At 42.1% G+C, this 144,179-nt stretch overlaps 5 protein-coding genes across 5 annotated transcripts in view; 3 read left to right on the top strand and 2 right to left on the bottom strand.

Moving 5' to 3' along the window:
• The window catches only part of SLC19A2 (solute carrier family 19 member 2), a gene marked incomplete at both ends in the record, with an annotated part of 11,517 nt that extends 3,250 nt beyond the window's left edge, over positions 1 to 8,267 (top strand). The window contains 4 exons of the mRNA XM_079550574.1: positions 609 to 831; positions 6,722 to 6,914; positions 7,789 to 7,930; positions 8,142 to 8,267. Of these exons, the coding sequence (XP_079406700.1) occupies positions 609 to 831; positions 6,722 to 6,914; positions 7,789 to 7,930; positions 8,142 to 8,267 (684 nt within the window). The remainder of the gene's footprint in view (positions 1 to 608; positions 832 to 6,721; positions 6,915 to 7,788; positions 7,931 to 8,141) is intronic.
• Positions 8,268 to 16,138: 7,871 nt separating this feature from the next.
• On the top strand, positions 16,139 to 21,508 carry CCDC181 (coiled-coil domain containing 181; the record flags this gene model as incomplete). Its single annotated transcript, XM_079539359.1, has 5 exons — positions 16,139 to 16,240; positions 16,775 to 17,752; positions 20,217 to 20,363; positions 20,980 to 21,134; positions 21,346 to 21,508. The coding sequence occupies 5 exons, from the start codon at positions 16,139 to 16,141 to the stop codon at positions 21,506 to 21,508; spliced, it is 1,545 nt and encodes a 514-aa protein (XP_079395485.1).
• Positions 21,509 to 23,515: 2,007 nt separating this feature from the next.
• Positions 23,516 to 28,823, bottom strand: BLZF1 (basic leucine zipper nuclear factor 1; the record flags this gene model as incomplete). Its single annotated transcript, XM_079535586.1, has 6 exons — positions 23,516 to 23,701; positions 24,031 to 24,250; positions 24,839 to 24,967; positions 26,507 to 26,706; positions 27,367 to 27,806; positions 28,805 to 28,823. The coding sequence occupies 6 exons, from the start codon at positions 28,821 to 28,823 to the stop codon at positions 23,516 to 23,518; spliced, it is 1,194 nt and encodes a 397-aa protein (XP_079391712.1).
• Positions 28,824 to 46,182: 17,359 nt separating this feature from the next.
• NME7 (NME/NM23 family member 7) lies at positions 46,183 to 104,811 on the top strand (the record flags this gene model as incomplete). The annotated part of the gene is made up of 12 exons (XM_079549881.1): positions 46,183 to 46,188; positions 46,489 to 46,617; positions 49,684 to 49,850; positions 55,152 to 55,262; positions 59,355 to 59,405; positions 59,925 to 60,132; positions 63,258 to 63,363; positions 76,306 to 76,370; positions 77,219 to 77,287; positions 80,677 to 80,778; positions 103,296 to 103,403; positions 104,737 to 104,811. The coding sequence occupies 12 exons, from the start codon at positions 46,183 to 46,185 to the stop codon at positions 104,809 to 104,811; spliced, it is 1,197 nt and encodes a 398-aa protein (XP_079406007.1).
• A 16,077-nt stretch (positions 104,812 to 120,888) lies between these two features.
• ATP1B1 (ATPase Na+/K+ transporting subunit beta 1) lies at positions 120,889 to 133,464 on the bottom strand (the record flags this gene model as incomplete). The annotated part of the gene is made up of 6 exons (XM_079549925.1): positions 120,889 to 121,460; positions 122,098 to 122,178; positions 123,876 to 124,060; positions 124,837 to 124,992; positions 131,285 to 131,413; positions 133,365 to 133,464. 6 exons carry the CDS (start codon positions 133,462 to 133,464, stop codon positions 121,194 to 121,196), a joined length of 918 nt encoding a protein of 305 aa, XP_079406051.1. The 3' UTR covers positions 120,889 to 121,193.
• Between the last annotated feature and the right edge of the window lie 10,715 nt (positions 133,465 to 144,179).

Genomic DNA, 144,179 nt, shown 5'->3' with positions numbered 1-144,179 from the left:
GACTGACATTAACAGGGATAGAGAGTGGTGCAATGGTACTGCTTCGTTGAATTCTTAACCCCTGAATGCTAGACTAAGGAAAATTGACTTTTATTTGTGAGGAAAAATATTTTTAAAAATACTGTTACTTGAGTTCTTTCTATGCTGATCCAAATTCAACCAGACTTGCTAGGATTTAATAAATGAGCTGTCAGTGATGCTTTTGCCTTTGAGGAATGACTGACTTCTGATCTTGTTCCCTCAAAGTGGTTGTTGTCCCTAGTCTCTTCTCTCTGTTATCTGTCAGTTGCTCATGTAATGCTTCTGGTAACCAGCAGTTACTGCTCTGTAATGAAAGACAAATAGGGAGGGAGGGTGCTTGTGACTGAGACCTTCCATCCCATGTAAGGAATCAGCACTTACATTGGTTACCTGGTTAGGGCAGGGATCAGCTCCTGGGACCTCTGTGTGATGAGGGATCCTTGTCCATTGCTTGGTGCAACTTGGTGTCTTAAAGTGGTTCTGTTACTCCTCAGTGACCAGACCTCTTGGAAGCTATAATTTTGCAGAGCAGCCTGAAGTATTTATAGACTAACATTTATCTTTCCCTCCCTCTCCAACTTACGCAGGAGCAGAAAGTAGATGCCTTAGAAGTGCTCAAGGATCTCTGGCGGGACTTACTGCAGTGCTATTCCTCTCGGACCATGCTGTGCTGGTCAGTCTGGTGGGCGCTGTCTACCTGTGGCTACTTCCAGGTCATCAACTATGCTCAGGGCCTGTGGGAGATGGTGCTGCCTTCTCAAAGCACAGAGATTTACAATGGTGGTGTGGAGGCAGCCTCAACGCTGCTAGGTAAGCTGCTAATGTAGCTCCTGCTCTGCTGTGAAAAATGTCTTATGTCCCTGAGTGTCACCAAAGCGCACTTTGGACATGTCTTATATTCCCCTATATATGCGGGAGAGGGAATTTTTGCACTTGAGATGAGTCTTCCATGACATGCATGATGCAGTACTCAGCGCTGAGTTTGCTTTGTGAAGCTCTAATTCTTGTAATCCAGTGCATAGGTATTTAAAGGAGCATCCTGAGTCAGTTGTTCTGAAAGACTTGGCAGAAGGCTCCAGGCATCTGGCTGCCCCTTCTTGGCTGCCACTGTAGCTACAGGCTTAAAGCAGTTGGAATGGTTGTTGTTTTAGCCTCTGAAAGCCAGGGTAAAGGTTCTTTACATTTACTGCTTTTTCTCTGGCAGTGTAGGGAACATATGAAAGTTTCCTGTACACATGCAGGGTGCAGTGAATTGCCATATAGTCATTTCAGCACTGTTAAGAAGAAAGGCTACTTAAGATGAAGTGTCTCTTGACTTGAAAGGGCCAAGATGGTCGGTCAGCGCACAAACTTGTCTAATAAGTTGCTTAATACTGTTTCATTATCAGTACTAGCACAATACCTTTTTAATGTAGCTAACTTATCCTTCCAGAGGCTTTTTAGATGTTGCTGTAATATATTCCTTTTCTTTGATGGAACGTTGTTCTAACCATCTCCTATGCACAGTACTTTCTTGGGGGCAGAAGAAATCATGGTATCCCAACAAACAAGCTTGAAATCTGTCTTTGGCATGTTCAGCCCTATCTTGGAGTTTGGTGGGAGGCTCTGTCTGTTTCATAGCTTTAGAAGCTTATCTAATGTGTTAACTGGGTTTGAACCAGTCAGCAACTTAATTCTTGAGTTTTTGACCATTGAGTTTTTGGGCTCGGGTGAACCTGATGAGGTTCAACATGGCGAAGTGCAGAGTTTTGCACTTGGGCCGGAGGAATCCCAGGCGGTCCATACAGACTGGACGGAGTGGTCCTTGAGAGCAGCCCTATGGAGAAGGACCTGGGGGTCTTGATAGATGAAAAACTTAACATGAGTCAACAGTGTGCCCTTGTGGCTTAGAAGGCAAATGGTATCCTGGGCTCTATTGAAAAAGGGGTGGCCAGCAGGGACAGGGAGGTGATTGTCCCCTTCTACTCTGCTCTTGCGAGGCCCCATCTGGAATACTGCATCCAAGTGTGGAGCCCCCAGTACAAAAAAGACAGAGAGCTGTTGGAGAGGGTCCGGAGGAGAGCCACAAAGATTTCAGGGGACTGGAGCACCTCCCCTATGAGGACAGGCTGAGGGAGCTGGGCCTGGAGAAAAGAAGGCTGTGGGGTGACCTCATTGCAGCCTTTCAGTACCTAAAGGGAGCCTACAAACAGGAGGGGAATCAACTCTTTGAAAGGGTAGGTAACTGCAGGATGAGGGGAAATGGTTTTCAGTTGAGGGAGGGAAGATTTAGGTTGGATGTCAGGGGGAAGTTTTTTACAGAGAGAGTGGTGAGGTGCTGGAACAGGCTGCCCAGAGAGGTTGTGGATGCCCCGTCCCTGGAGATGTTTGAGGCCAGGTTGGATGGGGCCCTGGGCAGCCTGTTTTTTATTAAATGTGGAGGTTGGTGGCCCTGCCTGTGGGTGGGGGGGTTGGCGATTCATGATCCTTGAGCTCCCTTCCAATCCTGTGATTCTGACCATTAAAGAGTTTTCTTTGAATGGCACTTAAATAGCATGTGCTGATATGCCTTCACAGCATGATACCGTGGCTCTTATTTTAGTTATTTTTATTTGTCTTCCGCTGCTATCCTGCCTTGGCCTCAGGAGAGAAAATAATTGGTAACAAGCGAAAGAAGTTGCCAGTTCAGTCAGTGTCTGGGTGCAGAAATAACAGGTCACCATCATCTTCTTAATTCAGCTGGAGAATGCTCTGTAAAGTAAGGGCATCTTCAGAGGGAAGCTGTCAGGTTCTGAGATGTCTTTACTAAGCATCTAAGTTTATTGTGTTAAGGGGGTATAATGTAGGGAGATTAAAAAAATAAAAATAAATGGTATAAATGTGGAGGTAATTATTCTTCAAATCTTTGAGATTGAGATCCCATGTGGCCAAGAGGACCAATGGCATCCTGGCCTGCATTAGAAATACTGTAGCCAGGAGGAATGGGGAGGTGATCACCCCCCTGTACTCAGCTCTGGTGAGGCTGCACCTTGTCTACTGTGTTCAGTTTTGGGCCACTCACTACAAGAAAGACGTTGAGGCCCTGGAACATGCCCTGAGAAGGGCAACAAAACTGGTGAGGGATTTGGGAGCACAAATCTTATGAGGAGCAGCTGAGGGAGCGGGGATTGTTCAGTCTGGACAAGAGGAGGCTCAGGGGAGACCTCATTGCACTCTACAACTTTCTGAAGGGAGGTTGTGATGAGGAGAGGTTTGGCCTCTTCTCCCAGGCAAAAAAAAACAGGACCTGAGGCACAAGTTGTGCCAGAGGAAATTAGAAATAAAGATAAACTTTTTCTCTCAGAGTGGACAGGCATTGGAATAGCCTGCCCAGGGAGGTGGTGGAGTTGCTGGCAGTGCTCAAGAGGTGTCTGGATGAGGAGCTGCGAGATATGGGTCAGTGCTTGTGGTAGCAGTGGTAATGGGAGCAGGGTTGGACTAGATGATCTTATAGGTCCTTTCCAACCTTATGGTTCTATGATTCTATGCTTATCAAATTCTGTAAACAAATCCTGGCCTTAAAAAAGGTAGTTTCACTCAACTCAGGCAAAGCTACACTTTTTTTTTTTTTTTTTTTCTCCTCTCTGATATCTTTTCTGCAAAGGGCTGAGTCATTTTGGGAGATGCTTTCAGAAAATGAATTAGCTTCTCTCTTGGAACCACTCATAAAAGAGAACCAAAAAATTCTTCTGCTTAACACAAACTAAGTACTTGGAACAAGTGAAGATTAGTAATCTCAACTGAAAGCTTTCAGTAACCTAGACAGTGGGATTGAGTGCACCCTCAGAGAGAGTGCAGGTGACACCAAGCCGAGTGATATGACAGAATGGAAGGATGCCATCCAGAGAGACCTGGACAAGCTGGAAAGGCAGGAGGGTGTGAACCTAATGAGTTTCAATAAGGCCAGGTGCAAGAGGCGTTGCACTTGGGTCAGAGTGATCTCAAGTATGTATACGGACTGAGAGAAGAACTCAGAGTAGCATTGAGGAGAAAGATTTGAGGGTCTTGGTGGATGAAAAACTGGACAAATATGTGCTTGCAGCCTGAAAGGCCAACTGTATCCGTGGGCTACACCAGAAGAGGGGTAGCTAGCAGCATGAGGGAAGTGATTGTCCCCCACTGCCCTGCCCTCATGAGGCCCCATCTGGAATAGTGCATCCAGGGCCATGAAGTCCTGAAGGCTGGAGCAGCTTTCTTGCAAAGACAAGCTAAGAAAGCTGGGCTTGTTCACCCTGGGGAAGAGAAGACTCTGGAGACCTCTTTGTATCCTTCTAGCACTTGAGAAGCATTTATAATCAAGAGGAAGGCAAACTTTTTCCATGGTTTGATAGTGATGGAACAATAGGGAATGGTTTTCAACTAAAAGAGGGGAGATCTAGATTAGATGTTGGGAGAAGGTTTTTACTCAGAGGGTGGTAAGGCACTGGCGCAAGCTCAGAAGTTATAGATGCCCCATTCCTAGAGGTGTTTAAAGCCAGGCTGAACATGACCTTGGGCAACCTGATTTAGTGTCTGATTTGGTGGTTTGCAGCTGCCTACATCAGGAGAGTTCGAACTAGATGATCTACAAAATGATCTTTTGCAATCCAAGCCATTCTGTGATTTTTATGTATAATAGGACTAGAGGAATCTGAGATGATCATCTAATAACCTGACTTTCTAGGCAGTAATGCATATGCTCTCACTTCTGTTTTCCAGTTTGAATGTATTTATGAGCAGTGTATTTCTGACTTCACATAAAGGCTATGTTTTTGACGAAGGCTTCTCATTTTGGCCTATCTGTAGATGTTCTTTACCATGGGCCAGTGCTGCCAAGCTTTTGTACGTATTTTTTAGTACATTTGAGCTCATCTCACTGGCCCCTCTTTGCACCAACTTTGTGTCATATCTGATTTGAGTTGCTTTCTTCTTGAAGATGGATGGATAGATGGATGGACCAGAACAGCACTCAGCTTTATTCAAGGAGTCCTTGATCCTGTAGAAGAACATGAATGCACTTCTCTCTCTTTACCAGAAATCTCTGTCCTGGTGCATCCCAGATTTCATCTGCCGTTGTCATGGATCTTAGTCATCCTGTGATCAGTTATGAGCAGTGTCTGTTTACCTTCACGTAACATGCTGCTGCTATCCCTGTCTGTACATGTGCTGCTCTGCAGAAGGATTTGAATAGAGCATGGTGACTCGTGTCTCTCATTTCCTGTCCTGTGTGACATAAATATTATTCTTTCTAGTCAGGTCAACTGACCATTTAGCCAAATCTATGCGGTTTCTTAGGGTTGTGGCAGACCTTCATCAGGCTGGGATGTGAAAACACTGGATCAGCTATATGTGTCTAATTGCTGGACACAGGTTGTATATATTATAATCAGGTACTGGACTGGTATAACCTTGAGCATTATTGAAAATACAACTTTGAGTTGTTCCTAGATCCCCAGAATGAGACACTGAATGCCTCCTCCCAAATATCAAAATTAATGAGATGATGGAAAGAAGACTCTAGGACCTAGCTTCTTTTTGCATATTAGTGTTTCTCTGCTAGGGAGAGCCGGGCTTTCAGAGAGCAAAATGTCAGTCAGGTAGTATCACAGCAGGCACTGGGAAGAAGAGTTTTGGTTGGGGTGAATATGTTCTTTCTCCAAGGCAAAAAGAACTACCTTTTCTAGTCTGCAAGATTATTGTGAGATCTGACAGGATTGCAGACTTATGCCCTGACAAAAAGAGCCTCTGTGTTTTGAGATTTTTCTAAGAGAACAGTCCAGTTCAGCTACAAAGCCTAGATGTTGCAGTGTAGCACTTCTGTACGGTGATCAAATGCTGAATACAATCCTGTTTTTCAGAGCTTTCCAGTAAGCCTCCCTTTATCAGTATGCTGTTTGTCTAGTTCTAGCAGCAGTATTACAATATTGGTTGCTCTTTCACTTGTTTGCAAAACAAAGCCTATTTTGAATAGGAATTTTCTTGTAATAGATATCTTGGCTTCTTAGTAGTTACAGCTGTGACAGTGCATGAAATGCACCTTGCCTGCAGTTTGAGAAGTGCATATTTCATGCTACCCATCTTGGGATCTGTCTTGTTCCAGCTCCACTTTTCTAAAATCCAGCAGGATCTACAGACCTGTTCTAGTTATAAAAGGATTTTTTGTGCACAGTCAGTGGTAAGATTTTCTTTTTTATGGCCTCAATAGTTTGTAATGAAATTTTGTCATTTTAGATCTGAGTTTGATCCCATGCTCTCACTTAATGAGCCCAGTGGGAAGATGACAGTAAGTGTAAGTTTTCCTGCCTCCTAAATGAGAGTTCTAGCAGCTGCCTGTCAAAGTAGGTATACACCCAGTGAATGCAGACCCTGAAGCACCACAGCACTCTTAACAGGGTGCTTCTGTAAAGCAGTGTTTACATTTCTGTTGCCTACTTGACAACACTTCTATGATCAGAGCAACTATGTTCTGAGTCACGAGGTTGCTGTGCTTATGAAGCCAGGCAGGAGATTTCAGTAGGAGTCATCTCACTGACCTATTTTGTTTTTCCCCATTAGCATAAATAGGAGCTTAGATTTGCTAAGGTGTGTGCATAAGTATCTTCCACTTCACTTGTGTTTAGGTAGTAGAGGCCATACGACTAATACTGTGTCCAAATTGTTCCAAGTGCAGTAACTAATAGTTATGCTTTCCTTCCCTTCACAGGAGCTGTTGCAGTATTTGCTGTGGGTCATATAAAAACATCCTGGGCCATGTGGGGTGAAGTGGCACTTGCCCTGTTCTCCTTTCTTATTGCTGCTGCTGTATATATTATGAACACTGTTCACAACATCTGGGTGTGCTATGCATCTTATGTTGTCTTCAGAATTATTTACATGCTGCTAATCACAATAGCAACGTAAGTGTATATTTTTTTTTTAATGTAAATTACTCTCAAGACTATAACTGATGTGAAAGCTGACCGATTTTCTATGTAAGCAGTGTCTCACCTTGATTCAGGAAATCTGTTGCAAGGGTTTGTGTTCTGATTCAAGTTGGAAACTGTGACACAGCGGTGTGTATTTTGCTGGAAGTGTGCCCAAGCTCAAATGGCTTTATTTAAAAAAATATTTTTAAATATTTAAAAATATATTTTTCTGAATGTTTAAATATTAGATTGCCCTGGCAAGAAGCACTATTTCTGTAAACAGGGCGGGGGTGAAGTGTTAGCCACGAGGAGAGGACAATACTTTATCCATATTATGGGGTCAGTTTTCCCTGACATATACTGGAGAAGACTTCTTCAGTGTTACCTCCTTGCTTTTAGGAGGTAAACACAGCTGTTGTTGAGCTTATACCCAGTGCTGTGTGACAGCCCAGGTACTTTGGAGGGGAGATGGTGAAACTGGTAACTGCAAAGGGATCCTGAACTCCTGTTCAGGATTGTGCAGGAGGTCATGGCCCACACTGAGGTAGGTTGATGCTTAGAGGTTGCCAGCAGTTTTTGAGATTAGAGGGCATTGTACCTGTTCAGACTGCATCAGACAGAGCTGCTTCAATAAGACTGAAACCCACAAGCTTCCCAAAGTATCTGTAGCTTTTTATATGTCTCTGGAGTCTCCACTAGTCTGATCCTATTTAGACAAGTATACTACCAGTGCAAGCTAATTTAGCTGTAGAGAACATGTAGCTCCTCCGTTGCCTAGTCATCTTATACAGAGATGTTCCTCCTAGTCTTATGTTTCCCTTCTTCTTCCCCATCTTTATGTTTCTGTCCATCCCTGTCTCTCCAGGTTTCAGATTGCTACAAATCTCAGTGTGGAGCGGTATGCTCTGGTGTTTGGGGTCAACACATTCATTGCCTTAGCACTTCAGACTTTACTCACATTAATTGTCGTGGATGCCAGTGGGCTTGGATTGGACATCTTCACTCAGGTTTGACAGACTTTTTTCTTTACTGATGGGAGGGAGGAATGCAAAACTAGGCTATGAAGTCTCTCAGCTACTGGTTTCTGGGGCAAGGGTTTGCTGATAAAGAAATGCTTACTAATTCCTGATCTTTAAGAATAAGGAAGCTCATGAATTAACCTTTTTACATGTTTAGCAATTGTTTTGTTTAGTCACTTTTTCCTTCTCTTCTCTGCAGTTCATGATTTATGCATCGTATTTTGCGGCTATCTCGCTGGTGTTTTTGGGCAGTGGTTTATACAGTATTATGAGAGCCCACAGAAGACAAGAGCGGGTGCGAAGCAGGTCTCCTGAAAGCTGTTAGTGCACTACATGAAGACTGTGTGGCTACATATGAAGACAGAGGTCTGTTTTTAATCTCTGCCTTTTCTTCCCAAGGCAGTCATCTTGATGGTACTTGATCCATATTTATACTATATTAGTAGTACACTTTAAAAGGTAAATGTATTAGGTCTTACGTAAGTAAGAACAAATATCTTCTTTCTAAAATGCCTTTTGTTCTTCTGTTGCATGTTTGGGATGCACGATGAAGAACAAATTTCAAAAAAAATGAAAGCCTTGGGACGTTTTAGTCTAAGGCTGTGCATCTGGAGGCTGCTGTAGGAAAGGCAGCTTTAGGATTGCCTGGTCAGCCACTACTCTTGTTGTTAAGATGCTGCTGCATAAATGATGTGTTCAAAGACATCTTTCTGCAGAGACTTGGGCCCAGGAGAGGCGGTGGCCTTAGGCCTGTGCTCTGCAGCATGGTTCTCACAGTGCCTGCCCTGTGATGCTGGTTACTTTGTTTTGAGGTCTCTGACACTAAGATTTCTGCATACGCACATGCTTCCTTCAGCTGTTTGTACTGTTTCTGCTGCTTGTCTCCTATCTCTGCTGTCAGATTTTTACTATAGCTGATAGTTTTGCCTCTCCAAAAGCCTAACTGTGTCCTGGGGCAACTTGTGGCAGCCCTGAATTGCTCTCAGTGATGCTACTTCTGCTGTGAAGGCCTGTGCCCAAGGGAATGTAAAGCTGTAGGGGAGCCCAAGAGGGATCCATTTTCAAGTGGACTAGGTGCTAGTCTGCAGAACCACTTGATGTCCTTGCCTTTGTCCTCTAGGGTTGCAGATTCTTGCAATTGTATGAGTCACTGATTCATAACCCTGATGGCTGGGCTATCTCAGTGGGATGGTGGATATGAGTGCATCATCGGAGGAGGAAGGTGACTTGCAAGATTTTAGACTGTTCTGTGTAACCTCAGAATTGTGACTGCCATTACTGTATTTACTTCAGTTACTGTATTTAACAGAATGAACTCTTGAGGTCTTGAGAAATACTGATTACTGCTCTGTCACTCCTTCCCATTTTAAAGCACCTTTGTTTCTGGTGGGTCTGCATCACTAGTTCTGCCTCATTTTTCCACTTAAGCAAAAAGAAAAGAATATTTGTGGGAGAAATGTTTTATTTTCTTTGGTCTGGACAATTTGGGTCTTGCCTCATAGCTGATTTTTAAAATAATTTGTTTGTTCCAAATTGCTTCAGCACTGGTGAGGAGTTACACAGAGCTGTCCTAGACCTGGGCACCTGGGTACTCAGGCACCATAACCAGCACAGCACTGTGGGCATGTCCTGTAAATTGTCCCTGTTGCTGTGCAGGTTGTGGTTTTAAGCATATGGGAGAACTGGCAAGGGAGAACATGTTGTACAGTCTGCTTCTTTTCCATGCCTACTCCTTGTGCAGCTGGAGTTATTCCAGTCCAGCCTTGAAGAGTCAGCTTCATTTTATTGCCTGGTCTGTCTTGTGCTGTGGAGAACTCTTAGCTTTTTCTCTCCTGCCTGGAAGAGGTACAGCCATTCTCATCATTTGTGTGAGCCTTAGTCTTAACCACACAAAATGAATGACTAACACATTTGAGGTTATGCTCTCTGGGGTCTGTGGAGCTCTTCCAGGTTGTCTGTGCAAGGAGATGCACTCTCCAGAGCTTCATAGTACCAGTGGCCCACCTCCTGAAGTGTCTTCAGGGTTCAGCTGTAGTGACACTGAAATGCATAAATTTAACTGCCTTATCCTGAAATAGAAACTTGAAGCCACCTATGTATACGTTCCCTTCTTTAATGTATTAAAAAAAAATCTGAAGCTGTGAAGTCTAGCTGACAGGGTGTTTTGAGAGAGGAGTAGAAAGTGTATCTCCTGTCCTTTGGACTCCTTAGCCTGATGACAGCTGTGACATGAGATGAGGCATGGATACATGGCACTTGTATCAAGTGACTGAAAGAAGCAGCTTAATTTTACTGTTTTTATTACAGAGAATAAATGTTTGATGGGGAGCAACGCAGTTATTAAAAAAAAAAAAAGTCAAATAGTTATGAGTTACAGCAGTAACAATGATTTTTTTTTTTTTTTCTACAAAAGTAATGAAATTGTAATAGAGCAGCATGTTACACTGTGTACATCTTCAGGCCTGTCGAAGTATGAAGGCTGTGGATGTTCTTATGTTGTGCTGCTGGTGTGGTGATGAAATGCCAGTGGCTAACTGCAGCTGTACACAGAATTACTGATGCCTATGAAATTCTGTAAACATGTTGATACTGTTGGTAGGACCCATTCACCTTGTTTCTAATTTAATAGGTATTTTTGTTAAATAAAAACTTTTCAAGATACCATGTGTGGTCAATGTCTTTCTATTCTGATATCTTGCTAATCCATGGCGTTGCTGCCATTAATGTTTGCAGGTTGTCTTGAGCATCTCTGCTACAAGGGGGAAAAAAATCTGGACAAACCATGCAAAGAATCAACTATCATCTTCTTGGCTCTGTTTTGTATAGGTTTGCAGAACTCTGTGTGAGTGTCTTGGCCTTGGGGTTCCTTAATTGCTGAGCAGTTCAGAAATCCCATTCTGTAGTTCTAATACAGACTGCAGCTGAGGGAAAAACTTGGTGCAGGGTAACCCTGGGCAGGAAGCACAAGTCTCATTAAGGTTGACTGCAAGGGAAAGCAGGTGTGTTTACTGTGCAGGTGGATCTTTCTATTTACATCAATCAGATTACAAAATTGAGGTTCTAAGGCAGAACACTATAGATTTCCTGTCCAGGCACATCTACGCTTGATTATATTAGGAAGCTGTCCTTGTGCTGTACTTCTGGAAGAGATGACTGCTACCTGCTAGTGCAGGCTGGGCTTAAGGGGGGAAGTACTCTCTGGGCTACCAGACTGTGGCAAGGTGTGGGGAGTAGCCAACAAGCCTTCTGTGTTGCTTGTTAAGAGGAAAAAATAGGTGACTGGGAAGAGTGTGTGTGTATGCTAGGAAAAAATGCAGTTCTTGCAAGTATTTCCTTGAGAGCCTTATTGCTGAGGCAGAATGGATGCAACTGTCAGTACGTCAGACATGTAAATTTCATTCTCTGCCTTATCTGGGTGAATAGGAATGCCAGCATTAGCTTCTTGAACGTTCAGGGGATTAAAATCTATGCTTGCATAAAGCAGGGGACTAATTAATAGCTCAGATAGCATAGCATTACATTTCAAGGCAGATTCAAGTGTTTCACATCTCTGCTGCTGATGAAAGGTGCTGTGACAAGAATCCTGATGCTGCTTCTCTTCTGTGAGCAAAGCAGGTCCACGTGAACCGTGGCAATCCCTATTGCTCCTCCCATCGCACACTGCCACAGTGATAGCTGAGAAGGGACGTCAAGCTACTGCCACAAACTGGATTCCTGCCTTAGCAGCAGGTGTGGTTTGATAGGGACGAGAGAAATACCACGCGTGGCTGAGCTGCTTCCCTGGGACGTGGTGGCTGGTACCCTTTTCAGGTAAGTGTCAGAACTGAATCTGTGCATCCTATGCTCGGTTTGCTGAGGTCCTTACATAGCTCCTGGGCTTCTGGTCCTTGTTAGGGGAGAGGCTTGTGTTCAAAAGATAAGGAACAGTGGGAGCTGCTAGAGGACTCAGTACAGCAGGCAGCACCCACTGCTGTGTTTCTGGGCTGTCATTGGCCTTGAGAGCCTGCGAGGGCACTGCAGAGTTATGTTAAAATCTGCTGTGGCTGTGTGCATGTGTAAAGCAGGGGCTGTTTTGGCTGTGCTTTCAGGGAAGGGAAGGGCTCTGCACAGATATGATTACATTTTCTACTTTGTTGGCACAATTGTAGCTAATTACTGGGAAGGAAAGAGAGACTTTAGTTATGAAGGAGGGCAGGGGGCTAGCAGCTCCTGTTCCTATTCCTAGTGACATGTGACAGTGTCAGCTGTCTCCTACTAAAAATGTGGCAGTGCTTGTTCAGTGGTTCTCTGCAGGTGTCACACAGCCTTTCTCTGTTAAGCACACTTGTCCTGAATAAATTGGTGTTTCCTAAATGCAGTATCTGGTGCATTAGTGACACAAAAAAGAGCAACCAGCGTGTAGGAAACCTGTCCCTGGAGTGCTGCACTGCTCAGCTATTGTTTCCATTGCGTTTCTTCACAACCGTGTTGTGTTGTGGTTCCATCACAGAAAGGAACATCTGAAGACATAAACTTAATGACACACGGGTTCAAAAACATGTGCATGTTTTTAGATTCATCTTGAAATATAATTACATATTCATTATCAGGCATTAAAGCTTGATCTTTCAGCAGTTGAGTCTAATCCTTGTCTTACAATCAGGCTGACTTGTAATTAGAAGAATAAAGCATCTCTGGTAAATGAAAAGGGTGGCACTGCTTTGTAAGATGAAGGGTGTGCTAGAAGTAGAAGAGCACAGAGAGAACTGGGGCAATATCAAAGTTTTATTTTAGATGCTGTGAACTTGTCTATGCATGTAAATGTGGGGAACTGAAACTCTGGAGTGTCATCTTCACATACAGGCTATCTGACCCTGCCTGAGGCCAGTTTTTTGCTACTGCAGCAGGGACTTCCATCAGTAGGTAGCGCGTTATCTGAGGTAAATACCGTGGGGCCCTCCCTTCTCTCTGAGGCATTTGGCCTTCTGGTGTGGTTCTAGGCTGCCTCTTTCAGCTTTGTTAGGCCTTTTTAAATCAAAACAGGGCTCTACTGCCGTGTTGAGTATAACAAGCTGTATGCCAGGACATCTCCTTGTCCCATTCCTGTGCCCACTGTGCTGCTGTGGCCCCAGCCTCCGTGCCAGCAGGAGCCCAGAGAAGGGACATGCCCTGCAGTGAGGTGTGGGGAAGCACCATGCTCTGCACAGGGAAAACATTCCCATTCTTAGCGTGACCTGAGGGCGGCTGGGCCTGCAGCTTGGGGGGGAGAGGCTGTTGGGGATGAGCCATCTCAGCCCAGACGGTAATTTTATTTAGGATTGTTTCTTAGTTCACATTTCAAAGCTGTCGGAGCGATGCATGATTATCACAGAGGGGCACCTCCCCAGCGGTGTAGCACTAACGAACATTCCCGATTTGATACCGCGGCATGAACGACGCAGCGCAAAGCTTCTGGCACCGGAATGCCCGCGGATGGGCCCAGACGGCCGCCATGCCGTCCCCACGGCGACGGGGTGGCGCCGCCCGGCGGCAGGGCTCGCGCCTGCCTTTGCCATGGTGACGGCCACGGGGGAGGGAGTTTGGCCCTCGGGGGCCGCCATCGGTGGTGACCGTTGCTGCAGGGTGGGGGGGAGCTGTTGCTATGGCAACATTACCGCGCCGGGCCGAGCCGCGCTCTGAGCACCAGCGAGGCCCGGAGGGGTGGGCCTGAGGCCAGAGGGGCCTCCATTGGTGGGACCAGGGGTAACGGCTTTACACTAAATTTAGATGACGCGCTATGGAGAAATTTGTTACGCAGAGGGCGGTGAGGCCCCGGTACGGGCTGCCCACAGAAGCTTGTGGGTGCCCCATCTCTGGGGGCGTTGAAGGCCGGGTTGGTTGGGGCCCTGGGCAGCTTTAGCTGGTGGGGGGGGGCAGGGGGTTGGACATGGATGGGCTTTAAGGTCCTTTCCAGCCCAACTGTTCTATGGAACTGAAGATCTGAGATTCACTGAAAACTTCTGGTCCCTCCTGAAGCTGAGTGCTTTTAATTCTTACTTCATAATTCCCACAATGGAGCAGGAGCTGATTCAGGATCTTCTGGAACGGGATTGTTAAGCTAAACTGACAGTACCTCTTCAGCCACAACTGCTTCATGCTAAGACAGAAGAGGTTGAACTCACGCTAGCCCCTTTTGTTATCTGCATCATTTAAAAAAAAAAAAAAAAAAAAAAAAAAAAAAAAGTTCACTATTAAGCAGCAGAGATTGTCGTGAATGTGTTTTGTTAAAGGCACAGTTCAGCTCTGTGCCTTTTAAAACTGCTTCACATAATTATGAAGAAGTGTAGGAGGAGTAGTTCTTTGTGCTGAGTATGTCCTAGAGTAAGGTAACCTCTGTTAGGAACTAAGGTATGTGCCACTACCCAGAGCAAAGGAGTTTGGGAAGGAAGGGGCCTTTCCAAGCAAAAAGATTTGTGTCTGTCATGAGACGAGGTGCAGGTAAAACGTGAAGGGAAATAGATGTGGTGTAGAAAGTCAAGACAAGAATCAGAACAAGTCTGGAAAATTTTAACTCAAGAGTGACCTGGTGTGACCTGAAGTGATTATCCCAGCAAGTGGTAGCTAAACGGAAATGAGAGCTAGGAATAAAAAAGTGTCCAGATTTCCTTGAACTGAGAATGGCTTAAACAATAAGGAGCTTTCATAACGGTTGTTTGTATATAAGTTTGCAATAAAAGTACCAACCTTATAACTGTTCTTTCCTTGTAACTGAATCTTGACTAAATTTCGAGGCCTAAAAGAACAACGCACTCATCATGCATAGAACAAAGAGTTGTGAGAGATAGAACTGTGTGTGAGTACATAACTGAGAACTCAGTGATGCTCATCAGAATATAAAAGAAAAGGTTCAGCAGCAGGTTTTGGATGTTACAGAACATATGGCAAGATAATTAGGCAGAGAGGGAAGTCCAAGCACAGCCCTTCCTGTCTGGAACAGCAGGGCAGATCGAACAGCCGGAGTTGTCCTACTGTTCTGGGGCCCTCCTGGCTCAGAGCTAATTCCTGCATCCCATGTTGTGCTGCCACGTGCTTTCTCATATTGAGATCCTATAGTGTTTGTGAGGATGCAAAGTAATTGTAGGAGAGAGATGTGGAAGCGGCAACTTCCAGGTTACAGCAAAGGGTGCAAAGAGGAAGGGAACTTTTGAACAGCTTCCTTTTATGTTGCTTCAATAAACAAGTAGAAACAAATTAGGAAGTGAATGATGAGTGGCTAACGCTGTTAAAAGAACATCATCAGCTGTCTGGCCTGTGTCTCTGCACACCTTCAACCCTATTGTGACATTAGGTGGGAGTGATTCCAGGCAGGCACCCTGGCATCCAAACAGGAGCCATTGGCACCTATGTGCTGTGCAGTCCAAAGACTGTTTAAAAGACTCTATCTTTATGGTGGCTTATCTTCAGTTTTGTCATAGTTTGACTATATCCAGCTTGATTAACTGGCTGCTCTTCCCCATCATTACCCTTTTCATCCATTCAAACCAGAATGGAATCTTTTTTCCGTCAGTCTCACGTGGTCTGTCTGGCTTCCTGACACCAACTATTAGTGGAAATAACATGGTGTGAATGCTGGCTGCTTGTATATGTTTGGTAATGGTAGCAGATGGCTCCTGCCCAGTCAGTGAGTGTCTTTCATTTTAATAGAAGGTTTTTGTTGGCTCCTTCTCTTTTAAGCTGTGACATAGATCTTCTAGAATCCCACAGCTTTGTAATGTAACTTAAAAATATTTAAAGGAGAGGGGGGCAAGCAGGTAGAGAGCAAAGCTGAGGATGTAAAACCCACCTGGGAGCATTGAAAGCTCGTAATACCTCTAAAAATGAGAAAATAGTGATGTTTTTGTTAAATAAGGAGAATACCAGTTAGGAGATTGTGTGTCAAAAACTGTAAGAGAGATGCTGAGTATGTCATCTTGCTGTGTTTTGATTCAAATCTTCCTCCTTCTAATTAGAGCTGGAAAGGCCAAAGCCATTCATATTTTTAAATCATCCTTAGTTCTGCGATGCCGTGGCACTGCCTTACGTGGTTGTACTGATACTGCTCGCAAGTTTGATGTGGGTGCTGTGGGAGATAGCTGTGTTCTGTGCTGGAGTTTTAAAACATTTCTTCCTTCTTTCATAGCATCACTCTACCATAGCACCAAAATGAGTGAAAATGAAGACCAGGCTAGTCTGGCAAATATGGATAATTTAACAGAAGGAGAAGAATATGAGGATGACTTTGAAAAAGACCTTGAATGGCTAATTAATGAAGAGGAGAAGGAAAAACTTGGTGAAAGAGAGGTATTTGTTAAATTAAATGTTAGTCGTTTTATTTAGAAAGCCAAAAGAATATACGTTAAGCATACTAAGCACTAAATTCACTGTGGTTTGAGATGCGTGGGTATGCTCATTGAATTTTGACAAGGAAGGTTATTTGGAATGACAGCAGAAATTAATCCAGTGACCTGGTTAGTTTGCTTACAATTGTCTTAACACAAAAAATTCAGTGTTCATTGAAAATGTGTTTGGTACAAAAGTACTGCTTCCAGTGCAGGCTCCTTGGAGTACTTGTGCGGCACATTGCTCTGTTTTCACCTTATCACTGATTGCTTCAATGCTTGAGCCATGGTTAGTTAAGCTTTGTGTAGATATGTACATGGAGAAAATGTTTTATTAGTGCGGAAAAAGCTATTTGTTAATCTGTTCTCTGTGTGATAGCCCCTTTTAAAATACGTGTACGTAGTACTGCTTTCCTCTTTCACTCTTTCTTTTCTGTTTCTTGGATACTGTTCTTTGTTGAGAGAATAAATTGAGACAAAGAGCTTATTTTTTCAGACTCCTGAAAAGAAAGAAGACGACTTTGAGGGGAAAAATGTTAAAGTCATGGCGACCTTTGAGGAAGACCATGAAGGAATGGAAAACAATCCAGATGAGCTTTCAGAAGGAGGCATAGATGTGAAAGTGAAGCCCCGTGAGGAGGAAAGTTTGATGTCTGGATCTGACACGAAAGAGGGAGACCAGGTTTCTGATACTGATAGTGAATGCTCTATCCAGGAATCCAAGTTGGAAAACCAAGAGGAACTGGATGAGGAGGTAGATGAAGAAATAAAGCGTTATATCTTGGAAAAAATTGAGGAAGCCAACAAACTGCTGGAGAATCAGGCTCCTGTGGGTGAGAACAGAGCGCGGAAATTAAAATTTAAGGATACTTTGGTGGATCTTGAGGTTCCTCCTCTTGAAGATGTTGAAGTTTATAAAGCAGACCTTGCAGGAGGAGGTGATGTTTCAACTAAGCTGTCTCAGTTGCATATTTCTAATAAAACGGGACCAGAAAGCGGATCACTTTCATTCCCTGCTGGCAAGAATGAAGAACAGAAGAATGGTAAAGTCTTAGTGGAAAAAGATGGAAAGTTTGAGCTCTTAAGTTTACGTGATATTGAAAGCCAGGGCTTTTTGCCCCCAATAAGTGTTTCTTTCACTGATATTGAAACCCAACGTATGCCTCCAAAATCCTCTCACCTCAGTTCTTCTGGCATTGTCTGTAGAATGAAGGAAGTACGTCCAATAAGACAAGGCATACGTTCTTTTTCTCCTGCTGCAGAAGAGTGTGCCTTTTTGCCTAAGCCTCCATCTCACCCTAAACATCGTCCAAATTCTGCTATCAATGCTGCAAGAGGTCTGGGAAAACGGAAGACTCCACCAAGAGCACAGTCTGCAAACGTGCCCTTGAGAAGTTCCACTTACTGCCTTTCTCCTAGACAAAAAGAACTACGGAAGCAGTTGGAACAAAGGAAGGAAAAACTGAGGAAAGAGGTAAAGATACAGAGGCAACAAGCAGATCACAATGACCATCGCATTCCTCTGCCTCATAAAGGCCACGTGTTTACAGCATTTACTCTGTTCTTTTATGATAAAAGAGGCAGTAGTAATATTAATTCTCTGGAGTTAGCATAGAATCTCTTAAAATTCCTTTCATTTTCTTAAAACGAACCAAAACCCAACAGAATTACAGATAATGACATAGGATTATACCTTGCTCACAGGAGAAACAAAATATTTAATCATCTCCTCATAAATAGACTTTCTTTTGCTTTTCTATACTTACTGCTTTTGTTTATTGACTCCCTCTAAATTCCATTGCAAACCCATTATTTACTGAAACACTGTAAAAGGTATCACATCCACATTGCAGTGTAATCTGTGGGGAAACCACAGTCATGCAGGTGCACATTTGGGTGCTGATGAAGCAGGTAATTGACAACTCTCATATGGGAACAGCGTTTAGTCATAAAATAGGATTTTACACAGGACAGTGACTGTGAGAACTATGAACAAGAGTGCATGTGTTTCAAATGTGTGGAAGACTTCACAAGGAGCATGCCTTGTTGGCTGCATGAGATGCATGCGGGTAATATCACCTTGAAAGATAATGCAACAGGATACTTTTTTTTTTCCCTATAAATATTTTGCATGGCTGTTGTAGTAAATTTTCTTAATGAGTTTGTTGCAAAGTGGGACTCTTTCCCTTTCTCTGTGAATGGATATTATTTTTCCTTATTGGTTTTATCTGCTTGCTACACAGAGGACAAAAGGAAAAAAATATTCCCATGGCAGAGGTTGTTATTCTCGTGTCTATACAGGGCAGTCAAATAAAAGGAAAAGAAAAAAAAGAGTATATTTTAGAAAATCAAATCCCTGTCTATTCAGGGATTTATATACTCAATATTTTATTATTTCTTCAGCTTCTTTTTCAGAAAAATATTTAATAGCAGAATCAGCTGCTGACAGCTGCTAGCAGGAGCTTCATAAATCTTTAGTGGAGTCTTTAAAAACAGGGCTGCTTTGTTTCACTTTGGTGATACAATTGGCGAAAGGAAAAAGCTTGTGATATGTTGCAATTTGTTTGTCTATTTAAGAGTTAAATATTTAATTTTTTTTTTTGAAGAGCAACGTTTCAATTCACAAATTCTATGTGAGCATAATAATGGTCACATTTAAAAATGTTCCTTCCAGACCTGACAGGTAGCATGGATTCTACCCAAGCTGTTCACACTCCTCTAGGCTTCCAGTCAGATGCTTTAAATATAAGGTCACTGAATAAAAAGGTCATGGAAGCATCTACCAATTTGCTGTGCCATGATGTTCTAAAAGGGCTGGCTAAGTAGTTCTGAAGGCCTTTCAATCCATGAAAATACCTCTAGCATGCTTTATTTGGAAAGTTTGCTGAGGCATAGATCAGTAACAAGAGGTATGAAATGTGAAGAGTTACTAATGTGGTAATTTTGTATGTGTTAATTTGTACACAGAAGACTAGATCTCTTGACCACATACTTCACATATTTAAAGTAAATAGTACGATAGTCCACTGTTAGGCTAACAGTGTGCACTACATCTCTGTTGGCCAATTTATGAAGAACGTAAGAATGTACTTCTTCATTTCTTCATTCTTGAAGGGGAACAAATGCATGATTGACTTTACAGGCACGAAACATTCTTGACGTTATTGGTATCCATCTGCCTTATTTTGGTGGGTTTCTTTCAGTAAAGATGCTGTGTATAGGTGGGAGGAGAAGACTGCAATGAGTGGGGGTTATCAAAATGTGGTAAAATGTCCTCATCAGCTTTCTGAAGCATTGTTTGAAGTCTTTTCCCCTACTTGTACGTACTTGTTAGCTAAAATGTGATTAGTAGCTAGAAGAAAGTTCTCAATTTTCTAAGTATCAATTCATTTCATGAACTTGAATGGTGCTGAGCTATTAATACATCCCTAAGAAAGCGTATTACAACTCCATGCCCAGAAAAAGCTCCCTAAGGTAGTGCCAGCATTCCAATAAGTAGTTAAATATCCTTTTGGATTTAGTGGTCTCTCAAGTCAGAGTGTTTCTTTACTTTTTAAATGTATCAGTTATCCATGACTGCCTTCACAACAGCTCAACTGGACAGATGTCAGACGTCCATTTGAAAGATCTAACCTGTTGATTTTGAAATGTTCACTAGTCGAGATGTACCATGGAAATGATGGTAATCTCAAAAGGCAGTTAAACTGGGGGTATCTATATGTAACCTGAAGCTGCAGGGAAGTGCTTGGACTAGTTTCTTCCCAAAGATTGTAGCAACTAGCTATAGTCTGGTTATCCCTTTTTCGTCAATATTTTTGTCAGAATATAATTCAAATCACTCACTGTGACACTCAAATCACTCCATTGTGACAATAAGGCCTTTGCAGATTAAGGCAGTCGTTTCAGTAAAGTTTTATTTGCTCTTAATTTCATACAAGGAAGAAGAAAGGAAGAAAGTGCAAGAAGAACAGAAGAGAAGGGAGAATGAGATGGTGTTTAGAGCTTGGTTACAGAAGAAGAAAGAACAAGTGCAAGAAGAAAAGCGAATTCGTCGTGCAAAGGAACTAGAAAACTTGAACACCAAAGTAAGGTCACCCTAATGTAGGACTGGGAGTCATACTGATCTGATTCCATTCGTAAGCCTGGGTTCTTTCTCTATGAAAATGGGCAGTGATGGGAATTTTTTTTGTCATATTGCTTGCAGGGAGGAGCTACATTGACTTGCATGTTCTGGATGGTTCTGCCTGGCAAGTTGGCTCTTGTCATACAGGCTCCATTTGTGAACTTATTCACAATAAAATCACAGGAGAGACAGTGATGCCCTTTTTTTAATCAAGTGGATGACTTAATTGAGCCCAGCTGTGAGCAAGACAGAAAAGCCTTTAAGTTTATTCCTTACCATCAGAATTTGTTGGCAATCAGCTAATGTGTGTGGCTTAACCAGAGAACAATGATTGAGATGCTCTGAAGTTCTTCTATGTTGCAACAATGAGCTGAAAAAGTTAAATTCTGTATTTTTTATAACGTGCTGCTTTGAGTGCTTGCTCATGTATTTATTCCATGACATGTCAGCAAACATCCAATGCTACAAGTTTCTCTAATGTCAATGGGAGATGTCAGCAGAGCTCCAAAATTATAAGAGTACAGTTAATATAAAGGCTGCTTAAAGATGACCCCTGTGCATATGTCTTATTTGAATAGGAGAGAAACAGGAATCCAGAAGAAGCGTTCAAGTTATGGCTTAAAAAAAAGCACCAAGAACACATGAAAGAAAAACAAATAGAAATTTTGAGACGGCAGGAAGAGGGAATTACATTTTTTCCAAGGACAGAGGAATGCAACAGAGCTTTTAAGGAGTGAGTAGAATCCTATGAAATCCATTTTGAAAATGACACCAGGAGTATTGGGATGAAGTAGTGCCTCTCATGCTTGTGGCAGATAGGCTTTTAGATTGGTGTGGCCATAATACCTTTATCCTGGTGGCTTTATTTAAACGAGGCCAAGCCTACCTTGAAAGAATGAAATAAAATTTGCAGTTTTATCTGTGTTGTGTTTCTCTCTCTACAGATGGCTAAAAAGAAAGAGAGAAGAAAAGCGAGCTGAAGAACTGGCGGCTAAAGAGGCAGCAAGGCAGCTTCGATTAGAAGCTAGAAGAGCAAAACAGATGCAGAACATGCACAGCATTAATTCGGAGCCTAGATCTTTTCGCTTCAGAGACAATTACAGTTGAAAATTTGGAGGTAACCACTGAGTTCTTGGGGACAGCCCTCTTAATTTTTATGGCTTGAGCTACTGCTGTTTACAGCTACTGACTTTGTGGTGTTTTTAAAGCTTTCTAGCAAATTCAACAGTCCCCTTCACTGACAATGGTTTTGCTACTTATTTATAATTAATTTTGTTGAAAAGCCTGCTTTTATGCACAACTCAGGGATCTTCTTGGTTTGACCAAATCAAAATGAGAACAAGATCTGTTTGCGGGGGTGGCAAATACATTTCCTTTTAAAAGGCACTTTATATTGAACTCCACCATGAATTCCTGGATGCAGGCTATTATGATGTTGATTTTTTTTTTTTTTCTGGGTTAATATTGGTATTTGCTGCTTGTGATGAGTGTACAACTTGTGGTGTTGAAAAATGCTTTCTGGAATCTTTGCCACTTTCTATTGGCTTGTAGAGCAGCTGTTCCAGCCCAACTATTCTAACTAGGGGAAGTGGTGACTAAAGGCTAACGTGTATGTGAACTTGCAAGTTTCTGGAACTTCTTTTCTGTGAGTCAAACTGATGCATTCATATTTAGTAATTTTCTATTCCATGAAATGAAAGATAATGTAAATTATGACCTTTGCCAATATCAAGGAAGCTGAATTCCTTGCGTACATTTCCATGTTTGCCACATTTATTAAAATATGCCACCACCTTGATATTGGGAACTCGTGATAGAGAATGTGCTGAAATGACTGATGAAATCAAAGTTATCTGCGGGGAACACAGGGTCTGAAATGAGCTGTATTAAATCCAAAATTGTAACTTGTAAGCAAAGAAAATTTATTGTATTCTTCATGCAAACCAAAGCATGCCCAAGAAAGCAAGAACTTGTAACTTGCAAATTCTGTTTGTAGTATGAGACTTAAAAGAAAAAAAAAAAAAAAGGGTGAAAGCAGCTATTGTAGAAACCCTTTTCCTAAGAGAGACACTACCTATGATAAATCTGGGAGTTAAATTAAAAATGCTTATTTGCATCCTCCTGATTTTCCTCCGCGTTTGCTCCTGTGTTTCTTCTATGTCCTGTCTTTGGATTTAGCAGATAAGCTGCAGGAATATTCATTTGAACTTGCTTCACAGTAACAAAATCATAAAGTAAAAAAAATATTTTTTTACTAATACTTGTGCAAAAGTAGTGCTTATCTTCAGCCTCCCCTAACACCCAGGAAGACTGTGGGCAAGGAACGAACTCTAATGCTAGTTTAGCTTTCAACACTGTGTATTAAAGGAGGTGTATCTGTTTCTTTTCTGAGGATTGACCACTTAACAGCATGACTGTAGAAGACAAAAGAGAGGGAAAAGCCATTGTTTTACCTGCATGAAAATACAAGAATATCACTCCACAGTTTTCAAGAATCCATTTAAAACCAGTTACTATTTATACGTTGTAGCTAGAGTTCAATCAAGCTCTTTTCCTCTTCTCCACCCTCCTTCAGAGCTTACAGCTATAAAGACTCATTGCTTACACTCCTTATGACTAAATTTAAAAGATTGAACATACACCTGAGGACAGTTCATTGCCTTGGATAACACTAAAGAACCATTGAGCTGACTAAATCCTAATGACCTATGATTACTACTTATTAAAAATATAGCATTTCCTTTGCTTTGGTATAGTTTATGCTTTTACTTCCCTGTAAAGATGATGAATTCATTAAGATTTGCTAATAAGATTGTCTATCTTAAATAGTCAGGGGGATCTCTAGGCTCTACAAATTGGACCAGCATAAAGTCTTTGGTCCTGCCTTTGTAGAAGGAAGTAGTTTTTCAGACTGAAAAGGAATAAAGCAGCCCACAGAATAAAGAAATCCTGGCAGTCCCTGGCTTCAAGAGGCAGAGAAGCAGAAAATACAGGATTTCCAATTTTAAACCCACTTATATAGAAAGAAACAGGAAAAAGGGAAGCCTGCTGAACACCAACTCGTGGAATTCTTCAGAAAGAGTGCATGTACGGTCATAAACATCAGCCATGTTTTTAAAGGGCTATGAGCTCTCCTTGACAGTGGTCGCAACAATTGAAAGTTATGTCTTCGTATCTTGTATATGGGTGAAACCTTCCAATATTCTTCTTTGTAGAAAGGAAGGAAGAGGGAGAAGTCTGAGAAAAAGAAGCTTCTGTTGATGTTTCTGTACGTGCAGCTGGATCCAGTACACGTAGCACCTACGAGAAGAAAAGCTGAGAATGAAAATTTATCTACTAAGCTTAATAGGATTTATCCTTCTGTAACAGCGTGGAAGGTTTTCTGCTCAAAAGCAGAGTTTTCCAACTTGATTTCAAACAATACATGCATTATTTATGTTGTGCTTATTCTTCCGTGTTTTTGATTTTTAAACACCAGACAGCTCTATCCAGCATGTTTCCCCTGCATATCATTTTTAAATACAATATTAAGCAGTTGCCACAAAGCAAGGCTTTTCTTTCTGAAAACATGATCCTGATCCTGCCCCTCTGGTGTGTTGAAAGACTGGAGTTGTATGGAAGGTTCTTACCCTTTCAGCCATTTTCTCAGCAGGGGTATTGCAAAATTCCACAGCTGCTGAAGTCTTTTTTGGACTGCTAGTTCCAACATTTCCAAGAAGATGTGAGCTTACAGCTTTGGCTAGTTTACAGTTCACAGCTGCTAGCTCTGTTGTAGTGTAAGGCTGGGCACTGGGATAGTATGTCTGTTGTCTCCCCCACTGAAGAGAAACCATCAGTTCCTCCAGAAGCCTGCGGAGAGAGAAAAACAATCTAGTGGCTTCATATTCCATACTATCAGCACACATGCTTCAGTGCAATCTTCCCCAAATTTGCTGTACAAGTCAGATGTTAATCGAAAAAGGTTTCATTATTTAAAGCAAGGAGGCAAAGCAGGTTACTCTCACAGACAAGGCTTCGCCAATGCAGAATTTTAACAGTGGAAAAAATTAAAAGACATTTGTCAGACTAAGCACTGAAAAGTCATCGCAGGTAAAAGAATCTATTAGTTTTGGAAAGAGAAGATTCTTGAAGTTAAGACAGTAAGTGGTTAACTACATATAGTCTGCGGATATGAGAGATGTTAGTTCTACCTTCATACCCTGAAGCTATATGAACTTCAAGAACTCACACCTCTATGGAATACTGGGGAAAGAATTAGTGCTACTTTGGCTTTCAACACTGAGAATGAAAAGCAGCTATACTAATCATCTGCATATCTGTTTTTTTCTTAAATGTAACAGGAATAGGGGAAAGTTATTTCAATTCTTCTCCAGCCCAGAATAAACCAACAGAAATGAGAAGTTTGTAGAGAAATAGTCTGGATTAGGAAAATCATACTTTTGTGTATGAATCATTTCTTGGCGGAACTGATCACGTTCATTCAACAGATCCTGAATTGCACTTTGTGCATCTCTGGTTTGACGCTGAAGAATTGCTCTGGTGTTGGTTAGCTCATCAGCCATAACCCTGCAAAAGACATTTCCAATTAGTAATTTAAGTGAGCAGCTTGAAAGTCACCTTCACTCTATTGCAGACAGTATTTAATCAGCTCAGTCTAAGGATTAAGCTGCCATTCCCCTTCCTTCCCCATGCAGAACTTGTCAACCTAATTACAAAGGACATGCATTAAGAGCAATTTCTATTCAACTACAAGCATTTAAGTGCAAAACTACATCTGAGTTTAAATAATCTTATGCCACTCTATACAAATGGGTAAGTGAGCACAGTGCACAAACATCCTGACAGACAAAGCTGAATATATTTTGTTATTGACAGGTTTCTTGCAGGTACACTGTAATCACATCTTTTCACAGTCATTTCTAAAGATGACAGCTATGGCTGCAGACTGCATCCACTTCTCTGCTTCTCTCAGGGCACAATACCTAGATGTCAAATGCTCCAGATACAAGCATGTGAGAACTGCTTGTGATATTTTGCTATTCTATGCCAACAGACCCCTGGAGCTGGTACTTCAATGCCTGAGATACTGCAAACACCAAGAACAGAATGCATTTTAACAACTACCAGCAAGGAATCTGAGACTTGAATGAATGAGAGCCTTACAATAGAACAGGTGTTACTTTGATCACATCTCCACACTGTCAAAAGTGTTACTGGAAGAGGCTCCCTTGCAGTGATCTTAGGATTCATATTAATGCTGAAGAAACAAGTAAAACTAGGATAGTAATGCTTGCCTGGATGGTACTATCACAACTGCTTATCACTCACTCAGTACATCAAAACTGCTGAATACCAGCAATTTAAATGGACTAGATCATACAATCTCATTTCCTTCAAGCAGTAAGTTGTTTTCATAATATGCACTAAGCATCACTAGTTAAAATGCAGTGAGTTATAGATGAGTACAGTAGAAGATTAAAATCCTATCACTATTTGTAGATGATCTATCAGATCTGCACTTGGCAAGTTAAAAGTCTAATCCCTTGTCAAATGAGACTGACACTTAGACCAGCTTAAGATTTGCTCTTAACTCTTACAATGTATTAGTTTATGAGTACAGAAGTTACCGTAGGGTTCCTTCTATAAATAAACATTTAATGAAGAGGTCTCTCTATTCTTCCATTCTTAGTTGCTGGTTTTAGTAGATCCCTGAAAAATTAATGAATTTTTTTTTTTTTTTTTAAACAAATTGGTGATTGCATCATACTTTCAGCTGTCATGGAAGACATTTTCAAACCCTAAACTGGACACAGTTACACAGTTGATCAGAAATAAGAACTTCTCTTATGTTAACAAGAACTGGAGTTAGCATTTTAGGAGTATTAGGACCCACTCTATTACTTTTGAAAGGCAGAACTACTGAGATTTACAAGCAGCTCAGTTTCTTTTTATCTCTTCTCCGATTGAAACTAAATAGTAAGTGTCTTACAATAGCTGTTGTGGTTGCCCTCTGCATATATATATACACACATACACATTCCCAAGTGCTGCAGTGGGTGCATATAATAAAAGCCTACAGAAAAATGCTGCTTGAAGTGGGAATACCTGCTTGCTAGGAATTTGCTTCGCCACATATCACACTGTATAGACATGCGCTCCAGTTGTTCAGACAACTGAGACAGATTCCGGCCCAAGACTTCATTTTCTAGGATAAGCTGATTTTTCTCACGAGCCATCCGCTCAAAGTGATACTGCAGATCATCTCCAACAGAAGCAACAAGTAGTTTCTTCAGCTCCCGATTCACCTAGAATTAGACCAAACTATCTGATCATTACCAATATGGATTGAAACACTTTCTACTTTTGTACGCAGTGCAACTTAGGCAACTTATTTTTTAAAATGAGCAGTTTCTGTTTCCAGAATGGAATGCATCCAAAGGAGAGGATAATAAGCCTCACAATCCACTCCAGTGAGACAAAATTTTAAGAGTAACACACATTTAACACTTCCTTGTTTAAATTTTAACAGCATTCGAGGAGGAAGAATAAAAATGTGGTACATGAAACAAAGAAAGCTTCAGTCCTATTCAAGTCCTGACTCAGTAAAATAGCAAAGGATTACGTAAGACATTTGTAAGTTATGTTACACCTCCTTCTATGGTGTAACATTTTTTTTTTTTTTTACTAAGTGTTGGGTCATGAGAAAAGATCTTGCTCCTCAAAAGACATTTCCCTGCAGTCCTACAGTGTGTTTGTTTCTCCCAGATTCATGCTTTGATATTTTTATCTGCTGACAGAGAAGCACCAGAGTACTCTGATGCATTTCTACTCTCTATCTTGTAAGTTCAAAAACAATTTGTTTCAAAGCTTCAGTGTCGTAGCAGTTATCTTTGATTTTATTCACAAACTAAATAAACCAAAGCAACTCAACTGTGTGAGGAAAAAAAAACCCCTTCATTTCTTACCTCCGTCTGTATACGCAGCTGATTAGAGAGACCTTCTTTATCCTGTAACAACCGCTTTTCTGAATTCTTCAGCTTTTCAATTGCATTTTTGAGCTCAGTCTGTTCTTTCTTGGGATCTGCAGTTCCATCTGACTGATGGAAAGCATCTCCTTTGTGTCCCGCCGATTTAGCTACTTTAGCATTTTTAGTTGCAACTACATGGGTGATAGCTGCTTTGGGGACTAATATACGCACAGCTTCAACTTCTACTGATTTATCAGCATGTATCTGCCCTAGCTGGAGAACTCCAGGACTCAGCGATGAGACTGCTTTTTTTTGTGGGCTGTGGTGGATGTGATGGTTTGTAGCGCTGGCTCCAGTGCTTACTTCTACAGATTCACCCGTCTGCTCTGTTTCCATGCCATCTCCAGGTCCTCGGATGGGTGATGAGGCATAGTCAACTACAGTTCAGAAACAGCAGAGGAAGTTACCATCTTAATGTCATTGCAACTCTTCCCTTCATTTACGTACTTCAGAGGTGAAAGTTTTAATTTTACACTGTATGCAAAACAGTCCTTTGCAGCAGGAGCTATCAAACACAAATTAGAATCTAGAAAGCCTTTACTCAAGTATGCACTGCTAATTATGACACGTTCACTCATAAATTTTACTAGTTTCCATCACATAATATTGGGTAGATGTGCAGATATGATCAAGAACCATTAAGGAGAAAAACTCCTGACAATGTTACCTATGGAGTGACAGTGAACTTCAGCTTCTGGGAGCTGACAAAAATCACAGCAGATCTATTTAAAAATCCAAAGCTGCTATTAAGCTATACAGCTACTAACACCATAAGAAATTTAAGAGGATTTAAGTACTACAACATGTTTTGAGTTAATGATTTAAAAAAGCCAACATATCAGTTGCATTTCATTTTTAATTAACAGCCCCCAGTACGCCTAGTAAGGCTACATTCTGCTCTAGATTCCCAAATATGCCTGAAATTCATTTTGCTGAAGCTCATTACATTTTTGGCTGAGTTAAATGCTATCACAGTAAGGTTTCCCCACAGTGGACGTGGGGGGAAAGCTTCTCAGAACACTGCTACGCATACTGCCATTATTTCTCTTACTGCAGGGAGTAACACGTGCCTGCATCCTCTGTCCTATTCCCCATGCTGGACTTCAAAAACACAATAGTGTTGCCATTACAGTGCTCTACTTTCAGGATTCAGGCAGTGCCAGCAATTTCTAAAGGCCAGAGAGAGGGCTATCAGACAAAGGTGTAGACACGTAACCGCACGAATGACAAACCTGCTTTTCCAGGAAAAACCACGTTAGGAGATCTAGTTCAATTAACTGCTCATTTCATGCAGTTAAAGAAATAAGACCTTAGAATTCAGTCTAGAATAAGACCTTTTAATCCAGTCAGCTCAGATACCGCACCAACCACCTACTTTTTTCTAGAGATGTCATTTTCTTGCTAGCAGTCAGCTCTTCTTAACTACGTAATCCTGAGGAGGAAAGGAGGGAAAGCATCTTCAGCAAGGGAAGTTAATCAACCTGTTTTCGAATACAGCCTCTAAAATTCAGTTCAGTGGCACACTGATACACTGTTTACTGTGAACTATAAGCTCTAAAGGAGGTAAAAAGCCCACACCAAAACAAATGTAAAAGCAAAGACGCCCCCGAAACCCGAGAAAAGTCAAAAGAAGGATCCGAGCCGTCTGGCACTTGCTCTCACCGAGGGCCGGGCTTCAACTTCCATCTCTTGCTCGTCCAGTTCTAGTTCCCATTCTTCAAATCCCTCCTTGCAGTCTCCCTCCTTTTCGCAGAGCCCTCACCCTCTGTGACTCCATCATACTCCTTCCCGCCCGGCGCCGCTCTCGAACCCCAACCCCAACCCCAACCCCAACCGCCGCCCCCCACGCGCAGCCCCCACACGTTACCAGCTCCACAGCCCGCACCCGTCACCTCCGCCAACGCCGCTGCCCACCTTCCGCTTCCGTCCGGAACAGCCTCACGCCCAGCGCAGGGCGGGGCGTCCGTTGCCAGGGCCGCGGGAAGCGAGGCGGCCGCCGCCATGGTGAGCGCCGGGCCTGGGATCGGTTGGGTGGGCTCTTCGCTCGGGGTTAAAGCAACGGGGCGCCGCCCCCCACCCGCCTTTAGAGGCACCCAGAGGCAGGGGCACCGCGGTCTCTTGATAGGTCCACGACTTAATGATGATTTGTATAAGTCGCTGTTGTGTTTGGTTTTTTTCCTTACCGCAGGAGGTTACCGGTTCAGTGCTCGATGGATAGAAATCGAATCCATTTCTGTCGCTTACTCGCTAAAGAGCTCGAGGATGATCACTTCACAATCTTATTTCTCCCTCTTATCGCAGACGCTCGTGCCCTGATATTTTCCCACTCACTGTTCGTGCACGCTCAGATCTAGTTTTTGCTGTGTGTAATTTTCTCTCAGTGCAGTGTCCGACCTGCATAACGTGTGCCAGCTGAGGTCTCACTGCCACTAAACAGAGCAGAACTCTTGTTTCTTGTGTCCCAGTTACTCGTAGTGCCAAATGATCTCTCTTTTCTCCCGCTCCTGGCTGCATTCTCCAATCTAACTGTGATCCACTGTAACCTTCAGGGATTTTTCCCTGTGTTCTTGCTGTTAGTTTTTCCCCAGATATTTGAATTTATTTTCTTGGTTGTCACTGTAATAATTTGCAGCCATCTCTATGGGATTACAGAATTTCAGACCATTTCTCAGATCGTCAAAATCTCTTTGAGCTCTGTTTACCAAACTGCAGTCTCTCCCAGCTTAGCGTGAGCCTGGATTCTGAAAGTGCACTTCTCTGTTTCATTGCCAGCATGGCAATGAAATAAAACATGACGTAAAACCGGGTGGGTGACAGAACATTTTGGAACCTCACTTGAAATTGACTAAATTGACTTACAGCTTGCAAGAGAATTATTCCTAGTTACTTCTGCATGTGGCGATTGTAACTGTGCTTTAATGTAGGTCGCAGCTCCCTACTTGCCAGAACGTGGGGTGTCTTAGATTGGAGGTCCTATCAAAGCCAAGCGTGTCACATCAGTGGCTTCTCCCTTACTTACTTAGCCCAGTTACCATATCTGAAAGGGAAAATGGTCACGACAGGATTTTTTTCTTGTCACATTAACGTTATCAACTTTGTATAACGTTTTGTCTTCAGAGATGGTCACTGATTTTCTAATAACTCATTCTGTTATCTTCCAAACCCTGTAGTTGAGTGAGCTGTTCCAGCCTTGATCTCCTCCAGTCCCTGAGGCCGTTCTCTACAGGTGCTCAACAGTACGAGTGGGTTGAGGTTTCTGTGGCTGCTGTCCTTAGTGCATCAGAGACCATTTCATGTGCTGATGCGAGTATGTCTAACTTCTTTAAACTCTTCTTTCTTTCCTTGTTTCGTAGTTCTGTGCTCTGGCTTAAACCAGCTAAATTACCTCTCCAGTTGTAACTCGCTTATTTGCTTCTGTGAGTGCTGTAGTAAGAAGAAACTCTGTATTTCAGTTTCCTTCTTCGGTTTCATCCTAGAAGCGGGATACTGTAGTGAAAATGCTAAGTCACAGCTTGAAGCAGTGATTGAGCACCTGTTAGGAAGGCAGGGCCAACTCAGGGGAGCTCAGGTGCAAGCAATGCCCCTGATTGACCAGAGGGGGTGGAGCAGTATCCACTCTTTCCCAGACCTCATATAAGGGTTGGCAATGGAGGTAAGGATATCTTTCTGGAGGTCCTTGTATTTGTGAGGCCTTATAAAGGTAAGCATCTTCTTTCTTTTGTTTCTGTGTCTGCAGCAGTTGTGTTTGAGCTGATCCTTGCTTGTTGTAGCTTAGGGTCTTGCTATTCTGCTGTCATTGCTGTGCTTTCCATTTTGCTATGGATATGTTCTTTTTCTAGGGGTTTGATACTGTGACTTAAAGCATTTAATCTAACTCATATGTTTTTTAAAACATCTTTATCTCAGAAAGATGGAGTTAAAAAATAAATGACTTCTTCCTATGTATTCAGTTTTTTTCTGCAAGTCAGGATTAAACATCAGGAACCTAATAACATTCTGTAAGTAATGAACTTTCTGGTAGGAAGTTTAGTATGCTTATAGCATTGTGTTGCTTATAGGCAGTGTAAACTGTGACTGTGTTAGTTATAGTGTGCGTATCTATCTACTCAAGAAAAAAACAAACAAACAATAATACTGTTACGAGTCATGCTATGGCTACAGAAAGAAAAATGTAGTAACGTATCAGAGCATCATCTTGAAAACATTAGTTTTTATTTATTCATGAGTTTGTTGTACTCTGTCACTTAAAAGCATTCCAGATGTGGAAATCAACTATTTAGCTGGGAAAAATAGCTTTTGTGTCCAAGCAGCTTGCCAGGCAGGTACAGAGCCTTATTGCACTCAGGCTGTCTATAGGTGCAGTTCCATGTTTCTCTTTCTCTGTTCTTTAATGCAAATGTTCTTGTCCCTACAGCTGTGGTAACAGCAGAGTACATTAAAAAGCATCTTTTTCCATCTTGCATGTAAAGAACAGGTGGCTTAGTCTAATAGGATGTCATCTGGGTTTGATTTTATGGGTGTGGAAGTACGCAGTGGAATTTGAGCTTTCAGCTTCCTTAGTTCTTTCTACAAAATCAGAAAAACATCTATGAAGTAGACTTTCCTGGGCTAGGTTGCCCGAGCTTGCAATCATGCCATGTTGACCGGGATCTTGAGTATAACTGGAGATGAGCAGTTCAGCACACTCCAACAAAGATTTTTCTAACAACTGTGTTATATGTTTGTTGTTATCTTCAGTTCATTAGTAAATCCCCAAAGCCCGGCTCAGTGAATACTAATACAGAAGTGCTTAGTTAAGACAGGGAAGAAAAATAAGTAATTTTCTTGTAAAATGAGTAATTATTTAAAATCAGTACTTTTTGAAAAACAGCTTTGATTCATCAGTGGAAGAGATTTACTTTGTGTTTTGGGAATGGATGTTAGAAAATAACTAGTACATCAGCCATTCCTACAGCACAGCTGCAGAACCCTGGGTTGCTCATGGCCAGGGTATCTTGTTGTGATCAGATTTTCAGCTGCAGGCATTATAGAGGCAGTACAGCTCACAGGCAGCTGTAGACTGCAGTTTCATTTGGGAAGCAGTAATTTCAGCCATAGTGGATTAGCTGGCAAAATGGGCTGTTCTGTGTGAAGAAAACTCTCATTCAGGTATGATCATATAGAGAGGCAAAACTTTCCCACTTCATAGAGCTGAACAAGTGCACATTTGCAAATGACTAGAAGTTATTTCATAAATTCTGTACCTTTTGTTGCAAGACTCTTGTACTTAAAAAAAAAAAGTTTGTTTTTTTAAACTCTTCCTGAAAAAGATGCAAAACCTTCCCTTGAGAACAGCTTTCTTAATAGTTGTGAAGACTTGCTTTTGTGGCCAAGAAACCAAGGCTGAATTTCACTGCAGATGACCACCCTGATTTTTTCCTGTGTGGAGTAAGTGGCCCAAGCCTTTCCATTATAAGCTGGCATGGCACAAACATGTTTCCTGACATAATGGTTAACTCTCATTTGCAGCATTTATTCATTGGGAAAGATAAAAAGTGTTGCTTGTTGAATCTTCTTATAAGCATCAGAATTATGATATAGTTTCTTCTTGAACTAATGTTTCCTAGTAATGCTAGTTTTCTATTGGGCAGGTGGGCTGTGAATGCAGCAGAAGGTATATCTGATAAAATAACAGAATCTTTGGCCCTCTATGAGCCGAGTGAAAATTGCTAAAAGAATATAACTTTCCTGTGAGATGTATCTGATTCAGCAGTGGAAAACTGTGTTCCAGGAACTCATTTTGGGTTTGATACTGCCATCTTTATGATATGACTCGCTATATAAAATACCACTCTACATATATAAAGCTGACAGATTTGAAATCCATGGGATAAATTGCCTCCTACTCTAGCCAACTCTGAGCTGTGGCTTGCAGGAGCTGCCATCCCTAAAAGCAATTTTAGATGCAATGATAGCTCTTCTGACTGATGTGTCTGAAGTAGCTGATGGTATGAAAGGCAAAGTTATCTAGAATTACATAATGATAAATTCCATTTTAATCTCCCTTTATTACCCAGAATTGTCACTCAGGATTCTTCAGATTATACCTGCAGTTTTTAATAACTTGGCACATCTATTCTAATTGTATGGATTTGACTTTTTTTTTTCTTCTTTCAATATTGTTAGAAAGTGAAGAAATTTGGGAATTATTCAGTGAAGCATTGCCAGGAGCATAAGGAGAAGTTGCCAATTGAAAGTTTATGATTTAAAAAAAGAGATTTATTGACAGAGTCAGTGGTTATTTAAAGCGTTTTTTCCAAGCAGATTTCATATGGATAAAATTTATACTTAAGAATGTTGTATTTGAGCTCTCAATTATTTTTGAAAGCACCTCAGGTTACCATAAGAAGCCCACACATCTGTGTAGGATCTGGAGAAACTGAGAAGTTCTGATGGATGTGACCCTTAGGCAAGAAGCAGCCAAACTGACAATGAAAACATTGTTTAGGCTGGGAGGGACTTGCTGGGGTAACCCAGTCTGACCCACCTTTCAAAAATGGTTATAATCAGCTCATGTTGCTTTGGGAACACCTGGGTGCATCCTGAACATATCAAAAGATGGAGATTCTGCTCCCCTGGGCAACCTGTCCTGGTGTTCCCACCCTCTTGGTTAAAGAAAGGAATAATCAGATAAATCCTTACTGGAAATTCCTGTGTTTCAGCTTGTGTTCTTTGCTTTTTTGCTTTCAGACTGAAAAGGCTGGCCCCATCTTGCAGTCAGGGAGCTGAGGGCTGTAGTCTCTCTCACTTTTCTTCCTCTCTGGCTGGGCAGGTCCTGCTCTCTCAGCTCCATCTTGCATGTCTTGTTCTACAGTCTGTAGTGGTTTTGCTGGCCAGTGGCAAAATTCTGAGAAGCACAAGCTTTTGCCTTTTTCTATGCATTTAATTTGTGATAATAGTGAATCTTTGAAAAGGACTTTTGGCTGCTCGGTTAAATGTTTTAACTAAGTTCCTAAAAATAAATAAAAATTGCAGGGATCTATTGCATCCAGGTGGGATACTCTGTTAATGATTAGCTGACTGCTGAAAAATGGAGGTTGTAAGGATCACCTGTTGCTGTGAGCCTGGAACCCTGAGGCTTTTTCCATGAACACTGACTTCTATTTACTGACTTTTATCTACAGCTGTGGCCACTGTGAATAATCACTAGAAGTACTATTTCATGGGTGTAAGAACTGTGCTTGGCCTAATCACAGAATTCACAGAATGGCCAGGGTTGGAAGGGACCTCAAGGATCATGAATCTCCAACCCCCCTGCCACTTGCAGGACCACCAACCTCCCCATTTAATGCAAGACCAGGGTGCCCAGGGCCCCATCCAACCTGGCCATGAACACCTCCAGGGACGGGGCATCCACAACCTCTCTGGGCAGCCTGTTCCACCACCTCACCACTCCCTCTGTAAAGAACTTCCCCCAACATCCAACCTAAATCTCCCCTCCCTCAACTGAAAACCATTTCCCCTTGTCCTGCTGTTATCTACCCTTTCAAAGAGTTGATTCCCCTCCTGTTTGTAGGCTCCTTTTAGGTACTGAAAGGCTGCAATGAGGTCACCCCACAGCTGCCTCTTCTCTAGGCTGCACAAGCCCAGCTCCCTCAGCCTGTCCTCATAGGGGAGGTGCTCCAGTCCCCTGAAATCTTCGTGGCTCTCCTCTGGACCCTCTCCAACAGCTCTCTGTCTTTCTTGTACTGAGACTCCAGACCTGGGCACAGTATTCCAGCTGGGGCCTCACAAGAGCAGAGTAGAGAGGGGCAATCACTTCCCTCTCTCTGCCGGCCACCCCTCTTCTGATGGAGCACAGGATACCATTTGCTTTTTAACATTTTTGCTTTTTTTCCTTTGAACGCTAGATGGTGCTCCTACACTTGCAAGTAAGTGGCTCTTGGAAATGTATTCTTGAGAATATAACAGGCTCTCTATTTGCGTGGGATTCTTTAACTGCCTTATTCATTTAAAAAGTCATCTTTTTTTCTGCAGAATATTCTAGCATGCTTATAAAGAGAAGGTATGCAGAGGTACAGAAATGGGAAGTGGGAAATATGTGCATGCATACTTGAGGCTATGTGCAGATTCTTTTATACCAATGCCATGCGCATTTAGGTCTTTCACTAAATTTAGTAACCCTTCTGTTTTTATCCTTTCTGTATATTTATTCACTTACTGCAGTTGTGGTTGTGGAGCAGGACTAAGTAAAGCAGTGTGTTTTCTAGTTACCTAATTACAATGCTGGCCTTAATGTGTTTGTTCTCTATTATGGCACATTTCTTAATTGATTGGGCTGCGGCCGCTCAGCCTGAACATTCATAGCTCACTGGTGAGAAGATAGAATTGTAGAATCATAACAGTTGGAAAAGACCTCTAAAATCATGTAGTCCAACTGTCCACCTACCACCAGTATTTCCCCACTAAACCATGTCCCTTAGTGTTACATGTAAACATTTCTTAAATACCTCCAGGGACACTGACTCACCCACCTCCCTGGGGAGCTGTTGGACTAACAGTGGTTGCTGGTGGCATCTGTGGAGCTGGCAGGCTGGGCAGCATCAGCAACCCTGCTCTTCCTCCTTTCAGTGTCCAGTTTTTGCATTGCAGTGAGGAGTATGAAGAAGTGGGAAATAAAGATGGACTAACTGGGCTGCCTTTGCCATGGTTTTGGTGAAACATGGTAGCAGGTTACACAAGAAATCTGGATATTTTATCCATCAAATCTTTTCTGTGAAAGGAATGGTGATGACTTATCCTGTTTCACAAAAGGATGAAATGGGTTGTGTAGTGTCTTTTTTCTGAAAGTGCTGAGCATTAAATGCAGCTGTGAAGGTGGGGAAAAGTAATGTGATCAGAACCATACACAAGACTGAATGTATCCTTCAGTTGCTGCCTGCATCCATCAGAGACCTTCACATCTCTGGGTGCTAATGTAGTCTGCTCCAAACAGTGGTGACGAAAGTTCTGTGCTCTGGGAAGAGAAGTCAATTTTTAAATTGCCAAACATCTATAAAATTGACCTGTAGAATTTCATTAGTAACGGCAGAATTTAAGAACAGGGTTATAAGTACCCACTTTGCTTCCTTTACCCCACAGAGGTTCTTACTTTTTGACAACTTCACTAATGGGAAGCTGCTGAATGGTTTTCTCTTTTTATGACAAATTCTGTTCATGTTAACTGTCACTAGATCGACAGCAGAGTATAGAGTAAATGAGCATGACATCTGTGCTAGCTGAAACCTGGATTTAGTCCAGTTACATTAGAGTTAATACTTGACACAATTTAGGAGAAAAATAGTGTTTTAACTTCAACAGTTGGTTAAACAGTGGTGTAGGCAAAGTACTTGCTTTAAGTGCCCACTGTAGTAAATAAGAAACCTGTCAGCAGAGTTGTTTGCTTACTTCAGTGGATCATAAATCTTTACTACACTGTTATGTGCTCTGAACGTTCGAGGTAGATGCAGCATGTGTGGTCTTTGGAACGTTCACACAAACTCCTGGGTGTTAGTGCTTGATGGTATCAGTGGGCTGAAGGACACAAACTTCCTTAGCTGTGATTCCAAGGCAAACAGTCAGTTCTTGTTAAAAATGATTTTCAGAGGGTTATTATGAGCTGAGATAATCTAAGGATGCTGTAGGAGTTAGGTTAGGCTGAAGTGCTGTTGAAAACTTTCATTCAAGATTTGTAGGTGTTTTCCTTCAAACCTTTACTTCCAGTTGCTTGTAGCTTTCTGCAGGTTTTTATTCTGCTTCACATTTTCCAGATAGCTTCTACTGGGGTTTGCAAATTCAATGGGATAAGGATTTGTGGGAAACAAATTGAAAAATTTGTCAGTCCCAACAAATAAGTGAATAAGCAGGTCTTCCTCCAAGAGCTTTTAAGAGAGAAATGGCCATTGTAAATGAAGACTACCTTTGAGTATTGCTGTCAACGTTAATTTTTGGCCAAGCTTGTCTTTCAAAAGTATACATACAGTGCGGATGAGAGCATGTAATGCAATGCACACAAGCACCTCAAAGCATATATAGCCCTCTTGCCCTCTGGGGTCACATGCAGATACTGACCTCACTCCAATGTCAGAGACCCAGCATTCGGTAGCTGATCAGGGCAGTGTTGGTTCAGTGCCGGTTTCAGCCTGGAGAGAAGAAGGCTACAGGGTGATCTGATTGCAGCCTTTCAGTACCTAAAAGGAGCCTGTAAACAGGAGGGGAACCAACTCTTTGAAAGGGTAGATGACAGCAGGACAAGGGGAAATGGTTTTAAGTTGAGGGAGGGGAGATTTAGGTTGGATGTTGGGGGAAGTTCTTTACAGAGAGAGTGGTGAGGTGCTGGAACAGGCTGCCCAGAGAGGTTGTGGATGCCCTGTCCCTGGAGGTGTTCAAGGCCAGGTTGGATGGGGCCCTGGGCAGCCTGGTCTGGTATTAAATGGGGAGGTTGGTGGCCCTGCCTGTGTGTGGGGCGGGTTGGAGATTCATGATCCTTGAGGTCCTTTCCAGCCTGGGTCATTCTGTGGTTCTGCCTCTTGTGATAAATTCTTCTAAGCACCTAAGCTGTATGCTCAAATATTCCAAGTCTGTATGCAAATCTTCCAGGTCTGTGACATAGGTTATTATGTAATGGATGCTTTTCTGAGTCAGGGAAGTGCTCTGCTTTCACTACAGTCAGTGTCACACTCTTCCTGAGTTGGTGGAGGCAAACAGTGTGCTGCAGAGCACTAATGTCTCTAAGAGCAGTTGCGAGAGTCGCACCAGAAGTAATGCGTTCTACTTTATTATGTTGGCCCCTGACTTCAACTGGTTGTGGTAGAGCAGAAGCAGGTGAACATTCCCACTAGTATTCCCTTACGTTTTGTTGCTATGCCACAGCTGGCAGCAGAGAGGCAGTCTGACAGAATGCCTGACATGGAAGTGTGGGTGAAGCAGGGGTGTGGAACTGAATTCCCCCATGTGGGGGGAAAAAAAAAAGGTACCTGTTGCCCTTCATTGATGCTTGCTGAGTATTTGTGGAGATCAGACAGTGGATGTGAGCACAGTGAGGTGTTGGGTGATGCATTTCAACAGCAGCAACAGCAATGTGAAAGACAAGTGATGTTCTGGGCAGACATGCACAGCTGTTACACCACAAAATGAAGAGTGTCTTGATCAGTTAATCAATGCAAATTGGCAGATTACAAGAGGGAACTTGGTTTCAGTGCACTGGAAGTGATGGTGGCAATGTTAGAATATTGCAAAGCTGAGTCCAAATGAATGGATGAGTATAATGAATGCTTGCACAGAAACTTGCATACGCTGTTCTGTCTGTTCCTCAGGATCTAGTGAACCAATGGTAGGCTAGAGGGGACAGTTTCCTACATCTAATCATTACCAGTGGTGAGACGTAGTATCTCCAGTACATGTCACAGTCAAAATGGCAGTCCATGGAGTGGCAGCATGCAAATTCCTCATTACAGAAAAAGTTAAAGATGGAGCCCTCAGCAGATAAAGTGATATGCACTGCCTTTTGGGATAGGAATTTTGGGATAGGAAAGGGGCAATCCTGGGTTTCCTGGAACCCCTACCGTCAATTCTGACCACTTCATTGTAATGCTGACTAAGCTGAAGGCTCTGACTTGCGGAGTTAGGCCAGAGAAGACCACCTTTCTCCTGTAACACCATGTTTCTGGCCCCCATGCCAGTTGGAAGATGGTGGAACACACTGTGATCTTGTCTGGACTGTCCTATCACAACCATTGTATGTAGCAACTTTTTGCTCCTATTTGGGCCAGTGAAACATAGACCGGATGGGAAACGTTTCACTAGCAATGATGATGTCGAAGCAGGTGTGAAACAGTGGGTTGCAAATTTTGATGAGTCCAGTGCAGACTCTAGTTCATCACTGGTGAGAACGCACAGCTAATGGTGGTGACTGTGTTGAAAAGTGTTTTGTAGCTGAGAATTTGCTCTGTCAGTGTTATTGTGTTCTTTGTATGTGTTGTAGTTTCCATGGAAATAAATAGGAGGCATTGTTTTTAGAGTGACCTATGTACATATGACTGCATCATGGCTCGTGTTAAATGAGGAGCTATTCCACAACAGGCTGTGTTTGGCTGGACTTCTAAAGCTAGAATAGCAATACAGGATCCTGTGGCTGTTTTAGAGGAACTGCATTGCAACATCATTAGATAACATGAATCCTTTAAGTACTTAATTACATGTGATTACAGAGGGTTAGAATTAAAGTTGAGGATTTCAGTTCTTGACTCTCTTATGTGAGGAACAGGGAAAAAAATAGGGAGTATCTTCCACTAATCATGCCTACATGCTTCCTGCAAAGCCTGCAGGGTTCGCATAGTCTAATAAGAGGATTTCTTCCTTAGTAAATTGACAGAATGGCCAGGTAACTTTGCGAGGTAGCTGTGCACATTCCTGAATCTGAGAAGAGAATTTTGTCTTCAGCCTTCTAGAGCTGTGCTCATCAAGACCCCTGCACATACAGAATCATTTTGTTGAGCCAAAATCCCAGTCGAAGTTGATTCACTTGGTCAAAACAGAGGCAGAAATAACCATTACTTCGCAGCAGACAGCCCAAGCAGCAAGTCACATAAGCAGGCAGTTCTAAAGGCATCTGAGAAGCTGGACACCTGTGATATTGGGAGTTAGGAAACTGGAACTAAAGAAAGTAGCAGCTGTTTATGGTAGGGTGAATGTTCTACTTGCAGCTGTGTTTAATTCATGTATTAATATTAAGTATTTAATAACAAACCAACAGTTTCATAAAGTTATCTAGAAGAATTCATGTAAAATTTTGAATAGGTAGGATTTGCTTTATGCTGAGGGGGGGAAAGGAGATGCTTTCAAAATTCACCAGTGAACTTCTGAATTTGACATTGAGTGAGAACTGCTTGTAGTCAAGGCACTGTCATGGAATCTGCAGTTTCCAGGTGTTTCTCAATTTGAAAGTGATCTTTTTGGCCCTCTGAAGAAAAGCCTGTTGCAAATGTGGGGGGAGGTGCAAGAGCAGTGAGGCGGGATGTTCTAAAAAATTATACCAGTTCTAAAAATTATGCTGGTGCCAATATCAGAAACATGAACAAAGAGGAGGAGGAAGATGAGGTTTAAGAGACAGAGCTAATTGAGAGCTCTATCTACGCAGTGTTGTGATTTTAAGTTTTACCTGGAAGATATCCTGTATTGGAACTGTGGAAGACAGAGATGGGTTGAATAACAGAACTTAATAAGCGTGCGTTGCTGAGGATTTATTTTGGGATTTAAGGGTGATTACAGTGCTGAAAATGAGAACACTTTCTGCCACTCAGTATGCTATTTGCTAAATACCACCGGTATGTCTGAAACCTCTCATTTCTTGCAAAATGGTTGCTAGCATTTAATAGCTTAGTTACTTCTGCACTTTCTTTTTAATTTTTTGCACCTTCTTCTTTCACAAATTGATATATCTATTTTAATGAAGTATTGATGATGAAAAATTACTTGTACTGTGTAAATAGAATTTTTTCACATAGCTGCTTTCAACCTGTTTGCCTCACAAAACAAAGCTTATGGCAGTTTGCGTGTCTGACTCCCATCTTCTTCCCTTGCTTTTCCCCTGATAAGTTTGAGATTTACTGGCAGATGTCAGGTAGGTTTGATAGAGGTATAATGATGTTCCTCTGGGTGTCTTGGGAATGGGAGGGAACCTTCCAAGGCATTTTTAAAGGAAGACTTCACTGAGTGCAGCCCTAGTGACACTTCAGAGAATCCAGGTGAGTTTGAGCGTGTTCTAATACTTGAGCTGAAGAAAAGTTGCATTAAGAATGGTCAGGGTTGAGAAACACCAGTGCAGAAAACCAGACCTCATTCTTATGATTTCTTGCTATTTATTAATGTCAGGTGGCTTTAAAATAAGTGTATTTGCTTAATCTTTTCGCCTATTGAAGTGTACAGACCTTCTTACTTAATCAAGCTGAAGAACATAGAGAATGTGGAAGGTATGAAGGCAGGTTTACATAATGAAACAGCAAGTCTGTGATAAAGTGACTCTATCCATTTTGCTGACTTTTCCTTTGCTCTCTGAGGAGCATCTTGCTGTAGCAGTTCAGGTATAGACTGCATTATAGGAAGCTATACCCTGTGTTATGCAAACTAAAATGGCTTTACAGTTCTTCGGATACGAATATCCTCTATTTACCAGTGCCCAGGGAAGGGCATGCCCTTCTAGAGTAAGGATTTTTTTGGAGGAAAAGAGGCACACAAGGTTAAGTGGGCTTGCCTGAGGTAGCACAGGAAGTCCATGAAGAGCTGGAGCAGAGAAATCCCAGTTCTGTTTCCTGTCTTCCATCAACCTTCACTTAACAATCCAGAAGACATTTCATGACATTTTCCTATTCTCTTGGATAAAAACTTGTGCAAATGGAGTTGGGCAACTCATTAAGTATTTTTGCCATCTTCTAATCTAATTTAGCTTGCCACGTCTTGTTTGGTGTTTCAGGTTCAGCATTTTATGTAACACTTTTGTAGAGATTCAGATTGTTTAAAATGGTTTTTTTTGGGTTTTTTTTTTTTTTTTTTTTTTTTTTTTTGTCCTTCAGGTTCATGAATTTATCTGCAGGGGGCTGTCACATTTGAGATGTCCTTACGTAAAAGAAAAGCACTCCAAGCCCACTGGCAGAGACCACCTTTAAAGCTAATTAAAGTGACACATTTTGTCTGGATTCAGAAGCACACGGTGCTATTTGTAAAGCCAGGTGTCCTATTGGACATGCAGCTCCCTAGGTAGGCGCATAAGTAGACTTCTTTATGTTGGATTCAGCCTCATTGTCACCTGAAAAGTTTGAAATAATTTCTGTCTTTGACTTTTGATACCATATTTTTTATTAAAAATATTCCTGCTCACCCAAAATATGCCAGACAGTATCACCAGGTTGACATAGAAGGGAAAAATTATTGCATTTTTCTATAAGAACTATATAAGCTATAGTTAGGAAGATTCAGGGCAGGCTTTCTGGAAAGTTTTCTTTATGAATTATGAGAAGTACCCATTCGATGTGAGAATCGTTCTTGTGCTAGCCCAATGTGCTCCCATTAATTTTTGTACAAGCAGCTTTACCATTAAAATCCATGCTCGAGCACACCTTTCCCTGTGACAGCACAGAGTTTTACAAAATACAGAATGCTGAGACCAAGATGGATCTTTCTGGCTCCAATTCAGCTTCTACTGAGGTTTTTTGCAGTCTTTTTATTGCTTCTCTGGGAGTTGATTCATGTGCTTTTGTTCTCCTTCTGATCTGATTTCAGAATTACTGGGAAAATCGAAGGAGCAGCAGACGTAAATCTACTGACTTAGAACAGTGATATTATTTGTGACTCCCAAACTTCTAAATATGCAGGCAGCAGTCTGTGAGTCCATGTCACATATTTCATGCACGTTGAAGCTTCTGATAGCACATGTAAGCCCCAATAGATTACTGATAGCATGTAAAGGTGGACTTCCTAGATATCTTAGGTCTCCTTTAGTTCTGAGGACTATTTTGATAGTTCCATGTGAAATTTTCTTGAGTATTAAGCTGTAGAGGTTATGAAACGTTGCAGGCTGGTAACTATTGTATGTGTGGGTGGTTGCTTCTATTCAGTTAGAGATCAGAGAGATTACAGCTGGAGATCGTGAATTGGCAAGCAGGTAGAAAATATTAAAATATTAATAACTGATATTATTATCAGGCTTACTGATGAAACAGAATTATCTGTATAATAAAAGGTCATATGAAAGGCAATACCCTCGTGGGGGGGGGGGGGGGGGGGAAAGTTACTTGTATACCAACACAGGGGATCATTTCAACTGCCCTTCTCTTAGACTGTGATGAGCCAGAAAGTACATACGTTCAGTAGAAAACAGACTACTTAAGCACTTATTTCCTGTTTTCTCCATTATAAGAAAAGCTCCACAATGAAATTTCTAGTCAAAACCAGAGGAAGAGTATAAAAGTGTGCATCCCATAAGAATGAAGTGATGTGGCAGTCGGAAACATCAGAATATATTCTGCCTACTTTGAATTGGAGGGATGTTATTTCTCCACCTTTGCATGCAAGTTCCTTAGTGCCTGAACTCTGCTGTTCCATCACTGTGTTCCTTCACCTGAGAATCTCTGAAAGCTCCACTTTTGTTTTACTGTTGAACAGAAGCCCTGTGGAAATTTAAGAGTTTTACACAGCAAGACATCTTTTCCTGCCCAGCTTACTAAGCATTCTCCCTTCTGGTTATGGGCTTCATTGGCAGCTATGTTCCAGACAAACCATTTCCCTCTACAGCATGAGTTTTTATGAGTGCTTTGGCTTCCAGAATGTAGCCCCACACTAGCTGAGAGCTGCTTCTACTTACATCACTTTCAGTACTATGTACATACAATATTTGATTTTTTTTAAAAAAAAAAGTTCAGCTGTATTTCAGTAAATGTTTCTCATCAGCACGGAACCATAGAAACCATACTTCTACTGCATATTCATGCATAAAAATATAAAGTAAGAAAAACCAAGCTAGCTAAACCTGATGTGTATCAAAACGTTTTTCTCTGCAGCCCGTGAAAGAAGAAAGATTATTTTTTTCATCTTCACATTAGGTGAATTTCTGATGTCACTGATTTCTTATACGCTGGTTTTCACAATGAAAAGAGCCTGTAAAAATTGAACTTGAATTCAGCAACTTTAAAACCATTGGTACTGAAATATAAAGCAGGCAGTTACTTCTGGGTTTTCTGATGTTGGAATTTTTTCCGCTGATGTGAAAACTAAAGAAAATTAAGTTTTATTGCTTGTGTAGTAGCATAGCCATGAAGGAAGAGACTGCGTGTGATTGTGATGAGCAGAGAGATGAAATGAATGGAAACTGTTTCAAAGGGAGAAGTTCTTGTTATGATATGCATAGATTGCCTTGTTCTGTTATTAATCAAACTGTTCACACTGATGGGATTTTACTAGCAACTGAAACGCTTCAGCCATTTCCTGGAATCATGTACAGACTTCTTCGCTATGATTGTTTTAGAAAACTACTAGCTCTACATGTTTTTCAGGTATAAAATAGCAATCAATTCAAACTTTCCTACTGATTCCATTGCTGTACATTGAGAGTGTAGTCTCTGTGGCACTTTCCAAGACTAAGTAGTCTTTTTGCCTTGGGTTTGCTTACCATCCTAAAAGAAGATAACACAGAATGGTCATTCAGCTAATATAAAGTATATAAATACAAAGCAAGCAGTAGAGCTTGCTGAATAACAGAAATGAATAAGCTCAGGCATTGAGTAAGATCTCAGAAAATGAACTTTGATGCAGCCTTCTGCAGAAGTCCTCTTCTGTAGTTAATACTCCAGGAACAAGAACTGCTTTTCTTTTCAGACAAGCTCTTCAGACTATCGGTTCACTGTGGTTCTATATAAAATGCATCCTTTATAAGGTGGTGGTCAAATTCATCAGTCAATGTTTTGTCTTGTATTGCAGCAATGAGTGCATTTAAGAACAAGGTTGAAATTAGTCATTTATTATTATCTGTTAGCCCTCATTATTGTCAAGAACAGGCCTATATGGAAAACGAAGTGTGAGATTTGCCGTAGGAAGGTGTTTATTCTGGCTTACATTTATCTAGAATGATGGCAGTGGCAATGAAAACACAAGCACGACTAACTTAAGTAAGGATCAGAAACTAGGGTAAGTCTGCAGGGAACTTTTGTGCATCATTCTGTGCCTAAAAGATGTGCTTAAATAATGTCAAAGGCTGTAGTGTCTGCTGTAGAGATATTGCAAGTTACTTCTAAAGTAGCTTGTACAAATATTGAGTTCATTGCTGTATGAACTTCTGCATTTAGAAATAAGAGTTTTGCAGCCTTCACATGGCACTGGGTGAGTTTTCCTGATAGGATCCTGTATTTGTTTTGCAGCAGAGGGGCACCGTAGAGGCTGACAGTAAGGCATGATGCTTTTAACTGCCTACACCTGATTATCCATCACACTGTGAAATTCTGAAATGATTTGTTATCTCATTCTTTCTCATTGCTGCTTGTGCTCACTGTAACCTGGAAAAACTCTTAAGTCAGTTTTAAGCTGAAGATGTTGAAGCAAAAATGCACTTGACAACAAAAGCAAGATCACAGATTTGTGGACTTCTTTTTCTTTCTTTAGGCTTTCACTCACCACAAAAGTGATTATGATTTTTTTTTTTTTACCTACTTCTATAGTCATGGAAGCCCACGTGAAGTCTTTCTGTCCCATTTCTTAGTGGGAAGTCTTTGAAGCAATTAAAATGTTGTTGTTCTCTAAAATATGATGACAAAAAGGCCTAGTTGGCTGCAACTCCACCTAACAGCTATCAACTGCATACTGCAGAATAGCTAACATATGCCACTAAGAGGTGCTAGAGCTGCACATCCACATGGATTGCATTGCCTTTGTGCTTGCTTCCCTCAAGGGTGAGTGAGGGCGAACGAAGTGTGTAGCTACAGATCTAGAATTATTGCAGTCTGCCTTTAAAAGCATGCTTCTGAGGAGCAGGAAATAAGTTGTAAATGCATTCAGTTTGTGTTTATGCTTTATATACATTTCAGGAGGTTAACTCCTGAATCACTTTACTGTCCTTAGTTCTGTTTTTCTCAACATTAACAGAAGTTCAGATATCACAGCTCAGAAAGAAAGTGATTTTCCTGTAATCTGTGTGGGGAAATATGACAAAATTCAGTATTTTAATTGGGAACAAGCACACTTTTTCAACAAATGAAGGTAAGTCTAATCCCTGACTCAATGTAACAAAGTTAAGTCTCACAAGAACTACTACAAAAGTCCAGATTTCATGGCTGGTGGAATCAGAATAAGTTTTGATATTTCCTGGAAAACTGCCATATTGTTTTTATCATCACTTAAAGGGTGATGTGTAACAAGTGAAAAGATGTCACCAGCTGTATTTATCAAATGATGATATGCAGGGTGTGCAAGTGCATCCAATAACAATTTTTGCTTTTCTGATAACAAATGCAACAAAATTGTACATCTTATTTATTACACGTATGATTACTTCAGTAGCCCTCCCTTTTGTTTTTGCAGAGTCAAGATGACAGATATGCTTTCACTGCTGAATGGTATGACCCAAATGCTTCACTCTTTCGGCGTTATGAGCTTCTGTATTATCCAAAAGATGGATCAGTTGAAATGGTAAGAATAAAAAACAGGGATTTTAAATATAATAATTAAACTGCTTATAAAATGGAAAACCACTGCCAATTATTTTTCCCGGTAATTATGTTGTAGCTGAAGACATGCTTTTCTTCTAGTTTGAGAAATAGAGAAAAGCGTGGTAGTTCACAGTGGAGCATGTGCAAGAGCTTCCATATTAATGATTTTTGTCTTAAGCTTGGAGAGTTTCATTTTCACAGATCTGTTTTCATTTAATCTTTTATTGGATTTAAGTTTGGAACTCAGCAGCATCAACCTACTGCATGAGAAACACAAATTGAAGGTGATCCTTAACAAGAACAATTTTCAGTTAGAATTCTACAAGTCTCTGAAGCGTTAGCTGTAAACAACAACTATCAAAGTGGAGGAAACAGTGAACTATGTTGGTTTTAAAGCAGGGAAGGATGTTTCTGCGAGTGGAATCCAAATTTTTCCATTATTAGTTCTTGCATAGACTTTTCTGACTTGTGCCACATTTAACTAATCCTCATTTTTAATTGATAGTAGGTTAAAGCAAGAAATATAGTGCAGATAATCCTGTACTGATAATCCAGTAAAATAGCCAGTGCTTTGTGCTTCCGTTTAGGAATGAATTAGTGATTTTTTTGACTAGAGTTTGCTAGATTTTAATGAGGATGTAAAGGTCTGAGAATAGCCTAAATTTGAATATTCACAAGTATTAATTTCAATATATTTTAAAAATTTTTCTTGCCTTAAATATCAAACACAGAAATAACAGAACTATCCGAATCCACCTTTTTCTTATCCAAACTGTTATTTACTGAAACCATGGTACCCACCTGTGAGGAGATGCACTGTGCGCTTTTTACTGATAATCTCTTGAAATAAACTCTACTGTGATGTTGTCCCTTTTAACTTAGTTATTTGTATGATATGTGTGTGCACAGTTGTCAAAACGTGAGGGTTTTTTTACGTGAGACATCAGAGCTAATCAGTCAGGAGCCGTAATAATCTTCCTACACAACCATGTGGAGGCTGACAAAATTGTTGTTCATTTCTCCTAGATATCTTAAAACCATAGCTTTCAAGGTGTTCTTGGGCTTTATGCATCAAATGCCTATGACTTGGTACGTTCCTACATTTTGCCAGCGTGTTCTCAGGGTTGAGGCAGTATTGTGTGTATGCAGTCATGAGTTTGCATGGACTTTGTGAGATCAATATAACTGCTAAAAAAGCAAATATGCCTACAGTATCTCTGCTGAAGCGATTCTGCAAGTTCAGTTTGGGGGTGAGTTTGTGGACAGAAATTACATTTAAGATGATTTTCTGGATTTATTTATGGTTTCTAAAACTTATCTGGAGTCTGGTGATTCTTTTTTGGTTACTGCAAAATTCTTCTGGATCTTTTGTATCTTCCTAAGGAGATGGCAGCTACTCACTTTGCCTCTAATGCATTCTTGGAGAAGAGAGGTAATGGACACGAGTCAGCTTCTCTCTGCTTATGAGAGAGCTGACAATCACCCTTCCCATCTCTGCAATGGCAGCTTTCCTTTGTAATGCTCTAGCTGAGGGTGGAATAGAGCTGTTCAATGTTTGTTATATGAGGTTCTCAGGTTTCCATTTGTTTCTTGCTCCTTCATATTTCCTTCCTTCCCATGGAGGAAAAATACAGTGGAAATAACATGACAAGTTTCCAGCTTTCTTTGCAGACATTAGAAAGCAGCACAGGTTTTTGTCCAAGGACAGCAAGCAACTGTTTCTGATCAGACTGAGTACTTTAAAGAGACATCCCCAACTACCCAAGTTTTCCACAGTTAACTCTCATGCAGAATTTTTAAATCCAAACTTCTCTTTCTAGAGGAGATTTCCTAAAATAAAGAAGAAATTTTTGAAAAGGACACATTCCAAGAGAATTATTGTGGACAATTTACTGTTACATATACATAAGAGAAGGAAGAGAGAAAACAAACAAAAAATCAAAGCCATCTTACATTTCTTCTGCTGTGACTTTTCATTTGTATTATAAAAAGATATTTTAGGCAGATACAAAATTCCACTCTAAAGGATTTGTTAATACAGATAGATGCCTGTTTTTTCTTCCCTCTTCATCTTCTGCTTGAGAAGAGAGAAGCAGAAGGGGGTGTGCCATTCTAGGAACTGTTTGTGCTTCAATGAAGGTATGATCAAGCTTTTAGTTGAGATATTAAGAATTTTAATGCTTGATTCAATTAATAGGACTCTTCTTGAAACTGAAGAACACTGAGAGCGTATAGGTGAGGGCTAAGGATGGTTTTATTACGGAATCCTGCTTATAGAAGGAGGTATCAAAAAAAAAGTTTGGTCTAAAGAGGACAAAACTTTTCCTTTCCTGAGATTCTGTTTCTCTAAGAGACTGAAGGGATCTGTAATATTTATGTGTAGTAGAGAAGAAACTGTTCATGAGGTTGTATTTTGTGCTTTAGCAGTCCACTCAGAAAACTGCGCATTAATGTCCTCCTTCTTGCTCAGAATGTTGATATGTAGCTGAATCGTCTTGACAGGCATTTCAGCTTGCAGCTCTAGGCAGTGAGAACTTCTCAACGTAGTGCTGCAGCCATCCATCCATCCCTAATTCAGAGTTATATGCAGCCAAATAAAGCGTAATATCACTGGAACAGTCCCCTGAAGACAAGACCTGCCACAGCATTGTATTATGGTTGCTACTGCTTCAAGCCATTGCCCTGTGAAACAGCACAGACCAGCTAGGGGGAATTCTGATTGAGACTGAGCAGAGTTAGCCACTAGGAACGTGAACCATTTACCATAGTTGGAATTAGCACAAGTAAGTAATAAAATAAAAACTGCAAAGACAGCCATCCCCCTGAGACCACTTAAAATTACACATTTGTTCCGTTTATCTTCTAAGCATTCCTGGTGCATGTGCAAGTTCAAAGGGTTAAGAATAAAATCAATTTAATGATCAGATTCAATCCCACAGAGCTATGGAAATTTCTGAAGGAAAAGTAAGAATTATGTTGAGTTTGCCAACAGCTTAGATCTCTTGCTGTAGAAGGTTCTATGGTTCTATTCTTCTTTTGTCTGCAGTATGATGTGAAGAACCATCGTACCTTTTTAAAGCGCACCAAGTATGAGAGCTTACACCTTGAGGATCTGTTTGTGGGCAACAAAATTACTGTGTTTTCTCGTCATCTTTCCTTAGTGGACTATGGAGATCAATATACAGCACGCAAGCTAGGGAGCCGCAAAGAAAGGTAAGAAAACCTGTTCTTTTGAAATCCTCCTTTATGACTGGGGTAATTGTTCTTTGCTGAAAATAAGATTTCTGTACTGTGGGAAAAGGAGGAATTAGTCACAAGTCTGCATGAGGTTTGCAGTCATCTGGCATACTGATAGCTGGAGGGAAGAAGTTCCCTGCTTGTAGGCAAACCCACCATTATCCCTCCCACCTGATACATCTTCAAGGCCAGTTTATCCACGGTGTCTGATGCTGCATTCTCCAGATCTCTCTGAAGAGGAGAGGTGGAGGAGGAAAACATGAGCTCCAACTCAGCTTTGTTACTTCTTGCAGGGCTGGTAGGAGTAGCATTCTTGTGATTTGTGGATTCTCTCAGGGCAGTATTGATGTAGTAACCTTAATGGATATTGGGCCACAATCTTGCAAACTGCCTCTCTGCAATCAGTGCAGAAAACTAGTACCTTATCAAACACGTCTACCCTGTATTATCAGTAGTAACAGAGCAGTAGGGACTGGAGTGAGAGTGGCCATTCCTATCCTCTACTGCCTTTCTCACTGTGGAGGTTTTTCATTTGAGAATGCTTTCAGCATTTCATAAACTATGCATGCATGAGGATGAGAACTGTGGAGTGGGAATGTCAATAAAACCTATGTGGTTGTATGTTAGACAAACTTAATAGGTAAAAACCCATCCAAGAACAAAAGTAGTAGGAGAAACTTAGAATGACGATAAGGGTACTCTAAGAGAAATTTAAATCTGATTTGCCTGCACTGCATGTAATTTCTGAATTCAGGAATTAGTGAATTTGGATCATTTGCTCCAGGTTTTTGTTGTTTTTTTTAAAGTTCATAGAGTATTTTCATAGGCATGGTGCTGCAGTGAGCCCTGTTCAGTTCTATTGCTCTCTTTCACTGTCTGGTGTTAGTTTGAACTCTTTTTGAAGAAGCATAACTGGACACTTTGGAACAGCTGCAAGTTTTGGCATGCATCTTTGTCCTAACCTCACAAAAACATTGCCTTGGAAATGACTGCCATAATAAGTTTTCATAAGAAGCTTCCAGAAGGATGATTTCTGGTGCTTTTTCTTCAGTCTGGAGTTGCAAATGGTGGAAGAGTAGCAAAGAGGGTGGAGAATAGCAGAGAAGGACTTCTGTGTATGACACTGCTCTCTGTTTCTCATTGGAGTGTTGAGTAGATTACATCTGTCTTGTTTATGGGTTTTATCTTGGTGTAATTTTTTTATTGCTGCATGTTTCATGCTCTGCCTAAACTTGCATAAGCCCTGGTACTGATGGATTTATAATAAGAAAAGGTGGCTTGTGATAAAGTGGAACATTTTTCTCATAAGTGTAGCTGTATGTTTGTACAGCAGCACTGTATAGCCAGCAACACCACAGATTTGTCAGTGAGGTGGTCCTTGGAGAGGGGGTGCTCTACAAAAGGAAGGAGAGAATTTATGACGTAAGCTATTTGGAAAACATTTTAGGAATGTCAGCTGAAAGATAACATAAATATGCAAGTGATGTTACATATTCAGAATGGCCCTGGGGAACATAGTGAAAGGTGTCTTAAACAGGCAAGATATCCTCAAAATCCAGTTCCTTCACAGAAGGTGGCTTTCACTGGGTAAACAGGGTCATACTAAAGGAATCCTTGTGCAAAATGGCTGCATGTGGACTGTTTGTCTTTTTGGCCTGGTCCTCACAGCATTTAAAGCAGTTATTAGTTAAACATTATTATTAGTAAGATTTCTGCAGCACTTAATTCCTAAAAATAATTTCTAGTTGGAATGTTGCTAATAATTTTGTGGATGTTGTATGAGGGGAAAAATATTCCTGTCTTTCCTTGCCTTTATACTGTACAGGATAATCTGTTGTTTATCTCAGCTTTGGAGGTACATTCTCTGGCTGCTGAATATGCATGCAGACAAAGCTCAGAAAAGACCTGTGAGGGAAAGTAAGCAATGTACATAAGAAGAAAAAAGTGAATGTTTTGAATTAGGGGCCTTTGTTCTTGTCAGGAGAGCCAGCAAATGTCACTCTAATTACATGAGGTGTGAAACACATGGTAAGAGGCCAGTGTAAGGAAATAAGACAGGTAGGTAAGCATGTATTTACTTAGAGCACGCTGTGTAAAGAAACACTGCTTTAAGAAAGTGACTTCTGTTGTATAGTCCTCCATTTGTGATCCTGGGCAGTTGTAACCTGAAGTAAACACTTGCCTGAGCAGTGTGTACTTTCTGAGTTGTCTGTACTCAAAGTCAGTTAATATCCATGATTTTGAAAATGGTATGAGAAAACTTGTGTCTTGAGCAGAAATACTCAGTCTCTTTAAATTGGGTGTGTCATTGACATAATCAGTATCTCTTCCCCTACATGACATAGGACTTTTGCACGTACTGTAGCTTATTTTTAATAAGTAGGTCTCACAAGCATAGCTACAACATGAATTGTGCACCATTTCTTTGATCAGCTCCCATCTCCTGGTTGTTTTTTTTTTTCTTTAGCACTTGTTGGAGTACTGTCAAACAATCGTTCTGAAAATGTAAGCAATCAGGATGAGTTTTCATTCTTTGTTCCTAGACCTAAAATTGTTTCAAAAAGTACTTTGCAGGCTGCATCATGTAAGACTACAAAAATATATTGCTAATTAAAGCTAAAAATAAGACATTTTTTATCAAATCTCAGGAACAGGCTTCAGCATCTTGAATTACACTTTTTCTTGCCCTGCTTGCTTCTGAGAAGCTCATACTGAGATGTTACACACTTTATACACTGATGTTAGCTAAAAGGCTTTGTTAGATTTGCTCATTGCGGTTTTTATTAGTGTCTTCCAGGTGAATTACTACTTAAAGCAATGTTTCATTGCACTTTGCTGGGAATTAGAGTTTTACTGGAAAGCTTGAAATTAGAAGTGTAAGGGATTGTTTATTTCTAGTGTTAGCACTTTGTGCTGAACAGCCTGTGTAATAGCATAGATTAAAAAAAAAAAAAAATTCCAGAGGGAAATGTCAACTTCACTGGTGATTTTATTCAATGATTTGATCCTTGGTGATCACGGTAAATGAGAAAGTTGAGAGCTTCTTGAGCCAGGGTGTACATCATGCATTGTGTGAAGGTATGCTTGTCATTGGCCTAGCACACAACTGCTCACCTCCATGTGCCTTGATGCACATGGCACGTTCTGTCATATGATAAATAATACCACAAAATAAATTGGAGCTATTAAATCCTTGGGAAATGTTGTCAGGCTATGGCCACATGGATTATGCTAGCACGCTTCCCTGAGGTCAGCCTTCTCTGGCATGAAGACAGGGTTAAATCATTTTTGGTTTGGACTGCGATGTACTGAAGCATAGGCTCAGCTGACTACTCAAATGCAATTTCTTATAATTGCTTGCCTCTACCTTTAGTCAACAAGTCTTCCTGTGTTATGTTTCCCCGCTGATCTGTGTATGTAAGCCTTCTGATGCTTGTGGAAATCTGCATTGGTATCTGAGCTGTGAAGGTCATCTATGTCTCTCTCTTAATTTCACATGCGATGTTGCATGCATTCAAATTTCCCTCTTTGTTTTCTGCTCTGACACCTCTCTTCCTTAACGTTTGCTGTAAAATAGATAGCCTGTTCATTCCCAAAGCATCTGGTAATCTCTGGTTGCCTAAGGTAAGGTAATAAAGGTAGTAGAAATTCATCCATCTCCTGTATCCTCAGCATATTTGCTCTCATTGGAATATACTGCTGCAAACCTATGGGTTGCTTTTCATTTTTATGCTGCTAAATAAAAAGAGAAGTTTGCCATTATTTACCTGTCATTTATTGAGGTGCTGCTTTAAAAAAATCTATCTTGAGAAGCCTTTGTTATTAGAAACAGTGTAAAAAGATGGAAAGAGTGAAAGAGCTCTTCAGGATTGTCACAGAGACAGTTTCAGAGATACAGGGTTGAATAAATCATCTGTTGATTTGTAAGCTGAGCACATTTGAAGCTGACTCACCACAAGATGAATGCAAATAGAAAATGATATTTTACAGACCTTCCTTTTTGCTTGTTACTTTTGATTAATAATATATTTAGTGCTTGGTGTACTTGGTCTGATGCAAAGCACGCTAATAAAACTGTCCTGGCCTTGGGGATGTACAGTATAAAAAGATAATTGTTGAAAAGATAGGAATGTACTTGAAAACAAAAATGTGGGGGAGAGCATTGAGACTTTTTTTTTTTTGTCTCTCTTAGAATACAGAGGTCGATCAGTAAATAATACCTTATCTCCTGACATTTTATTGTGTCCATTATCAGCGTCAGCTACCGTGGCACACAACTCATATACTGTGGAGCGTTTGTACTGTATGAAGGAAAACTGGACCCTCTTGTCACTGGGGCCTCCTAAACTTTTAAAATAATAATACAATAATCATTTCCTTTTGATTTTTGTAGGAGACGCATGTTTTTAAGTAATATTTCTAAATACAGAAGTTGATCAGCTTGATTTTTTTTTTATGTATATAATGATTACTTAAGGAAAGAGCGTAGGGAGGGAGAAGGAAACAAATGAGTTATGTTCTAACTCAAAGCAGGGAGTGAGGAGCATAGAGAAACTACCTTTGCAGCATGAGAGAGATGTACTTCAAAAAATTTAATATGTATCTCATAATTCCTTGTGACTGAATATTCCTCATAGCTTTTGTGCTCTAGGAAAGTGTTCTTTTCTGTCTTGCTAAAGGCACAATTGTGTGACTGAGGTTATCGTTCTCAAATATTTAAAACTGAAATCACTGAATAAAATCTCGTGGACAAACTGCTTAAAAAGTGTAGGTTTTAAATTGGATGGATTCTGTGGGAAGAATATCAGTTTGAGAATATCAGGAAGCAGGCAAGTGTTGAGAATACAAGGAATTTCATGTGTGAAAGAGAAGAACCAAACTTCAGGAGCAGGCTGTGAAAAGTTGCTGTGAGGTTTGGGTTAGGAAAGGTAGCCGTTACTGTGGGTAGAGGTACGCACCACTTCAAGAAGTGATCAGATTATTTGCTCTCAGAGTGAGGGAAGAAGCTGGTAAATGGCAACTGATGGAACGCTATGGGCTGACTTGGCTTTAGAAAGCTGAGGAAACTGTAATAAGCAAAGCTTATTCTCATTGGAATAATGCCTTGCACAGACATTGAAGAATAGCATAGGAATTGGTGAGACAGTGGGACTAGAATGCTTGACTGTGGCAGAATGTCTTTCTGTGGTGCTTCTCCATCTGAGCGTAAACTCGACGTGCACACTAAATTCTTTAAGAAAAGTAATGTTGGCTGTATCTCTCTCCCTTTTCTTTCAGAACATTGGCTTTGATTAAACCTGATGCAACACCAAAGATTGGAGAACTAGTAGATATCATTATTAATGCAGGATTTACAATAACTAAGGCCAAAATGATGGTGCTTTCAAGGTAAGAAATTATAAGGTCAGCTCTATTGTATGTACTATTCGTGCAGTTCAGGCCATTCTCTGAAGTTTATCCCATGTTGTTCTACACATTAAATCCATTCCAGTGAGTAATAAAGGGAAGGCTCATCTGTTTTATAACAATGTGTAGGTTTTTAAATACATACAGAAAATAAAGTATTACAAAGCTTTGTGCAAATGAGTATGGGTGATTAAACAATTTGTGTGAATCCAAGGTGACTAGCATTACTTTTACAGCAATTCAGTAACATTCACCAATGACTTCTCTGCATGTGTTCACCTTGTAACTTCCTGATATAAGCCATATTACAGATTATAACACAGTTGTCTTAAAAGTACTTGGTTTCTTCACTCTCTGTAAATTCATTGTCTTAATTTGTGCTCCCGAAGCCTGAACGTGTTTGCTTTTTAATAACTAGGCAACCCAGGCAAAGCAGGTGATCTTTTGATCACGTTGCAGGGTTGAACAGGTGCATCTCCCTGAATGCTCCCCCTGCACCCTTTGCTGCTCTCCACCTGTCTCGTTCAACCACAAGATTATGGTTTCCTCTGCAAAATGCTTTCCCATAAAGATGATTAATTTACTCTACAAGAGTTTTCCAAGATTATTATGGTATTTCTCAGTTGCTGCATTGCCAAGCCTTTTGATATGCAACATCTCTTTGACAAGAAAAGCTATCTGTATTAAATAGTACAATTTTCATGGTTCCTTGGGATTTCTCTGTGAGGTCAAGAACAATTTTATCCTACCTTGAAGTTCTTTCTGAAATACTAATTAAAAAAAAAAAAAAGTGAGCACCTCTTCTTATGTCTGTGTTCACTTACTACAGTGTTTGATGAGACTGGTCCCAGATGCTCTCTCAAACAACTCCACTTTGTGAGTTCAGTCAGGTTTGCAATGCTGGCTTACAATTCAGTGTTTTTCAAGCCAGCGGGTTTTTTTTTTTTTTGGCTTGCTTTCCTGCAGTCTGAGATATTTGATTCTCAAGTGTTGAGTGGTTCTTTGTTTCAGTGTCAGTGAACTTGGAGAACTATTGAGCCAAGTTGTGTGATTTGAAGGAAATGGAAACTGGGAATTAAACTTTTATTGCCTACTGCCTATATAAAACTCCCTGCTTGTCTTGTAAAATTGAAAATGATTATTAAGTGTGAAATTGAGCCTCAGTACTAAATCTAGTTAAATGATGTATGAGTATTTGTAGTTTCTCTGCATAACATATACACTGTTTCTTGCTATTGCCATTTTAAAATGCTGGAACAGTGGCTTTGCCAAAATTTTCTACTAGATCTGGCATACTTACTCAAGCAAGCATCGTCATCTGTTGCTTTCAGTGAAGAAAATATTACTGACATTCATCTGGCAATCCCTGTTAGCTTGGTTTATGCCTCTGTTTTAAAAAAAAAAAAAAAAAAAAAATAGCTATAGCCAAGATACAAAAGTGAGGATAGATACCTGCTTTGATAGGTCAGCTATCTAGACACAGAAGTTAATCGCATGTGAGTTGAGTCTGTTATTTCCTGGTGAACACTGTTTTCCTTTCTTTAAAAGCAGAACAGTAACAAGAGATGAAATGGAAAAAGGAGCTAAGTTATACAGCACAACCATAGTTCTGTATTTCTTGCAATAGGAATTCTTAACTGAATAGTAGAGTTCAACTTTATACAGAAAAAATATTCCAGAAATATTTCTTTGTATTCAGAAATGACAGTATGGAATCTGTTTGTGTACTTTTTTCCCCCATTTGCTTTCCAAAATTATTTGGTGAATTAATTTCGGCAAGGGATGTTCTGATGAAATAGTGAATTGTAAGCAAAAACTTGGAGCTTGAGAGTGCAAGTATTCCTGTGACTAGCATTGTTTTTGAAGCAACCAACCAGGAACTGTTTGGTTCCAATGGGCAGACAGCTGTTCTGATTCCTCAAAGAAGAAATTTGTGATTGTTAAAATCTTTGTCAGGGAAATTAAATTATCTTTAGGTACTTCTTGAGGTTATTTCTTGCCTCTGGCAATATCAGGCCTAGGTCTGGACTGCAAATGAAGAAAGATGTGAGAAGTTGCATTGCAGATGACAGTTACTATGACTTGGTTCTGACTTGTAGCATGTTACTTGAAATATATTCAGGTGGTGTCTTTCAGTAAAGGGAGCTGCTTGAAGTGAGTGAAACTGTGGAGACCAGAAAATTTCAGGAGACATTTTTTTACCTTCAGAAAGAATTTTTCAGATGGGGATCTTTCAGTTTCTATGCATCTCTGCTTTGATTATGAGCTTTGTACGCAGACTGGGGGATCAGCATTACTGCTTGCTTTCAGCTGCTAGTCTGCTTCAAGAGTTTATCCATCTCAGCAAATTCCAGCTTCAGAACGTGGTACACGGTGGGATTTGAAAGCAAGCAAGTCCAAACCTGCACTTCTGAACTGGAGTTTTGAAGCTGCAGTTGCAAGATAACGGCTAAACTTGAAAACTCTCATGGATTCTTCTAGCTGTTGTCATGCAGAAAAAGCAGTGAAGGTAGCAAGAGTTTGCATGAGGAGCAATTCAAGAAAAAGGAGGGAGGAGGGTGGGCTGTCTAGCTCAGGAAGTGGCAAGGTGAAAAGCCAAAGAGTGATGTTTCACAGGTGGATGGAAGGAGGGTCTGCACTATGGACCCTGAAACTGAGCACAGGGCTACTGGAGGCATGTCTGTGGGAGTGCAGAGCTTGGGGAGGGCCGTCATGCTGTGTTAGTAATGAATATTCTGGCATTTAGCCTGCAGCATCTGATGTGCCATCTTTGTACTCAGGTACTAAGACTAAATAACAGCTGCAGTACAGGTACACTTTGTGTGCTTGCTGGCCTCTTTTTACCTGAAAAAGTACTGAGCTCTCCTCATGGAAATCCCTTGCTATGGGAGCAGACAGTGTGTAGTAACTGGATTTTTCCCTGAGGGAAGTGCATGACCAAACTCAGTTATAAAAGGGAAAAGCATATGAGAAAGCATGTTCTAATCTGGAGGGGTTGTGCTACCTATTGGAATTGTAACATTTGTGGATACTGAGTAGAAACCAGATTATGCAATATGCTGTTGTTCACTGTCATCAAACACTAGCCCCAATAAGGAAATAGGTTTCACTGAAGCGGATGAATTGTTTGTTTATGCTTTAAAACCAGATTTCATTACCTGACATATACACTCAAATTGAACTGAAAGATCAAAGCAATGTAACAGTGAATAGCTTGTCAGGAGGGTGTTTCTGCTGTGTTTGTTTCCCAAGCTAAGAATGTGGAGCTCATCAGTGACTTTGAAAATCTTAGTTTTAGTGATGACTTCCTTCCCAGATCAGGATTGTGAACAGGAGTCAGTTACACCTCTAACCATGCTAAATATGACAAAGTTAAATGTAAGAGTGCTGCTCCAAAAGTAATGCCTCCTGTTTTACTATGGTGGAGACTGAACCTTCACACCAGTATTCCTTACACGTTGCTGTGTGACAGGTGGCAGCGGAGGGGCAGTCTGATAAAGTGGCACCTGACGTGAGAATACAGATGAAGCAAAGGTGTGTCATTGAATTTTTCCACGCGGAAAGCATGATGCCCATTAACATTCACTGTTGCTTGCTGAACATTTCTGGAGATCTCGCAGTGCCCACATTTGCTGTTTGACAGTGGGTGGTGCATTTCAACACTGACAGCAATAGTAGGTCACCTCTGCTGGCACGAGTTTTGATAAGAGTACCGTGCAGGCTCTGGTTCATCATTGGTGAAAATGCACAGCTAATGAAAGTAATTGTTGAAAAATACTGTTTGTAGCTGAGATTTTTCTGTATCAAATAATGTTATTGTACTCTATGTATCTATTTTAGTTTCCATGGAAATAAATAGGAGGCATTACTTCTGGAGCAATCTGTGTAGTTTCTTTTACAGGGTATGAATGCCCCATAAATTTTCCAACTCGGGAAGGTGCTATCAATAGAAAAATGTTGATGAATGATAGTTTGTGATTCTCAGAGTTATATGTGTGAGTGTGTATATATATGTGTACTCATATATACACTTTGTATATATCTATATAAAGCTGCATCTTTTTACTTTTTCAGAAAAGAAGCAGTTGATTTCTACATAGACCATCAATCAAAACCCTTTTATAAGTAGGTACATCACTTTGAGCTTGACATGTTTATCGTTCTGCAACAGCAACTGATTTACTGTGGGTCCAAACTCAAGCCCTTCAGTGAGACTGAGTACAGGCTATATCTGACCATGATGGAGATCAGATGATCTAGAACTTTTTTTTTTTTTGGCTGAGTAATTGTTTGAGTATGTTGATAAAAAGCAAGAGTTTTGCCTGTGGTGTTATTTCACAGATGTCTATCTACACTAATGATAGTTATCTGAGGAACCTTAAGCTTTTGTCCTTATTTGCTTGGTCTTCCCTACTACAGTCTTATTCACTACATCTTCTATATAGGAATTTTCTCAAATTTAGAAACAAACAATTATAAATAATTTCAAAACAATTAGAAGAAAAATCTTCCTCAAAGCAGAGCTACAAAGTTAGGTTGCTCAGGTCTTTGCTGAGTTGAGTTCTGAACCTTTCTACTGGGTCACGTATTTTCGTTGGCTTTAATTTACAGCCCAGATCACCATATGTTGTTTCCATTTTGCAGTGAGCTTCTCCAGTTTATAACAAGTGGTCCTGTTGTTGCTATGGAAATCTTACGGGATGATGCAGTTTGTAAATGGAAAACATTACTGGGGCCTGCAAATTCTGCAGTGGCTCGTACTGATGAACCAGACAGCATTAGAGCAAACTTTGGACATGATGGCATAAGAAATGCAGCTCATGGCCCAGATTCAGTTGCCTCAGCTGCTCGAGTAAGTTTTTGACTTTGTTTCTTAACTAGTTTTCTTATTTAATTTGATAATGCAAGTGGTCAGGAATTTCTCATTTCTTTTTTTCCCATTTGAGTTCTGAATGAATAGGTATTCTCTCTTTTACCATGGAAGAATGAACTGTCTGGAAACAGGAATCTTGTTTATATTTGCCATAAATGGACATTTTGATCAGGACAACGTGCCTAGTCCTCTTAAAAACTCTGCTCCCATTGTGCATATCAAATATTTATTTAAAATAAAATATTTACAAATTTATATTTGTAAATATAAAATTTGTAAAAGACAGACCATTTTGTATTGCTCTGTGTTCTGGAAGGTAATATGGTGGGCCTGGCTTCTAAGAGTTCCCCTTCTCCTTGTAGTCTGTATTTTCTTAAAGTATTAAGAAAAAGCCCTAGGACTGGGTGATTAAATATTACCGGCATTTCCATAGAACAGAGGTGTTTGTGAACACTGATGTTGGGTAGATCTGCTGATAAGCAATGGCTAGAGTAAAGTTTACTGAACAGTTTTTCAGTACTGCGCTGTTATCTTAGCTCTAAACTAGCAGGGAAAAGATAATTGTTGCTTCTGGGATCCCGGTCTTTCTTCTTTTTTACCCTGAAACAGCTGCAGTAGCACAAACTTGAAAAAGATCTGCTCTTTTGAGGGATACCTCATGGTAGTTGGCAGTTTATGTACTAGAAAATGTGTAGCAATGATGTGCTAGTGGTGAGCGTAGCTGCAGCTGCTGTGGGTTTGCAGGGCATGGGAAACTTGCTGTGAGGCCTGGGCATTGCTTGAAGCACCATGCTCAGGTGTCTGCATGGTGCATGGCCTATGGGGCCTCTCTGCACACCTTTTGTTTTGACAAGTCATGTTTTGGACATGAAATACTTCTTGTGGTGGCAAGTCTGGTGGAAATGATACATATCCAGAAAGATGTTGGATGAAGTTGAATTCTTATGAAGGAGAATCTTAAACAAGTCTTCGTAATTCTGGTTAAGTAGACTGATGTCTTCATGAACAAAGGGAAAAGTTTTTCTTTGTTTCTATGTGCTGCAGTGACCTGCTGTGCCAACTTTTTACCTGAGAGTGTAGGAGACAGAGTATGTATTAGCATAAGATTCTGATTGGAAATTTAATTAAGTGCTTTGGCTTAAGTTTGTAGTTCTCTTTACATTTCAACAGTTTGAAGGCCCTGCTCATGTGTAGTATTTTTATGACTAAAATTATTGTATTGCTGAACTTTTGCAGATGTAGGCATCCTTGTGGTGTTGCTGATACCACTCTCTGATAAAACAACTGAACTTGTGAATTTAATAGGCCTCTAAGTATTTTAACATTATAGGTGCAGAACTATCTGCTTGTATAGCAGCTGCCATGGAAACCAGTTGGTTGCAGTTTGCAGAAGCTTTCCTGAAAAGAAATAGAAAATAGAGGAACCTAAATGAAATTTCTTTTGAAAGAAAACCAAAGTCCCAACTACATCTAATGGATGTACTATACACTGAGCAGTTGAGTAGAACAGTGCAATGACAAATCAAAGTAGGCCCCTGGTGTACTTTGAGATTATTTTTCTTTCTGTAGGACATTTTTTTTTTCCATATTAGGTATGAATAAAAAAAATTGCTTTTTTAAGGCATCACTTGGATTTTGTTTGTCACTTCATTATCCTACTCTTCAGCATTATTTAGATACCTTTCTCTTCTGGCATTTAATGGACCAAAGAAAGTGGTAAATTCTTGAAGTATTTTGTTGTCTCCTTCTCGCTGCCGCTTTTAGAGCGAACATTAGTTAACAGAATGGAACAAGGTCTTTGAGGGTTGCAGCATGTCACCAAAATAAGGATGTAGGAAACTAACCCTTATGGGCACTCAAAATGGGCATTGCTTGCTAGGAGGAAAAAAAACAAAAACAAAACAAAAAACAAACAAAAAAAAAACCAACAGAAAATAAAAACACTTCACCTTCCTTCCCGTTGAAAGATCCATCAGTGAAAACTGTGTAATTGTTCAAGTCAGGATTACAGGAATTGCCATAGTAACATGAGGAGAAGATTGAGAAATAGTTAAGTTTATTCTATCTGAATTGAGCTAGTAAATTAAATGAGACATTTCCAGGAAATGGCCTTCGGCGCTCTTAGTGTTACACACAAAAAAATTAGATGGATTTGGTAGTAGTATCTCCAGGATATTATTATTTCCCTTAAATAGAAATTCATCAATTCTCTTACTTAACTTGACCAGTAGGTCTTAAATGGAATCTGTGTTTCAAGCATTTGACTAATATTTATTGGCAGATTGTGTAAGCTATGTGAATAAATGGTATGGAAAAAGCATGAAGCTGGCAGTGAACAGTTAAAAAAAAAAAAATACTAAAAATCACTGAGGAAAGAAGCTTGGATGTCAAGCTTGCTGTAGTCTAAGACTGAATAATGATGGCAGGAGGAAAGGAAGTAATGGGAAACAAAGAGGTTCTTTTGATTCTTCTCAGAAATCAGAGTAATTGAGTTCATCTTCCATTCACTAAGACTGAGGGGGGGGGGAAGGGGAGAAGAGGGATAAGAGTCTGTAAGTCATGAGAGTGGAGCCAACAATTTTAGGTGAAGATTTTTTTTTAATACAAAAGGAAAAAAAAAATAGTTGTAAGCAGGTGGGATGGAGATTGGTTTTGTATAAGGAAAAACTGGGTGCTCATAGTGTTATTGCTTAAGTGGAGGAAAATGTGTCATGAAAAGAGGGAAGCTAAAATCTGTATATGGGAGTAGATCTGCAAAAAATTCTGAGGAAAGAGTTTAGAAATCTGGGAATGCTTCATCTGCCAAATGATTGTGGCAGCAGTAGCAGCACTTTGAATGTTCTGAGTGGAAATAGATTGTATTGTGGAAGCAGAAAGGGAAAAAAAAAAACTACAAGAAACATTCAAATGATGTTTTTATGATTGTAGCAATCATAATGTTGCCAGGGAGTGAAAGATATACTTCTTTAAAATAACCTACATTTGTAGCGCGAAAATCAATAATTTTCTGTGACTATGAGTACTTTGGATGTTGTTACTTATGATGAAAGCTCATGCATGCAGCTAGATAAAACTAAAGTGAATTCAATTGCAATTGTTTTCAGGAGCTGGAGTTGTTCTTTCCCTCCAGTGGAGGTCATGGACCAGCCAACAGTGCAAAATTCACAAACTCTACTTGTTGCATTATTAAGCCTCATGCGGTTAATGAAGGTAAGCAATATAAATAGTGGAGGTGAAAGCAAATTACACTTCGTTTTATCTCATGATCATTCCTGTGCCACTTTTTGTGAGTGTGAAACTGCAGGAACGCAGAGTATTTCATTGTACTTGAAAGTGTATGCAAAGCCTTTTTCATACGCCTTTAGTATTTCTTCAGTTTACTATCATGGGTTGTGTGCTGTGTGGATACTTGTAAATTTCAGAATAAACACTGAGAGATTGGAGGGAAAAAAAATGAGTCAATGAATCTCATTTAAGCTGTGATAACTTAACCACATCCTTATTCCTATCTGTCTACCACTCTAGTGGAGGTTAGCTTCCTCATGAAAGCAGGACACCTGCTTATATTACAGCGTCTTCCATTTGCACAGTAACATATTACATTAAAACTTCTCACAAAGGGAATTTTTTTCAGATGTGGATCTTGTACTGTGGGGATGGGAAGTAGCAAATATTTGGAGGACTCCATGGTTCTTTCTGTTCTGGAGCATATCTTGCAAATTTACTACATGAGCATCAGAAAAGTTTAATGCCCAATTGTTACCGTGCTGAAATAATCTCACTTTTGTGTCATGTACTTAGATACAGGAGCATGTGTAAGAGCAGTAAGTGCAGTAAAATATTTCAGTTCTGGCATTTCAACAATATTTGAGTGCAAAATGAATGTTGTCATGTGAGCGCGTTTAGATTTTTCTTGGTAAGAGGCAGCACAGTAGTTATTTCTCTATGGACAGCTAAAATAAAGACAGCAGAAATGGCCGTGGCAATTTCCAGACCTTTCATATCTCCAATAGAATATCTGGAGGACTTGGCAAAAAAAAAAACCAAAAAACCCAAAAAACTCTTACAATGAAGAGTCTTGCACTCAGCGTTGATAAAAATGCCTGATGTCTCTTGGAGGCCTTTGAAGTTATCTGCTCCTGATACGTCTGCCTTGCAGCACAGACAGAAAGATGTTCCTCTTAAGAAAATATAGGCAGCAGCTAAAATTGTGAACTTAACTATTTAAACATTTGCAAAAGGCAGACTTTATTGTGGTAGGATTGTTAATGTCCTTAATTTTTCAAAATTGCAAAGTGGGTGGCTTGAAGTGTGCTCTCTCATACTTAAGATGCAATTTGTGTCATATATGGGGGCTAAACTCTTAGTGAGCAAAAGTTGTCCCTAATTTTAATTGTCTTCACTTGTGTAGATTTCATAGTGCCTTATCCATTGTTTTCATTTTTCTTGAACTTCTGGATTTTTCTGAATTGCCAGAGGTCAAATTCTGGCCCTGGCTGTACTCCTGTGTGTGTGTGTGTGTGTGTGTGTGTTGGAGAAAGAATTAGAGATGCAGATAAGCAGAAAATATGAATTCACACCCTGCTTTGTAGAGTGAGAGCTGGAAAGACTGGTCAGAAGTGAAGCTTAGGTTCCACTACTATAGTCCTATCTCACCCCATAGGGAACAGGAAAGGTAGTCCACTGCTTTCAAACAATTAAAATTTGAAAAATAGTGTACCTTGTGTGCATGTTCTCCATCCACACTGCTTTGAATAGTTCTTTCAACAGAATGAAGGAAGCAACACTGCATTTTCTAAGCTAATAAAACTTCTTATCAATTTAAAATAATTATCAAGAGTGATGGAACTCAGAGGCTGGCTATGTTTTTATCTTATTAAATTTAGTTGTTTCTATCTGTTCTTTCTGCCATTACTTTGACTATTTCCATAGCCACACGTCCTGCACTTTTTAGAGATAATGATTCTGTGACTGTCTTGTTAATCTTTTCAAAAGCCTGACTTCTGACAGGGAGTGAATCTTAAGGAAGGGAAGAGTCACTGTGACTGGGCAGCAACTTCCCCCTTCGGTAGAGAGCACTGCTTTAGCTTTGTATTGCAGCTGGACTGGTTAGATATGAGAGGAATCCTTCTTCACAAAGGCTGTGGGAACTCTCCTCCCAATGGTCCAGGAGTGTCCCAGGGAGGAAGGTTTGGTTATCTTAGCCTGCCTTCTTCTGTATTCCTTACTCTTGTACTCCTTACTCTTGTACTCCTCTCTAGTCTGTTGCAGAGTGGCAGCTCTTCTGGTATGATTGGTCCTTCTTCCCCATAGAGATTATTTTGGAGTCAGGTAGAAGCATGCTGAAAGAGTCTGGGAGACCTGTTCAGGCTCAGTGGTCTGCAACAGAAGAGGGAGGCCCTGCTCATCTCTCTTCTAACAGCTATTAGTAACTGTGTTTGGTGATACATGAGATATCTCCTGTATCTCAATTAGAGTAGGTGCTATAGCAACTAATGAGCTTCCCCTCAGGCAAAATTGCTGGTAGGAGACTGCGTGGTATAAAAAAAATATAAGCAACTTTTCCCTCCTCCCCACCCCCTTCCAACAAAACAGCACTCCCTGCTGCAGTTGTCCACTCCTGATTTTTTTTCTGGCTGGTAAAATGTAAGGTAAAATAAGGCATCTGGAGAGAGAGAAAATCCCATGTAGCCATCAGTGCCAGGAGGTGGTCTGTCTGAGGCCCAGTGAGGAAAGTTATGTGGGTCAATGCAGGAGAGTCTCTTATGCGCTGCAGATTTGATTTGTGCTCCACGACTTTTCACTATCGAGTATCTAAAAATAAACCTTTCTGTAATTTCCTATGCACTGCTGAGCTTGAACTTATCTAATTACCATGAATGTAATGTGCTCATTACATGTGTACAATTACATGAAGTTTCTCTTACACATTTGAGCTTACTTAGAGCTTTAGTCTTTATTTCTATAGGAATGTTTAACTGGATTCTGATTTGCATTTTATTTCTTTTTCCAGTGTTTTTTCTTTTTTCTTTTTTCCTGCAGAGTCCATTGCGTGAGTAGTTCTTAGAAGGAAAAAATCTGCAACTTTTTAGATCCAGGAAAGGGTTTGCTTAGCCATAGATAAGCAAAAAAAGCTTTTTAGTTAGCTTCCCTTGCTATCAGAAGGCTGGATCTAATCTTTAGTTTACGTTGGTTAATTCAAGGACAGAATCATTCTTAGAAGCTGGCTTTGATTACCGTAGAGAGTTTACAGATTCCTGTCCATTGCCAAAGCAGTGGAAAGTCACCATTAGTTTAATCTCTGGCCTTGCTGACCTGATCCTGACCGGTGCACAGAAATGCCAGTTGCTAAGCAGCCCAGTACACAGCGCAGGGCTCTGCCTGTGAACTCTGAAGAGGGTTTGCAAAAGTATTCCAGTTCCTCTTTGTTGAAAAAACCAATCTGCTACATGGAGCTGTATACTTGATCTGACCAGAAGTATATCTGAGGGTCACAGCCTGATTTGACCCCTCTGGAGTCTGCCATACTTTTCAGTGTCTTCTGGTTACCTCCTTCACTTGTCTTGGTGCCAGTTTTCAGCCAAGAAGGATGACAACTAGTGAGCACACATCTTCAGTACGTTAACTAGGATTTTAGGGCTTGATCTGTTAACAACTGGAGAGTTTTAGTGTTGCTGTGTTTCCCACTTGCTTCTTGTGTTAGGAGCTTCTGATAACTCAGGTATACAAGGTCACAGCTGCAACCAGTTAGACATTCTTTTTGTAACTCCCTTCATGTTATTAGGTCCAGAGGTATTACCAGTAGTGCTCAGAAGGCAAAATTATAAATACACCAAAATGTATGAACTTCAATCTAATGCTCTGACAGTTACGACACAACTGTTTTGTCAGTAGAAACAGTGCTTTGTAAATCACTGGATGGAATTAACTTTAATTTATTATCTGTAATAGTTTAGTCATGTTTGCTGTAGGGATTAGAGCTTGGTATTTCATGACTTTGATTGTAAAGTTTCTTTAATATGGCTTTTATTTTATTTCCTTGTAAAATGAGCAGGGGAAAAAAAAAAAAATGAAAATAGCAATGATTTGGATGTAAAGGCTGGGTTCAGAAGTGTTACATTTCACATTTTCACATCCGTAGTTTACAGCATAGAGCTCGAGTTGAAATCCTGCCCTCTGTTTCTGCACTCCCAAGTTTGAGACACGAGTTCTGAAGTCAGAGTTTTCTTGAAAATAGATTTGAGGCTAAAACTGTGACATGAACTTGAAAAACAAAACTGTAACTGGGACTTCATTGGATCTGATGCAAACTGAAAAGCTTGCCTAAAAACACAGAAGCCTCTATGGCCTCAAGAACTGCTAGGTGCATGACTGCCTACACAGACAGGTTTGTTCTTCTGGGATGTGTTAAGCTAGATATTTTCTTCTAACATTACTACTAAAATCTTATGCTTTTTTTGTAATTAAAAAAAAAAATACAGTAATTACAGTGCTGTCTTCCACATAATTGTTCAACTAAGATTTAAATCTCATAGAAAACAAAAGGAGCAGGACAGTTTTTTGTTTTTTTTTTTTTTTCCAAATGTACAAGATACTCAGCACAAATATCATTTTAACTCTGTTTTGAATGGATAGTAAATCTTTGGGAGCTATCACCAGCTCTCTTAACTTAATACTTACTGGACTGCCTTAGCAAATCACAGAGTTTTATATTGATTAGCAAAATGCTACATGAAAGCTCAGTGTAAGAATCATGTTTCCTTATTTATACAGTCTAGGAAAAATCATAACTGAGAGTAGTTATTCACTCATAAGACAAGTTTTACTTTGTCAAAGAAAAGAGTAGCTAAGACAGCAGTTGAGAATAAGGCAGAAAAAGAGTGCACCCACATAAGACCTCAAATGAAGTTACTTTCTAAGGCAGACTGGAGAGAGAACTAAAATCCAGCATTGCAGTAGATTATATGTCTGACTGCAAACAGAACTGTTCCTGATCTACAACAGACTTATTGCCCTTTGAATGGGAATACATCACTGTGTAAATGTCCAATTCACTTCTGTAGTGTGATAAGTGTAATTACGTGTATGCAGTTAGGAATGTAAATAAACTGGGAAAGAAGAGAGGGTGTAATAGGAGAGGTGCAAATCTGTCATCGTTCTCAGATAACAGCATCTATCTCGCCTTTTAGGAAGATAATCTGTATACATTATGTCAGGTTTTGAAAAATTGTAAATAAGCTCTGGAAAATCATATATTCTCACCCTGAGGTTTTAAACAGACAAAGTCTGAGTAACTCATTTTTATTTCCAGGAGATTTCAGAAATAGAACAGGCTTTTCAGAAAGCTGTTTTCTTATAATTGAGAAAGAAATAGGAATGCCATTTTCTTTTAAGTAATCTAAAAGCATATTTTCTGTCTCTAAGTATGTATTATAGAAAGGTGAAAGGTAGATGCTGTGAACTTCTACAAGTTTGAGTGCAGAAAGGCATCAGTGATAAGCAGGATGAACACAAATCTTTGCAGGAACTTGAGATATGTACAATAGATCATTTGAGTGTGACCTCTGGATAGTCTCGCATGCAATCAGTCTTAATGCTGCAGTCAAATGAAAACTACCCAGTAATGCACCATGCTTTCAGATGCAGACATCTCTTTGCAGAAGGGTTTACGCTGAAAGAAGAAGCATTTATGTAAAATTAAAGGCATTAACATATTTCTTGGAGATGTTAGAGTGTTGAGGTGTTCTGAAGTGTTGGTCTAGTGGTAATTTTCTTTTCTTACAGAGAAATGAAGAATCGCTTAAAAACAACCTTCTTTTCCACTTCAAAATTGAGGAAAATTTTAACCTCCACTAAAATATCAGTCCATCCACTTCTGTCTTTTTTTCACTTCTTTACTGTAGTTGTAATGATAAACTTTCTTTACTGTAGTTGTAATGATAAACTTTCTTTACTGTAGTTGTAATGATAAACTTTCTTTACTGTAGTTGTAATGATAAATATTCTGGTTTTGAGATGTTAGTCTTTTGAAACTAAGCATACGTTCTTTTTCAGTTATTTCCTGCATGATGCTTTTGCAGCTTGGCACTGGCTTCCCAGCTTAGTCTGATTTTTGGATTTCCCTGGAGGTGATCAAGGCCAGGTTGGATGGGGCCCTGGGCAGCCTGGTCTAGTATTAAATGGGGAGGTTGATGGTCCTGCCTGTGGCAGGGAGGTTGGAGATTCATGATCCTTGAGGTCCCTTCCAACCCGGCCCATTCTGTGATTTCAGTGACTAGTGGGGAAATGTCCATTTATTTTTCCAATTATGAAAAATAAATTTATATTAATGAGGTAGAGGGGAAGATGGAAAGGATTTCCAAATTCAGTCTTCGAAACAGAAGGGAAGAGAAAGAGCTATACGTCATAGGGGGAAAAAAAGAAGATCAAAATGGCACTGCTAATCTTTGCTGAAGCTCACATCTCATACTACTGGGAAGACTTGAACATCCTTCTGTGTACAGAAGACAGACTTAATGTTTTGCAAGAAAGACATTAAGAAGGAGTGTTTATTACTACATTTGGGAATTTTCTTTCGTAATGTGTTAGTGAAAAGTTAATGCTGTAGTTAGATTTAATAGTTTCTAAGAGTGGTCCAGGGAATTTCAGTCTAATTACGCTGCTTTGATACAAGGAAAGCTGATGAGTCAAGAGTCTATAAATTAATTTAAACCACTTAGATAATGATGATACGATGGAAATTTACCAGCATGTCTTCTATAAAGGATAACATGCTTTACTGGTCTGTGAGTTCTTTAAGTACACTTTATATAAAGAAAGATAAATCAGATCCAGATAGTTTAATTCACTTGAATACTGGGGCTTTCATTAGGGCCCCTTGGTGTTAGGAAACCAAAATTTTCCTCTAATGAATCATAGAATCACCAAGGTTGGAAAAGACTTAAAAGATCATCCAGTCCAACCGTTCAAACTATTCCCAATAGCTCCCACTAAACCATGTCCCTCAACACAACATCCAGAAATAATATGCATGTTTAGAGCTGTGCAAAATAAGCATCTGATTAGCTTTAAATCATTTTTCCCTAACACTGAATTGGAGACATGAGCTTGTAAAATTAAAGGGGTTCTATAAGTGAGGTCTTGGCATCCATCCTTGGTTCTTGTCAATATTTTTACTAATGACTGGGATGGGGAAGAGCAGAGCACACTTGGTACCATGTACCTATGGTAGTTTTAGAGGATGTGATGAGAATTCAAAATGTTCCTGATAAACTGCAGAATGTGAAGATGAAAATGTAAGCAACTTCATAGCATTACAGTGGAAGAAGGAAAATTAAAGCTACAAGTGTAAAACAGAGGAAGCACAAGTGTAAAATAAGAACAGGCTGGGTGTTGGTGAAAAGCCTGCAGAGAAGTGGTCAGAACAGCGATATATCATATGCACAGTCAGCACTGTTAATGTTGGACACAGTGTAGTTCTACTCAGTGCTGGTAAGGCTGCAACCTGTGCACCGCCTCCTGTTTCTAGGCACCTTGTTTCACAAATAACATAACGAGCAGCAAAAACAATATGAGTCAAAAATACAGAATGCAGAGGTATGAGATGGTCTTTTGCCAAGGCAAAAATAAATGATAGAACTTACAGTACGTTTACTATTGATCTTGGGCAGAGTTGGCAAACTTTCTGCAGGGAGTAAAATAGAAAATTAGAAAATTAGTATATTCTGGAACAGATTCTAGAGAATCTCTTGAGGGCTTTAACCTCTAGAGTTGTGTTTATTGATAACTGCAACAATAGATTAAAATTGCCATTTATAATTATGGGCTAACGCAAACTGCAAGGAATAGTTTTAACCGCTTCCTCTTTGTAATTATAACCATTCATGAACAGTCTCGTGCACAGTGTTCAGTGAGAAATAACAAAAATATGTTAATAAGCATGTGAGTGGTTTGAATGATGATGCTAGATCCTGTCGTATAAATCAGTGGTGCAGTCTCGATTCAAATATTGTGTTTAGTTTTGTTTATGCTCAGGAAAGAAGTAAATGAAAGTCATGATAACTGTGGAAACGTTCTTCTAGGTGGTGTGCTTGAATGTGTTATTTTCAAGGGAAAGTGTGATGCCTTAGTTTCCTTCTGTTTGCCTGATGTGGGTCATTCATAAGATCATCTTTCCCCCTGTAGTCTGCTTTTTGCTGCTCCAGAATAAAGCAAATAAAAAACATCTGGAAATCCTTTTTCATACAGTACACAGTGAGGCTGGAAGATCAGAAGCTGCAGGCCATCACTGTGATTGTGGTTTGGGGTGTTTAGAAATTGTATCCACACTGCTTAATAAGAATGCTCAGAGTTGCGTTATTTTTCAGTAGAAAATAAGGGACCAATAAAATTTGTTCTCTGGAGCACTGTTGACCCATGGCTGAAATACATTTCAAGAAGGCCCAGCTCTGAGTCCCTCTTTCTCTTCTTTTGAAATGGAGGGGAAAAAAAAAGACTGTTTAGAGCCAAACCTGATGATCCTCTGGGATAGAAGCTTAAACCTTGGCAGCAAAGAATAAGATAACCTTTTTCTTTTCATTATAATGTGAAGCAGAAACGCATTTCCAAATGTCAAAAAAAGCCACCACACAAAATGCCACAGACACAAAATGAGTAGCTACTTGGTGCTAATTTAAGTGTGTTGTATTGGTTGCCTCTGGAAATACGTTATTGGATTAGGTAGATCATTGATATCATTGCTGATGGCAAGTTATGTATTCCTGTGAAAAATCTTCTATTGTTCCTGAGGAATTATTTTCAATTATTGGAAGGGTAATAAGTAAATGAAGCATCAAGACTGAGATGCCTGACATGCTTTGAAGGCAGACTGTCTTCCTTAATAAGCTTTTAACAGTGGAGTGGTTACATTGGGAAATGGGCCAAGAACAAAGGGAAGAGAATGTAATGTTCTTAGTCATAGGGCTGGTGGTTGGTAGTGCCTGGGACTGGCAGATCCCAGGAACACAGCTGCTACATCCCATTAATTAAAGTGCTGTTAGGTGACTTTTGTGAACTGTTTCATTTTTATTCCAATCCATAATTCTGCAAGAAGTTGTAGCTTTTTTTCAGTCTGATGTCTTCCCTGCTATTTTGTGTTCCTTAATGGAGTGCAATTTTCAAATGTTGTGTTGCAGAAAAGCGTCACTGATGAGACCTTATCATTTCATCTGATTAAACTCTGTTGGAAGATTATTTGTCCAGTGTAATTTGCATAGTAACAATGCTTTCTAGGAGACTTAGTGCTCTCTCTCTCTTTCTGTCATTTGTAAGGATTAGTATTAAATTCCCTAGTTGTATTTAGTAATACTTGTGATTCTTTGGTGTGTTGCAATTAAAAATTCATCATAATTAGTGCCTAATCTGCAGCTTTGATTTGGGTTCTTACTGTAATCGCATTTTAAACATGCACTGGCCCTTTTTGGAGGGTCCTTAAAAAGTTGAAAAAGTTGTTTTTCCATGACATATCTGGATTTTAAAGTTGAAAACATGTTGTGAAAAGCTGCTGAAATGACACTTTGTCTAATTAGTTCTTCTTTTCCTTGGCCTTATCTGCCCACAAAGGAGAGCATACGTCCCAATTCAGTCATGTAATTGGCTGAAAGCCAGAAACATCTCAGGCTGAACCTTGAGCTTGTGCGTTTCATCTGCTTCACGATGGCCTTTGTTTTTTTGTTCCTATTTGGGGGATAGAATTTAAAAAGAAGGCGTCGCTGGGAGAAGTGATGCATGTGTTGCCTAGATTGAGACAGTGGAGGCCAAGTGGAGGCTCACAGCTCATATATCCTCCTGTGCCTCGATTCCTGCCTTTGGGAAGTGGAGCTAACATCTTGTTTTGCAAGCATAAATGAAATCTCATGACTCTCTCAAAGAGATTATATGGTATATACATATTTATATAGAATCATAGAATGGCCTGGGCTGAAAAGGACTAAAATAGTCATCTAGTTTCAAACCACTGCTACATGCAGGGTCTCTAACCACTAGACCAGGCTGCCCAGAGCCACATCCAGCCTGGCCTTGGATGCCTCCAGGGATGGGGCATCTACAACCTCCTTGGGTAACCTGTTCCAGTGTGTCAACACCCTCTGTGTGGAAAAACTTTCTCTTAATATCTAGCCTAAACTTCCCCCGTCTCGATTTAAAACCATTCACCCCTGTAAATAGATAGATAAACAAAAAAATTATATAAAAATACATTAAAAGTATACATTATATAATTATGTATTATATATAATATATATCATTATGTATACTATTGTATTTATATTTTTATATATTGTAATATTTGTAGTACATAATATAGGTAATCTATTAACAGCCATTCCCCCTTTATATATCTCTAGAGAGAGAGAGAGAGAGACATCTGTCTGTGAGCAATGGTGACAGTGATTTTTGTGGTTAAGCCTTTTTAATGCTGCAATTCTAAGCAGTTCTGGTGCTCTGTGTCTTTGAGTGAGAGTGAAGTCAGAAATAAAGGTGCTGGACAATCTCACTAGGTTTGTCACAGTTAAATATTAATGTATTAAAGACCATTTTGCAAATAATGTTCTTACTTTATTTGACTTCTATCACTAAAGGAGCCTGTCCCATCTCTACAGAGAAGAAAAATCTTAACACTTCAGTGGAGGAGCAGCCCAGAAAACTGAATATTTAAATCTGAAAGAGGAATTTTGCTTACAGTGTATAAAATGGCTGAGGATAAAATTCTAAAAAAGCAGATCCCCCTGGTACCTCGGAACCTGATACTTGATGAGTATTTTAGTGTTCTTGCCAGCTGTGAAGGCCTGTGCAAGCGGGCTGTTCTTTACTGACAGAGTGTAAAATGGAGAAGGACAGCTGTTGGGCCAAGCAGCTTTCTCGTATCAACGTAACCTTGACTGCCCTTTGCCTGGCACTGTCCCTTCTTCCGTCTTTGATTTCTCATAAGCCAGTGGCTGTTAACTGGAATATTGTATCTGAAGACTGAGAATGAGGAAGTTTTCATGCTCTGCTGCAGATTACTTATTTATATCTTTATTTCCTGGAGGATTCCCAAGCTGGCCTTTCATCTCTGAAGTCACAGTTATAGGCTTGCTGCTTCCCTGAGACCTTTGTGTAGATGCACTGGGTTGGTCAACCTTTTCTGTAGTGTGGACAAAAAGAAACTAGAGGTCTTTTTCCTTTTTTATATAGTCTTGTACTTACTGTGTAAATTTCTTAGTGTCTTCATTTTGCTGCTGCATTTTTTAAAAACTTCCTTTGAAAAATAGGGAAAACATATTTTTCTAGCTTTAAGTGAGCGTTAAAAGGAAATTTTTATCAGTGCAAGTGAGCCATGATGTAACAGTATATTTTGACAACAGGAATTGCACTCACCTCCACTTGTTCTGTAAGCCCTGAGAGCTGCATGCACTGAATACATACCCAAATCTCAGGCACTCCGTTTAGCAGTTCAAATATTTTTTTTGAAAAAATTTGTGCCATTTTATAGGGGGAAGGTGGTTTTACATGAGCCTTGATTTAAAAAATGCTGTGATGAATACTTCAGGCACAAGTTTTTTCATTTTCATTTGTAAAAAAACACTTCTTTAAAAGCTAAGATGATCAGAGGCTGGAGCACCTCTCCTATGAGGAAAGGTTGATGGAACTGGGCTTGTTTAGCTTGGAGAAGGCTCTGGGGAGACCTCACTGTGGCTTCCAGTACTTGAAGGGAGCATATGAACAGGAGGGGGAACAAATGTTTGAGTTTGATGTTGAGTGGATAGTGGTAAGACAAGGGAGAATGGTTTTAAACTGAGACAAGGGAGGTTTAGGTTAGATATTAGGAGGAGGTTTTTTGCACAGAGGTGGTGACGCACTGAACAGGTTGCCCAGAGAGGCTGTGGATGCCCCATCCCTGGAGGCATTCAAGGCCAGGCTGGATGTGGCTCTGGGCAGCCTGGGCTGCTGGTTGGCGACCCTGCACATAGCAGGGGGGTTGAAACTTACATAATCATTGTGGTCCTTTTCAACCCAGGTCATTCTATGATTCTTTCCAGGCATCTATTTTATTTATTCAGAACTTCTTCTGACCTTTTAATGTGTAGGAAGCTTACAATTGTGTGCTGCAGGTATTAGCAGACAGTATACAATTCAGGTCTCAAGTGTGCTAGGACTTAGATATCAGCTTTATTTTCTTTTCATTTACTGAATTTATGCAATGTTATTTAAAAAAAACTTTCAGCTTAAAGACTAGTTAATAAAAGGATTCAATGATTAAGAGTCAAATTTTGCTGTTGTAATTCATTACAGAATACTCTGCTCTGAATCAATGTCCAGAAATTTGTAGTTGCTCGCAGTTTGTACTAGAGGGCAGACAGTTTTGTTATGTAAAAACAGGAATGCTCTACAATTCTCAAATAACAGAGTACTGTGCTTAGCTGCCATGATCTTTCAAATGGCATGATTAGTATAAGTGCAGGCAATCTGAAACGCGCATTCAGTGGAAAATCAGTGGTTCTTGTTCTCCTATATTATTACATTAATTTTGTTCCTTTTCAGTGTCATTGGGTCTTTGAGCATACATTCATAGCATAAAATAGTATGATAAGCAGTAACATATTTGTGAGTTAGAACCTCAGAAGCAGTGGGCTGTTTTTCACTGTGCTTTTCACATAGTGACATGAACTTCTGTGCTGATATTTGTTATCGTTCTGCATTGTTTCTAGTTCAAACTTGGATCCAGCTCTGGTGAACACTGTAAGACTGCAAAGTAGGTAGCCTATGCCCTGAATTGATTACTGCTTAAGCTACAAATATTGGTATTGGAACTTCAGTACGAATGTAAATCTTGATTTTGAAGTTACTGGGTATCTCAGAAAAAAAACAGCAAACTTTTTGGCTAGAGCCTAATTTAGCATTTTTCAGCAGTTGAATAGAATTTAGTTGTTCAAAATCATCACTGTATCATTTTAGATAGAGAATAAAAATATTATAATTTCATAAATATAAACTTAGAGTATTTAGATAGGGAGCTTTGCCCCCTGCTTCTTTTCACAGCTTTGCACAGATGCTTGCTTAAGTGTTATGGCAGCATAAATACTTTGGAATTCTAACTTCTTTTGTTTGAGTACTGTACTTTGTATGTTTTTTCAGGACTAGCTGGAAAGATTATAAAAGCCATCATCGATGAAGGATTTCAGATCTCGGCTTTGCAGATGGTAGGTTTTCTTTTGTCTTTATCTTTTTTATAAACAGAGGCTGGAACTGTGCTGTATGCACTTGACAGCAATTCAGAGATGTCTTCCTGAAATACAAAACCCTCGTACCAGCTGTGTAGTTATGTTTTAGGATCAGTACTGCCTTTGTTATATTTGTATTTTATTGTTTGGTTGATCAGCTGATCTGTTTCCCCTTGCTGTTCGACCATGACTGGAGAGACTTCATCTCTGTGTTTCAGTTTCACGTGGCTAGAAGGGGCACAGTGATGCTGATGTTTTCTGGAACGCTTAAGATATCTTTTGAAAACTGAACTAGTCAGGATTAGGGAAAAGATTGTTAACATCCTACAAGTCTTTAAACTTACAGTTAGTGTGAACTTATAGGAGAGTTTTTGAAGACACTTCAAAGATTGACATCCTCATCACCAGCAGAATTTAAAGGGAATTGGACAGAGATTGTTCCTGAGAGTAGCCCTATAAGAACTGCCTTTTGTGTTTTCTGAAAGTCTTCAGATATGAAATCTCCTTGTGATTCAAATACTCCAGAAATGAAGACTAGTTTCTTCTCTTTCCTATGCAACAAACAGATCCTCTTGTATATCTTAGTGGCATTAGCCAACACTACAAATGAAGTACATTGTCTACTGATGTTTAAGGTAGAAGAAGGTACTCTGTGCTCTTTTCCGTGAGGAACCATTGGCTAAAAGGACGATAAACATATTACAGTTGTAAAGCCATTTCTTTTACTGGGTGGAACTTAGAATAGCATTCTGAATTCTTGCTGGTTATGAAGGGCTATCTATTTTTTTCTATTTAATGTGAATGACTAACACTTTTTATTTTCGTAGTTCAACATGGAGCGTGCAAATGTGGAAGAATTTTATGAGATTTACAAAGGTGTTGTTGCTGAATATATGGTAAGCATAAATTTGAAAAGTCTCTATTTATAAATAAAACATGATTAAACAAGAAAGTGGTCACATCTGCCCATCTTGAGACTGTGATAATACTTCCTCTAGGAACTTGGTTTTGTCCAATTCTAACTTGTTCTGAAATAAAATGTATGTCATATCCAAAATTGTGCTACCTTTCTTGTAAGAAAGGAGTATCCTTTATGGGAATTATTGAGCTAAGTGATTCGTAAAATACAACAGAGAGAAAGAAGCCCTCAGGTAAATTATTTTATTGTGGTAGAACTATGTATCACACACACATTTTATTTATGTATATATGCATATTTATAAATAGCATATACATCTTTGGTCAGTTTGATATTGCTTGTAGCTTGTACCAGAATAAGTATGTATTGTTTTGTTTACAGTGAGGCTGCTATACTGGAATGTTTCCTAGTGATGTTCTGAGCTGTTCTTCAGTTTATTGATCTGGCTTCTGTGGACCTTCAGAAAATTTAAGAAATTTAAGATATAGTGTAATCCTAGGGGCATCTAAGATCACATGATATTACTTTGGTTTGTTGTATTGCAATATAAAGCCTCCTAATGGCAGATAGAACAGGAATCAGGAAGACAACTTGGTGTTTCCCTATAACCTTTATTCATTTTACAATTAGTAACGATTTTCTTTTCACTGCCATGATATGTACCATACAAATTATCCTTAATTTATAAATAGTTAAATTATTAAAAGATTTCTACTCAGTTACTTCTATTATTCCAGACAATTACTAACAGTACTCTGACAATGTGACTTTTTCTTTCCTTTATGATTGTTTAGTCAACTTCAACAGGGTTTATAGATTCCTCTTCATATAGTTTAGGGACACTGTTTGTTTGCTGTCAGATTGATGAATACTTTAAAAATTTCCTCTACTAACATCCTTTGTGCCAGGAACTCATATAAGACTGGACAGACGGACTTGAAGGTGAGTTACAGAACTCAAATGTGATAGTGCCTGACTGGTATTTCAAGACCCAGAGAATCCTCTGGTATTATAAAAATACAAATTGAACCAAATTTGATAGTCTCTATCATTTTCTGCTGTTTGGTATATGCTCTGACCCTCAGATAAGTGGTAAAGTTACATACTTTGTCTGAAAAGTTACTCAGAAGGGAACGTGACATTTAAGCTGGATAAGTAAATAAGGAAATCTGTTTCAGATGGGATTTCAAGTGAGAATCTGGGGCTCCGTCCTGAAAGCCATATGTGCTTGACACACTTAGTTGAAATTAAGGGGATGTCTTCACACACTCGGCTTATTTGTGAAACAGGATAATGTGGGAAAGCTGATCGTGATGGTAAAGACATCCAGAAAAGACACATATGGAAACAGCAGTAGATATTGTCAGTGCAGGCCAAATAGGAAGAACTACATTTTGAAATAAGGAACTGAAGAAAGAATATGACCTCTTATATCTGTAACTCAGAACCGTCTGTTTTGATCTGAATTTTATTTATCATTTTAAAATAAGTCGGTGCAGAAGAGGAAGATACTCATCACTCAGAAGTCTTCTTCAGAAAACGTATTCTCATTTCTTCTGGTTACACTTTTACAGTCAGATGAAGGCTTGATGTATTGTACGTAAAACATATATCTGTTAGAAAAAAATGCTGAACAGTTGCTAAATTGAAAAAAAAAAAAAATTAGGTTTGTTGGTATCTCCTCTAATCAATAGATCCTACATAGGATTTTGCTTACCGATAAAAAGGAGGAAGATTCTGTGCTAGCTCCAAATTCACCTTATTAATAAAAAATGCTTGAACTTCATCCAGTTTCAAGAATGGTCTTGGTTGACCACTAGCCACATTATCTGATGAATAAATCATTTGCTAAAGAAAAATTAATTTAGCTGTAATTACAAGTCCTACCAAAGAGGAAAAGGTGATGAGGCCTTTTTTGGAAGGGAAATACGTATTATTTTGTTGTAAAGCATGAAACTAGCCTGCACTCTACTCACGTGCTCTCAAGAATATTTCTACCTACATTTGCTAGGAGCAGGTTAACGATAGAGGCACTTGGCTAAAATTCTGTCTATTCATGTCACAGTGCTAAGATGAAGCATGTGCTCTTAACATGGTATTTATTATAAAGATAGCAACTCTTTGGAACAGTGTTGCTTGACTTGGATTCTTTTGAGTATTTCATTTCTGTCATACTTCATAAAATGCGGAAGTGGACTCCATTGTTTTCCTAGTGCTTTTTGCCTGCTCTTGATGCTCTTGTTCTCTGCTTCTCTTCTTGTTCTCTGCTCATCCTTGACCTGTGCAGAGCTGGTGAGCTTGGTTGCACCTTGTCCATTATTCCCTGTTCTCTCTGATTTCTTGTGAATGTTTTCTTCTTTTCTCTTTCCTCAGTGACTTTAGTTCTTTTAGTTGCCCTTATTTCTTCAAAACTTGCCTGCCCAAATTTCTGGTGGACAAGAACGAAATTATAAAGGCATGGTTTTTGTGTGTGTGGGTTTTTTTTTGGTTTTTTTTTTTTGTTTTTGTTTTTTTAAGTCAATTTAGACTAAGGTAGTGTATTTCTGCTTCTGAAATCTATGCCTCTAATTAATTGACAAACTCTAAATTGACACTAATGTCTGGAGATAGCCTAAGCTTGCAAAAACTAAAAACCTGTATTTATCATCTACTGAGGACTCGAGGATATCTCTTTATACTTCAGGAGGCTCCAGCAAAACGGTTTATTTCAGTGTAACCAAGATTCTGGTAAGAGCATACACAAGAAATACTGCCAGATCAAGGACCTTTTTCCTGAAATGACGTGCCATGCACTCCTTTCAATTTAAATCCCTGGTTCTATTGTCCTGTGTGTTTCAGCTTCCATAATACACAAAGAAATGACAGAACCAAAAGCCCAAGAGATGTTTTCTTGACTTTAAGCCAGCAAATATAGGCTGTGTCCTGTGCTTCCTATAGGAAATGTTGTTAAACATGATGTCTGTGGAACTTGCTCAACATGGTGTCATTTTTCAGACTTATGCCTTGCAAAGTGTAGTATTGATTCAGTTTAAACTGACAAGTTAGGAGGCAGTTCTGTGAAATACAAGTCAAGATTAGTAAGAATGCACCTGTGAAAGAATTTAAGGTATTGTGGATACTGTTGTGTGTTGTTCAGTATCCCAGAGATAGAATGTTCAATTTATCTCCATCTCCACCATGTAAACTAAGTTACAAAATGTGCTATATATATATATATATCTTTGCTTCACGTCTTTGCTTTCCTAAATCCACCAGTATTTCTTTTTTTCTTTCTTATCTGGTATGTTTGGATCAAGTTTTTTGGGGGAATGCAACCCTCCATAGTGCTGAAAGCTCAGATTTGGTTTGGTCTTTTTTCTTTTCCAGGAGATGGTTACAGAGTTGTGCTCAGGCCCTTGCATAGCAATGGAGATTATACAGCCTGAACTTCCAAAAGTGTTCAGAGACTTTTGTGGTCCTTCTGACCCTGTAAGTACTTGCTTGAGTGATAAGGAATGCTAAAAAAAAAAAAAAAAAAAAAATGCAGTGTCTATGAATTGAAATCTATGTGAACTGAAATATTACAGTGTGGTATGAGTGCCATATACCTGCTGCATTTCCTCAAAACATGTGAGCGTCACATTATTTTGGAAGTGAAATGCTAGACTTCGGATCAGTTTACAAATTCTCTAGTGATTTCTTCAGTCTTACCTAAACCAGGTGATAAAATACTATGATGATATTTATGTGAAAATAAAGTTATCCGTAAATCACCGTTAGAGATGTGTAAGTATTCTAGCACAAGTCTTGAAAGCTGGAACAAACAGTTGTTATTGTTGTATGCCAGTGTAAATCAGTTGTTAGTGCACTGCAGTCTGTGGCATTGTTCTAAGACAAAACTATAAAAGAAGAAACAGTTTCTGTGGCTTTGTAAGGAAACAAAAAAATGCAGATCTTACTGTAGCTGTTTGTTATGCTAATAGTTCCAGCTTTTATTTTTAATTTCTTGAGGTAAGTAATTGGATATGCATGATACTGTAAGCAGTCTGAAGACGAGCATAAAACAAGCATAAACGCTGTCTCAAAGGGTTTGCCATTTTTTGTTAAATAGCAAATGCTAACGTACCACACAGAAGCCACAAGGAGAAATATCAAGATGGAGGCAATGAAATTAGATATTACAATTATAAATAGATATTATAATTTCATGTTTTAGTTGCAGGCTGGGTGAGTTTAACAGTGTCCATGGGGGGGGGGATCATGAAGATTTTTACTGGTACTGTAATTTGTTTGGAATATATTTCTCTTCAGATCTGGAGAAGTATAAGCTAAAGGCATTGTCCAAATCTGTCTTCCCCTTCTGTTTGATCACACTGAATGTTACAAATGTTCCTCTGTTCAGTTAGCATCTTGTAAACAGAGTATAACCTGCAACTTTTGGACACCATCTTCACAGCAGTTGCACTAATGTATGTTTGGAAGATAGGCAGCTGTGTTTAGTATTTCTGTATGCTGTTTTCTATCAGAATTTCAAGCTAATTGACTCTTCAAGCATGTAAAGTGCATGTGCAGTGACTGTGCCTGTTTTCAAGAGTGATCTTTGCCTGAAATGTGTGTCTCTTCAGACTGTGTTACTGGCTTGTCCTTGAGGAAGAAGTGACTGACTATTTCAGTGGCCTTCTGTCATTCATAACCTGTGTAGTCAGTGAAACTCCCCAATGAACTTACAGTGAAAATATCTGTCTCAAATAAAGGTATCAGAAGCCACAATGGAATTGCATTATGTAGCAAGGTTATCATAGAATCATAAAATCACCGAGGTTGAAAAAGACCGTGATGGAGGGACCTTTAAGATACGGTGCACTTGATGTTCTAGTGGTTAAAGTAAATGTAAGTGTCATGCAAATAATGTATTGTGACTAGGAGATCTGGATCTATCTGTATTTTTTTTCATCTGTTTATATATGCTAAGTGCTGGTGTGTGTACACCCTATTTAGAAATACAAGTGAAGAAAAGTTTGTAGCTATAGTACAGAATGTATCTGAGTCATTCTGGCTCCTGTTAAGTATTTTCCATTTAGTAGTATTGAGATCACAGTGATTACTTTCAAAGCAAAGTCGTGTTTAAAGTTAGTAAAGGAACTGGAATTTGACTTACGTAATGAATTGCTCTCAGTCACGTGTGCTGTGAATTATATCTCAGCTACGTAGCAAATGTAATAACCCCTCTGTGGCAAGTCATGTGTTGCAATTGGATCTGATTGTCAGCAGCACTCTAAGTCTGTTCTTGGTTTTGCAGGGAGATGGCTGGGACACGCTTCTTTTATAAAAGGCATCCAAAGAGATGTGATCCATATTTTGCTAAATCAAAGCAAGATGTTGATTAGAAATAAAATCAGTTTTTGTCCAAGTCTCTCATTAAGGCTAAAAAAAGAATCAGAGTTGTTCCGTTTTGAGCACTAGACTTTAATAAGCTAGCAATTTATACCAAGTGTACAATGCTAAAAATGAAGTGGAACTTTGTGCTATTTTCTACAACTGGGTAATATTTTGTTAGCACCGCAGGTCAGTAAGGCTCTCTGCCAAAAATATCCTTCGTTATAATACAGCTTTTAAATTCTTTATTAAAACGTCTTGGGTGGTATTAGGGGAAGGCTGCTAACCAAAAACCTGTTCTGAGCTTCTTTGTAGGAGAATATGAATAACCTATGAAATCTGGAAAGTTGGGTAAAGATATTTGTCTGTAATGAGCTGTGCTAGCTGTTCTTACTCTCAAAATTACTGTCCCTGACTTGATTGAGCGGATCGGTGTCACAGTTCGTGGTCTTGGGGGGTGTGTGTGTGTGTGTGTCCGTCCCTGTTGGATAGTGAATGGACAATGAGAAGTGTTTTTCTGCAGATCCTGCTGCTTCCTGCATTCTCATTTTACAGTGGTACATTGCTGATGAATGGCTGTCTGGGCTGTTGCACTCTTGGTGAACTGTCAGAATCTTTCATCGTACATAGCTTAGCCTTCTGCAGCATAGCCAGATTTTTTCTGGTTATGGTGGCCTCAACTGAGGCCTCTCTGTACTCTCAGATCAGCTGTGGTGGTTGTCTTGGTCTTCTGGTTGCAGGCCTGTAGTTTATTTTTGCAGCCAGACCTCAGACGGATCACGTAGTTTACTCTCGACATCCCTCTGCACCTTGATCTCTCTTTCCTGGAAGGCTTCTTGGTAGTTGGTGTGGAGGGCACAGAAATGGAAGACTCTCCACATCTGCTATTATAAATAAGCATTCATGCTTTACATATTGTTGCAGCAACTCAATAGAAAGTTAACAGGCTGTTCTGATGCCTATCTTGAAAATACTGCTCTTTACAAAATTATCATGTGCTGTTCAAAAAAAAAAAAGTCTCAGTTTCACACCAGTCTTAAACTTCTCAGGGAAGCCCCAGTCTCTCCTAAGACCCAAAAGTGAGGAGGTGTGAGATATCAAGATCCTATGAGCAGTGGAACACTTCTATTTGGATATTTGAATTCTGAGTAGGAATGGGATTTCTGAAATGACTGAGTTCCACAGATTTTCTATGGTTTCTGAATTGACTAAGCCCTTTTTCAAAATCATGCCACCTTATCAAATCTTGTTAAGTAGATTATCAAACTGTATATTTCATGCTGGGTGCTGTTATCTCACTCTCTTCACTGGTGTGGTTCTGAAGTTGAGAGCAAAAAAAAAAATACACCTGTGGTAAAAAGGCAGCTGATCTAGAAAGCTGGTAGGAGGACTTGATAAGTCAATTAACTTGAACTTCAGTGCACACTCGCTTGGAAATAAAGAGTTGCTAACTGCAACCAAAGTTAAATAGAAAAGAAGTTGTGTTTCTTCTTGAGAAATGGGAGTGCACCATGGGGTAAATGTAGCACAGCGTGCCTTATCCAAAACCACCAAAGATTATTCCACGCTGAGTTGAGGACAGGGAAGAAAATGTGGGTGGGACTGCTGCAAATAGTGAAGAGCCTTTAGGTGTTTGTTGTCTCACATGTAACTGGAAGCAAAGGTTAGCACTGAAAACCTCAGCTTCATAGCAAGGATAAATAATCCAGGGGATTCTGTTACTGCTTGAGTTCAGTTGGATGGATGTTTCAACTGATGGGTGTTTGTGTGGTTTTTTGGCCTCTGAAGCACGTAAAAGCCTTTTGCTAATACTTAGATCTGAAGATACAGCTTTCATTTCACATCATCTTGTGTTGAATTAGCTGCTTGTAATGTTTTGTCATGGAATTGTCGAGGTGATTACTTTCTATTCATAAAACACTTGAAAAATACTGTAGAAATTGGATCTATTGCTTTTTTTGTTCTTTTGAACTTCCTTCATGCACAAATGAAAAGGTTGGTTGTAACATGATTGAAGGAATTTGTGTAAGCTACATGCTTCTGGCTGATTGTGTAATTTATAGTAATCTTAACTCCTTTTAGTTAGGAGTGGCAGTACACTGAAAGTTACTCAAGTACCTTATGCTGTGAAATATTTTTAACGTGAAGGGATGATGTGGTGCAGTATTTCTGCATCTGATGGGCTGGGTCTGCTGGGGGGTTTTCATATATTTGGTTTTGATCCTAACCTGCGTTCTTTTTACATAAGGGATTTGCAATTTTAATTGTAACAGCGTATTAATATTCTTTTGTAATTTTGCATCAGTGACAAAGAGCTGAAAGAGAGATTGGCTGGTTTAAAGCAAAGCAGTGAACTGGAAGAGTGGGAGTCTGCTTTAGCTCCATTCCTGACCTCACTGTGTGACCTTGGACAAAAGGTTCAATATGTTTCTGCCTCAGTTATCACATCAGTTAAATAGGGATAACAGTATGAGCCAAAGAGCATTATTGCTGTAAGATTTTTATCTGGATAGCCCTCCTGTGAACATCTAGCACTGGAAATGATCTACATGCAAGGCTAAAAAATGTTTATGTTCAGCCGTGTATTAGAAGCACAGTATTTTTTATTACAACACATAAGAATGAGTTCAGAGAAAAGTATAAAGAAATATAAAGGTTATTTTCAAGCTGCCAAGTATGTGTCTTCTGGTGATACCTTCAGACCTGTTTCAGCGTGGATCTCCCTGTATCCTGGTGAGCCTCAATCAGGGTGTTGACAATCAAATACACAATGTTTCTCAAGAGAAATACGATTTATTAATCTAATTCTCTAATGAAGACTTTCATATCTTAAACTGCCTGCTCAGAGAGTCTGAGTCATGTAATAATAATAAAATTTTTCATTCAGCGCCAGACCATTATCAGCTAGAGCAGCAAACAGATCGATTTGAGTTACGATATCCTGCTGTCTAAGCCTGCAATGGGAAAGACATGATTGAATTGCTTAGATGTTATCCAGGGTCAGTCATCTGACTCTGTCCTTTCAGTTTTTAATTTCCCCATCAAACTCTGCAGGTCTAATGAAAATGTAATACAGACAGTGCTGAGGCCTGCTAGTTGGTAATTTTTTTCTGAGAAAGAGGCCGCGGAGAGAGATTCTTCCCTGTGGTGTTTTGGCTGAGCTGATGCTGCTGGTTCACACAGCTCAAAGTAAGCTTAGGGCTTCTACCTTCAGGGGGAGCAGGGGACCTATTAAGACACTGTCTAGAAGAAAGGAAGTGTTAAGACTGCTGTACGTTAATGGACCATGGCTATAATGAGGCTGTAGTAATGAGCTGCCATCGCTGCTTTAGACTATGCCAGATACACTGGCATATGGTGTGACATTTTCCTCCAAAAGTGTTACAGCTTTCTGTCATTTAGGTCTTGTGGTTCTGTGGATGTCAAACCCCACATCTGTGGTAGCGGTTTGCTTTCCTTTGTTTAAAATAGACAGAGTCTGCACTGGTTGTACTGGAAAACAGACATTCATAAATGTCATGTTTGTTCTTCTGTTCAAAGCTGTGTCATAGCCATAGGAGCAGCTGAGAATTAAGAATCTGATTAAAAAATTTTACAGGTATGAGTGCAATGTTCAGAGTTTTCCCGATGTGTCCTCTTGCTTCTGCAAGGGTATCACAAGGTCTGCCAACCCCCTGACACCTGGCTTTTTCGTATGTATGTATGTTTTACGGCTGCAGGATGCACAATCTGGTTACAGTTTTGAGATGACTCAGCTCTTGTTTATTACATACTGACTTCTGAAAATCACCTTTAATGGTGATGGTCCTCTGACAGGGAAAGGGACTTCAGCCTCACTGAAATACATCTTTGCGGGGAAATCAGAAAACTAGAGTGGTGGCAGAGACTGTTGCTTTTAGATGCTGCTTTAAATGTTACTTATTATTGCCCAAAGATCACTGTCATATGATGACCATTTAGTGTGGACAAGGAGTTTGTAGGCGCACGTTGATTCTCAGTAAGTAAATGGATATATTTTAAAAATTGCTATTTTTAGTCATGATTGGCAATCATCATCAGGAGACTAAATGCTGGAAGTTCTCAAGACTGAGCTCTGCCTTTAATCCGGTGTGACTGAGCTGTGTTAGCAAGGTTGCAGTTTGAACAAAACTTTTATCTGACACTCCTCATTTGATGCTCCAGAACTACAAGTCTTGACAGTGTCAATAGTGTGTCAATTCTGCCTAAATAAATGCTAGATCAGAAATTGTTGGACTTAGTGTTAGTCGTCAAAAATTGCAGTCACTTGATAAAATAGATAATAGTAGATAATAAAAAGTATTGTCTGGTTTGATATCAAGTCCACCAGCACCACAGAGGCATGACTGGGGGGCAGTCTGCTGCTTGCATCCACTGGAGAGAAGGTTCTGGGAGACAATGTTTTTGTATCCCATGACAATGAAGGCCCCTTAACTGAAATTTCTGGACACTTGGAGGAAACTATCAACATTTTATCAAAGGTTCTGTATGACCTCTCAGAAATCAGCATCAGCTTTAGAAGCCTCAAGCCCATCTGCATCCCTGTATTTTCCTTATATCGGACTTTGCTCTGGGCTCCTTGTGCATGGTCCCAGGCTGGAATAAATGGCTTGCATTTAGCAAGAGGAAGCTGAACATAAGACCAGAGACTGAAGGAAAACAAGGATGTGCCACAAGGCATTAACAGCATTGATTATTGATCTTCATAGAATCATTAAATGGATTTGGTTGAAAGGGACCTCAAGGATTGTCAGGTTCCAACTCCTGTGCCACAGGCAGGGTTGCCAGCTACTAGATCAGGCTGCTCAGGGCCCCATCCAACCTGGCCTTAAACACCTCCAGGGATGGGGCATCCACAGCCTCTCTGGGCAACCTGTTTCAGCACCTCACCACTCAGTAAAAAAATAAAATAAAATTCCCCCTGAAGTCCAATCTAAATCTCCTTTTCATTTAAAACCATTTCCCCTTGTCCTGTCACTATCTTCCCATGTAAAAGGTTGATTTTCCTCATATTTATAAGCTCCCTTTAAAAACTGAAAGGCTGCAGTGAAGTGTGCCCACAGGCTTCTCTTTTTCAGACTGAACAAGCCCAGTTCCTTCAGCCTGTCTTCATAGGATAGGTGCTCCAGCCCTTGAATTATCTTTGTGGCCCTTCCCCATATCCAGTCCAGTAGCTCAGCATCCTTCTTATGTTGGGGTCCCCAGGCTTAAATGCAGTATTCCAGCCGGGGCCCCACGAGGGCAGAATAGAGGGGGACAGTTACCTCCTTTACCCTGCTGGCCATTCTTTTTCTGATGAAGCCCAAGATACCATTGACCTTCCAGGCTGCAGGCTCACACTTCTGGCTCACATTCAGTTTTTCATCAACCCTTAAGTCCTCAGCAGGGCTACTCAAGTTTATAAACATATCTGGGATTACCTTGACCCAAGTGCAAAATCTTACATTTGGCTTTGTTGAAGCTCATTAGGTTCACACAGGCCCATCTTTTGAGTTTATCAAGGTCCCTCTGGATGGCATACTTTCCTTCTGCTATATCAACAGCACCGCTCAGTGTGGTGTCATCAGCAAGCTTGCTGAGTTGCACTCAATCCTATCATCTATGTCATTAGATGTTAAAGAATTAAAGAATACCAGACTCAAAACAGAACCCTGGGGGACACTGCTTGTTACTGGCCTCCACTTAGATATAGAGCCATTGACCACAACCCCCTGGCTACGAAACTCCAACCAATTCCTTATGTACCGAACAATCCATCCTTGAAATCCATCTCTTTCCAATTTAGAGATAAGGATGTGGTGGGGAACCATGTCAAAGGCCTTGCAGAAATCCAGGTAGATGACATCACTTGCCTTCCCTTTGTCCGCTGATGCCATCACTCTGTCATAGAAGGCCACCAGATTGGTAAGGCACACCCTTCACTTGGTGAAACCATGCTGACTATCTCAGATCACCCGCTTGTCCTGCATGTGCCTTAACGCATCTTCCAGGATTTGTCCCTTGATCTTCCTGGGCACAGAGGTAAGAGTCATCAGCCTGTAGTTCTCTGCATCCTCCTTCCTCCTTTTCTTGTAAATGGGAGCGATATCTTCCATTTTTCCAGTCCTGGAGGACTTTACTATGACTTTTCAAACACGATGGAGAGCAGTTTGGCAGTCACATCAGCCAGCTCCCTTAAGACTCCAGGATGCATGTCATCTGGCCCTGTGGACTTGTATACACATTCAGTCTCATGAGTCTGTCTCGGACTTGCTCTGACCTTACAGTGAGGTGGATTTTGTTCTCCCAGTTCCCACACAGAGGTTCAGGTTCAGGGATGTGAAGTTCAGGGATGTGAGAATCCTGGCTGCTAGTGAAGACAGAGGTAAAGAACTCACTGAGGACTTCAGCCTTCTCTGTATCTGTTGTAGGAAAGAAGGACTGGCTACTTAGCAGAGGAGGTGTGCTCTCTTTGGCCCTTCTCTTCTGACCTACATACCTGTGGTATACCTTGCCAAGTTCAGTTCCATCTTCATAGACTTGCTGTGCTGCCACAGAGACTTCCTAGCTATGCCCCAGTATGTGTAACATTCTGAAAGAATGCTGAAGCTAGGTTTTCTAGACTTTTCCTTATAACACATCTTAGGCCTAACCCTTTTATAAAGAATTAAACTATACTTAGAATATTTACTTCTAAGAAAACTTTATTTCTTGCTTAAGAACTTTTGTGTCATTCAATAGATGTTTCAGAGATGAAGGTAAAGACATTCAGGTTGATCTGAAATCGCACAGACTAATTGTGTCTATCAGTGTGAAGGAAGTCTTAAAGCTTGTCTTAGGGATTGTAAAGGCTCCCTTTACACTCAGACTGTGTGCGTCTCAAAGCAATAGGTGGGTGTTATTAAAAATATGGTATTTTAGGCTTCTGTGATGAACACAAGATTCTTACAAATGTTGTGAGTCATATAAATTTGTCTACTCAGCCTTTAGGATCTGATTTTTTTTTCAATCATGGGGGATTTTGATTCTAACTCTCCATCTGTAGGTCTTTTTTAGAAAATTATTTTTTCCACGACCTTTTTGTACTTTATTTTTCTGTTTAGAGTCTCAGTAAGTTTTCACTGTACGCTATGTTTCAGAGAATAATATGGATTGAGTATATACCAAGGCTGCTCTGAAAGTAATGCCTCCTATTTTATGATGTTGGCCCACAATCTCAAAGGCGGATGTTGTTGGTATGGCAGTAGAGGCTGAACCATCCCACCAGTACCTCATTACATATTGCTGTCATGTCACAGATGGCAGTAGAGAGGCAGTCTGACAAAATGGCATCTGGCACGGAAGTGTATATGAAGCATAGATGTGGAATTGAATTTCTCTGTGAAGAAAAAATGGCTCCCCTTGATATTCATCAATGCTTGCTGAATATTTAGAGAGATCAAACAGTGGATGTAAGCACAATGAAGCAGTGGGTGGTGCATTTCAGCGTGGCAACAGCGACATGAAAGACAAATTGTGTTCTGGATGGCTGTGCACAGCTGTCACATCACAAAATGAAGAGTGTCTCAATCAGGTGCATATCAATGGATTATGACCTTGGAACTGTGTACAGAGCTGAATGTCATCTTCAGTATGTTGGAAATGATAGTGGCAATGTTGAATTATCACTAAGTTTGCACCAGGTGACTCCCTGAAATTCTCACACAGAAACAGACAGAAACTGTCAGGATCTATTGAACTAATATGAAACTACAGGTGACGTTTTCCTGGGTCACATCATTACTGGCAATGAGATCTGGTGTTACCACTACGATCTGCTGTCAATGGCAGTCCATGGACTAACGGCATGAATTTTCTATCAAAGAAAAAAGTTTAAGATATAGCCTTGAACAGGTGAAGTGATGTGTGCTGTCCTTTTGGATCTTGCTGCATTTCCTGGAGCTTGGACAGTCAACTTTGACCACAGCATCACAACGTTGACTAAGCTGAAGGCTTGATCTTCCAGAGTCAGGCCAGAGAAGAAGACAGCCTTTTTTCTGCAACATGATATCGCTGAGGCCCACACCAGTTGGAAGTCACTGCCAATCTTGGCTGACTGTCCCACCATACCCACTGTATAGTCTGAATTTGGTGCCTTCTGGCTTCCATCTGTTTGGACCAACAAAAGATGGACGGACTGCGTAGGCAAAGTTTTCATAGAAATGATGTTGTAATAGTGATGTGAATAGTAACCATGTGAAACAGTGGGTCACTGCCACTGTGGCAGATTTTGATGAGTCCAGCATGCAGATTCTTGTTCATCGCTGGTGAAAATGCAGAGCTAATGGTAGTGACTATGTTGAAATAAGTGTTTTGTAACTGAGAATTCGCTCTGTCAAATAGTGTTATTGTGTTCTTTGTATCTGTTGTAGTTTCCATGGGAATAAATAGGAGACATTATTTTTGGAGCAACCTATGTAATGTAGATGGACTGTATATTATTTCTGAAAGCAAGTAACTTTTTTAAAATGCTTCTCTTATCTAGTTTCATTTAGCATTTGTTTTGCTTTTTTTTTTTTTTTTTTTTTTTTTTTTTTTTAAGGAAAAAAGCTCTTTCAAAATGCAGAATCTTAGTTGTCTCTCATTCCTTGCGTATTGTAGATGTTGTAGATGGACTGGGGAGAAATGTTTTGTTTCTCACTACTGTAGAAAAAGAGGTAGGCTTTTGACATACCAGATGATTGTGTGACACCAGCCTGATGCCAACAAATACACAATGTACTTTTATCACAGGCAGGCTGATCAAAGGTGACCTATAGAATTCTCTCTCCAGGGCTTGTTTCTCCCTGCTAGACAGGGTTAAAATGTGATTACCATGCCAACAGGAGGGTTAAAATACTCTGTTCTAAAAATGAGAACATTCTTTCCCCTAGTCCATATACAATCTTTGACAATAAGACACATATTAGACATAAGGATGAACTATTTCTCTCGGAGAGTGGTCAGGCACTGGAATGGCTGCCCAGGGAGGTGGTAGAGTCACCATCCCTGGCAGTGTTCAAGAGGTGTCTGGACGACGTGCTGCGTGATGTGGTTTAGTGCTTGTGGTAGCAATGGTGATGAGGAGACGGTTGGACTAGCTGATCTTAGGTCATTTCCAACCTTGTGATTTGATTCTATGATTCTATCAAATCTAGCCATCAGAAGCCACAGGCTACAGTCTTCTCTTGCAGTCATGGGAGATCCAACTTCTTTGGTGATCGCCTTTTTTTTTTTTTTTTTTTCTTTTTTTTTTAAACTTCTCCCTTTGAAATACTCTGTGATGGTTTCTTCCCTAGTTCCTGATATTTCTGAGAATAGATTCATTGAAATATTCAGTCCATGAAAGCACAAGGTAAGAGCCTCCTTGAAAATGTGCTTGGTTCTGGGTTAGTTTCAGTCTAAGCTGTTGTTTCCTTTGTTTCCCTTGTGTTCTGTTTGGTTATAGTAGGCAGCAAATCATTCTTTTACGCTGAACAGCAATATTTTTGAATATACAAAGCTAATCTCTGAAAAGAGGGACTGAAATAAATAATAATAATAATAACAATAAAATTCCATATGACCTTGGTCCTTTCTTGGAAAAAAGGAGCAGTATTTTCAGAAGATGTGGGAAATGCTGACGTCACTCTGTCTGGGGAAGAATATGTTATTGTTATGCACTGAACAACAGTTTTTTCCTTCTCTGGTTTCATAGCGTAGAACAGATATACATCCTGGTCACAGTGACCTTGTGTTTTTGCAGACTCTTTGATTTGAATAGATTAAAAGCATTTGCCTTACATGCCTGATTCAGGCTTTTGTTGACTGTAGATAGGCTTGTCCTTCCCTTGAACTCTTCCTGAGTTCAAGGGAACTGAAGGTTGGAACACAGTAGTTTTTGTACTACTGTTATGTATACTCCAATTTATGAAGTAATATGAATTTTATCTTCAGTAAAAAACAATGCAAGAAAATAATACATCGAGCTGGAATTTTGCCACACTGCAAGGGTTTTTTTTTTCCAGAGTACTGTAGAAGGGTAGTGCATACAGGTGCTCATTGAAAATGTACAGCAGAGCAAATTACAAAAATGCAAGAAAAAGGCAGTAGTACCCTTGCTTTTCCATATAACCATGATAATGGTGTGAGCCTGTGTATCCTGGAGTTGACTGCAGCTGTCCCAAAAGATTTCATGTCTTTCAGCTGGCAACTTAGGAGCAGGCAATTCCTGGATGACCGTGACTTTTCTTTTTTCTTTTATTAAGAGCTCTTGGAATAGACAGCTGGAGAGGATGACCAGGTCTGTCAAAGCTCTTGTCCCAGAGGAATGCTTATTCAAGCTCTGCTTGGTTAATAAATAGGTGGTAGACGTAATCATAACCAAACAGAAAAAGAAATGCAAATCATAGTGTATTTTATATACTCTTGTAATAATTTCGTCTTAAATTTGGTGATAAAGTGATCTTAGAGTACACAAAATAAATTGATCTGTGGGAGATTGATCACTGCTGGAAGGAGATATATCAGTTTCTCAGGTGAATTTCCCCTAAAATTGATTGGTTGGCTTTGTAGGTGGCATAAGTCATTTCAGCAAGGTGTATATGGACTGAAATTCTGTAGGTGCTTTGTATGCCATTAAATTAATGTGAGATGTACATGCTGTGATCAGAACATACTTGAATTTACTTTCTGCTTGAGCTATATTATGATGGCTTTAAATTGGGCAAAAGTAAATCTGGGACCTCAGTTTTCCCTTCTGTAACAGAAATAAATAGGTAGTCTGGATTGACTTTTCTGATGATGATGGATATTTTATTGTTTTTATTACTTTTCTTTAAATTCTCCTCTCTGCAATTGCTGACAGCTTTGAAAACAGCTGCAGTCAGAGTTTTCAATCTTTAGCTGGTCTTATTGTCTCTGTGCGTTATTAACAAAGGTATTTAAGACAATTGGATATAAAATGAGTAATTCAAATGCAGAGAACCTGAAGAATTTAGGGTTCTGTTTGCTGGTCTGTTTGATTTAGGCTGACTCTGTTTTACTACACAGAGCCACCTGTGCAGAATTTTTAGCAGCTTCATTTAGTGTGATGGCATGCAACTGATGTCCACATATGAATTCTCTTGAATATCTATCTAGAAGATTTCCCTTTCTCTGCACCTATTGTACTTACTGGTCTGAAGGGTATAATGAGGTTGGGGTAGATGATGCATGAGCAAGAATTCTTCATATTTTTGGGATAACCATGAGGCTCTGGGTATGGTAGGCAAGTGATGTGAAAAGATAGAAAAAGAGGAATCTGTGTGTGTTCTCCCACTAAGGTCAGATGAACCAATACCCCACATAGCCAGTGTAATATCAAGACAGTGCTGCAAAGAAACAACAGCAAGTTATAGTCAGAGGTGACTCCCTCCTGAAATATCCCATCTGCAGATCAGACCCTCTTTTCAGAAAAGTTTTCTGCCTCCTTAGGACTTAGATCATTTAGGTACAGAATCCAGTCATCTTGATGAAGATCATGTTTCTTGGCTTGTAACTTGGCAGGACTAATTGAGAAAGCTTTCAACTAGGAGTGATGGAGAAAGTAGGATACTGTTAGGAACACTGAAGCTAAGCCTTGGGATGGAACGATAGCATCTGAAAGCGGCAAGGGTCGTAGGAGCACTTGCGCTGCTCTAGGGAGTCTTGAGGCCTCAGGAGCACATCTGAAATGCTTATTTACCAACTTGTGCAGTAGGAGGAACAGATAGGATAAACTGGAAGCTCTGATCCTTTCCCAGAGCTCTGACATGGAAATTAGTTAGACTCAATGCAATGAGTCTCATGACCGGAGTGCTGGAAAACTATCTAATGTCCAGGAGGGGTGAGCAGGGCATACAAAGTAAAGTTGTTTCACTGTATGTAAGGGATAGTTTAGACTGTGCTGGCATTGTTGTTAGGGATGTTTCAGTAGAGAACCTCTGGATGAAAATTAAGGGGATGGATGACAAAGCAGATGTTGTCATGGGTGTCTATAGATCACCAACACTGAAGAGTCACTCTGTAGGCAATTAGGAGAAATGTCTGATCATGTGCCCTCATCTTTCTGGGAGATGTTTGAAGTAGACCCCTTCCAGCAATTTACTGATGGTCTTGGAAGGCCATGGAGGATGCTAATTACAAGAAGGGCACAAAGGAAGACCCAGGAAAGATTACAGTTCTTCTAGTCTAACCTTAGTCCTCAAGTTAGATTACCTTAGGTGTTACTGAAAGACATTTGAAGAACAAAGCTGGTATCAGATCATCGTGGGCTCATGAAGGAGAAGTCTTGCTTTAGTAATCTGATCTCCTAAGATAAGGTCACTTGCTTGGTAGATGAAAGAAAAGGCACAGCATGTAATCTTTCCAGAACGTAGTATGGTTTTGGTACTGTCCCTCACAACATTTTTCTGGACAAATCAAGTTTTGAGATGCACAGCACACCCAGCCAATCAAAAGAGGTGATTCTTGCACTATATTTTGCATCAGTGCAGCTTCATCTTGAATACTGTGCATATTCTGGGCTTCACAATATGAAAAGGATGTTAAGGTACTTGAAAGCATTTGCTAAAGGGCCATAAGCTGGTATCAGGGCTGGGAGACATTAGGGCACTCAAGTTGCCCAGTCTAGAGAAGAAGAGGCTCTCATTCTCTGCATCTCCCTGAGGAGGGGAAGCAGAGGGCGCTGCTGGGCTCTGCTCCTGGTCACTGGTGACAGGATAAGAGCAGCACAGAACTGTGCTGGGGGAAAGGCCAGAAAAGATTTATTTACTCTTAAGGTGGTCAAACACTGGAAACCGTTCTAGACAGCTGGTGGATGCCTCGCCTGTCAGTGTTCAGGAGTCATTATGAATCATGTTCTCAGTGATGTGCTTTAACTTTTAGTTAGCCCTAAATTGATCTGGCAGTTGGATTAGATGATCTCTCAAGGTCCCTTCCAATTGAACAATGCTATATTCCTGTGTAACTCTCAGTTTTCCTTTGGTGACCTGAATGGTCTGGATTTTGCAGACCGTGACTTATCAACAGTGTGCTACACTGCAATTAAAGCAGCATTAAGTCAAGGAGAGAATAGTTGAGTAACTGGATTGGGAAAATCTGAGCTAAGAACTAGACATAGAGCTTATGATGCTTGTGAAGTGCGTATTTCTTTGTGCTTCTAGGAAATTGCTGTCTCTCTGCCTTCCTATTCCGTTTTCCTCATATTTTCTGTTCTTCTTTATGTCTGTTCATATGGCAGGGTTTTCAGACCGGGAACTTGGTCTTGATATGTATAGGAACGCTCACTAGTACAACTTGTCCTGAACACAGCAGGAGCTTTAGAGAATGTAGTTGTTACACAAAATAATGACTGCTTCTTCCATCTGAACAGGACTGTTCACAACTGTGTGGGAAGAAATGACAGCGCTACTGCATCCAAGGAAAAGCTGGCTATTGGCTAGGAGAGGCTTCAGGGCGCAGAGTGGAAGGGAAATCACTCTCTGTTGCTAAGCTCCAAGTGAGAAAGGTCTGCATGTTCTGTTGAAGTTGATGGTTCAAGTTGGGAAATCTTGGTAGAAGCTTAGAAGCAGTTTTCTCAGTCAGATATCTGGACTGCTTCTGCAAATGTGAAATTCTGTCTCTATAATTTCTGAAAAAAAGGTAATTTGCAATTATTCTTAGGGGGGAAAACTTAGCCAAGATATCTGCAGGCTAAAAATGTCTTGCAATTCCATAATGACTTTCACTGGAGACTCTCTGTATGTTTTGCTAACATGGATTAATATTCTAGAATATCTCCTGCAGCCTAGTATTTTTTTTTTATCCTTGTTTTACATGTGAGTTAATAAATGGATGAAATTCTGGATGCATTGAAGGTGATGGAAAAGGATCAGTAGGACCAACATTTCATCTTTAAAGCTTGAAGTGATGTAACTAATAACTCAGTTTACAGTTATACTATATTTTCTGATGTCTTGTGGAGTTACTTGCTTTTTCGTTACTAAATGCTTTTTCCAGCTTGTTGAGTAATGTGTGTAATATGTTATTCCACCCCGGCAGTAAAGCAAGATAACTAGGTATTTTATCTTTAATTTGTGGCCAACTAACACTTGGTACGTCAGTTATCCTCAAAACGTCATCAAATCTAGCTTGGACTTAGCTCCAAAGTGTGGCTTCTTACTCTTATCTAAATTAAGCCCGTAAGCTGTGTCAGATATGCACATAAATACAACAGTAAATAAATTAGAGCAGGGCGGTTATCATTCGAATTGCTCATACATCAATCGGTAGTGCTAAGACCAGCAAAAATGCTGTCTGAGGCTGGCAAATGTGCCACGTTTGCTGCCCACAGAGAAGTCTGTGGAGAGTTGGTGTGGCACCTTTGGGCCGCCAGTGAGGAGGCTCCGTAGGGAGGGTGTGTGGGAGTGAAGTGGAGAGAGTGATAGTGCCTCAAGGGGATGCAGGGTGAGAAGCAGACAGTATAACAACTTCTGCAGACTTGTGAGCTTCAGAAAAACCTGCCAACACTGGAGTACAGAACATAATTTTAGGGCTGTTAACAAAAACTCCAGAAGATACTGGGCTGCAGAGCGCTTAGTTCAGAGGTAGGCTGACTTTAAAGTAAACAGAAGAGCAGATGGATTTTTTTTACCCAAGCTAGTGTGGGCTTTTGTAACAAAATAAACTATGATTTGATTACTTGCTGTTATCATTGCAAAACTATTTGATTTCAGAAGACGAGTCTCTGACACACTTTCTATAGTCTTGCAACTGAAAACATTCCTGACTGGCTCTGATCATAGAGTTTGCTGAACAAACCTTTACAACCACACTACTTCAAAAATGTAACTGTATGCACACAGACTTTGCTCAATTAATGATGACATCCAGTAAGTGATTGGGAACGTAAATATTTTATCATACATCAGGAGAAGACAGCTTGGATGTCTAGGTCATATGTGTAGTGCTCAGATGAGAGAAGGTTATGCTAAATTTTATTAAGAATTTCAGTGTTGCCTTTCTAGACTCCCGAGGATCTGTACATCAGTTCATTTTTTGAAAAACATTAGGAGATGAAGGGTATGTATGTGTGTTCAGAGAGGATTGTTTTGGTTTAACTTTTTTTATGATACGCAGAATACACAAAAGAGTTTCTGATAACACTGACTCCCCTAGTTGTGTGTGTATGGCCTTAGATACTGAGTCCATATATGTACATGACATTGCTGCAGCTCCTGAGGAAAAAGAAAATGTATCAATGTGTCAAGGGACTTGCATTCTGGTTAGCTTTATAAAATGAAAGCTGAAGGATACCTGCTGCATTCTCTTTAACATTGACCTCGTTTTGTTTTTAGAAAGTCTCTGAAGTACTTGTCAACAGAAGGGCCAGAGCTTTCAGGGCAAAATGGTTTCTTACTCAGTTACAGTGGTGGAGGTACCATCTCCTTTAGGCTTTTCTCTCAGTAATGTAGGTAGAAGGCTCAGCAGTGCGTTTGCTGTGTTAAGCAGTCCTGAGATTGGTGAAAGCACTCGAAGATGTCATGTTCTTCTGCTGTGACTGATGTTGAATATAAGGTGGCTCATTGTATGAAGCTGGGGAGTGTCAGCCAGGTCAGAGTTGGTGATGGAGAAAACACCCCTGTCAAAATGGTTGAGTAGAGTTTGGAGGAAGTATGCGTTGCAAAGAATGCATACAAAGCTAGTTGAGGCAAGCTAGCCTTTGTGATATCATGCTCAAGGTCATCTGTGAACACAAATGTGATTTTGACAGCGTAGACGTTGCCTTTGGGTGAGAGCTTCTGGGAAGGATATCAGACCAATCAAGTGAACCTGCTCCCACTGTAACAGTATTTTTCTGGTGTTTCTTCACTTGAATAACCATTACTGCAACACTGGTCTAGCATTGCATTCTGCATAGAAGAGGTTGTTTAGCTTTTTTATTTTACTTGTGTCAGAATGACTGTTCTCTGCAGCTCCCTGCTGCAACCTGTGCTGTGTGACTGGTGCTAAAATCTCCCTAGAGGAGAGCCCACTGAAAAGCTGTGTTGATGGGAAGAGAAGACAGTTATCCTACCTGCCTTGCAAACTGTGCTGTGAAGGAATCTTTTTCTAAAGGGGCTTATCACCCTTCACTCAGTACAGCAGAAGCTCAGTTGCCATCAGCTTTCAGGTGATTAAGGCTAGATCAGACAAATTCCACTGCAAGTACTGAAATTTACCTTATTCCTTGTTAATATGAATTCTGTTCTCTTGAAAAAAGGCTTAGCTGGTCAGTAGAAAGAGAAAAGCATCTATTTTATTTGCGTGGCTCTGCCTCCTGCCTTCTGAATCATACAGCACCCTCACAGGCCATCACTTTCATGACAGTGGCTGAGCATAGAGAAGCAGAGAAGGAAGAAACTCCCAGAGTATACAGAGTGGGAGACTAGGTCATCATAAAGCTTTTAGGAAGAGTGATGAATGAGGAGTGCTGAGAGCAACAAGGAGCCAATGCATAGCTAGGGCTCAGAAGAAGGCAAACAGGATGTTTTGCTGAAGCTTAGAGGGGACTGTGCAGGGTTTCTTGCAGCACAAGAATTCCTCTCAATGCTGCTGTCCTGAAAGCAAACCTAAAAGAATGAACCTGCTCTGGCAGCACACTGTAATGGGTGAGGAATGGATCATGAGTTCTCTTACTTTTATTTTGCTTCACTCAACAGAACTAGCAACAGATTGTCAAGGTTCCCTTGTTCCAGTTGATGTTTAAGTGGAACACAGTTCTAGGCTATAAAATTTTGAGTGTGCTTTTGATACATTCAAGGTTTCTGTGGTTTCCGGGTGAGGAAGGAGGAAAGGGTTGCTACACAGAGCCAGTGACTGCAGCTTTGATTTTAGCTTGAATGCTATTTAAATAACAGTAAAACATGGTACAGACCTTTCTGCCCTTCCAGACATCCAAATAAAGTAGATGCTTTAAAAAACAATCTGGCTAATTTACTTGAAATCTGCAGTTTTGGCTGGAATATGTTTTAACAGTTCAAATAATAACTTTCTCTCCAGCACATGAAAAATCAGTTGTTTGAAAGACAAGTGGTTCACAAGCCTTGCTCATGAAGAACGTTTATGATTTTTCAGTCTGATTTTGACATATTACTCTACCAATATCACTGGTGATTTTTTTTCCTTCCGCTCATATAGAGAGAGATTTTAGCATGTTGTATTTCATACAAGCAGTATTTTCATAGGGCAAAGTTGGATAGAAACATGAAATATAGGTGACTGTAGCTTGTGTAAGAGGATAAGGCTGTTCAAAGGGCTGTAAATCAAAGCCCAGTCTGTAAAGTGTGATGAAATAACCTGCTGCATGAGATCCAAGAAGATGTAGCCTAGCATGGCTGGCTTTGCTGCAGACATAGTGTAATTTTCATGGGAGAAGTGAGTTTGTAGCATTCTCATTTGCACACATGCATGAAGTTCCCGCACATACACGTTCTTCCTCTCTTAGGCATATGGTAGAACAGCTGGAGTTGCTCTTAACTCTTCCATCATTCTACCCTCACAGAATCATAAAATCATTTAGGTTAGAAAAGACTCTGAAGATTGTTAAATCTAACCATTCACCTAACACTACAAGTCTATTGCTAAACCATATCCCTAAGCACCACATCTCAAATACCTCCCAGGATGGTGGCTCCACCACCTCCCTGGGCAGCCCGTTCCAATGCCTGACCACCCTCTCCATAAAGAAATTCTTTCTGACCTCCAGACCGAACTTCCTTTGGCACAACTTGAAGCTATTGCCTTAGCTAAGCCTTTGAGAAAGTTTTTGAAAATGGCTACTATGCAGAACACATTCCTAAAACTAGGCTCAGCAGCAAACTTATAAAAATGGTTAAAAGAAAAAAAAAAAAACACAAAAAACCCACAACTATTATATTTGTGTCTCTGTTGTTGCATATAAGGCACTATAAATAAAGTACTTAGCAAGTATCCTGTCATAGAGCTGAAGAGTGTATATTAAGATGTGCTGTGAGGACTAAATTCTCTAAGGAACTTTCTTCCCACCTCTCAGAAACATTCCCAAGATTTCCAACTATACATACATGCAAACACCTGTACATGGGCCTTATACAGCTGTTTGTATCCCTGTCCTTTACTGCTACTTTGTTTACTGGAGGTTTTTCAGTGTGTTATAAGAGATGCGTTAATAACACTTTGGAATTGATGCTTGTTTTCTTCTTCTGGCTATGTAATTGTAAATGGAGAATGTCCTACCTCTTGTTCTGCTTATTAACTGATGGCCGGAAAGATTTATTTAGATTCTTTTTAATCAAGTGCTAACAACGTAAAGAGCTGCAACACCTACCTTTTGCTCCTTCTAATCTAATCTGATGGCAGACAGAACAGAATCAGTCCGTTTGTGCAGGAAGGTTCATGAATTTCAAGGGAGCAGGAGAATGTGTCATATCCCATGTAGGAAAACTGGAGGAACTGGAGGAACTGGTCATATACTGCAAAAAGTGGGAGCTTTTGCCAGCCCAAGTGAGAGTGAGCTGAGTCCGAGTGAAGAACAAAAGCAAAGTCTTCTGGCGTGAAGTTGTAAAGCAGAAATGGGAGCTAAGGGCAAATGGTAAATGAAATGGCCATTGCTGCTTTTAAAGAAAAAAAAAAAAAAGCGAAAATGAGTCTTGTGAGAAAAGAGGAAAAACTTGGGAAAGTTTCTTAAGAACTATCATTTTTGGACCCGTAGGAGGAGGGAACAGTTTCAGCCAAAGAGTTTGATAGATAGGAGATAAAGTTAGGTGTTTCGTGCTCTGTTTAGCTTTTGAGATCTAAGCTATCTTTTACTGAAGTATTTCCAAACGTTCCTTGGCCACAAACATTTTTTTGTAATATTCCCAAGCTTATTGCCAGCTTTCTGACACGTTAGTTCTTACTGGAGTCAGCAGTTGTTTTAAGGAAGTAATTGATTGAAGTGTTATATAGCTGGTATGACTTCTATTTCTCCAGCAGATTTTCTCATCGCAAGACTTTAGTGAGGAGCGTAAGGAGGTTTTTTGTTCATTTATTTGTTTTTTTAATATCAAACTATGAACCTTTAAAGAAAAATTTGCTTGATGTCAAGAGTATCTTATTAAATATCCCCGGCATCCATATTCAAAGATGTTGAATGATCAGTAATGTAGCAGTGGGGAACTGAAACTTTTACCGTGTTAGACATGCTTGAAGTGTTAAAGCATTTTGTCTTTTAGGTGTATATCAGATCAGCATTGGAAACAGAGATAGATTTATTAGGTAAGAGATTATTATTACAGGAAGTAATTATTAATTATTATTACAGGAAAACAGCTAGGGCTTGCTGGGCTAAGAGAAAATCTTGCCTTTAAAGTCCAGTTGTCTTAGTTTAGGAAAGAGATGTGACAAATGAAAGAAGTTGGAAAGTTTAGGAAAGAGATGTGACAAATGAAAGAAGTTGGAAAGTGGCTGAAGAGTGCTGGCAGATACGCTCTTCTGAGTTCTTGTGGGACTCATTTCTTCCCAGAGGAAAGCATGCGTCATGCAGGTGGTTCTCATCTGTACCTGTGCACAGATTTCCACGTTAGCCAGGAGCCATTACTGAAGTTGCTTTGAAACCCCTTGACCCAAAAAGTTAAGGAACGCTTGGACAATCCAGTGTGGCGATTTGGCTGTAGGGTCAGGAATGACCAGCTGAGACATCAAAGCAAACACCTGGGAGGGGCACAGTAAAACTATGCTAGCCACTTCCAAAGTGATTACTCTCTAATAATGCAGGGAGGACAGATCAACAAGTTTTGGTGTGGTTAGCATAGGAAAAGGGTCAAAAGGTAAGTCTGCAAGGTGATAGTGCAGAGAAGTACAGCAGGGTTGAAGTATGCCTTGAAAGGAGGAGGATAGTGGGAGTAAGAGCCAACAAAAGCAGTCCTGTGACGTATAAGGTGAGAAATTCACCATAGCAGAGATGAGAGGGGATTGTTGTCTCAAGATCTGAGCGTATCTGCTACAATAATCAAACGTACTCTTGAAGGCCAAGAAAAAGTTTGGTACTATAGATAAAGAAAGAGGGTTGAAACATCAATACGAAGAACAGAGATGTAAAGAATCTGGAGTGATATGGAGAAGGATCAAACCAAAGACAACATCTTTCCTTAGCTGAGAACCATACTGGTGGTGGTCACAGGGTCACAGAAGCACAGCAGCATTGGATAGCTGAAACACTGCTCAGTAGTTCATTGTCACCAATGTCAGGTTCTAAGGAAGAGTGCATTGCTCATGGAGGCAGTCTACAGGCTCTGTGCTGGTGTCTGTTCACTAAGTACTAGCACATTCTGTGCTGAGGAGCTGCAAAATTGTTAACACAAGTTAACTATAATAATACAAATGCTAGGAAGGAGTATCTGTAATGTGGAAAATCCTACATTCCAACTAAGCTGCCTCAATTGGCCCAGTTTCAAGCAGACATTCAAGATTTTGATCTTGACTTGTTAGCAGTTGTCCCTGCGTAGTTCAAACTGAAATTACCCTCTTTGTTTTCTAGCACACCACATATGCTAGTATAACACAGTAATGTTTTGCATTATAAGATTCTACTGCACCATGTAGTTCACAAGGTCTTTTGATTTTCTTGTGTTTAACAGGAGATAGCCCGTTATCTCCGACCTGGAACTCTGCGTGCTGTCTTTGGGAAGAACAAGATTCAGAATGCTGTCCACTGCACAGATCTACCAGAAGATGGACTTCTGGAGGTAAGACTTGTTAGATAAACATATGCTTTTATATCGTAGGAAATTTAAGGTGAAAAACAGCACTTGACACTATTTTAAGCTGTTGAAGTGTTTTATTTGTAGAGTAGCTTTGCTGGATTCCAATGATCACTGAGAAACAAAAGCAAAAAGTTTATAAAGAGCAATAAACTCATTTAATTCAGATACTGTAAAAACTTGATCTGTGCTCTTTTCTTGAACACAAAATATGCTAGAATACTTAGTGAAATGAAAATTGAGTCTTCTGTTTGGCTGAATGTATCTTTTGAACTGGACACCAACATCTAGCAGTGCTTCTGCAAGGACACCTTCATGGCCTCTGCTTGAATGGCCACTATAACACCCAGTCTGGTATGTCCCAGCAGAGAGCTTGTGACAGGCCTGCGATGTTTCAGGCACTGAAGGTTCAAATTCTTCGCATAGGTACCAGCTTTATTGATACATGGGCATAATTATGCATATCATATGGAATTTACCATGTTTTATAGTAACTTACTAAGAGTTTGGCTTCATATGCTTTCATTAAGTCCAATAAAATGGAAAAAAGTTAATTAAAGGAATTTGTAAAGGCAGAACAAGCTCAGTCACCTAATGCCATGCCCAAAAATGAGGTCTGGACAAGAGATGTTGAAGTAGTGTGTCAGTGTATCTTGGATGGATCTTTTTATCAATGCATGTGTTTCTTCAGTGTGTACATAGCTTCTACTGTACTTTCTACAAGCATTTATGAGTGGTTTGCTGTCAAACTATAGCAACATGATGAAGCAGTGAGAGTTCTCCTAGCTTGGATAACTTTATATGGCCAAAATTTTCATTGAGGGAGGAAGAGCAGCTAACTGCGTCATGATCTCCCAATGTGAGGTAAAATTAGATGTGTGGGTTAAAAGTGCTGTTTGACAGGAAATTGCATCTAACTTGAAAAATAGCATAGTGTTAATTGAAAATTGCAGCCACCATCAACAAAGTCACAGCTTTTTAAACCATTTCCAAGCTGCACTGCTCCACTGAAAGTTGTCAACTTTTAATTTCTGTGCAATGGGTCTGGATTTAAACAAGCAAGCAGGTATTTGTCATCATGTGCCTAAGATCTATCAGTTATTTCTTTTAAATGGCAGTAGAAAAAAAGACGTAATCCACAAGAAAGAAGAGAATCTCACCAACACTGATACAGCATTTTAGTACTTCAGCAGAATTCTCTCTTTCATATTCACTGTTGGTCTCGTGTACGCTGTTCGATGGTGCAGAGCAACTATAACTCCATTTTGCTGATGGTTTAAATTGAGTTTACAGCTAATATAGGCTTAATTGTATACAGAATGTGGTTCTTCATGTTTCTAGTTTCTTCTATATAGTTGAGGCTAAAGCAGCAGTTGTAAAGGACATCAGTTGAGTGAATGCTTAAATTTGATTGACAAATGAGCATTATATGGAAGCCTTTTACTGTCAGAACTGTACTTTGTGGTGTTTCCTCAGATCTTGTTTTTTGTGTTTTGTAAGAAATGGAGGTGCCTGAAAATGTAGGTAAGCATCTGAATTTGTTTAAGCTTGTCACAAATTATGAAAAATAAATGATCCAGTGTGCTCAGAGGTGATTCTTGGGGAAAAAACTTCCTCTATAAGCTTTTTGTACTTAAAATCAGTCACGGAGGTCTCACTTACTTGGCAAGCAGAAGCCAGGCTTTCCCCTTGCCCATCCGCTTTAACTGTAATGGTGCTATATGTCCTGGGCAAAATGATGCTGTGGTGTGGAGTACAGCTACAGAAGAAAACTTCGGCCAGAGGCACCAGACCAGACTAACATTTACAGGAAATACGCTGTTTTCAATGAATGGTGGAGAATATTTTCATTCTGTAATGAATAACTGAATATTTTAATATATTGAACTGAACAGAGTGATTAGCCTCAGAGGGGGAGAACCCAGAAATAGATAAAACACTTGTAGAGGAGAATGAGCTTGGCAGTCTTACCTTGGCTCCCTGGCCAAATGTAGCAGTGGGGGTTTGCTTCTTTCAGTGTAGTTTGTGTGCATTTGTTATGTCTGTGTCCTGGAAGATGTAACTGTTACTGAGATGTTAATGCTGCTGTTCTGATAAAAACTTTATAGTATCCTTGTAGGACAACTGATTAGTAGAGGGGGAGATTGGAGTAAACGTACTGCTGTTACTTCATTGACTGAAATGGCAGAAAGAAATCCATCCTACTAGGTGTACAGTACAAAGATGAACAAACCTTTTAAAAATCCCAAAGGAAAGCATATAATCGCTAGCATTTCTTCAGGTGGCATTGTTTTTTTGTACCAGATTACTACTCTGTTACAGCTATCATCCAGTGTAGTTCAAAACCCCAGACTACACGCAAATCATTGCACTCCTTTTTGCTGTTTTAAAAGGTAAATTTGGCAACCTGAAGTCAGGCACAAGAGCTAGGAACTTCAGAGTTTCATTTTTAACTCTGGTGCTGATTTTATGTGAGTTTGGCCAAACCCCTTTTCAAATTTTGGCATGAAACTATTTGACTCTCCTATTCTGTATGTAGATGTTCTGACTTAGTATTCCGTTTTGGAGGAGGCAAAAATAAGTGCAACTAGTTTTAGAAAGCAAATTGCAGAATCATTATTGCAAATAATGACATTAAGTTGTTAAAACCTCTTTTTTTCTCTGTCTCCTACCACATACACCTTCTGTATTCTATTTTAATTTGCAGAACAGGAAATGGTGTAATTTCTCTTCTGAATCCTGTCAGGTTTTGCACCACCCCTAAACCCGATAAGTATTTTTGGAAAGAGGATGCTGTGATGTAATCTTTCCGAAACTCTTGGTCAGCCAGAGAGGAGGGCCTTACCCAACTGTTGCAGCCCCCAAAGCAGACGGAGTCAGTCTGATAGACAGTGAATAATAGTGTTTGCTACATTTGTTTCAGAGCTTCTGTGCAACCTTGACCATGTTTTATGGCTGAATCACCGTTTTCCAGATGCTCCCATTTCCAGTACTGCCTCGCCTTACAGGCTGAAGGGCCTGCAGAGTGGATTTTCCTCAACTCTGAGCTTGCAGAGAGCCCTGTGGGTTTGTACAAAGAGCTAGCCAGCACACAGAGTACTTACACTGCTAATGTTAATGCAGTGTTTTGGGGGTCCCTGCCACAATCCAGACTCCGTTGTGGTCACGTGTTCTGTGCACACATCCACAGAATCAGCATTGCCCATAGGAGCTTGAGGGCAAAATGGTCAAAAGGGACTGCTGCTCTTGCTGCTTTGTCGCTGGGAAGGTGAAGAGGTTGATGTGTGTATGTTAATTCTTCTGGGAACTTCTGATCTTCCAGAACAAAATGAGTGTGGAAAGGGGAGATGCCTGGCTAACTCACTATCCTGTTGTGTACCTGAAGTGCGTGGCATTTATTAAAGCACAATAAAGATGCGTTCCTGTGTAGAAGGGAACATACCAGTGCTTTCTTGAGGACTCAGGTATCCTCAGTGCCAGATACTGCATATTTTAATATTTTCCCACCACCCTATGCAGTTTTTATCAACCATGGCTGAAGATCTAGCTGAGGTTTTAAAGGTGCTTATAGTGCTGGCTGATTGCCCATAAATGGAGTGATGTCCTTTAACTGTTCAGGGAGGTGCAAGAGGTACCTGAAGATCAGATGCTTTCTGATGTTAATAGTCAGATTCTTTATGTCCTTGGTGGTTCATATACTCAGTGGTTAGTAGAAAGGGAAGGCAGTGAACTTTCTCCCCAGAATCATGATCAAGAAAGGCACATGCTTGGGGAGGAAAGGGAGCAGCACTCTCAGGAACAAGGGCTGATTAACTAAGGAAGGGTCAGCTTACCTGCGTAGTTTTAGAACACTATATGTAATTAATGTAGTGCAGTAGTTTTCCAGTGTTTTCTGTTGGTCCTCTTTTCCGTGGACCTGGAAAAAGGAACATTCACTTTTTAATCTAAAAAACAAACAAACAAACAAGCCAAACCCTAAAAATCAAACACCAGCACTTGCTCCCACTAGTTTGACCCTTAAGTCCTATCTTTGTTCTACGTTCTACTCCACGTTTTGGGCAGTGACTGAAACATATCAGAGAGTTAATGAATAACTTGCTTGGGCTCCACAGATGAGGAATGATGCAGTGAGTCTAAAATACAACTGGCCATGTGGAAAAACCAGTGTATTTTCAGTTGTAAAGCTCTAGCAGCTAATGTTTTTATTAGTATGCTGATACAGGAGGAGTGAGCCCTGAAGCCACTTAGATGAGCACTTTGACTTACTGGGCCAGGCACTTTTTTATTGATTTCATGTACTTGTGTGTCCTTGTATCAGTACAAAATGTATTGTCATAAGTGACAACATATAGACGCAAATAGCTCAGCACAGTCTGTTTTCACAGCTCTCCTGTAAATCTTCCATTTGAATGGGCAGAGGAGAGAAAGGAGGAAGTAAGGAAAAAAATCTGTGAGACGTGGAGTATTTATGAAATGTTGGCGTTTCACAGGTAATGGCTAAAACCTCAATTTCTTTATTTTTCGGGTGAACTGATAATGCTGCTTAGGATATTCATTCAGAGCAGGCGTTTGTATTTGTTTTCCATATGCAAAGCAGGTGCCAGTCTACATCTTGGCGTTTTTTTTCTATTTTAAACACCAGGCACTATTTCAACCATTCAGACAGTTACGGTGCTCACCTGGATTCACATTTTTTTCTGAATCTGAGCAATACACTAGAGACAGTGTTGCATCTGTTTCTTTCATGTGCATGCAGTGAAAAGGTTGCTCTGGCTCCACTCACCGTCTTGGACCTGAGAATCATTTCTGGTAAAAAGTGCTGTTGAAATAGGTGTGTTGGCAAACTATCAGATCCAATGAATCAGCATTCCCTGGACAAACAAGGTTCCTTGAAATTAGTTATTCCTGGTCTGTGTTTAGTTGAAGTACTCTGGAACGTGTTGTGGCTACCGGGCTTCACAATTGATGTGCCCCCTTACAGAATGAAAGAAAATTCAAAATCAGTCTGTGAAAATCTCACATTGCTGAAGTACAATGAGTACAACTTTCCACAGGAGGTGGTGCTGTGCGCACACCTCAGTTCCTTGCAGCTCCACCAAGCAGAACACCTTGCAGATTATGCAGGAATCCACTCATCTGCAGCCATTAAAAATCTGCTATCCTAAACCTGCAGTTGTTACAAAACAAGTATTTCTAGGTTTTATCATGCTCTGCCTGTAAATTTTTACCCATACCATGCAGTTCAAGTTATTTTTGTGAGTGGTTCCTTAAGGGCATTTGCACTATAGCCAGACACTAGGGACTATAGGTTACTCCTATGTGGGCTGTCTGAAAGGTCTCTCCACTGAGGTGCAACCTGCCATGTCCAGGCTGTCCTCACAAGCTCTGTGTTCCCGTGTCATGGTGTTTGGGTAGGGTCGGTCTCCTGCAGCTTCTTTGCATTGTTGAAGAATGCCTAATAGGCGTGTGTGTCTATGTGTACGTGTAGAGGATGCTGCCATAAGTGAGAGAAATAATAAAATGATTCAAAACAGAGCCATAAAATCACCAAGCTTGGAAAAGACCTCCAAGATCATTTAGTCCAGCTGTCCACCTGCCACCAATACTTTCCCACTAAACCAAATCCCGTAGTGTGTGAGATCTGGGTGGGATAACCTTGCTTTTGCTGAGGGAGATATGTTATTAGATGACTAATTCTTCTAGTGGACGATAACACGGCATTTGCTGTGGGAGTGTGTGTCTTCTAGGCTGCGTATGAAACAGTAGAGCGGACTGAGGTGTCAAGCCAGTTTTTATGGAGAATGTGCCAGCTTTCTTCTTGGCCTTGTGCCTGCATCTGTGGATGCTCTTTCCACTGACTCCTCTTGGAGGATGTGCATGTTTCCGTGTGGCTGCCAGTTGCCATCAGGCACTTCCTTCGGGGGACTGTGGAGGCAGATGGGTCAGCTTTTAGTGTCACAGGCAGCCTTCCAGCCAGGCAGTAGTGAGTACCTCCTCCAGGATCATCTGCTGGCCTTCTCCCTTGCCTCTGAGCTATTTGTGGCTTCTGCAGATACGACAATAACCTTTTAGATGGGGTGGTTTTGCTGTTATCAGGAAGAATGGGATGTGTTTGTCTTCTGAGAGATGATTTTTGGTTGGTTGGTTGATTGGTTGATGGTTTCTTTTTGAATAGGCTGCTCAGAGAAGCTGTGGGTGCCCCATTGCTGGAGCATTCGAGGCCAGCTTGGATGGGATGGGGCCCTGGGCAGCCTGAGCTGGTGAACAGCAGCTCTAACCATGGCAGGGGCTAGAACCGGGTGGGCTTTGAGGTCCTTTGCAACCTACAATTCTATTATTCTGTGCCATAGTGGTGTGATGTTTTCCCCCATTACTTTAAATGTCGGCTGTGCAGGTAGTCTGTACTGCTGGAAGCTCTTTCTCCTGGCTTGCTGTTTCTAAACACACACGTGGTATCAGCCAGCTGTACAAACTACTGGCAGAGACCTGCAGAACAGACTTGCCCACGTTCTGAAACTAGGAAGTTCAGCTGGCTGAATCCAGCCTCAGGACAGTGGGAGGCAATGACAGACAATAAGCAGTGACAAGACGGGCCAGTTCACAGCTGTGCTTAGTCCACACCAGTGCTGTGGGTGATGCAAACCAGTATTGCTTTCCTTAGGCTCTATGTTAATTAAGTGCTCTGAAGGGTTAAGAGCTGCCCTTGGGTTTTGATGCAGCATGCATTCCACCTGCTAGAAGCCAGCTGTACCTTGGTCTGGTGTTCCAAGCAGTGCCATGAGAAGCACGCCTTGTTCCTGCTTTCCCTTTGCATTTATTTGAGGAGGTCAAGGAGGAGCGAGCTGATCTCATGTGCTATTCAGAGTGAATGAGGAGGCACTCACCTTGCAGCAGGGAGACATGACAAATGCTTCCCATAACCATTTCCATCAGAACAGAGTCCTGTTACAGGAGCACTCTTGCTCCCTGCCAACCTGCCTTTTTTCTGCTTGCTTCTTTCCTTCCTCCTCACTGCCACTATCTCTACGTGTGGGTGTGCTGCAGGGTGGAAATGCTGTTGTACCAACCGCGAGCTGATCGCTGCCTTTAGGTTGTAACACAGCGGTTTAGGACAGAAGACACTGGAGGGATGAAGTTCTGTTAAACTCATCTTTTGGTGCACCAAGGTATAGTCCAAGTGGTTTAATACAGCATGTCAATGAGTAACTCTCAGAGGCGTCAATGTGCTTAGTGTGGAATTCGTGTGTGTCACATTCTGAACAAAGGTCTCCTGTATTGCTTGTTACCGATTAACTTGTCTGGCATTATGCAAGCTGCCCCTACCAGCTGAGAACTAACTCTCTCCATTCACAGGGCAGCGTGTCTTGTAAAACATTACACAGCAGAAGTGCATAGCATGGCAATGAACCTTTCACTGAGGGCATTTCAGCTGTACAGTATTTCCCTCAGGAGCCTTTAAAATATTAATAAAGCAGCCATTGTTTCACTCAGTCATACGGCAATTTTGCAATGAAGCCTTTTATTAGGGGCTCACACTGAGCTGCATAATCCATGGTAAGGTGCTTTTAATCATCTGCAGTGAACAGAAATGAAAAATATGAAGGTTTGGTTGTTGTTTCTTTTTTTGCAAGTTTTCATCAAAGCAATAGTTTTTTCTGGCCGCAGTTGGAAATTTTAGTCTCTCTGCTCTATAGTGAGTATTGTCAGGTAATGCCTATTATGATTCCAAGTGCTTCTCTGTTTTAACTTCTTGACACTTTTTATCCAACAGCCACAGGAACAGGGTGGAAGGAATCTGGAGTGTAGGAAATCTTCTTCTCATTTGGTGATGGTTTTGCATATCAGAGAATGTTAGCACTGGAATTCTGTCTCCAAACATTTCCCCAGGCTGTATATACAGTTGTACAGCAAATTAAGCTTTTTCCATAGGCTTATAGAAACAAAGAATGAGGAAAGATCTCTAAAATCATGTAGTCCAACCACTGACCCATCACCACCATGCCCACTAGATCATTATATGAAGAGAAAGGTAGGTGTAAAATAACAGTAGATGGATTTTGAACACGTTGTTGATGATCGATTCTTTTTTTTCTTTCTTTTTTTTTAGATGATGATACTGGGTCACTTGCAGCCTAATTTTGAACATCAGCTGTATAATTACTGTGCTTGTGGGCTAGACAGGCAAACTAAATTAGAACCTTGTTTAAACAGAGTAGTGAAATAGTTCAGCCCTTGTACTTCCTCTTGAGGGTGAGATGCAAGGTTTGGTTCCTCCTCGTTCTGCCAGGCCGGAGCTCTCTGAGTGCTAGAGAGGAGCAGCCAGTGAGTGTCAATCAAGCAGCTCTTTGAGTCTCACCTTCTCCTGGTAACTTGTGTGTGCTTGGTTTTTGGCACCTGTCCACGTTGCACTGAGCAAGGTCATTTTGTGGAGGGGAGGTCAAGGCAGAGAGAAGGCAGGATGCTTTTTTGTAACTCATCTGAGGCCCACTTTGTGGTTTTGAGTCAACTGCTACCTTTGTTCCCTCATTTTGAGCCCAAAATCCCCGGCCCTGCTTCCTCTTGCCCTCCATGTTCCTCCACTTGAAACACAACAGCAATTAAGCTGCAACTCAATGGCTCTTTGGCAGACTAAAGCGAGAACAGAAAAAACCTTGCCTTCTACAGCAAAAGCAATAAGTGGGTTTTGTTATGTAGAAGCTCAGAATCTCCTTTCATTTCTTAAGCACAGAGTCCTTCACCTTTTCTTCTTGTAATAGTAGCACTGTTTTCCTGTGGCACATGGCTGCGCATTGCAAATATATTTTAACATGAATTCCTATTCCTGACCTCAACTAGCTGCACCTCCCAGCTTTGCCTCAGAGGTTAGATAGGCAAATGATCATCTGCATTTGTACTTTCTGTATTGGGTTAACCCCTTTTTTTGTCAGTGACTGACCACTGTATATGTATGAGAAAAGAATTGAAGTCATTCGTCATTCAACACATGTATGTGTTGAAAATCATGTTGAAGCATGGAGGGTAGGGAACAAAGCCAGACTTGTGTTAATCTGGACGGAAGACTAGACTGCAAACATGGTTTTTCTATCTAGCATAGATGCTAACAACATAGACAATCTTAAGAGTTATCAATCTCTATAAACCAATTCTTCTTGCACAGTTAATAATAACCAATTTTTCAAAGTGTACTGATTTTGTGTTCTGTTATGGTAATACTGAGGGCTCAGGCCCTGTGTGATAATCCTGTGCTGGCAGCTGTGCAAATAGAGAGCAGAATGAACAAAATGGTGGTGATCACCTATAAGGATACTGGCTGTTGTCACGGGCTCCTTGAAGTCACCAGCCAGAGTAAAATTCTCCCTCTTCCTCTTCAACTCTTAAGTGCATTGACATATAGATGGGGAGTGACCTATCTACAAGTTTATCTCGTGGTTATGTGGGCAAGTTTCTCTGTGTTGACCTCAGTGGCATTTATTGCTGTTCTGTTGGGGAGGGACACTGTGTTGAGAATATCTGATCACAGTCCAGGAACTGAGGGCTTCCTGTGGCAGTTATCACATAGATTTCAGCTGTTGAACAGGAGCATGGTCATCCATGTGCCAGGAGCCTGGTCCTGATGTGGCAGCTCAGGGCTCAGCCCATGGCAAGAGTGCTGTAACCAGTGAGGATTGCTGAGACTTGAAAAGAGCTCTTGGGCTCCCAACGCTGACCTGTCTCAGAGGAGAACGGAGCTTTCCACATCTACTGACGTTACATAGAAGGTGGTTTTTTTTTGGCTGCTGCGCTATCAACACAGAGCTACGGTCTGCACAGGAGTTATGACGGTGCCCGGGAGACCACTGCTTGTGGACTGCCTGGTGTTTCTGTTTTGTTGTTATTTTGCAGCATGTTATGTTACCGTCTTATGTGTCATAACATTTGTCCTGCTGCCAGGGGCATCCTGTTAGGTTCCCTGGCCAAATGCAAAGCATCTGCGTTGCTCAGGAAGAGCTTAAATGGGTGGCTGCTTTTATTCATTATTTCACTTACGTACTTGTTGCTTTACACATTCTTGTCCTCTCTTTGTGATAACTTCCACCCTATTTGCATTAATCAGAAGAACTGTGACTTTCCATACTCTGAGAGTAGGCTGGAGAGCCATAACTCACTGTTGGCAAGAAGCCCCAGTGGCGCCTGTGGCTTGTGAGAACACATCCACACCCAGCTTTATTGAGAAATCTCAGGTGCTTTTTCAGGGTTGCAACTTGCACCGACACCTGTGATGCTGGGCCTTGTGTATTGTCTGCACCTGAGCTGCCTGGCTCTGGGGCATTGTAGGCACATTTGGGCCTGTTTTGTCTGGGGAAGAGGAGGTAGAGGGGAGACCTTACTGTTCTCTTCCAATACTTGAAAGGTGATTGCAATGAGAGCGGGGTTGGTCTCTTCTCACTGGTGACAGGATGAGGGGAAATGGCCTCAAGTTGCGCCACAGTAAGTTTAGATTGGATATTAGGAATAACTTCTTTATAGAAAGTGTTGTTAAGCACTGGAATAGGTGGTTGAGTCACCATCCCTGAGTGTGTTTAAAAACTGTTTGGATGTGGTGCTCAGGACATGACTTAGTGGAGGGTTGTTAGAGTTAGGGTAGTATGTTGTGGTTGGACTTGATGATCTTTAAGGTCTTTTCCAACCTGAACAATTCTATGATTCTGTGATGCACAAGAGTCTTCACCTTTACAGCAGGCAAGTGACCCTACTGATGTGTATGATGCATAGAGGCAGTGGTTCTGGGGACTCAGTGAGTTACCTTGGATCCTTGTGAAAGCAGTGCTTGCTGTCATGTTTTTATTTTGCTTGTTTTATTGTGCTGCTACATAGTAAATAGCATAAAACTCACTTTCTTTGTATTTTGGTTGTGGTCTTGTAGTGATTCTTTTACATCCTGTTTAAAGTCCAGATTTCTCTAATGTACAGTAAAATTTCAAAACGTGTATCTCCCATTGCCCTTTCACCATATTTTCTGAATTGATCATAACCATACATGATGTTTGAGGTGGCTGTTTTCAGCACACAGCATAAAGCAGGATATGCACTATGTTATTCAGTAGTCTTTCTTTATTAAAACCTTTCCTTACAAAGGTGGGGGGATTTTTTTGTGTGCATAGGGTCTTTTTTCCCAGCTGTACTTTAGACATTAATTTGGACACTTGAAGCACGTGTGTCCAGTCTCAGCCAGCCTGAGGAGCCTTATTTCTTACAGTGCTTGATGCCTTAGAGAGAGACAAGAATGAGTAACTTTCAGTTTAAACACACTTGCTAGGATTAAATTCTCTTCAGGTGTGTATGTGAAAATAATTCTTTATGGTCAGTGAATTAGATGCTCTTCTTTGACAACAGTTTTCATTTCTACACTGCTTTTGCCTGGAAAGATGGTAGGAATCTACGTGTTTTGGGTGTGTTAACCTAACAATTTAGTGACGTGCTGAGTGAAGTGTGGCTGAAAGGCATTTTAGGCATTAGCAAATCATAGAATTACAGAATGGTTGGGTTGGAAGGGACCTCACAGCCCACCCAGTTCCAACCCTGTTGCTGTGGGCAGGGCTGGCAGCCCTGCCACCTGCCAGCTCAGGGTCTAATCCAACCTGGCCTTGAGTGCCTGCAGGCATGCACTAAAGGCTCCAAGTTCATGTTGATGTTCAAAACAAAATTAATGAACAAAAAGATCTTTGTTTCCTACTAGTGACCTCAAGGTGAGATGACCTATAAAAATTATAAGACTTCAGTGTTTTGGGAGAGTGGTACTTGTTAGTGATGCTATAAATTAAGGTTAGCAAACATCCCCCTGGATCATGTTGCTAGATACCTGCATTGAGTCAAGAAGGTGCAGTTTCACAGGGATTTCACGGAGAAGGTACTGATGAGCGTCTGGCTGCTTGAAAGGCACTGAGATGACTGATGGCTCAAAATTAATACAGGGATGAAAGCTTTCCATCTCACGGCTGCCAGTTCTGATTTGGCAGTGATGAAGAAGGACTGGAACTGCTGGCATGTTTTGAATGATGGATGTGAATTGAATCTGTGATCTCAGCGTGTTTTTTACTGATGTGTCTCCTCATCATTCTAATACTACTTGTCCAGAACTGCCAGCCCAAGGGTCAGTATGAATGGACCATGACTGCTAAGGTACTCTTTAATTGCCAGGATTTTTCTCTATGGCAAGACATAATGATTGCTGCGTGTCTCACAATGCTGAGACGTGTTCAATGTGTGCCTTGCTTTGTCTCTATGGCAAATCATAGGATACCCTGAGCTGGGAGGGACAGAGAGGAAAGCAGAAGAACAGCTCATGTCATCTGCCTTCACTTATGCGTTTGACACAGTGCTGCACAACATCTTTGTCTCTGAATTGAAGAAAGATGAATCTGATGCATGGGCCACTAAGTAGATAAGAAATTGGTTGGTTGGCTGCACGAAGAGTGTGGTGAACAGCTCAGTGTCCAGGGGGAGAGTGATGTGCCTCAGGAGTCGATAGTGGGACCAGAGCTGTTTAACAACTTTGTTGGCAGCACAGGCAAGGGTACCGAGCACACCCTCAGCAAGTTTGCAAGTGACAGCAAGCGGAGTGGTGCAGTTGATGTGTTGGAGGGAAGGGATGCCATCCAGAGGCAGGCTTGCAAAGTGGGCATGTGAGAACCTAATGAGGTTCACCAAGGCCAAGTTGTGAGGTCCTGCTCCCATCCCAGAGGAGAGATGTGAAGATGATCAAGGGGCTGGAGCATCCCTTCTTTGAATACAGACTGAGGGAGCTGTGCTGTTCTCCTTTTTTAGTGGGGAGACTTGGTGGCCTTCCAGTACCCAAAGGGGGCTGCAGGAAAGATGAAGAAGCACTCTTTGTCAGGGATTGTAGTGATAGGACAAGGAGTAACATTTTTAAACTAAAAGAGGGCGGGATTTTATTAGACATAAGGAAGACATTTTTTACTTGGGGGTGAGTCCCCGCCACAGCTGCCCAGAGAAGCTGTGGATGCCCATCCCTGGAGGTGTTCAAGGCCAGGTTGGATGGGGCTCTGAGCAGCCTGAGCTGGTGGGTGGCAGCCCTGCCTGCAGTAGGGTGTTAGAACCACACAGTCTTTGAGGTTGCTTCCAACCCAAACCATTCTGCCATTCTTTGTCATCACTGGGCCAACACCTGTCATCAGCACTGTTTTTTGCTTTGTTTACTGAGTAAAAATAGTAAATTGTAGGTGTCTGTACCACTTATGCTAGAATTCTTCAGGACATTTGGTGACCGCACTGGGTCCTGGGTTATTACCAAGATCTGCTACTCTCCCTTGGATGCCTCATTTGATTTCTTTCCTTTTTTCTTTTTTTCCTGATTTTGCCTGTCTCTCCATGCTCCATGCACACGTTGTTCAAATGATAATTACTTGTGCTCTGCCATGGCATTAGACTGGAATTCATTATCGCCTTCCTTATTAACTACTGAAACTTTGTGGTAACATTTGGAAGCTTCCAGCGGGAGCGGCCGACCCCATCAGAGTGAGTTGTGCAAGATGTGTTTGTGACGGAAGCAAATCTTCAGGGAACTGAAGCAGCTCTCAGCTCCTCCCAGCTGAAGCAGTTTGTAAGGTCAGAGCCAGAAAGTCGCGGTTATTCATCCCTGTTATTACTTCCTGAACGTTATTGTTATTAGTCCCTGAGCAGGAACTGGAGCGGGCATAGCGGCATGCTGTAAAGCAGGTAGATGGGTTCTGGGATTTGCAAGGAGAGTGCTGATCTTAAATTTAATCCTCTTCCATCCCTGGGAAAGAATGAGCACGCCTGAATATCAGCACTGTTTGAAGGTCAGGAGATGGAGTCAGTTGGTTTCAGACCCATCCCTGGTGCGTGCAGAGGTGAATTCCCCTACCAACTCTTCATCTTGTGAAGAGACCGGAGGCGTGTGTGGTTCATAGGAGCTGACCTTGCCTTGGGTCAAACATGAGGTGTGCTGAGAGGCTTTATACACGCACAGCTGCTTTTCCTGTGGTTTATGCTGTTTGGACTCTGGGAATGAGAGTGGCTGTATTTCCTGCAATGTCGGGCATTGTGGAAAGCCTGACCCTGGCCGGAGCTCAGTATGGGTACCTCCCAGCCCTGGCTCCCCTTGGGAGATGGTGTGGTGCTTCTAGAGCTGGGCTCTTGGAGCTGTGACCTGTGACGGCATCCCCTGTCTCTTGGTGGTACTGAAGTCTTTGGCCTTGGTTCTCATCTCTGCAAAGCGCCACATGCTTTGTCATGTGAGCGGGACAGCTGTTACCCTGCTGCCTGGAGCTTCTCCCAAGGGTGAGGCTCTTGGGGTGAAGAGCCTTCCGTGTACCACAGCCGTCTCAGACGCTAATAGGTTTTAATGGGCACTGGGAGGTGGCTGACCCACATCATAATTATATACGAAGAGAACACAGTGGCCCTCATTTTCACGTTATACAATGCATAACTGCTGTGCTTGTTCTCATGTCACCTGTAGGTCATAAGTAAGCTGACGCTTTCAGCCAGGCTTGGGTGGATTGCCTGCCAAAAGTCAGGGGCAGTGAAGGACCCAAGGGGTCAGAGCAAACAATTCTGGTGCCAACAGATAGCGAGCAGGAGGCACTTGCTCAGCATCTTACGGCGTGGAGGGACAGGGCTGTCCAAAGGAGTGGTGGGATCTGGTAGTTTCCTTGCCCGAAGTTTGCCCACTTCTCACAGCCACGGGACCTGTGCTACCCACAGCTTTGTGAGCATTGCTGTTAGGGGCCCAGCCCAGTGTGTGTGGCACCAGGCTTTAGCCGTGGTAGCTCAGGTGCTTGGGGCCAAGTGGGCAGCACCAGTCCAAAAGTTCTCAGATTTGGCACTGTTAACACCGATGGCTGTTGTGTATTTGTGCAAGTGGTAGTGCTGGCACAGGCTTAAAGATGCTTGTCATTAAATGTGTTACGCTGCTATTTATTTTATTAGTATTTTTATGCATCTCTGTGTAACCCAGAAACACAGGTGCCCTGTATCAACACGGTGATAAAGTTCACGTTAATGGTTATAGTTGTACTTAACGGTGTTGAGCCAACCTGGCAGAGGGAACAAAGTGTTCAGGTGGGTGGTTGGTTTATAGGGTGATTTACTGCTGGGCAGTAAGGCAGAGATAACCTGAAGAGAACAGCTTTTACATAGGCAACACAAACTGAAAAATAAACAAGCAAGAAGTCCAACAGCCTGCAGACCACTGTGGTTGGAGCCAGGAGCAGCCTGCTGATAGCGGGGTTGTCATGGCACCTGCTGGTCCCCACGGTGGGAGGCTGGCAGGTGTGTGGGCACCTCATCCATGGGTGACGTGAGGTCACTGAGTTGGTGTGAGCTGAGGATAGGAGCTTGGAGTTGTATTATTTTATAGTGTATTAATCAGGGCGTATGCTACGAGTGCGTTGTGACACGTGCTTCCTGAAGGACGACAGGTGCTGTAAGGTTTCTATAATGTCAGACCAAACCCTGAAGTAAGTCCTTATTTTTATTAGTAGTTCATGCTTGGACTTTGCTCTCACATGATAAGTTAGGAGATAAATTATCTGGATCTCTTGGAGCTCTGAAAATGAAAGCTTTTTGTTTCTCTAATGCCATGCACGTAGGGCATGAATTGTAGGGGTGAGGCCGTGTCTAAGGCAACCGTGATCCAAGCACCCCTGTGATTGATCACAGTGTCAGCCCACTGACTTCTAGGAGCCAAATGGCTGCACTTCCTTCTTAACACTGCGCATTTGGCCTGCCTGCAGGGGAGGATTTTAGTGCTTCAATTACCATGTCTTTGTTGAGCCCCAGCAGCACATCAAACAGCTGAAGGTGGTGTTCCAGGCTGCTCCTGCTCTGCGTTGGAGATGATCAGATGCTTATGCTAAATGCTGTAGCATGCAATAGCTGTGCTTGTCCTCCTAGCAGATGGCGAAAAGTTCAGCAGGCCGCTTTTCTAATATATCGCATTCCAATTATGAAGGCTTTTTCAAGAGCTTGCTTTGGGATATCAATGTTTTGTTACTTCAGCACAAAGAAATTCCTCCTGGCAATCCGCTTCACACAGAACGAAATGATAGTGGCTCCAGCAGGACGCTGGCTGCCAAACCTCATCAAGTCTCTGGGCAGCCCTGCCAGCAGCACCCTGTGCTCAGTGCAGCACCCAGCCCAGCTCTCAGCCCTGCAGCTCCCTTCTGCTACTGTGACTCATGCCCCCCCTGCTCCCATGGCACTCACCTCTGGTGGCTGCTTCACCCTAAGGATGCACTATTACTACCCAGTAGCTGGCACCCCAGGCTCAGAGAGTGTGAAGTGAAGAGGAAGGTGCTGAACCTTTCAACTGAGTGGTTGTGGAACAGCACAGTTGCAGGTACTGCTGCAGCCTCTGAGGGAGAAACTAGCTGAGAGAGAGGGAAGCCACTACTTCATCCTAGGTCACTTTGCTGTAGAGCAGACACGTAACATCTGGTCAAAGGTGGCAGCAGCAGTTTATGACACTGACAGTGGATGTTATGGATGTGTCAACCTCTCAAGCTCAGCTGGAAATGAGAATGATGTCCTTTGATTTCTGAAACAGGTGCAGTACTTCTTCAAGATTCTGGACAACTGAGAGCTCCCACCCTCAAAGCAGAAGGCACGGGCACAGAGCAGTGTTCATTCATTTATTTGTCCAATATGTCAACCTGACTGAAATACAAGATCAACAAGAGCACTGTACTCCTGGCAAGTATTACATGTTAGAACATAGAGTTTTGCACTTTAGACAACATTTAACACCATTCTATGGGGTACTGCATTGCTTTTATAAAGTTTAAAATAAAGATTTATTTTCAAACATGTGACTTTGGTTTATTTCATACATTACACTTCCTTGCAGAAAAAATAAAATTGTACAACTGCATAAATATAAAATTCATCCACCATGAAAATGGTTAAAACATTCAATAAAGACATTAGCACCACAGTGTGCGATGCCTCCAGAAGGAAAAAAAAAAGAAAAAAGAAAATATACAAAGCAAAGAGTTGCGCCTATCACTGAGGACAGCAATAGCCTGACCCAGGTCTCTCACAGACACACTGGAGGATGAGGGAAAAGGTGGAGAGAGAGACAGCATTCGCTACAAAGCACAGTACACAGTCATCTATTCTCTTTAATCTCACTTAAGTTAGTTTAGCCTGCCACCCCTCCAAAGAAAACATCCTAACACCACAGAAAAGTCAGAAGCCTTATGGAGTGCTGTTGAATAGAGTCTCACAGGTGGGCCTTTCTTTTCAACGGAACAAAATAATGAGAAGTATCATGCCAGTTCTAGTCCCATTGAGTATTTACACCTTGGACAGCAGAAGTCTTTGCTCACAAGAAGTAGAAAACAGATACGATACATGGCTTGAAAAATGACCAGAGTATGCACCTATAGTACTGTACACTAAATAAAATACACAAGGCAGCAATACTTAGGGGCCAGAAACACTGCTTACTACAAGTCAGTTATGGAATTATAATTTACAGTAAAAATGGGCATGTCCCAAGGCTCAATTCTGTTTTCTTTTGTCATTTACAGTAGAATAAATATTTGTCGCTATTGCTACACTTGGTTTACATTCTAACCTAGTAAATGCAGAAAGCTAGTGTAAAGCATATAGATTACGTGTAGGTCCCATACGTATGACAGTTTGTTCAAGACTAGTAGGTTTTCTTTTTTGTTCTTTTTTTTTTTTTTTTTTTAAACCTTTTTTAAATGGCTAGGAGGAAGAGGGGGAGAGAGAGAGTTGTGCTTACAATCAGCTGCTTCTTATGTCAAATTTAATATCAAAGCGTCCCTGGAAGCGGTCTTTGTCACTGTACTGGATGTTCTGCCCATAGGCCCTGCATTCCACACGCACTTCCACATCGTAGGTCAGGTTGGTGAACTGCACTGCCACCAGTGGCTGCAGGTAGTGCGGCTGCAGGAGCTTGCCATAGTACGGGTAGTACTGCAGGGCAAAGCCCGGGTAACCACCCATGCCGTAGTACTCCACCGCGCCGACCTTGTCCGAGTCCTCTTCCCTCTGAGATGGGAAAAAGAGCAAACAATGAAAACACCCATTTCGTAGCTGTGCTCTCTCACACTGGCTGATTTTATCAGTACTGTGCCCTCTCTGTGGTGACCGCTGCTCCTCGCATCCACAGCCTCACCGGGACCGCCCCAACCCGAAGGGCACCAGGGAGCTGCCTACCCACCAGCTCCCAAGCTGTGCCTCCCAGCGCGCGCAGCCAGGAAGAGCATTTTTCGCAATTCGTTTATTTAAAAACTCACTCAACCATTTCTTTGTACATTCAGAAGTCAGCACAGCTTCTGTGTGACCACTGTGTTCGGTTAAACAAAACAAAAAAGCCTCTGCTCCTTTTCAGCAGCTTTAGCATCCTAAGTAAATATCTCTTCACCAGAGCAGTTTCCCAGCCATCCTTGCTAAGAACTGCAGTACAACTCTCTGCAGCCCTACAGCCACTTCTGGCCTCACCCTCTTGGTGAGGGCACTGCTGTTGTTCATCACCAAGGGCATTTGAGAAGCTCCCACTACTGAGGAAAGAGCTCCCACGAGAGAGCCACCCCAACCACCTGCTGAAGGGCAGCAGGAGGCAGTTACTATTGGACAAAGACTCTGCCTGCAGTTCCGCACTTCTCCATTGTTATATCTCACTTACCTTAGCAACACAGTGGACAGGGATGAGATAGGGGTTGTATTTTCCTGCAAGACCTCCGGGGAGGCTCTCATTTTCTGGTGCCTGGAAGAAACCCAGAAGAGTGCAACGTTAACACACTGGATGATGCATCCGCACAGACTGGGGTACCTGCGCAGCAGCAGAGCTCAGTGGCACCAAACCACAGCCAACAGGAATCCCTTTGGCTCAGCCCCTGAGGCCACAGCCATCGCTGGCGGTTCTTGGGACAGACAGGCAGAGTGACACAACTGTGAGCACTGCAGTGCACCCAAGTACAGCTGCTATCTACTCCTACAGACACTTTCATTTCACGGAGTCACTGAAGAAAGCATCTCCTGTTTGCTTGTGCAAATGTCAACCAGTGGCAGAAGGAGATGCAGTGCTGGGAGATTGCCAACCCGACCGCCAGGTGAATGCAGTCAGGACTAGGAACACACAGCAAAGAATGACAGAGGTGGTCACACCCTGACAACGTTGCTGAACTTTGACATCACCCATGTGGAAGGACTCCAGAAAAGCTGGCAGTGCCAGCTCTGTGTGCTGAGCTCAGATCAGCCTAGCAAACACCATTCCCTATATGCAAGCTGTAGGGCTTCTGCCAAAGCTTGAAATAGAGGAACAAATGAACACCGCTTCAGATACACACACTTTAAGTCACACTGCACCCAGACCCTGCTCTTCAATACACACCAAACCCTCCTCTTCCTCAATCACACTGTGCATCTTCACAGCACCCTGCAACTGCCACAGCACAGGAAATTCCTGCACACAGTTTCCACCTGGGATCAGATGATTCAAGATCCAACTGATCCCCTGTAGCACAGGACAGCCTTCCTTTTGTAGACAAGTTTGCCTCCAACCACATTAGTGAGCCAGCCTTTCCCCCTCCTCTCAACTACACCTACTGATGGCGATGCAGGCTGCCTGATGTACCAGCGCGTGGCTTTCCATCCAGGAAATAGAGCGGTGTGCTGAGAACCTTGCCTCATTCAATAACTTGTACTCTGCCTCTGAGTTCTCATAGAATTTATTGGCATCTCAATGGGCTGGGGAAAAAAAGAGTAAAAGCAGTTCCTGCCCAGATCAACTTCCTTCAACAGCTGCCACAAACCTGTCTCTCAGAGCAGCACCAAGCATGGGGCAGAACAGCAGACACTCATGGTTTTTCTGAGTCTGCACTCAGTAACCCAGAGCTCATCTTGTCTTTCTTGCTGTGAGAGCTGTACCAAACTCCCAGATGTAGTTTACAGTTCATAGTCTAATACCTCATACAGCACTACTGCACTGAACTAAGTGGTTTTAGCAAGGCAGGCAGCTCTGCAGCACCTGGGGAAGGTGTCTGAGGCACAACACAACTGGCTGATCCTACTGCAGACACCATAGGTCTGGGACTGTCATGTAGCAGCACACAGGTAACGTGGGTTGTTATCATTTGAAGAAAACACTTCATTGGAGTAATTCAGTTAGCAGGCTCTGTAAGTCACCAGAGCTGAGCAGGAGTCTGCACTATGATGCTCATGGCTACTTGCTGTGAACCTGCCGTATGCATTTTCTGTTGCTTTTTAATGAAACCATTTTTAAAGCCGGCCATACAGTGATCTCACAGTCTCTCCTTTGCAAAACGGGGTTAATACTGATCTCTCTCTACAGAGACAGAAAAGCAGGCACAAGCTGAAAGACTTTTCCAGAACCACAGCAAACCCGCAGCCAGCTTCCCATCCTCATCAGTAGCTTCATTTAGAAAGGGAGGAGGTACTTGCCTTAGGTTTGAAGCCGATAATTCTGTTGAGCTTGACGAGAATGCATGGTTTGCCCTCCTTGTACCCAAAGGTGTTATCCTGTAGCCCAGAGCAGTTCTCCAGCCACTCACGTTTGAACTTACAGACCTTCTTCTGACCTTGGGCATCATTGTATGGTCCTCTCTCTTTGTAATCCGCAGGTGTGTCTACCACAGGGAGGAATGGAAGAACAATCACATGCAGTGCGACCCTCTTCTCATCAGGGACAGCCCTATTTCCGCATCCCTGTGCCCTCAGGATTCCCACTCGCCCACACGGGCAATACCACCTCCAATACCACCTCCTGGGCCTGCAGCACAGGCCTGTGCCCAGCTGCTCCTCTCCCTACACAGACTGATCACAGCCCTGTGCGTCTGCGGGCTGTCTGCCTAACTGAGAGCTCTTATGGGCTACACGAGAGCAAACATTGGCAATACAAGAGCACAGAGATTTTTTTGGTAACTTTTTGTAACCGAGGGATCCCCTCAGATTTTACATGCATGTGTTAACAGGTTATCATCTCATTGCCCTCTAGAATCTTCCAGATGTTTTGCAGAACTGCATCAACACTACTGACACAGTCCCCAGCAAAGTCACCAGTAAAACTTTCCATGGCTTTCATGGAAGTTATAAGGTCAGTGCTATATGCTGTGGAGAATCAGCTGCAATCTTCTCCAAGAGAAATCTGCAAGTCCCCAGCCACATACCCTTTGCAATAAGCTTCTGGTACACTCCCGGCCAGATCCGGTCTGTCCAAACTCATCTTTAAATGAGCAGCTGACAGAACTGGAACCAAAGCCCACCAGTTAAAGTCTACCATGTGGTGGTCGTATGAGGAAAGGGACAGATGAAGACAGAAAATGCCACTACTGACCCTCATGTGCCAACAGACCCAAGAGAGGCACTGGTCAGGCCCTCAATGTAGGAAATAACCAGGACTTACCTCCACAGTCCTGAAATACGATGTTGTCAGTCTGCTCACCAGCACTGTACTTGCTTAAGAACCCCTCCAGATTCTTCACATATGGGTCATAGCTTTTGGGATCGGAGACAGTAAAGGAAATTTCTGTCTTTTGTACCTGAGGGACTTGAGTCAGTCCTATGGAAAACAAAATCAGGAAGAAAACATGAAGAGCTGCATGGCCTGTGGGCAGCACTACACACAGAAAGCACAAAGCAGAATTACTAATCTGTATTTTTCAGGCCTCACGACTCACAGAAAACAACTTAAGCTCACTAGAGGGGAGGTTCTGAAGGGCTCTTATCTCCAGTTTCCACCAAGAGTTTGGAATATTCGTCATGAGGTTTGCATCACTGCACAGATAAAAATCACAGCTCCAGAAGGAAGGCTACAAGTCAAGGTTTTCCTCCAGAAAAGCAGACAACTGCAGGCCCCTGCCTCCTCGCCAACAACAGCAGGAAGCTGCCTGCACCTGAGAGCAGCCACACTGTGAGCTCCCAGGGACGCTGGCTCCTACACATGCATACCTCACAGGGTGACCTGGAAAGCTGCAATGCTGTGAGTTGAGAAACATCACTCCACCAAGAGAGATGCTTCAAGGCCATCCTATATCCTGGGCTGTCTGACTGGCTCCAGTTTTGACTTCAGGAGGACAAGTAGAAAAAGAACGCGTGGAATAGATAGAAGCAGTGCCTGTAGATGATGAAAAACACTAAGCCCTTTGTCTGTCAGTATGGGACTTGGAAATAGCTGCTCTTGCGTGAAGCTTAGGTCATGTTTTAATTGAATGCGCTGATGCATGGCTAACACTTAAATTTAAAGCGATGGGAACTGGAATTCATGCTGCCTTCGTGGCTGCCACTGTAATTACTCAGGTCTCAACTTTTGTTCAGTTTGCCATCTTCACTTTAGCAAGAACAAAAAAAAAAAAAACGAGCAGGAGAGCAGTATTCCCTTTGACAGCTCAGAAGAGGTCTGTTGCCAACAAGTTTCTTCAGAGCAAGGCTCGGGCAGCTCAGCAGACTGGCCCCAGCTGGCAGCAGCTTGTGACTCCAGCCGTTTTCCTAAGGCCACTCTTGTGCTTCTGCTCAGCCACTGCTCGGCCAGCTCACCGCTCCCCCTACCCACTGAGATGGAATTTGTAAATGATGAGCTTTGTTCCCTCTGAAGGCAGCTCCTGGTGGCTGAAGATAGTGAGACACCTGGAGAGCAGCTTGCAATCTCAGGTTTTATTCCAAGAAGCAGCTTTGCCCACTCCAAGCTCCCTTTGGTACAAACTGCCCATGCTCAGCATTACACATTCAGAAGCAATTCACCATTCCATCAGCAGAATTAAGTTGCACCCTTCAAAGTCAGTGGAGCTTTCAACCTCTTTTCAAGCAACTCCTTGCTTTCCTGTCCTACCAATGGTTACAGATGCATAAAATAAGTTGGGTTTGGTTTTAGTAAAGGACTTCAACCTACCCCGGCAACTCTCCTCACGTTACTGATCCACCAGGAAGCAGTGAGTGTGGAGTTACTCAAAATGACTCACTGGGCCTGCCTCTTCCAGAGTTCAAGTTACAGTTATCAGTTGAGTGAGTAAATATAATACTGAGGAAAGCTTGGCCAGGCTTGCTAAGTTTTGCTCAGGCCATTGGGCTGTTAGCTCACTCAGACCTGCTAGCAGCAAGGAAGTCCCCACTTGCTTTTTATCGCACCCACAGCCACCCAGGCAGGCACAGTGAGGGTGAAGGGCAGAGCGAGCCCTGCAGCCCCCGTGAAAGCCCCGAGCTTGCTGCCAGGAGAGCCCAGCACCAATCCTCCAGCCACCCACAAGACCTGGAGAACAGGCTCCCAGTCCATCCTGCAAACCTTTGCAGAGCAGCACCAGAGTCCAAGCAGCACCTCATGCAGCGGCTCCAAGAGAAAGCTCTTCCTGACCACAGCCATCAGCCACAGCAAAGCTTGGCTGCCCTCAGCCCAGCACATGCTTTGGTGGCACAGGGGATCGCTTTGTTCGGGACAAGAACAAAGTAGGGATCAGCTTTTCCACTTTGGAGACAAACAAGTGAACCTATGAGAAGACAAAAGGTGCTCGATGCTGACTGAAAACCTATCAGTGGTTTCCACCACAACTTCCGTACTCACACGCACGTGACTGACTGCACGCACAGCCCTAAGCACAGGCCTATCATTTATTTCCTTGTTTTGAGCATGAACATACAGATGGCACAGAAGGGATAACAAAAGCTTCAGTACCATTACCAGAGTGGCACCATAGGTAAACCTTTCCTGAGCAACTTTGTTTAATGCTGATTTGCTAAGACAAGAGGGGGAACCCTCTCTAAAACATTGTGATCTTTCTGAAAGCTTCTCATCCCTACATGGAGAACTGAAACAAGCATCAGGGTGCGGGCTGAATCGTCCCAGTGCTACCTGCCAGGGGTTGGTGGGCAATAAGGAAGTACAGGGCTGCATAAGGCTCTCAGGGACTCGTGCTCATGAGGAAGCCATTCATCAACAAACTCTGGGAGACAGAAATGAAGCCTCGCATGTTCCCACAGCTAGAAGTCCAAACAAAACTCTCTCCATTTTCAAATTACATGTGCCACAGGTCACCTCGTGTCATTACCAGTCACGTCTGGTGATGCTGCTCATAACATGGAAGAATCAAGGCACTCACTTCCAGGAAAACAGAGACAAAACCACTTTTGATTCTGACATATTCTTTCTGTAATTGCCTCGCAGAGTGCATTGCTAGGCAGTAAGATCACTGTTTTCACTTGACTGACACTGTCTGCACAAGAGACAAATGGTGCCTCACCTCAGTAACAGAAACCATTGAAAGGTTGTATCTAATTCCAAATGTGCTAAAGTATCTCAAACCAGACAAGTCTGACAAGCCCCTAATTCTTTTTCCAGCCACAGTTCCACTCCCAGAATACTGCCGCAGATTACAAGCGCACTTAATCCATTTCATTTCCAACTGAACATTCCATGTTCTAGCATTCTAAGCTCCAGGAGCACCACTTGAGAAAAAGCACTGTCCTGAAGGTGAAGGAGAAGAAACTAGAAGCAGTAGGTCAGGGCTGTTAGTAGCAGTGGTTGTGCAAGTCTGCAGGAACTACAGTTGCTTCATCATGCAGTGCTCATTTCCCAGCACCGTGGTTCAGAATAAGTTTAAACACTACTTGGGTGACACAGATGACAAATTTAGCAACCACTACACCAATCCTACTTCACACCCCACACACTAAGTGAGGGTGGGCTTTCAAAGTCTCTATGCTAACTGATGCCCTTCCAAACTCTAACTCACCCTCTATCTTGTCCCAGAAGTGCAAGAAAGCAGGTGCAAGTTTTCTAGAAATGCAGTAAATCTGCTTGGCTTGGAGGAGGCAGACAGTGTCCCTAGAGCTTGAGATTCAGATGTTTTTCATGCTTAGGTGCTGAGATAAGAGACAGAAGCAGAAGTGTGACTCAACAGGAGGTGGTACAGGCCTCTTGGGGCTTTCCTATCACCCTGGCTTCCATCTCCCCGCTGCTATCAGAGCTGAATAAACCGAATGGAGAACACACAGCAGAGCAGCCCTTCCCAGCAGATGCTGCCCAAGCAACATTTAACACAGCAGAGACATGAGCTCTCCCAATTAGAAAAGGCCACCTCCTTTTTGCCACCACTTCAAAGCACACATAGCACTGTCTGCAAGGCACACCATGGTCTGCAGGAGCACCACGAGATGGCAGGATACACAGCCCCATTTCCATTGGGGAAGAAGAAAAATGGACTTCAACACAGAATATTAAACCTTCATTTTTTGAAGAGGCTCTTCCCTGCCAGCAGGGCGAGCGCTGTGGGTAGAGCAGAGTCCGAGGCACAGCACGCATGGAAGCCTACTGTGCCTGCTGCTACAGCAGCAAGGCTGGACAAAAGGTGACCACACTGCCCCTTCTCCCAGCCCAGGGAGAAAGAGCAAATAGCACCATGGAAGGTATGGCAGTCAGCTGCCCTAAAGCTGCATCACATCCCCGTTGTGCTCAGCACACAAATCAATTAGCATACAAACGACATTTGGCTACAAAGAGCACTTTACAGCTATATTCCCACATCAGTAACTTGAGGAAACATCCTGTATCTTCTGCTGCTGTTTGGAACCTTTCATACTGCAGAACTAGAAGGACATTATAGCAGCCTCTACAGCACTTCCTCCTGTAAACCTTGAAGGAGAGTCAAGTATTCACCCTTCCCAACCACATGGGATCACAAAATGGTCTTGCTCAAGGACAAAAGATTTAACAGGCACAAAATCAGGTTTTCTAGCTTTCCAGGACATCTGGGACCTATCAAGCTGCCACTATACATACTCTGCTTGCAACTCCGCCTACAAGAACCAGGAACTAGAATTGCATAACACTTTTTTAAACATAGTTCATAGGCTGCAGGGCTGTCAGTTCATGGAAAATTAGAGTTAGATGCTCACCATGTGAGTGAACACGTGCTAATTGCCAGAGGTGCAGTTCTGTTAGCAGTACAGGGAGCCCTCTGCATACTACAGGAACACAATGATTACTGTCTGCCCACAGCATCCCCTGCACCCCACTACAAGCTCAGTCTCTATGAAAGCTTTATGATGTATTGTGGTCTAAGAGGTGCCATGCTGCAGAACAAGGAACAGACACCACAGTAAGAGCCACCCTTCACCTGTCCACATGTGGAGAAAAACATCAGATGACGCCCTGCGAAGGGCTGTGTTGTGTGCATATGCCATTACAGCTCTACTGCTCTATTACCTTCCTATTGGGCTGCATGCTGCCATTTGTTCACTGTTGGATTCTCTTACACTGCTTGATTTCAGTCCCAAAGCCCATTTCAAACTCAGAAAATCCCTTAGAACCTTTTTATTTCTTCCTTTTTCAATTTCTATAGTACACACTAAGCCAGCATCCTGAAATTCATTTCCCTTTATTTGTTACGAGAAGATAAAGCTCAGTGGTGCAGTAGGCAATTAAAAGACAAATAACATCCTGCAGGCTGAAATCTTGCAAAGAAATTTTACTACAGAGTTGCTCTGCAATTAGCTCTGCCTAACAGCAGTTTGTGATCCTAACAGTTTACCTAGAATGAGGAATTAGGTGACACCGGACTAAGCAGCAAGACTGTCTGGATGTGACCCAAGATCCACTTTCCTGCTCATTATTTCACGCCTGGGCTTCAACTGAGGAAAACCACATTTAAGAAATATCTATTCCCCATTAGCCATGTTTGTCTTTCAAATGCAGACAACAGCTCTGGTCAGTGTCAGCAGTATGGAGTCCTTACCGCCAGCATCACAGCCTGATGCAGAGGTGGGAACAGCCAGCATCAGCACTGAGGGCACCGCTTATCCCAGCCATTCCAGTACCTTAAGAACTGCCACATGCTGACAGCAGTTCCTTTCTCTGTTCTGAAAGTGTTGGTGGAAAAGCAGTTATCCGAAAGAGACAATTCTCTGCCGAGATACCGGCACCATCTGGTGAGGCAGCACTCCCTGCGTTGTTGGAGCAGGGAACATTTGTGGAACAGCCCCGCAGACAGCAGCACCGTAAGATGCCGTGTGACACCAGAGCCAGCTTCTGCAGCCACAAACCATCAGCCTCACAACTGTCACTTAAATACCACCGTTATTAAAAGCTGTTTTACAGAGCAACTGGAGACAGATTGTTACCATACCCAGTGCCAAGCAGCCTCAAGGTCACCCGCGATACAGGAAGGCAGCAGTTGCGCAGCTCCCCCCGCGTGCAGAGCTGCCGCAGGAGGCAGCAGGCAGAGCAGGGACCCTGCGGCAGCGGGCACAGGAGGCAGGCTGGGCACAACTCAAGCAGATACCTGCATTTCTGGCAGATCCCTGCTTGATCTAGCAGAGAAAAGCTGTGCATCGGGAGACACCAGACTCACCTCTGATCCTCCCACTGCACATTCGCTGCTGCAGTTGCCTCCCGGAGCTCACAACTTAGCATTAACCAATGTGATTCACTAAGCACATCCAGAACTGGAACCTTCTCCCCTTTCTCCTTGTGCACCCCACTTTCACTGACAAGCATTTTACTTTGTCCCCCCATTTTCCCCATGGGAACACAGTGGCTATGAAAGAATCTGAACCCAAGCTCTTTGCGCAGCTCATTCCCAAGTGAAGTCTGAACCTCACTCCACTGCTTCAGTTTAAGGGGAGAGCATTAGTCCAGGTTCAGGCTTCTCTCAGACAGGAAGAAAGCCTAATGTGCTGCAAGCCTGAGCTCTAACAGGACTTTCTTCTAGCACCAGTGCTGCTCACAGAAGGCCTGGAACATACCCACCCCCTAGCAATATGCACTGCAGCAAGGAGATGCTGTTTTCATCCTCCTCCCTGAGGTGACTAATTGAAGTGTCCCCAGAACAGTCTGCACCAGCCATCACTTTCCTCCATCCAGTTACCTGGGGGTGCCACACGGTCCTGGTACTTGGGTTCAAATTCACTGACGGTGAGCAACATCACTTGGATGGTCCCAATGAAAATCCCTGCCAGGCAGCCGTAGAAGATGACATAGAAGAGGAGGATCTTAACTGCAAGAGAAGAACAGAAAGATGAATCAAGCCCCAAGACTCTCAGTACTCCGAAGCACAAAGGTTAAATTGTGTTCTTCTCTATTTCCATGGATCCCTCAGCTAAGCAATGCCACCACAAGGTGACAGGCTTCGGTGGGGCGCAAGCCCAGCACATAGAAAACATGCTGCACACAGTAGGTTTCTGAAGGATGCTAATTCCACATTTCTCCAAGCCTCAAAGCTGCTTCCAGGGAATCTTAAAGAGCTATTAGATTCTGGTTTATGAGCACCGGTAAAGTCTGACCTTCCCTAGTAATACAGAATCTGGCTTCTATCCAAGAACAGGAGCAGGAATTGGGCACAAATAATCACCGATGCTCCATCTCAAGTGTAGGGAAGGACTTACATGCATCAAAGCACTCCGTATTTGCCAATCACTTGCATCTATAAAGGCAGTTCAGCACTGCCAATTCCAATTAAAAAGAGTTCTCTAATAATGACAGACTGAATTCAGTTTTGGTCTGAACAGAGATGACTAAAATAACCTCGGACACAGCGCAGCTCATACTCTGGGTATCGGTTACTGGTTTACAGAGATTATCTCAACTGATTAACTGCATGGTAACATGCCGTACTAGGCATCACCAGGATAAGCCAGCCCATGCCAAGCAACTGTATGCTAATGGGGCCGCAGGGACAAGCCAGGCAGTGCAGCAGGCGCTGAGCACTTGATCCCAGTGCCCTGACCTTGCTGCAGGCCAGGGAGAAGAGAGGCCTGTTTGGAGGCCTCAAGGTGAGCAGATACAAGGGCAGGGGAGGATGCAGCAGGTGAAAGTATTCCTCCTCTCCTGAGCCCCAGCACAAAAGCCTCCATCAGCTGAGAAGCCTCTTGATTAACACAGCTGTCTCTGGCTGGTTGTTTCTCATCTGCTAAGGAACCAGGACCAGGGGGAACTGCCAGCAATGGAGGCTGAGGGATGCGGTGAGCAGGCACTCCATTCTCTTGTCCTCCTGGTGCGTACCACAGCCAGGGCTGGCGGGCAGAGCTCGGTGCAACAGCGCGGTTCTCCACGAGTTAAAAAACACTCTTTGGTATCCAGGCAGCGTAAAGCCAGTGGCTGTGACGTCAGAAGCATTTGGAAATTTTTTCCAGAGCACGGTCATAGGAGGTGCTGTTGTAACAAACCAAACACTAACGCCGTTGTCTGCAGCGTAACGATGCCTTTGAGCACTGTAACATCAAAAGGCCGGTGCTGGGAGGTAGCACATTTAATCAGCTTCCCAGGCAGGATGCTCTTAGCACCAAAGGCACCTTAAAGGTCAAGCTTTCAAAAAACACACAGGTCCGGGCCCAAGCACACGGCACCGTATGAGAAAGCGGCCCGCAACAGGTCGGCACGTGCCTGGGCATAGGGCCAGCAGCTCAAGGAGTGACCCTGAAGCGGACACGGGCACCTGGCGGGCAACACAGGCGTGCCGCAGGGAAGGCACGGTCAGCGCTACCCAACATCACGCTGCCCGCAGCCGCCGCCAGGTTGCGGCACCCGCGTCGCGTGCGCACGGAAAGCGGCAAAACCCTCTTTAAGGGTCTTAAGGGCCATTCGTGCGGCGCCCCGCGAGGGCGAGCATCGCCGCAAGAAGCCGCCTCTCCGTCCTCGCGGGCGCGGAAACGGACAGCCGCTTTCTCGCGGCGAGGCGCAGGCAGCTCGGCGTCCTTTCTCCGGGGAAGGATACAGCGGAAGAAGCGGGGCGCAGCCGGGAGGCCGCCCGTCCGCCGCGGCGATGCCGGGGAAGGCGCCCCAAGGACGAAGCGCCCTCGCCAAGGTCGGCCCACCCCGCCCCGCCCCACCTGCACGCCCGCCCCGCCGCGGTAGGCGCGCAGCCCCCGGCCCCGCCGCAGCCCCGCCGCAGGGGAGGGAGGCGTGGCGCTCCGCGCTGCAGTGCCCGCCGCCCCCAGCCCCGCACTCACACCAGCTGCCCCCGGTGCGGCCCAGCAGCTCCTTCTTCTCCGAGTTCCAGATGAACTTCTTCCAATTGCCGTCGCCGTCCTTGGCCTTCCCGCGGGCCATGGTGAGCGGGCGGGGGGCGGCGGGAGAGAATGAACGTCGGATCGGACGGGCCCCGGCCGGTACTCCGCGCCCCGGGCTCGAGGAGGCGTGGGTGCTCCCGCCCGCGCTGAGGGGCGGCCGGCGGCGCTGGCCCGGCGGGGGACGCTACCGCGAGCTGCGGCGGCGACGGGCGAAGGAGAAGCGAGTCAAGCCCACCGGGCACAGAGCGGCCGCGCTCCCCGCCCGCCGCGCCCCTTCATATACGCCGCCGGCTCCCGCCCCCCCGGCGGCGCGGCCAATGGGAGCCGGCGGTGGGGCGCGAGGGCGGGGCACGAGGCGGGCCGGGCGGTGCCCGGCGGGCGGAGTCGGGCTCGTGAGGGACTCGTGCGGAGCTCGCGCCCGCGCTGGCGGGCGCGCGCGCAGGTGTGGCGCCGCGAACGGGTAGCGGCCTCGCGCCGCGCTCGCGTGCGGGGCGCTCCGTGCAAAGCAGGCGCCGCCCCCGCCGCTCGGCACCTGCCGGCAGCTTCTTTTGTTTCCCCGTTGGGGGGAGGGAGGGCGCGGGGCGCAGCCGCCCTGGCAAGGTGACCCGCGGGGGGGCTGCGGCAAGCGGCGGGGTGCGCGGGGCTGCGGCGCGGGGAGCGGGGGAGAGGCGGGGCGGGAGCTCAGGCCGCGGGGATGGCCGTGCGGCGCAGAGCGGTGAGCGGGGTGCCCCTTCCATGTGAGCCCCACCGGCTCAGCTGCCCACGGCCCCATCCAACCCGACCTTGTGCGTCTCCAAGGATGGGGCACCGCTGCTCCTCTGGGCGGCTGTGGCAGCCTCTCACCGCCCTCTGAGTGAAAAATTTCTTCTAATCTAACCTAAATCTCCCTTCTTTTAGTTCAAAACTGCCTTCCCCGTGTCTTAGCACCATCTGCCCGTGTAAGAATTCGGACTCCTTCCTGTTAATCAGCTCCCCTCAAGTGCTGGAAGGCCACATAATAAGGTCTCCCTGAAGCCGCCTCCAGGTTGAACAAACCCAGCTCCCCCAGCCTTCCTTCACAGGTCCCGTGGCCAAAGCACAGCCAAAGCCCCCGAGGCAACTAATACTGAGATAGTTTATGGGACCTTGGCCTGCTGAGGCTGCGTGGGGACAGACACCCTGATGGTGCTTCCCAAAGCCTCCCAGGCTCGTCTGCTAGAAGCGTCATGCAGGAGAATGGGGAGTTTGAGTGTGTTTAAGTGGGAGTGCCGCTTTGCTGAATGCTCCATGGATATCCATGGCGTGTTCGTGGGTATCAGAGGAAGCCAGCTCTGTGGCACCTTATAGGTGATGAAAGGAGCCAGCAACATGGACTTTTGTCCTAGGTAAGTTAGGGGAACTTGCTCCCAATGGCATTCAGACAGCTGATCTTCCAAGGGGGAAGAGGATGAGTGGCATCTCTCTTTTTCTCTGTGGTGTTTGTCAGAGCTCATCTTTAAAGAGACCTGCTGATGGTGGGCGATAACAAGAGCAAACACAGACAGCAGGATCTGATACCCAGTGAACATCGTGTGCCTTGTAGGGAGGAGTATCGGTTACGAGTTAAGAGGACTGTGATTACAATCAAGCCAATAAACAAGACGCTGTGGGAGGAATAGCTGCCCATGTCCACTGCACAGATCCCAGTGCTATAGCTATTGTAGCCAGCAAGGCAACATCCTCAGCTGTGGGCCGCCCACTCTGCCTGGCTGCCTGGTAAGAAAACCGGCTCCCTCTCATATCCTGGGTGCCCCTCATGGCCTCAGTACCCTGCCCTGCCTCAGCCAGTACTTTGGGAACTGAGTGCAGATGTGTGATGTTGCCACATAAATGTGTTCATGAGGCAGCCTGTCCACTTATGCTGTGCCTGGCCATGTCTACAAGCCAAGAAAATCCCACACAAGTTGGCTTAGGGCTGGTGGCCCTCCCCTCCTTGCCTTCTGTCCAAGCAACAGGGACACCCAAAGTGAAAACAGCAGGTTTATGGCCATTGAGAGTAAGTCTGGAGAAAGCAACTAAGATGAATGATCCATCTAACCTGAGTAGCCATATCACAGTTACAGCATAAATGGCCACTCGGAAACATGATCTTTCTCTGAGCACGTTCTCTCACTACCAGAACTGATGGTGCCTGTGGAAGCTGAGCTGCAGGAGAGCCTGGCTTCATTGCTGTTTGCTTAAGGATCATCGGGAAGCTTCCTGCAAGAGTCTGTATTTCTGGGCAAACACAGAATCCCTTTTAGGTTGGCAGCAGCACCAAATCCCCATAACTGCACAGGACAGGGCATGCAGGGTCCGGGATGGGCAGAAGGCATTCCATGAGGGTTGTGCACCGTTTCTGCAAACCTTTTTCTGAAGCTGCCATCCCATGCACGCTCAAGACATGCGCTTTGCTTGATGTCGGCACATTATCCTCCCTGAATCAGCAGAACTAATAGGCAACAGGGTGCCATATTTTATTCAGATTTACCATTTGTTTGACTGCTCAGATATCAATCAGGCCGTCTCTAAGGCCACCAGTATACGATCTGATCTTTTGAGGTGATAAGAGCCTGAGGCAACTTTAGAAACTGCCAAGAACAAAGAACAAAATGTGCAAAGGCATCCACATCCAGATTAGCTGTGGGAGGAAGGACGGGGCTGGGGAGAGCTGTGCAGTAGCACCTAGGAAAGAAAAACCCGTGGGATGGACTTTGTTAGGGTTTATCTTTCCACCCTTTGGAGCTGGCTTGTGAAGAGCACTCTGGTTTCCTCCAGTGGGTTTGGCCATAGTTGTCCAACAAGGATATTCCTTGCGGTTTCCTGCATTATGGGACTGGAAGAAAGCAAAGGTGTCCCACTGAAGGTCAGATGGAGGGCAGACATTTGATGCAGCAGCAACAGAGAAGAACATGGCGTAGAGCAGAGCAAAGCCATGGTTTGTCTAGTGTGGTGACTTGGGAAATGAGGCACTGTGGCTGACAGTCACGGGCAGAAAGCATAGGTAAAGTGTGAGAACCATCTCTGAAGGCAGCTGCGGTCTGTGCTATGGCATGCATGGAGGAAGAGGCAAGGCATTCTGTGAGGAGGAGCTCACAGACTGTAGGACTGAGAGCTACTATAAGATGTCAGAAGTGGGCAAAATGACATTAAACAGTTACTGCTCATAAGCTGCCACCAGCAACAAACGGGGCTAGGCCTCTTCAGGCTCGCGTGCCTGGAGCTGGAAAAGGGCAGCTGCTCAAGAGCTTGGCACAGGGCCTGCAGCCACACACAGCAGGTGAGAGGGGGTGAGGAACTGCATGGGCAGTGGAGCCCTGCAGCACACAAGCTAGCCTCTCCTGCTGAAAGCAGGGGCCTGGTGGCACACAGGCATTTTATAACCTTTTACACCCCCCTGGTAGCTGCATGGGGCCTTGAGGGAATAGGAATGACCTTCAAGAATCACCCTCTGTGTGTGTGAGTGCCAGTGTGTGGTTCCCACACAGCTTCCTGGTCCTGCATGGCACTGTCCTCTGATTTTCAGCCTCACATTGGCTCAGGTGGGACCTGTAGCGTCCCAGAGCACGGTATGGCAAAAATAGCTTCCACGTCTTCCTCCTTGTTCCCCACAGATGTGGGATCAAGAGGGATTAGCTTATAGACACACATGGTTGGTCCAATGAATGTGACAAATGCATTTGAACGGATTTGCCACACAGAGCTATGTGAGCTAACAACGTTTAAAATGTTGTGAACTGGTAGATACTGGCAAAATAAGTAAATATAGAACAGAAAATTCAGCTGTGAAGCCACTGTTCCTTTCTCTAATACCAGTTTTATGGCAGTGTAGTGTTATTTGTGGGGGTGCCTGCACAGCTCACCCTTGGCGAGATGGTGTGGACAACAACAGCTGCTAAGACAGAAGTCAGCATAAACAGCACGTGTCAATGGAAAATCCAGAAGTCTCTGAGAGGGCATTTACACCAAAATGATCTTGCTGGAGGGGCAAACAACCACTAGGGTAAAGAGGAGAATTACCATCAGCTGAATTAAGTGGTAAGCAAGAAATGACAAGACATCGATCTGAAAGACATCATAAAGATGTAGAAAAGAAGCCCAAAAACATGTATCAGAGTGGGGAGAAACCTCAAAGAGGGACAGAGAAGAAGTGGAAACCCATCCTGGCGCTGGCAGCAGCTGCCCTGCTGGCATCACACTCTCCCAGCTTAGGTGCATCCTGTCTGGGATGCTGGCAGCAACCTAACCCTGCGGGCAGGGTCCCACACTTTTAAGTGCACATTAATAACCTGCTGGGGTGCCTTCCCCAGCATCAGTGGGGTGCATCAGTAGGGAGCAGCATGGGGAGCCCTGAAGCTGGAGCAGGATGTGAGTGGGAGGGACCTGCACTGCCAGAAATGACCCTGTTTCTGGAGAGACTGGGGTGGGTGTCTGTGTGTGAGGGATGAAAACCTTTGGGGACTGGTTATAAAAGTATGCCTAGGAGCTTCTAGGAATTTATTTGTGTTTCCTACGTATCTTAACGCTGTGGGTCAACTGATGTGTTGCTAGTGTTGGTTTTGAATATACAGTTCACTGATAGTTAATCACATATCCTTAATAAATCAGTAAACCAACCCCAGTCTTGATTTGATTTAACCCATGCAAGTTGAGCTGTTTTTCTGCAACAATGACCAACTGGTATAAGTTTTTCACCAAACCTGGCAGGCAAAGGCTCATGTGCTTAGTCAGAGAAAAAAACATTCACTTCATGATGATCTGGAGACCAGGTGCAGGACACCAGGTGGTTTCTGGAGTGACCTGGCTGGCAGGAATGTGGAGACAGGAAAGGGGGATGCGTGACAGACAGCATGCTGTGTGCCTGGTGTTTGATAGCCGAGATAAATATCAATGGTGGACAGTACAGAGTCACCCTGTCTGAGCACACCCACTAGCAACGGAACCTGCCAGCTATCAACATGGTTCTGATGGATGCAACAGCAACTTGTTAAGGCAGCAGAAGTCAAACCATATTGCCAGGATTTCTCCTTTTGGCTGAAGAGGAGAAAATTAATCTCTTCAGTGAAGATAATATGAAAATAATTTCCTGCAGGAAATCCACCCTGTTTTCACACAGGGAAGAAGTATTACCCAGGAACCAGCTATGAAGCTGGCAAGAACAGCACATATCCTGTGCCAACGGGCACCCGGAGCCCTTACTGGAGCGGCAGTCAGCTGTCTGGTAGCTGTCCACCGAGCTCCAACAGCTACACCAGCTCCTGATTCGCTCAGTGTCTGCACAGCTTGGGGAGATACGGAGCCCGCAAATCCAGAGGTCTGCTTCAGCCTCACCCCCTGCTGGTTGACACAAAATGGCTCCTATTTGGCTCCTACTGAATAGAGCAGCAATACGCACCATTGAAACAGGCCATTGTTAGTTTTCTGTCTTGGCAGCAAGATCATAAGGCTTCAGTTCCTGCTCACTCCGGACAGGGGTTTCTGATGGCAGTTGTATTTAGGCACCAGCTTGCTTGGCTGCCCCAGTGAGACCTGTGCTGACTCCAGGACTGGCCATTCTGGGACTGCCAGCACTAAAGCAAGTCAGGGAACGAGAACTAAACAAACTCCAAAACTATTCTGAGGACTGCTCTAACACAGTTTAAAAAGTAAAACAAAAATCTGAGTGGAAAACATTTCTATCTTTAGCCATCAGGAGCAAGACTTATCTAAGTAGCCCCACACAGGAACTGGCAATCAGAATGGGAAAGTTAGGGTTCAACTTGTTCCTGAACAACTTGTTTTAATTGTTCTGTCAGGGCCACAGTGGGATGCTGCATGATTTGCAGTGCTTGTCTGAGGCCTTTCTCCTCCTTCTCATGGGAGATCCTTTCCCTAAAACAACTGACAAATGTCTTTAATAATTTTAAAGATTACTCCAGTGTTGTTCACACTGTAAGTTCTTACCATATGAAGGTAGCTCACTCTAGCAACTGGAAAGCCTGCTGTCCTCTGTTGAACTCTTGTTGGCCTTTGCTTTGTTTTGGGTTGTTTGGTATGACTGCAGCATATTGCGATAACAACACTGCACCCTGACCTGAAACACAGTAAATTAATACATGTTAAAAATGACCACATTTTGACTGGAGAATCTGTCTTGAGGTTTTCTTTGACGTCCAGTTATTGTGACAGAACACACTTCAGTTCTGTGATGGAAATGATCTGTCTTCATTCCCCTGGCTTAAGTTCAGTGCTGTAACCACACTTGAATCTGAAATCTTCTCTTTTAACTAGTCCTACACAGACCACAGCATGTCACACAACCTCATTTCTGGTTGAGAAAGGCTCCATATGAGAGTCATTAGTACACAGGCCAGTGGAGGCAAACATGTACCTAATAAGATTTTAAAAAGTGCTGAAGTCTTTCTCGTTATAATCAGTGAAGATGAAGGGCCAGATCTACGTGGAGCATTGGAAAAGCCAGATGGACCTCAGTTTGTATTTTTAGGTGCTTGTGTACCTTGGAAGATCTGCTTTTGACTTCTGTGGTTCAGCCTTTCTGCTCATGTAGCTCAGTTACCTTTCACATGGACATTTGTGCCTGGCCCACAACAAAGCTAATCTGTTCTACAAAGGCAGAGTAGGACCTGGCACTTGTGTCTGCAGATCCCTCTGCTCTTTTTCAGGAACTTCTTGTTGAATATGAAACCACAAGTTCCACGCAGAAGGAAGTGAACACCATAAACAAGCCACTCCATCATGTCTGGTCTAGTGATAGGTAGAGGAGGACAGCACATGTGCTGCTGCTGTTACTGACATGAGGCAACATCTTTGTTTTGCTATGTAAATCCACATGATTGTGAAAAGACAAAGGACCCCAGGACCTGGACTCGCGCTATTTTCTTGCTGGAAAAATTCCCAAAATACAAACTAGTACGTAGTTCTCTGTATCTTAAGGTATTCCCCCGGCAATCAGGGTTGGGAATTTAATGCAAATTCCCTTTCCTTCACATCTGTATTTCCTTTTGAAATTGTCTCTACTGGTAATCAAAGATCAGCTGTTATCAGAGTATGTTCAAAGTGCTTCACAAATGAACACTCATTACCAAAACAGCCTCGTCTAGGCAGTTTTATCACAAGTTGGTCACGTCAATTTTAAGGACATAAGACTGGACACACCTGGAACACATCAAAGTCCACTTAGGCCAGTTTCTTCCTCAGCTGTGGCCAGTAGCAAATAGTTCAAAGAATCTCCTAAGAGCAGGGCAAATGCAGAGTGACCAACCAACCTCCCAGGTGTAAACAGCTTAGGGTTTACCAAGCCAGGGAATACATTAACAGCTAAGAAAAATGGGTATAGTCCCAAACCTCATCTGTTTCTCACTTTGGAGCAGCAGTTTGTATCTGGCACACTGTACCTCACCCTCCAGCTCTGTAATGTGGCAGCAGCCTCTCTATGTTCATCTGTGTAAACTTGAGAGGCCAGCAGCTGTGTAGATGTGAGGGCAGGTCTCACAGCTACACATGAGCAGCTACAGCCTTTGCTGGGCTTTGCACTGTTACCTATCATCACAGCTCAGGCAGAAGTGTTTAAAGCTGTCCATGGTGTCACTATGTAAGTCATCATCAGCTCAGGGTGCCCAGAGATCAGCCTTCCTGCAGACTGAGCAGTAAGAGGCACACTGTAGATATGTGCTAGTGTATCTGATGAGCGAGGTGCCTTACCTGCACCTTCATCTTACTTTCACAATTGTGTTTGAGCAGTCACCTACATGTCAACAACCTCAAAGAGCACACTAGCCTGTAGCATAAGAATCTTTGAGTTTCTTCTTTGGACTCTCAGCACATACAAACTGCTCTGCCTTTTGTATTTCAGTTGAAGTGGTCAGCATGTTACCTGTGGTGGCACAGTGGCTCTCCATCCTATCTGGCTGCACTACAAGAAGCAAGCCACACAGAATGACATGCTGCGAGGCATATCCTTACTTTCTAAGTGCTAATTAATTGAATAATGGGTTGGTTAGCAAGGCCTCTCATCTATACTGTACTCAAAACACCATCTGGAAAAAGGCTGGTGAGGTTAGCAAGATGGATGCTCTGTTATATCTGATACCTTTGTAAGATAATCTGTCCCAGCATAACTAATGAGACTGTATTTAAAAGCAAAGATGTGTATTTGTTCTCTGAGACAGCATTTGTGAGATGGCAAACATTTTCTTGATTGGAACGGTGATCGCTGTGCTTCATTCTGTGACAAACAGCAGAATGAGTTTCCTGTTTAAAATGGAAAGCAAACAGTTTACTCAAAGAGCTTTAAATGTCATCAGTCTCTTAGAAAATGCATGCTAGCAGGCCGTGACTCTGAAAGCAGCAGAGCTGTTCAGTGTACCTTTTGCCTCCACCTAAGCCCACTGGATGCATATGGATGATGATGGCTATCTTTATGCCAACAGCCCTGTTTCAGGCCAGGGATCCTCTGACCTGCCTCTGAATTGAAAGTGCGAAGCTCTGGACAGATTTTGCTGTTTTGGTTCTTCCACATTTATCCCAGGGATCAGATTTGCAGGAATCTGCTGCAGTCGAGTTCCTGTAACAAAATGCCACAGGAAAAGTCACCTGCATTAGGTGCTCACAATAGGCCTGCAAATTCTTCTCTCCCCTCTCCTCTTTAAAGTACGCTGATGCTGTTGTGGTCCCTGTTAGAACAAGCAGGTACCTGAGGTACCTGGAAGGAAGCTGGGGGCAGAAGAGCAAACAGAACCGGTGTTTTGTTGCCTCAGGTACAGCTCCATGCAGGTGACAGTCACATCCCTGTAGCTAGCAGGCAGCTGCCCACAGCCTGCCTGTGCTGGACCTGTGATTGAGAATGCGGCATCTTGCCTCGTGCCTCCCACACAGCAAAACGCTTTCCAGATATTAATGAACTGAGCCCAGCACTACTGCTTTTCTAAGGCAGAGATGTGCCTGTTTCATCAGCGGGAGAGGCTACGGGTATGACTGCATGAAGATGGTCTGGAAACCTCATTTGAATGGAGTTTTGGCAAGCTAACAAAACTTGCAAACATAATTAAATCACATTAGAGCCCTACGTGGGCATTCTTACTTACAGGTGTGTTTATTCTCTACAGTATACTCCACCTCCAAAGCAAATTGAAGCAAATTAATTTAGCCCACCATTTAACTCTTACTGAAGGTGTCCACTTTAATATGGTTAACTCACCTATTTGAAATTCACACTTTTAGTGCACTGAGATGACTTCTTCCTGAGCAATCCTTTGTAAAGAAGCCCTCCCAGAGGGAGTAGAAGGGCCCTGTTTAGGATCATTCCAGAGTGCCAGAATGGCCCAACAGGTTTTCTGTGGATCTAGCCCTACTGTACTCTTTACCTACCCCACCACATCATGCTCTGCAGCAGACCCAAAGGGCAGAGGCAAGGCAGGAAGCACGAGCTAGCAAGAGTCTTGTCTGGCTGCAAGTAACACTGCATAGAAAATTCATGAAAATGCCGCAGTTCTTCAGGACTGCAAAGTCTGGGGATCATTTGTTCTGCCCTTCCAGCGTAACACAGACAGTATAATTTCATTCTGTTACTTCTTCAGTCAGCCTGATAGCTTATCTTTGACTGAAGCATGAAGTCAGATATTTGCTGCAGTCAAATTGTTCCAGGCATTTTGTTGGATGCGTGTTTTCCATTGAAACCAATTTTTGCTTTTAGTAAACTACTTTTTTTTTTAACTTTTTTTTTTTTTTTTTTTTAATATTTTCCCCTCTAACAGACATGCTTCTCTCTGCAAATCTGTAGTCACTGCTTTCTTGGGAACACAGCTCTGGTCTGTAGCAGCTTAAGAAAAAGGAGGACAGAAAGCCATTGCTTTTCTTCAGCCTGAAATTATTACACCAACATGAATGCAGATTTCTCTGAGTCTCAACACCTTTCTCATGACACTGCTGCTATATTTAAGTTCTTGAGGATGTACAGTGGTTCAGTTTGTCTCCCTCCCCATGTCAGCAGTGCAGCTGAAACAGAAACATCAACGTCTTCAGGCTTTACAAGGTGGTTGCAGGCACAGGCATTCCACAGGAGTTCAAGGCAGTTCTGAGAGCCATAAATTTCATCTTTCCACCTATCCCAAAAGTGGAGTGAGATGGAGCAGTACTGACAGATTCAAATACACAGTGGAACAAAGTATAAAACTGAGCAAGGCAGAAAAACATAGGATTGCCTCTACAGAATAGATAATTCACTCCTATAAATATTTTTATCTTGCCAGATTAGGTTTAGCCACACAACACTGGTAAGCTGAGCCAGCATCCCAAGATCATTGGTAAAGCTCAGAATTATATGTGAAGTTTTCCAGTGCTGCATCTTATAATGGTAGTAAAGATAGGAAGCACTAAAGCTTACCTTTTCCTGAGGCAGAAACTGAGAGGTGTGGAAATGTGACTCTACCTTGGTGACAATGGATAGATGTTTTCTAGAGAACTTGGAGCAATGCTTAGAAGTCAAATAATAGTTACTGCATGTTTGGCAACCTGAACCATAGACCTATCTGGCCAGAGCCCACAGGGACAACAGCAAAGCTGGATGTAGTGGCTAGGCTGAGATCTGCAGACACAACCTGCTATAGCAATGCTATCTACCCTCTGTACTACCAGGATCTCTTGAGCCCAGCCCTTTCCTCAGGCTTTCAGTCCTCTATGTGGAGAGCTACAGAGCTCTAACAAGCCCTGAAGAAACAACATTAGAGTCATTCAGTCATACAGACAACCTGTCGGGGATTT

Source organism: Tetrao urogallus (genome assembly GCF_951394365.1).
Source record: "Tetrao urogallus genome assembly, chromosome: 1".
Classification (NCBI taxonomy): Eukaryota; Metazoa; Chordata; class Aves; order Galliformes; family Phasianidae; genus Tetrao; species Tetrao urogallus.
The sequence above is the reverse complement of the archived record's forward strand: the minus strand, read 5'-3'. Positions and strand labels throughout refer to the sequence as shown.